At 36.4% G+C, this 143,910-nt stretch overlaps 2 protein-coding genes across 2 annotated transcripts; one reads left to right on the forward strand and one right to left on the reverse strand.

Annotated features, from left to right (window-relative positions):
- Positions 1 to 54,508: 54,508 nt before the first annotated feature.
- Positions 54,509 to 61,147, reverse strand: LOC125239903. Its single transcript, XM_048147669.1, has 5 exons — positions 61,136 to 61,147; positions 60,676 to 60,777; positions 60,271 to 60,396; positions 60,007 to 60,161; positions 54,509 to 54,973 (listed from the first exon to the last, which is right to left on the reverse strand). The coding sequence occupies exon 5, from the start codon at positions 54,960 to 54,962 to the stop codon at positions 54,549 to 54,551; it is 414 nt and encodes a 137-aa protein (XP_048003626.1). The 5' UTR covers positions 54,963 to 54,973; positions 60,007 to 60,161; positions 60,271 to 60,396; positions 60,676 to 60,777; positions 61,136 to 61,147; the 3' UTR covers positions 54,509 to 54,548.
- A 2,032-nt stretch (positions 61,148 to 63,179) lies between these two features.
- Positions 63,180 to 120,750, forward strand: LOC125240121 (RNA-binding protein Musashi homolog 2-like). Its single transcript, XM_048147968.1, has 5 exons — positions 63,180 to 63,240; positions 77,024 to 77,070; positions 94,218 to 94,378; positions 95,798 to 95,981; positions 115,215 to 120,750. The coding sequence occupies exons 1-5, from the start codon at positions 63,180 to 63,182 to the stop codon at positions 115,899 to 115,901; spliced, it is 1,140 nt and encodes a 379-aa protein (XP_048003925.1). The 3' UTR covers positions 115,902 to 120,750.
- Positions 120,751 to 143,910: the final 23,160 nt, after the last annotated feature.

Raw genomic sequence — 143,910 nt, forward strand, 5'->3', positions numbered from 1 at the left:
TATACTACTAGCCAAACTTGAGTATTATGGTATTAGAGGATTGGCGAATAATTGGATAAAAAGCTATTTGTCACATAGAAAACAATGTACAGAAATACTAAAAATTGAAAAGGTCGGGAAAACCTTTACAAAAATTAATTACCGTTCAACAGTTCGTGAAGTTAAATCAGGTGTCCCTCAGGGGAGCATCTTAGGGCCTCTTTTATTCTTAATATACATTAATGACCTTCCTCTAGCCATCTCACATAAGTGTTTACTTTTCGCGGACGACACAACTTTATTAGTAAGGGGTGAAGACGCTGATTCCTACGAAAATACTGTAAACAATGCGTTAGCTGACATAAAAAATTGGACATGTAACAATAATCTAGATATTAATATGACTAAGACATTCTATATTCAATTTCATTCGTATAACAGTGTGCCAATTCAATTAAATATAGATTATAATAGTGTACCTATATCAATATGTGAAAATATAAAGTTTTTAGGATTAATTATAGATGAGCATCTAAATTGGAAGGAACATATCAATAACGTTTGCAGTAGATTGGCCAGATTCGTATTTGCATTAAGAAAACTGAGAAATACTGTTAGCATGGAAGCAGCACTCACTGCATATCATGGTGTTGTGTCGTCTGTGCTCAATTACGGGCTATTACTGTGGGGTAATTCGGTGGATGTCGACAGAGCCTTAATATTACAAAAAAGTTGTGTCCGTGCAATCATGAATGCGTGGTTTGATGATCATTGTCAGCCGCTCTTTAAGAGATCAAATATATTGCCACTGCCATGCATGTATATAAAAAAAGCATGTATACTTGTAAAAACCCGCCCAGATTTATTTAAAATGAGGTCAGAATTTTTTGGAACCCAGAGATCACAATATCTAAATCTTTTACACCAACCTCGATGCCACTTAGCCATTTACAAAAAGAATGCATATAATATGTGCATAACTCTATATAATGCCTTGCCAAATAGTGTAAAACTTTTGAATGGTACGCAATTTAAAAAGAACTTGACTAGTTTTCTCTTGGAGCACTGTTTCTATAGTGTACAAGAATATACTGACTTTAGTAAGCGAATGGCGCAATAAAATCACCCTCGTGCATCTTCTGGTCCGGCAGGGGTACATGTTGGCGGTCTATTTCACCCGGTTTCTCGTTCTGTAACAAGGGAATACATAGTTAATTTCATTTATTTCACATATTTAATTATTTTTTGGTTATCAACGGGTACTCTCATCTTTTAAATTCTACAAAGATCAAAGTATCGTTATAAAGTAAAAAAGATTTATGACTTACCCTGTAGTCTCGACGAACACTTGAAGACAGTCTTTTGTAGCACGATCAGCCATCTCTGGGTTCACAAAATCTCGATTTGTCAGTTAAAATTAATTTTTATTTTTAAGATAATTTTACAAAATGGAGGATAAAAATGAAGAAGGAGCCAACTTCAAAGGTATGTGTGGCTACCGCCAATATCGTGGAATGAATGAGGGATGGATGGTAGTGGAACGGGAAGGAAGCATAAACGAATGAACGGAAGTGACTGAATGGAATATTGTTTTATTTTATAATTTTTATTTTTACATTCCTAGTAATGATATATTGAATTTTATAAATTAATTTTAATTTTTTTAATTGTAATTTTAAAACATATTGTAACATTGAATAATAATAATTGTGAATTTGTGATTTACGTGACAATAACTCTTTTAATTATATTTAGTCGTTGACATACTTTTTTATTTATATAACAATGGAATGAAGTTAATTATTATTGTTGAATGTGTAGATTTTAATTTTGTAATTTTTTTAATATTAGTTATATATTTTGTATAATTAATAAATTTAATACTTAGTTTTAAGAAACATTTGCATGTCGTCATGACGATGACTGAATACTTTTACTTGTCTACTTACACGAACATCTGTACCTTAGTTATAAGTATTCTAGCAAATAAATTTCTTTCTTTCTTTCTTTCTTTCTTAAATCGGTTAACATTATAAAGAACTAGCTGCCCGGCGTACTTCGTATCGCCTTATACTTGGAGGCGCAAAACATGGGGCAAGGCAAAGAAGTGACCATTTTTACTTGACACAATTAAGTAGCTACATCATTAATTACATTATAGCGTACCTATTTAATATACACATACCCATAGCTGGGCATTAACTCGTTAATCCGTTAATTAACGAAGTTAACATTTCGATTAACGGATTAACTTTTAAATTAACTCTAAAAAATGTAAACGGACTCGTTAACTTCCGTTAAATTTCTCCGAGTCCGTTAATCGTTAATTTAGCAGGGCAGCGCCGCGAAAAACACGCTACTGTAAAAGTCCGAAGTACGGAAAATCCTAGGATTTAACCGGTAAATCCCAGCTTTTACCGATTTTGATCGCCAAAAGCCCAAATATTACCTAAAGAATTGTTGTTCACATGGGTTCGCTTTTACCAACGTTGATTCGATGAATCCTAAGTTTTACCATGGCAACTGTTCTAGATTATACTGTGGTTCTAGTGACAGCGCAGCAAATTCGAGCCCAATTTACGACCACATTCTCTTCCCTAGCTTCTACCCGGCTTCCGCCTGCTGTGATCTTGCAGCTCTCCTGACACAGTTCTTGGCAGTAGCTCAGGCAATCACTGCCTTCCACATGTAGCCTAGAGTTCAATAGGCTTGCTGTAATTCGGGCTTTTACAGTAATATAATACATTATAGTGGATTACTGATACAACTAAATATATACCTACAGTAAAAATATTTTTTTGTCACGCGTTAACGGATTATCGATTAACTTTAACTTACGTTAAATTTGTTAAAATGTATCGCATTGACGATTAACGAAGTTAACTTTTTAGTAACGGATTAACGATTATCGAAGTTAAATATTTGATTAACGGTGCCCGGCTATGCACATACCTATTGAAGAGATAAGATGACTTACCTTTTTCCTCTTGTGGCAATCATCTGGTTATTGCGTTGTTTTAGTTACTAACTGTAATACTTTAAATTGCTTTTGAAATCAATTTGGAGTTTTTTTACCATTCATTTAAAATACACCATTTAAGCTAGTTTATTCCAACTACAAAAATATACTACATGAAGAATAGAGATAAAGGAGCAACCTCTTTATGTATCAGAAGTGCACATATTAAAGAAAAGATAGGTGGCGCTGCAATCGCAGGTGCATAACGGTTTGACAATCTCTTAGCCTTCTCGGTAGTGACCCCGCCTACAGAGCAAGAGGTCCCGGGTTCAAATCCTGATGAGACCTTTATTATTTTTTTTCTACAGATATTTTTTCCTCAATTTTTTTTTTAATATCCAAAAATATTTTGTTTAGTATTGACAAAATTAAAATACTAAAAAAAATCAAAAAACAAAAAAATCGCTGTCAGGATCGAACCTGAGAACATCCGCATACGAAGCCAGCGCACTACCACGGGACTACGTCTTGATTTGCTCAGTCTGACGAAATCAGTCTAGAGTAAAGAACGTCTAATGTCATGTCACGTCTTTGCCCGGCAACAGAACAGTCTTAAAAATTCATAATCTTAAAAAAAAATTGTATGCAAATTGACAGTTCAAACTGACACTGACGTTACAGATCTGTCAGTGTCAGTTTGCATACAATTTTTTTTTAAGATTATGAAAATTAAGACTCGTCTGTTGCCGGCCTTTGAGTATTGAGCGAGACATGCGCTCCTACCGCAGAGATTTGTAACTGCAATTAATAGGCCTCATTTTCGCGACTGTTCTACTTCGACAGATTGTCCTCCTTACCTCTATTCTCCATGATATACTATTTTTATTTTATCTCAAAACACAAATCACAGCAATTGACAACGTCTAATGGCCCTGTACACACATGGCCAACGGTTCCACCAACCCCCTTGGCCAAGCGTGTAGAGGGCTACTTGGCCGTAAGTTGGCAGTTGGCGCTTGCGCTTGCCGGCCAACCGATTGGTGTCGGTTTTTTGTCCACACATCAAAGGATCTTGGCGCCAATGGCCAACTGCGTTTACACGTTGGCGCTTCATTCAGTTGGTCGTCAGCCGTCAGAGAGGACGGTAGTGAAATATTTACGAAAATAATAAGTTTATCTATGTCAATAATAGTGTAGATTTTAGGAAATAAAATAACCTTGCAAATGTTTAATGTATTTCCTAAAAAAGATAAATGTTCTTATCATAATATTCAAAAAATTGTTAATATTTCAAATAATTTAATTTTACTACGGGGTTATTATTTTTTAATCAAATTTTTCTGTCAACGTCTATGATCTAGAATTTCCTAGACTTTTCCATTCCACGTCCATCTTTCATGAAGAGCCAATGCCAAGTGATTGGTTCGCCAATGTGTAAACAGCGGCTCTTATCTTGGCCAAGGGGTTTCACAAAGGGTTGGTGGAACCGTTGGCCATATATGTACAGCGGCCATAACAGATTTTTTTCTGTTATGACAGCTCATTCTCATTCATTTCATTTCAAGCAATATTTTTTAGCCGCATTACCTGGCCGCTACATATTAAGGTGGATGATACAATGGCTCCGGTTGTGCGATGCGAATCGGAGCCAGTGTGACATCCACCTAATCAACTACTTGTTGCACGATTAGAGTGAGATGGAGCAATAGGTAGAGAAGGACAAACATGTATTGCCTCACTCTATCGCTCTATCTCACTCTAATCGAGCAACCGATCGCCATGTGTGTAGAGATCTTGAGGATTGTGATCGTTTCTTCATCACTACTTTTGTGAAGTATAAAATTAATAGCTGTAACAAACTGTCAGATTTGGTTCGAGTCGGACAGCGGATTTAATTCGTTAACCATATCCGGCCGTCTGTAGAGCACGCGGACCAAAGACCGGTCCGGCCCGAACCAAATCTAACCGTCTTGTAGTGAGGTCACAGTCATAGCGTCATACACTCACACATCTTAAATAGATAACCTTTAGAGAACATTAGATTAACAATAAGATAATAAAGAAGTATCAAGTACCAATTAACCTTTGAAATATGGAATAGTATCATGGAATAGATATGATAACTCCCACATTAATAGATAATTAGATAATATCCTACTATATAAACACGATGTATCTTCAGTCAAATATACAGAGTTAACCACAGTCTTTGACGTGTTATTTACCTCCGGTACCTCCTACATTATATGGCGATCCTGCCAGTCGGGCTGCACCAGGCAGCCCCAGCTTAAACTCCACCAACGCTCCATCATCACGGGCCCCGTCGCAGCAACATGGCTCCGCACCACAACATCAAGGCCCGCATCGAACCAGCACCACGCCGCCCGCTCTAAAACTACATCACCCAGCTACTACGTCGCCCCAACCGACCATGAGTAAGCCGAGCGCCGCCAAGTCACACCAGCCACGCTAAGCCTCGCCGCCCCAGCAGCACTAACATCAAAGAAGAAATGCCGAACTAAGAAGATGAAGATGGGTAAGCCGAGCCGGTCCACCACAGCGTCGTCCGCCCACGGCTCCGCACCGCAGGCAGCACCCCGTCCCGCATCGCAGCTACCGCAGCCCAGCGCTGACCATGGACCACAACCCAACACCACCGCACTACAACAGCACCGCGCCGCAGTGTCAGCCCAAGCCCAACGCATCCGACCATACACCGAACCGAGGTATAATATTATAAAACTTATTATAATTTAGCTAGCGCAATATTTATAATAATGGTTATTATTTTTCGCCAAATATATTTCAAGTTATTTTTTTTTATAAGCAAGGTTCTTGTATTTAAGTAAAAGTTTTTAGTTGAGTGTTATAAAAATAACGATATATTGTATAATTAAGACTCTTTCAATAATTTTAATTTAAATATCGAAGTCAACAATGAAGTAATTAAAAAGATACTTAACTATAAAAAAATAAAAAAAACTATCTTTAAATAGAAATCTAGAATTTGATTACACTCAACAGTGTAAAGATGTAGTTACAAAGTTAAAAATAGAAAGATATCAATAGTCCACCATCATTACGATAGGCATCTGGACGTCTCAAATGACAACACGATACACACAGACGCGTAGCTGTAAGATGGATCATGGTAAAATATAAAATCCATTACATATTCACACTGATCGTTATTATTTTTATAATATTCCATTTATTTTATTTTTTATATTTATATATAAAAATAATTATATTAAAGTTCTTGTAGGTATTTAAAAAAAAAATGTTTATAGAGAGTTATAAAAAACACCAGATTTTTTTTAAAGACTATTTGAGTCTATCAGACTCCAGAAATCGATTAGTTCATAAATGACTATACTTCAAAATAACAAAAGAAAAGACAAACAGACTCAATAAACAAATCATAATAAAAATTTCTAAAAGTTAAATAGTAGATCGCGGAAAATTCATACGAAACTATCAAGTTTCACATAATTAATAACTACCTATAAAACGTGAAACAACTCTGTCAGGACATCTTATAATAAATTAATCAGGACTCATGTTCCATGAAAAAAAAAAAATAATAATATAGATATAAAGTATCTATACAACATACAACTTGTTGAATTCAAATATCCCATTACTGTACAAGATCAAAAGCTTATATGGGACCCAAAAGAAATTCGAAAATCGAGAATGGTCCCATGCCATTGGTATGAAAATAAAAACATTTTTTTTTCCATATAATTCTGTTTTGTTGCAGTACTATAATAAAAATTAAAGTAATCGAATACAAAATAAAAGTGCTATTGAGATTGACTGATTTTTATCGAATAGAATTAATCTTTTTCTTTCCAAAATTTATTGTACGGTTCCGGTCGTAAATATAAAAAAAAAAAACATTTTATCAAACGTATGTATTTACTATTATTTAATAATCAGGCAGGCAGTTAAAAAAAAAAACTAACATAGCCTAAATCCAGTAATCACTTAATATTCATAAAATAAAAAAGTAATGTATAGATATTATTAATTTTTTTTCTCTCAGTAGTAGCGAGATCGAACAGATCTCAGGCTGTAAGGTACTAAGGACAAGGACAATATCAATATAAAAAAAAAAAAAAAAAAACTGCTGATAGGTAAAATTAATATTATTTAATGATAGTAAAAAGAGGATAATATAAATTGTATAAACTTAAATTAAAAAAAAAATACATAAGTATGTTTAAAAGTAAAAAAAAAAAAAAACAAGATAAACGTCTTGTCGGGAAAGCAAAATCAGTTAAGTGTCGCAACCAACGATTAGCCTGATCACCTAAAAGTTATTGTGACTCTTAAATGCTTTTATGTTTTCAAACCGACATTATTAACAATACTGGGTAGCTACAGCTATTAGAGAAAATTTATAAATCTGGCAAGCAATTTGACAATGACAACTTCATAGACTACTTAAAATAGCTGTAACAGACGTGTGCGTTCCGATTTAGTATTATTTCTTTAACGGAATAATTACTAATTTTCACATTATTTTGCCATTCCTTATTTCTTTAACGGAATAATTACTAATTTTCACATTATTTTGCCATTCCTTATTTCTTTAACGGAATAATTACTAATTTTCACATTATTTTGCCAAGATAAATTAATAAAATCACAATGCGTTTGGAACGCATCCGTCATTAATGTAAGTTTGGAACGCACCTGTCATTAACGTCACGTCATTGTCAAGTTGTCAGGTAGGAACAATTTGTATGGGAAAAAAGAATCACTGTTTTCTAATTATCATCACAATATTTACGTGTTTTTACACTGCCTAAACCTTCTGCGGTCTAATACAAACATTTCAATACCAAAATTACGTAAATCGGTCCAGCCGTTCTCGAGTTTATAGGTAACTAACAAACGCATTTCATTTTTATATATATAGAAGATTATCCCTGAAAAACCAGGTCGCGCAAATTAGTTAGCAAATTGACCGGGAGATGGCGCTATACACTATAATATTCATTATTGCCTATACTTTTGTCTTCTAGTCAAGTCATTAGAGTTATATGAAAATAAGAGATTATTTTTACTAGGTAGTTTGAAAGAAAGTTTGTACGGAACCCTCGGTGGGCGAGTCCGACTCGCACTTGGCCGGTTTTTTTTTTTTCTTTTAACGAGATATCAATACATATCAAATATATGTGATAGACAATGGTTTTCTGACTCTGGGAAAAAAAAATTAAGATCGATTTTTATACTAAATCAGTATTAGAAGTTAAATAGGCCAAATCTTACTTATATAAATATATCGTAATTGAGAAGTTTTATTTTTAAAAAATTACTACTATTAAAAAGGTACACTATTTGTGATTCCTTTATGATAAAATGTTTAAACATAAACTAATTCTAACTCCGAAAAAATCAGCCTAAATCACATACTAAAAATCGCCATCGTCCTATTTTTTCACACTTTTCCGCCATTTCATCTTGATCCTTAAATAATAAATAGTAAATCATTATATTATTTATTTATTTCATTGTATATTAAATAATAATAAATAATGAATAATAATTAAGCATAATAATAAATGTGATTTTGGATAGCTACAAACAAAAATAAATATGATGCATATATATTATACATCACCATGCATTTAAGACTTAAACAAGATGTTAATGTGACAATGTCAAGGTATAGAAATCATCACATATGTAATGCCGGTGACTGTATTTCGATTTTTGTACCAATTTTTTGTGCACAATTGAAATTAATATTTTTACATGTAACCCCTTGAGTACAGCCCTCAATATCGGGCCCAAAATAACATCTATTCCAAATTCAAAAATCTGAAAGCCGTTTTTTGCTTACAATTTTATTCCTCTGGGTATTTAAGGGTGGAAAAATTCTAATACGCAAAAAATAACGCGGAGAACAAAAACTGCTTTAAAAATCGATTGACGTAATTACAAACGGCCGACCACAAATTTATAATATCTCATCATATCATACAATCACGTCTGTATCCCACGAAGGGGTAGGCAGAGCACATGAAACCACTCAAGTTTCAGTGCCACTCTTGGCAAATAAGGGATTGAAAGAAAACGAAACTGTGACATTGCAGTGACAGGTTGCCAGCCTCTCGCCTACGCCACAATTTAACCCATATCCCACAGTCGCCTTCTACGACACCCACGGGAAGAAAGGGGGTGGTGAAATTTTTAACCCGTCACACGAGTAATATCTCTTTACTTATATTATAAATTGAAAAGTGTGTGTCCCTGTTTGTTTGTCCGTCTTTCACGGCAAAACAGAGCGACGAATTGACGGGATTTTTTTACATACCTACCTACATACATACATATCTACTCATAGTGTTGTGTTCCTGCCGGTGAGTAAGGCTGCCAGAGCTCAACGAGGGTGCGGTGTGCTGATGACGGGAGGACTTACGGAACTAACTCGTTCCGTCTATTGTCCTTTGAGCCGTCGGCAACCCGAACCCTCCTTGGAGCTTGTGCACTCCTTTTTGCTGTGTACTTAACACAGCAAAAGGGAATGTACAAGTTTCTAATGGGGTGGCAACGCGCATGTGACACTGTTTGAGTTGCAGGCGTCCATAGGATACGGTGACCGCTTTACATCGGGCGGGCCGTATGCTTGTTTGCCACCGACGTAGTATTAAAAAAAAACATACCCAGTCGAGATTTGGTGCAATGGTGTACCTTGCTCTTTTTTGCCCGGATATAGGTACTATTTTAAGTCTGTACCTACATGCCTTTCATGCCAAGTCGACATGCTTCCAAATTAAAGTTTTAACTGTTTTCACAGCCGTTAGCTGGATAATAAACTCGCGTGAGCCAGGAGACATTCTTTGCTTAATTTCCTTCTTTAGCTACCACGGGCCCTCGATCCGTTCTCGAACGAGATTCCTTTCCACGCTTTCGAGAATATCTTGTAAATTAAACAGTTATTAATGGTGGATGAACCGATTTAGATATAGTTTTTTTTTTTGTTTGAAATCTGAATTAGTCGGGAGTGGTCTTAGCCATGTTTCATGAAAATCGGGGTTTTTTTTTTCAAAATTTCAATTTTGTGGTTAGGTGATCGTTAACATTCAACTTGGGAAAACATTCAATATGCCAATGAAATGTCAGAATATCAAATACTTTTTGGTGTTTTTGTATCTTAGAGAATTCTACGAAAGTTGAGTTTATCTCTGCAGATTTTTAAAAATGTTTATTTATTTTACAAAATCATTGGACTAAAAATTGATAATTAAAATTTTATAAAACCATAGCGTTGCTTCGTAATATGACACAATGGATATGACAGTAGGGTGAGTAGGGCCTTAAAGCGATTTACTATTTTCCATAAAAAATTATCCTATAGGATAATAAAAAAAAAATCCTATAAGGACATTCTTACATATTAACGGAGTCCCACGGTAAGCTCAAGAAGGCTTGTGTTGTGGGCACTCAGACAACGATATACATAATATACAAATACTTATACACATAGAAAACATCCATGACTCGAACCCAGGACCGCGGCTTATCAGGCTACAATATATCTACCTACTAGTACATCCTAAAAGACTGCTATAAAATACTGTCTAGGTTGGTCCACCCTGTTACGACTGGGTCGCTTGACACTGAACATGTCAAACGAGTTACAATCGAGGTTCGATTTCGTAGTAGCGCATTACAAACTAAAATGTGCTCATATCCCGTCTAATACTTTTCAATTCGTAATATTTGCTGATGAGACTTTAGTCTACGAGTGTTTAATGACGACTCGAAACTTAATGAAATTCTTAGAGAACACAAGTACGTCTAGCATAATTCGATTACACAAAGAAGGGTTTTTTTTAGTAAATTGAACTACTATGGATATGGGTTAAATTGTGGCGTAGGCGAGAGGCTGGCAACCTGTCACTGCAATGTCACAGTTTCGTTTTCTTTCAACCCCTTATTTGCCAAGAGTGGCACTGAAGCTTTAGTAGTTTCATGTGTTCTGCCTACCCCTTTATGGGATACAGGCGTGATTGTATGTATGTATATTGTAGGTATGTAAATTTAACTACACAGTGCATGTAATGAGCAATTCTCAAAAAGTTTGTACCTGTAGCCACGTCAGCAACTATTTATTTATCCTATTTTGTTACCAACATAAGTCGACTTTCGTGAGATATATACAGGATAATTGTTATAATTAACAAAATATAGATACTAATAGAGAACCTTAATGACGAAATTAAACTACTTACTAAAATCTCAATTCAACAAAAAAATCTTGGTAACAATGTAGGAATAATAAAAGCAAATCCAACTGTTACCTTAAATTTTGTACAAACTTTTTGAAAACTGCTGTAATATGTCAATTAGTTAATTAATAACCTAGCTTTAATCAAAAAGATAATTAAGACATTGAACAACATAACATAACAAGGATGCTTGCAACATTTCCTCAATTTCCTCATTGTATTGTAATGCAAGTTTCTCGAGGAAGGCTCCAGTTTTCTCGCTAGAACTCCATGAATCTACACCCTTGTAAATAGATTAAATTTTGAGCTCAAATAAACTCCTCTTGAAAAATCAGCATTTTCACACCCCGCTACTTTATCTTCATATCTCCACCAGTACTAGCATGGGACCAGCCACAAAACATTTCGTTCATTATTTACCTCTTTATCGATCGAATAATAAGTGACAGAGAGATACCGAAATTTTCGATATTCACAGCAATCCCTCCCGCATATCTCAAGTCATGTATTTGCGATCGGAAACCGCCACCTTGCCATATTAAGACCACTTCATTCGAGAGCTATTCACAACCTGACGAACCTTACACCCTATTGGTTTGTTATAGGATGAGACAAAAGGACATAAGTAGTGATGAGCTGTTTCCGGGGTAGGCAGAGCGCATGAAGCTACTCAAGATTCAGTACCACTTTTGCCAATGAAGAGTTGAACGAAAACGAAACTGTGACTTAGCAGTGACAGGTTGCCTATCGCCTACGACACGGTAAAATTTAACCGTTATATATCCCAAAACCTTTAAAGTCGACTATTTTTCTAGGGGAACGCTTTCATAAACGTTCTACGGGAACAAAATAAACCGGTTTAGAGTATGATAGGTTAACCAAACAAAAAAAGTGAAATTATTAACGCCGTCAAATCGGTTTATTTCGGTTACATACAGTTCTAATCTTGCGTTCTTTATAGTTAGTAGTAGTAGTAGTAAAACACTTTATTGTACCAGAAAATAATACAACACACAGGAAAAAGAGCTATCCCGGCGTCCGTCGGTTATCCCGGCATTTACCACGGCTCATGGAGCCTGGGGTCCGCTTTGACAACAAATCCCAAGATTTGACGTAGGAACCACTTTTTACGAAAGCGACTGCCATCTGACCTTCCAACCCGCTTAGGCCTTATTGGAATTTCCTTCACCGAAAAGCGACTGGCAAAATATCAAATGACATTTCGCATATGTTTCGAAGAATTCATTGGTACGAGCCGAGATTCGAACTCGCGACCTCCGGATCGTGAGTTTTCACATCCGATCCGATATCGGATGTCGGACCGATATCCCATACATTACAGGCGCCATCTTGGATTTTTTCCATTGAAATCCTTCCAACATCCGATATCGGATCGGATAATGTGAAAAACAACCCTGGGGTAGCAATCACACACAATTTAACGACCGGTCTGGCTCAGTCGGTAGTGACCCTGCCTGCTGAGACGCGGTCCGGTGTTCGAATCCCGGTAAGGGCATTTATTTGTGTGATGAGCACAGATATTTGTTCCTGAGTCATGGATGTTTTCTATGTATATAAGTATTTGTATATTATATATATCGTTGTCTGAGTACCCATTAAATTAATTAAATTAAAATACACTAAAGCTAAATTATTCTTGAGCTTACCGTGGGACGCAGAATCAATCAATGGTTGTACTCGCAGTCAAAACTGGAATGTCTAACAATGTCCTATAATATCTATTTATATCTATTTAATCACATGTAAGAAAACTACATTGGTGGTATTTAAAACGTGTCATATCTGCCAATATGTCCTCGAAAATTTCATATTTTAACTGAACAAAGACCCTTCAGATCCTCTTGAAAAACGCTTAAGCCGCTAAATCTGGAGGGTTAGATACTGCCTTAGAATCGGCAGACGCGTTTTAAATGCGCGAGGTCTGCGTTTTATGAGCGACTCTTATGTTTGATTCATATCTGCGAATGCGAGGGTGTTCGCACTTATGGAAATCAGATGTCTAAGAAGCACTTATTATTCGGTATGAATCAGTACAAATAAGTGTCCGTACATCTGTTGAGTACTTTTTATGCAAAGATTGTAACGTAGTACATTTTCTTGGCCGTAATTAATATTTTTTTTATAATTCAAAAATCGAAATTTCATTAGGATTGCAATTAACTTTTGAAACAAAATAAAATTAATGAAATTTCGATTTTTGAATTATAAAAAAAATATTAATTACGACTAAGAAAATACATGTACTACGTTACAAGATGTTAATTAAACATTACGAGAGATGGCGCTGTACCGTGAGCGGTCATTTCTACATCGCGCTAATAATCTCATAATGTCTTACGATTTTGATAGTTCCGAGTTATAGTAACCAATTTAGACAATAACCAAGTAAACATTAAATAAATGTCATATACAAAGAAAAAGTGACCAAGGCCTCCAGTGTTCCGAGCTGGAATCGATATAAGTACAAGTATTAAAAATAATTATTAATAGTAACACTGCATCGGCGTGGCTCTCAAAATAGCTGCCAACATAGCTTGATATTACTCTTAACACTTGTGACTGTTACATATACAACCTTATGGCCGCTGTACACATATGGCCAACGGTTCCACCAACCCCCTTGGCCAAGCGTGTAGAGGGCTACTTGGCCGTAAGTTGGCAGTTGGCGCTTGCGCTTGCCGGCCAACCGATTGGTGTCGGTTTTTTGTCCACACATCAAAGGATCTTGGCGCCAATGGTCAACTGCGTTTACACGTTGGCGCTCCATTCAGTTGGTCGTCAGCCGTCAGAGAGGACAGTAGTGAAATATTTACGAAAATAATAAGTTTATCTATGCCAATAATAGTGTAGATTTTAGGAAATAAAATAACCTTGCAAATGTTTAATGTATTTCCTAAAAGAGATAAATGTTCTTATCAGAATATTCAAAAAATTGTTAATATTTCAAATAATTTAATTTTACTACGGGGTTATTATTTTTTAATCAAATTTTTCTGACAACGTCTATGAACTAGAATTTCCTAGACTTTTCCATTCCACGTCCATCTTTCATGAAGAGCCAATGTCAATGATTGGTTCGCCAATGTGTAAACAGCGGCTCTTATCTTGGCCAAGGGGTTTCACAAAGGGTTGGTGGAACCGTTGGCCATATATGTACAGCGGCCATTAGGTATTACATTGCTATAAGCACAGACTATCTAAAACTAACGTTATCCAGTTTGCGCTCGGGTCAGCGCCATCTTTTAGGAACAAACAGCAACATAACTGACACATGGAGCCCTAATTGGTCGTTAGGCGTCAAGGTGACTACCGCACGCGTGCATGACTAATGAGCGTAAGGACATTATCCTGGGATATTGCGTAGGACGGCCAATGGCGGGCAGATGCATGGCAGAAAACTGCATACCTATACACCCTGTTTTTATTGAATTCCGTTAACTTTAAGGGGAGGTTCTTTAGATCAGATACAATTCATTTCTCTAAGTAACTAGCGGCTTAACTCTTACGGTTATCGAGATATTATAAAAATAAAGATAATTACCTACTTAACACGTATGTGTAAGCCTTTACCAATTTCTAATGTTATTTGTTTTGACATGTGCCGTCAATCACTTGACACTAACTTGAATGTTATTCTTAAGGGTCTCTCGCACTAATAAATTCCTTTATTATGTATGAAAATTATGAAAATTTTTTTTGGCGAATTTAACTAAAACCGATGTACAGGGTGGTTCCCTGATTAATGAACCTAGCTACCTGAAATATATGGGCTTTTTAGACTTAAAACTAGATGGCGCTGTTTCGCAGCCTGGAAGTGGCCAAAATCATATTTTACCCAAATATTTTTACGTGTTTTTATGTTTTTGAAAAACGAGATATTTCTTTATTTTAATACCATGATATCACGTCAATACACATTTTGAAAAAATAATTTTTGTAGGCACCATCCGTTAAATATTTTTTTATAAACTGTGAAAGTATTTAATAGGTGGCGCGCGTGGCGCTAGAAAATTGAGGTACTATTCTTAGGGCCAGTTGCATCAACCACATTTGACAGACACATCATTGTCACGCAGCAGATGTCTATAGAACTTTCCAAATCCCATACAATAAAATTTTACGAACGCTTTAACGGTGACAGACGGTTTGGCCGGCCCTTAGTATGAAGATTGTAAATCCTATATAAATAAAGGGTTATTTATATAGGATTGAACTGAAAGATATCGGCAAACGATTTTTTTTTTATTGGCATCGCGCTCCTGGCGCATTCAGCCAGACAAGTAAAACGGGAAAACGGAAGGCAACCGATATTTCAATTACATTCAAATTTAGAACGTTCTATTCAGAAGGAAGAATCATATTTGCGATTTGAGTTCATCGATCAATCATTTGTTTCATTTCAAATATCGAACGTTTTGAAAGTGAACTGACCACAGGTTGATGTTAAGTATAGTCAGCCAAAAAAGTGGTTTACCACTCTTCGATCTTATGAGTTTATAACCACAAAATTAAAATTTTGAAAACCCCCGACAGCGACATGGTGGACCGATTTTCATGAAACATGGCTAAGAACACTCCCGACTAACTCAGCTTTCAGACAAAAAAACGAAATCTAAATCGGTTAACCTGTTCGGGAGCTACCACGCCACAGACAGACACACAGACAGACAAACAGACAGACAGACAGACGTCAAACTTATAACACCCCGTCGTTTTTGCGTCGGGGGTTAAAAATAGAGTCGAAAAGTGGTAAACCATTTTATTGGCTGACCGTACCTCTTAGAGTGCGTTTTCACATTATCCGATCCGATATCGGATGTCGGAAGGATTTCAAAGGCAAAAATCAAATATGGCGGCTTAAATGTACGGGATATCGGGTGTCGGAAGGATCTCAATGAAAAAAAAACCAATATGGCGCCTGTAATGTATGGGGTATCGGCAGGGGCGGGTCACTCCGCGATTCTATCGCCGCGCTACAAGTACATGTCAGCGGCCGCGAGTTCGCGGCCCATTCATTGGCGACGACCTTCGCGCGGCGCAATAAAATTCAATGTTGGCTGCTCGCGTGCGGTCCGTTTGTTAATGTAGGTAAGAATGTAAAATGGCGGCATTTTGTGAATATCAAAGGAGTGAGCTTTCTGTACTTGTACTATTATGTATTCTGTGGTACCGGTCTTACATCTGGTATCGGATCAGATAATGTGAAAACGCACCTGAATTTAGTACTTTTTTTAACGATCTCCTCCTACAGTATACGACTTTACTTTAGTGCGTAAACAAACAAGTACTAACACTTACTCCCACGCCCAGCAGTGGGCAAATACAGATTAATTGTTAGCCTCTAGACACCCCATTATGAGCACTAGTCGTTAAGTTTATGGTGCAACCATAGAGTACTCTGCACAGATTGTCTTTTCCGCATTATAAACGCTTAGTTTATAAAAGTAGAAATTACTCGAATATTTAGAATAGTTTTACGAGTCAGATTGCGTACAAAAAATATTTTACGGCTTTTGCAAAAAAAATCATTTTTGGCACAAGCTTTTATCGCCGACTGTACCTTTCTTTCAACAGTCATCTATACTGCTATCCGAGATTTTTTTTTAAAAACCCCTTACTCGATGGGGATAGATTTCATGACAGAGTTCTTATGGTCATGTTTTGAAAAGAAGTGGCCCGCCGAGTTTCTTGCCGGTCCCATAGTGGATACCCCCCTCCAACTGAGGGGGGACTGAAATCTTCTCGAGGCTGAGGCGTAGGGTTAGAGCCGGCGTAGTTTTATTTGACGTTCATAAGCGCATTGTAATATGCCTACTTGGAAAATAAATATTTCATTTCATTTCACCTTTCTGCTCCATCATCAGATCAGCTCCATGATACCATAATATTGCATCGTCATGTGATTTACATATGTGTGCAAAATTTCAGCTCAATCGGAAATCGGGAAGTGGATCTTTACCTTGTACGTTTTGACACACACTAACATAATTACTAACAAGGTTAGTTGAATAAAAGCTTGTAAAAAACTTGAGATAAAAGCAAATTTAATACAGAATCAGATCGACCACTCTTCAAATAAAGCATAGCCACTTGCATTGCAATTTGAATTAGTGAACAAAAATAAAACATCTGTGTTGAAACACTTAGAAAGTCACACTTTAATGAAAATTAATACTCGGAACTTGTGTAAATGTCTTTACACAAGTTTTTGCAACTTGATCAAAGTTTTTTCTAATGCTAATCCATCCACACTAATATTATAAATGGGAAAGTGTGTGTCTGTTTGTTTGTCCGTCTTTCACGGCAAAACGGAGCGACAAATTGAAGTGATCTTTAAGTGGAGATAGTTGAAGGGATGGAGAGTGACATAGGCTACTTTTTGTCTCTTTCTAACGCGAGCGAAGCCGCGGGAAAAAGCTAGTATTTAAATACATACAACGTACAATCACGCCTGTATCCCATAAAGGGGTAGGCAGAGCACATGAACTACTCAAGTTTCAGTGCCACTCTTGGCAAAAATGGGTTGAATGGAAACGAAATTGTGACATTATTATTTAAATAATTATATAAAAAACTAGGACTAAACTTATAAGCTAGCTAATGTCTAAAATGGGCCCTTGAGGCATTGTACCAAGGATACTCGCGACATTTCTTCGCTGTATCGCAATGCTGATACTGCGAGGAAGTCGCCAGCTCTTCACAGGTCAACGAGTGAGCATTCTGTAACTATCTCTGTACCTCGTAGCAGTCTACGACAGCGTAGAGCCTGTTGTCTACGCCGCTACGCGCTCGGCTACACACATGCTTACATGCATGTTGTATATGTGTGCGTGTATTGTGTGTTCTTTCATATACATTATTATGAGTATATGGAGATAGATGAAGATAATCTTTGTATTTGAGTTGAGTGACTTAGATTCGGACGCACATAGAAAAGATATCCGTACAAAATACTTATAAATAAAAAATAACATAAAATAAATGTAGTTTTTTCAGTACAGATGGTATTTTTTTACGCACTAGTGCGAGAAGTGGTTCATTATATGCACACACACAACTTCGGAGGCTCATCTGTACTGAAAAACGTCGTACGATACACGTGCGAAAAGGAAATTCGTTAACTAAGTTCAAAAAAACTTAAATAAAAGGAAATGGTTAAAGGAACTTCCTTTTTTCGCACTTATATCGTAATGTACTATACTTACTGTGTTGTCAAGAAAAATTAAAGACCGTACATATGGCGTATTTAATGAATGTTCAGTTAGATATGGCGGCGGCGGTAAAAATTTTAACACATATATTATGTATGTTGTAAAAGATGAACGAGATTGTAACGAGAGATGTCAGTCTACTACACATTTTAAAAACTAAGATAATAATTATCTACATACTCTATTCACATATTCATTTATTCTCGCATCTCCATAATATTACAATGGTCTTAAATTGGGGCCGATTTTTGAGTCTCACTGTCACTAAAATACCGGTTGAAAACATTGCCTATTATTTTCAGTGACAATTTTCTGAATTCGAACGCGTGAGACTCAAAAATCGGCCCGCTGTTCTCTCCGATACGAAGGTTTCCCCTACAAAACATCCAAAAAGTCATTCACCACTGTTAACCACAGGCTCCCCTTTTTAATGACAACCCGGTTCGAACCCGCGACCCACTGGGTCACGAGCACGACAGTCGATAGCGAAGCCGTACGACGGTAAGCCTGAAGCCGAGTAAGGCAATATGATATGAAGCGTGAAATACTTCCTATACTATAGGTGAAAAGACATATGATATACTAGTTTTTGCCCGCGGCTTCACTCGCGTAAAACTCTAAAATTGCGGAATGATACAAATTTCCAGCCCCCCATTTTAGAGAAGTGGGGGGGGGGGGTTGGAAAGAGACAAAAAGTAGCCTATGTCCGTCCCTTCAACTATCTCCACTTAAAAAATCACGTCAATTCGTCGCTCCGTTTAGCCGTGAAAGACGGACAAACAGACACACACACTTTCCCATTCCCATTTATAATATTACCATGTGAGACAATCGAATTAAAACGAAAACTGTGAAGTCAGTTTTATTTTAGTTTTGTGTTAGTTATTTTTAAGTAAGTATTTTGTTATTGTAAACATAATGTATGTTTGGTTTCTTTCTTAAAATACAAGAATGTTTCTTCTAAATAAAAATACATTGCCTCCAGGGCCTATTTATTTTATTTCTTCCATGTATACTATCAAATACATCTCGCAACAGTTGTCAACGATTTTTCCGTCACAAACTTTCAGAATTCGACACACTTAAGCCAGTAGTAGGTTGTTCCAACTTTAGACAACTTTTAACGAACCGTCAACTTTTAACTGTCAATAACTGACGTTTCGTTTCAGTTGTAGAATATAAGTAGTTTGACGAACTAAAGTAACTTTCAATGAGAAGCTTAGAAATAAATGGAAAGATGATAGATGAAAATAAGTAACGTTTTCTAGTTTATTCTGCTTATTCTACAATAATAATAGATAAAATGATAAAGTACACTGAGAGAAATTTGCATTGTGAATTTAACAAGTTCGACTTGTTGCGGTTTATCCGTTTGAATCAGCTAAACGTATGTTTAAAACAATATGTGTCAGGTTGTTTTTATAAAATCGACTTGTTGATTCAAATATATTGCCGATTCAAATGACAAGTAGCTTGTTGTTTGAACCAAAGAGCACGTAGGCGCTATTTTAACCAAAAAACTTGTTGAACGAACATGAAAACTGGTTGTATTTTCTCTCAGTGTACCAACATACGCGTGCCTTTACGGACACATGGGCACTATTCATACTAATATTATAAATGGTAAAGTGTGTGTGTCTGTTTGTTTGTCCGTCTTTCACGGCAAAACGGAGCGATATATTGACGAGATTTTTTAAGCGGAGATAGTTGTAAGGATGGAGAGTGACATAGGCTATTTTTTGTCTCTTTCCAACCCCCCACTTCCCTAAAATAGGGGGTGGACGTTTATATGGAGCATTCCGCAATTTTCGAACTTAACGCGAGCGAAGCCGGGGGCGAAAGCTAGTACTTCATAAAATAAACCATGGTTTTTTTAGGGTTCCGTAGTCAACTAGGAACCCTTATAGTTTCGCCATGTCTGTCTGTCCGTCCGTCCGTCCGTCCGTCCGTCCGTCCGCGGATAATCTCAGTAACCGTTAGCACTAGAAAGCTGAAATTTGGCACCAATATGTATATGAATCACGCCAACAAAGTGCAAAAATAAAAAATGGAAAAAATGTTTTATTAGGGTACCCACCCTACATGTAAAGTGGGGGCTGATATTTTTTTTCATTCCAACCCCAACGTGTGATATATTGTTGGATAGGTATTTAAAAATGAATAAGGGTTTACTAAGATCGTTTTTTGATAATATTAATATTCTCGGAAATAATCGCTCCTAAAAGAAAAAAAAGTGCGTCCCCCCCTCTAACTTTTGAACCATATGTTTAAAAAATATGAAAAAAATCACAAAAGTAGAACTTTATAAAGACTTTCTAGGAAAATTGTTTTGAACTTGATAGGTTCAGTACTTTTTGAGAAAAATACGGAAAACTACGGAACCCTACACTGAGCGTGGCCCGACACGCTCTTGGCCGGTTTTTTATCCCATAGTCCGGTATTAAAAAAAAAATTTTTCACTAATCAATAACATAATATTAGTTCATCACTTTCATTCAATAACCCAGGTCATTTTAGATTCCATTATCTCGCAAATTAGTCCGTAACGGCCCAGCCACGACATTGGTCTAAGCGCGACAGCGGTGAGCGGCAGCCATACGTGCGAATGAAAAGTCCCATCGCTGCGTCTCGCTCCGATGTATGGCCGCCGCTCACCGCTGTCGCGCTTAGACCAATGTCGTGGCTGAGCCGTAAGGCGTAAACCCTGGTGGGTGCTGCCTCTGCGTACGCCCCATGACACGGGCAAGGCCAGCATCCGTTCGGTGTACCCCTTAGTTTGTTTTCACATTATCCGATCCGATATCGGATGTAGGACCGATATCCCATATATTTGAGCCACCATCTTTGAATTTTTCCTTTGAAATCCTTCTTACAGCCGATATCGGATCGGACAATGTGAAAACGCACTTAGGCCCTTACATTTCATGAAAGTGTCAAAAGGGGTACATGTTGGCTTAGGCTCCGCGCACGCCTCCTAAGGTCCGGAATACCAAAGACCTATATAACTTCGTATAGACCGATAAAGTCTAAGAAAAAAACGTACCCCAAAACCATACAGAAAAAGGTACGGTGAGCTAGATGGCGATACACCTTTGGGGTACGCTCGGCTAGATGGCGCTAATATAAATATTTGACATTTTAAAACATATCAAACTAAGAATATGGCCCAAATTGTCAAAACTGAGGTTCAAAAGTTTTAAGCCTCTGTCGAGAGATGGCAGTCTATGCACTGTGATTACACATTTTAATTTGACAGTAACTCTCTTTAATACTCAATCCTCTTTGGGAATACCCTTAGGTCCCGTGATGGGAAAGACATGAACCATGAAAAATATTTCGATAACTTGAAATTACCCGCCACTCAAAATTGTCCCCCTCTACCTTAATTATATTCGTCACTGGTAACTAACTGTTACATTACATTGTCTCCAACATGTAACCAACCTTTGACATTCCCCCCAATTTAAAGTACCTATCGGCCAAACAGTTGCTTGGTAACCGTAATTGGTGATTTCTGACGAAGCTGACATGCGATTCAAGGCACGCATGATGTGCCTACGATTCAGCAAAGAGGATCGAGTGTTATAGAGAGTTACTGTCAAAGTAAAATGTGTAATCGCAGAGCATATACTGCCATCTCTCGACACAGGCTTAAAACTTTTGAACCTCAGTTTTGACAATTTGGCCCATATTCTTAGCTTGATATGTGTTAAAATGTCAAATATTAATATTAGCGCCATCTAGCCGAGCGTACCCCAAAAGTGTATCGCCATCTGGGTCACCGTACCTTTTTCTGTATGGTTTTGAAGTACGTTTTTAGGGTTCCGTAGTCAACTAGGAACCCTTATAGTTTCGCCATGTCTGTCTGTCCGTCCGTCCGCGGATAATCTCAGTAACCGTTAGCACTAGAAAGCTGAAATTTGGTACCAATATGTATATCAATCACGCCAACAAAGTGCAAAAATAAAAAATGGAAAAAAATGTTTTATTAGGGTACCCCCCCCCCTACATGTAAAGTGGGGGCTGATATTTTTTTTTCATTCCAACCCCAACGTGTGATAGGTATTTAAAAAGGGTTCCCTCTATTTGGCATAACTTTAATTGTCCGAAACGATTTTCGCATAACAGACTTCGCATAATCGATTTTCGCCGAATGTTAATTTGGCAGAAAACTTATTTGTCATAATCGAAAATAATACGAATAACACATTGTCCGAAAATAAGTTCGCATAATTCTGTTTACGCCGATTGTTTTTATGAATAAAATTAATTCGCATAATTGTATTTGGCATATTTCTTAAAATCAGAATATCCACCCATACTAAATGCTGTTAAGAGAGTCGGTTTGGTTAGGTTAGAACTGCGACCTCAACAAATAAAACATTTTGTCAAGAATTTCGGTTAGGTTAGGTTAGAACTGCAACATTAATATAGTAGTATTACCTATGATAAAAATTCTGCGTAGTAAATCTCCACTAAACCATGTTATGCAGAAATAATTTATGCATAAAAACCATTCGGCGAATAACCTTTATGCATGAAATATATTCGGACAAACAAAAATATGCCTAGACAAATTATGCGTAACTATACTATGCCATAACAAATTATGCGAAAGGTGAATTATGCCAATATAGATTATGCCAAAAAGAATTCTCGATTGAAAAATTATGCCAAAACAAGGGGAACCATTTAAAAATGAATAAGGGTTTACTAAAATCGTTTTTTGATAATATTTATATTTTCGGAAATAATCGCTCCTAAAGGAAAAAAAAGTGCGTCCCCCCTGTAACTTTTGAACCATATGTTTAAAAAAATGTGAAAAAAATCACAAAAGTAGAACTTTATAAAGACTTTCTAGGAAAATTGTTTTGAACTTGATAGGTTCAGTAGTTTTTGAGAAGAATACGGAAAACTACGGAACCCTACACTGAGCGTGGGCCGACACGCTCTTGGCCGGTTTTTTTTTCTTAGACTTTATCTGTCTATACGGAGTTACATATGTCTTTGGATTCAGCGATGTCTCAGTGTGCGTAGCCGAATGCACAAACGCTCACGATAATATCTCTTTCGTAGCTATCTATCTCTGTCGCTCTTGCGTATTGGCGCGACAGAGCCAGACTACCTTTCTGCGGCATTTCGATTTCGTTTCGCGTCGCAAAAATGCCGTTCGGCTACGGGGCCTGTTCTATTAGGATTAAAATATCAGAATCAGAATGCTTTATTTGTAAAACATAGGTACATTTTAGGTTTAAGTCTATGAATGGTCTGAACAAACCATGTTTTGCCGGTTGGCATACAAATGTCAAAAAGGACGAGAGGCACGAGAGCAAATGAATAATATAAAATTAATAAATTACAATTAGTCAGAACTAAAATTACAATTTAAATAAATAGACACAATTAAAATTAAATAAAGATTTACAATTAAATACAAAAAATAGTCATTATACATTACTAATTGATATTTTGTATATTGTATATCCCTTTAGATATACTCGGAAATACGTTATATTGAAGTAACTAGCCTCCCCCGGCTATTTAAATTTGTGTAAGTAAATACGAAATAGGCTGAGGAAAGCCCAACCAGAAATATATGACTACGCGCCATCTTGCGGGATTTCATCAGAACTATTTTCCTCATACTAAACTGAACTGTCACCCCATACACCAGAATTAACTCACTCAACGAAGCCTACCTTAGCGGAAAATTACACCCCCCTACACACGCTGGCTTCACCCCCACCCCTCAGTACTTTGAGTATGTGGATTAGAACACCATTCACTACAACTATGCCAAAATTCGCTTTTACACGAGTTTTTTCCGCTGAGTTATGTAAAAGCGAATTTTGGCATAGTGTAGGAAATGGTCACAGAACTAAATCAAGATAGAAGGAAAATGCTCGGCGATTAACAGCGAAACCGAGCGTGTAACGTTTTGTGTCGAGCCTATGACGTCACGAGTGTCTTTAGTGATGGGAACGTTGTCGCCGCGTAACCTATTCGATCGATTGTGGAGGTTGCTTGCGGGATGCCCGCCGAAGTTAAAAATATCGGATGTTCATCTTCGTTGTGAAATAAAGTAAGTATATACCTGTATTCGTGTGATGACAAACAATTCACTAGTAGGTATATAATTTGCCTAAGGCCAGGAACAAAGATTTTAGTAGGTAGGTATTAATACTAGTTAATATTTTTAAGAAAATCGACCATGTACTCACTTCATTATCCTCATGTTATTTGTTACAACTTTTAGTAATATATAAATATAATTAACCATTAACAAATTTTTAGAGTTATTTTTATTCATAATAAATATAGAGCGTATTATGTTTGTATTTGTTTTTCTGCCGACCACAAATTCAACGTTAATACCGTAACTGTAACCTATTTTAAAGTTAAATTTACTTTTCACTCGTACTTTATATGTATAGTTTCATAACAATATAAAAACATAATTATAATTTCCACTGCTTCGCAAAATCGATTTAAATCGAATAAGGAAATCGCAGCATACATGACGATATATTTCCGTGGTGCACCACTATTCTTAAGTTCGACGTGAGTTCGACGGACAAAATAACAAATCTACCTTCACTTTGTCTCGATAGTTTGAATAGCCTATTTTTATATCGCTTGTTTTAAACGCACACCAAGTCGGACTCGTCAAATTAAAGCCGCAATGGAAAACTAGTTTGACGGCCGTACATCAGCTAATGTTTTGATGATAAAAATAGGAAAATCGTGTTTTTTATTTAATAAAAAATATTTTAGGACAAATGGTACTTACCGATGATCTGAAACACTTTGTTTAACACTCTTGCTTTTATTGGTGGTGTTTGAACAGTTAATTATCGAATACCGACCCATTTTGTATTTTTCACTGTATGTCACTCGCGGGCAGCGGTCGGGAGCAGACTGACTTGCGCGGCGAACAATGTTGCTCGCTATTTAACTTTTCCGCACGCGAAGTAGATACACTTTTTCCTTCTATCTTGATTTAGTTCTGTGGAAATGGTGTTCTAATCCACATACTCAAAGTACTGGGGGGTGGGGGGTGTAAAAGTCCCTTTTTTTAGTTTTTCGCGAATAGCTTAACTGTGTCACCTAACAAAAAATGTTCTGGGACACAAGCAATCTTCATAACATTCTCTACAATAGTTATTTGTTATACAAGGGGGCAAAGTTGTATTTTAACGCCGAGTGTGGAATTGAAAAACGAGCAAGTGAAAGGATTCTATAGTTGAACCACGAGCGAAGCGAGTGGTTCGAGAATAGAATCTTGAACTTGCGAGTTTTTTAACACACGAGAAGTAAAATACATTTGCACCCGAGTGTAACACAAAACTTTTCCCCTCACTATAGCAAGGAAACTACAACGCAAAAAATGCGTTTATCACTGCTTCCAGTAGTTCCACAGGTGGTAAATGATCTTTATTAATAGATTCACCTACTTTTATCAATTTTAAAGCTGTTAATTTTACTTTTTTCAAGGTCAAATTACTTTACCCACTAGTGGATAAAATGCGTTTTTACCCGCTGGTATTAAAGGACAAAACACGTGTTTCCGAGCTAGTGAGGTGAAAAGTAGATATTAACACTTTTCTGAAATCAAGTTCATGAAATGTGGAGGAGAAAAGATGGACAATAAATAAATAAACATTTTAAAGCTCAATTCGCAAAAAAAAAACTTCAATAATTTGAACCAGAGTTCTTCGCCATCTTGGTAAAACTGTGGTTTTCTTTGTTGTTAGACTTCACAACTTTGACGTTGTAAGGTCGCGTTCAATATTAATGGTTGCTGATGTTTGCAAACAGAAAGAGTTACAAGTTTGGATTAATTTTTGCACGCAACTGGGGACTGCGGCATTTTACTGTCAAAGTATGATAAACTAATTTCAATAGTTCGTAACTTCGTGCAACGAGAGACAAAAGTAAAAAAAAACTCAAATTTTAAACTTCTCATAAAAAGTATCTACATATTCGCAAAGACCTAACTTCGTCTAGACAGATAAAGTCTAAGAAAAAAACCGGCCAAGAGCGTGTCGGGCCACGCTCAGTGTAGGGTTCCGTAGTTTTCCGTATTTTTCTCAAAAACTACTGAACCCATCAAGTTAAAAATAATTTTCCTAGAAAGTCTTTATAAAGTTCTACTTTTGTGATTTTTTCATACTTTTTAAACATACGGTTCAAAAGTTAGAGGGGTTTTAACTTAGTAAACCCTTATTCATTTTTAAATACCTATCCAACAATATATCACACGTTCGGGTTGGAATGAGAAAAAAAATATCAGTCCCCACTTTACATGTAGGGGGGGTACCCTAATAAAACATTTTCTTCTATTTTTTATTTTTGCACTTTGTCGGCGTGATTTATATACATATTGGTACCAAATTTCAGTTTTCTAGTGCTAACGGTTACTGAGATTATCCGCGGACGGACGGACGGACGGACGGACGGACAGACAGACAGACATGGCGAAACTATAAGGGTTCCTAGTTGACTACGGAACCCTAAAAAAACGTACCCCAAAACCATACAGAAAAACGGTACGGTGAGCTAGATGGCGATACACCTTTGGGGTACGCTCGGCTAGATGGCGCTAATATTAATATTTGACATTTTAAAACATATCAAGCTAAGAATATGGGCCAAATTGTCAAAACTGAGGTTCAAAAGTTTTAAGCCTGTGTCGAGAGATGGCAGTCTATGCACTGTGCTTACACATTTTACTTTGACAGTAACTCTCTTTAATACTCGATCCTCTTTGATATTCGTAAAGTTAATGATATACAGGGTTTTATCTATGTACACTATCATAGAGGAATAAGTAAGGGAGGGAACAGTTGTAACTCCATACATAATTAAATGCGAGTTATTTGTATAGACATAGTTAAGTGGCATCTAGCGACAATCACGCTTCAACTGACGTAAATTATCAGTACTGCTACTTGTCAATAGATGTCGCGACGAAACAAACCAATATTCCATTTTATTTGATTTCTATTTTATGTCACACTGTATGTAGCCATTGTAACCCATGTTGTGATCTGTGGTTACATAACCCGTTGCGCGTGCGCATCGCGGCCGCAACCTCGGCGCGCGCCTCGCGTTACAGTGTCCGGTGGCCCTTTGTGTCGTTCTGACAACCAGTTTGTTTGGGGCATCAACTACACAAGTATATAACTGAGGTTATACAGATGTTGCCAGTGTATGGTTTTGATACGAGCGAGTTTCAACATTAAATAATGGTTGCACTGGTCTAAAACGCAAAATATACACAATATTGTCTTTGCCTTTGGCTAGTCTGTGGTCAAGAGTAAGCCCATTTATAAGAAATAAAAAAAAATCTGTTTATTTTTCTTTCGCAGGGCGCCTATTCTGTGCAGTTTGGCCTTCGGCCATTTGAAGATACCTAATGAATCTAACCTACTTGGACATTTTGCGTTTTAGACCAGTTGCGACTATACCATTGTTTATTTCTTTCATTTAACAATTCAATGACGTATTCAATTTAAAAGTCTCTAACATCTACTTTAGATTTATTGAACGAAAGGCCACAATAGCAAGTTTACATGTAAATCTGTAAAAATACAAACAATAAAACAAAATTATAAAATCCAATTAAAAGTTTCAATTCAATGAAAACAAAAAAGCAATTGAGATTTCGTGGAAAATGTCACAGACAAATATAGTTACGAATAAAATGAGGCAAAAGCTGGCAGATCGTAAAATAGGTAACGTTTTAAAATTCAGTCTGCGACGGATTTAGATGGGCTGGATATAGGCTAAATCAATACGGGAACGGAGTTCTAAAACTAGACTTGTCTAGTACATGATTTGTATGGGCATAGTTAAGGGACATCTAGCGACAATCACGCATCAACTATCGTAAATTATCAGTACTGCTACTTGTCAATAGATGTCGCGACGGACGAAGAGTCTAATGCTCACCAACTTTTTAGCTAATATTACAATAGTATTAATCAGTATTCTGTTTTCAATTCCTTCTGCTTGTAATATAAGTTGTAAACTGTTCTAATATTAAATTTTTGGCAGAAGAGATACTAAATTTGTTTTTTTATCATGCAGAAGCGTCTGCGAGCGATATTACATATTTTTAAATTAAAGGAAAAACGCCACCCTAAGGCGGTTGAGAATTGAGGAAAGGCATGGATAAATTCGCACACATCCAGCAGGCCTCCGTGGCGCAGTTGGTAAGCGGGATGGCCCCGGCAAGGCCAAAGGTCGCAGGTTCGAGTTCTGCCGGAGGTGTGAATTTTTCCATTTTTACTTTAATTTAAAAATAAAGAAGAGATACTGTTGCAACCTAGTATCGAGTAGTGGTACTGATAATTCACGCTATTTGACGCGTGATTGATGCGTGATTGTCGCTAGATGTCACTCAACTATGCCTATACAAATAACTCGCATTTACTGATGTATGGAGTTACAACTCTTCCCTTACATATTCCTCTATGACAACAATTAGTTCGTCAAGTTTTTAAAATAGCTGTATAGATCATGTATACGACTAGTAGTACAAACTATAATGTCATTTCGAATTGTAAGGAATAAACGTAAACAAACTGCTGTCACTGTCAAAGTACATACATACATACATACAATCACGCCTGTATCCCATAAAGGGGTAGGCAGAACGCATGAAACTACTAAAGCTTCAGTGCCACTCTTGGCAAATAAGGGGTTGAAAGAAAACGAAACTGTGACATTGCAGTGACAGGTTGCCAGCCTCTCGCCTACGCCACAATTTAACCCATATCCCATAGTCGCCTTCTACGACACCCACGGGAAGAAAGGGGGTGGTGAAATTCTTAACCCGTCACCACACAGAACTGTCAAAGTAACACGTGCAATTCAGGTAATTGATTCTCAAATTAAGGGTCGCCAGAAAAACAAAAATGTTTCAACCAGTTAACGATCACTCTATTACACACTTAAAATAGTGAATCGAAAAAACACACGATGATTGTTATATTATGTTATGATCCCGTGCAAATAAAAATAAAAATCGGTTCAAAAATGACGAAGTTATTTACAAAACGAATAGCAGACATTTACAAAACGAATAGTTTATATTGATAGCTTTATTAATACACCACCGTATTTGAAGACGGTTTTAATTATCCATTAAAACTTAAGCACCTAGTCTCAAAACTCGGTGAATAAAAAAAAAAGTAAATTTTGTTTAATTTATTTGAGTATATGATTTTTTATGAAAACCTACTTTGTTTCAGGTAAAATAATGTGCACCTGTTTCCCATTTCCTACACATCAGCTTGTAGGTTAATTTAACCTACGTAATGTAAGTAAAGTACAGCCATTTTTAAATTCACTAATTTTTACCAAATTCCTTATGGTACTGACTATATTACAACCAAAGAGGATCGAGGATTATAGAGTTACTGTCGCAGTAAAATTTGTAATCACAGTGCATAGACTGCCATCTCTTGACACAGGCTTAAAACTTTTGAACCTCTGACAATTTGGTCTAGATATGTGTTAAAATGTCATATTCTTTTTTAGCTTAACACAGCAAAACGGAGTATGTTTGTTGGGGTGGCAAATGTCACTGTTTATTAGGCGTCCATATTAGCGCCATCAGGCGGACGTATACTTGTTTGATGACGTAGTATAAAAAAAAAAAAAAAAATTAGCGCCATCTAGCTGAGCATACCCTAAAGGTGTAATGCCATCTAAGTCACCGTACCTTTTTCTGTATGGTACTGAGGTACGTTTTTTCTTAGACTTTATCTGTCTATACGGAGTTATATATGTCTTTGGTACAACTCATATGTACCATACAAAGTTTCATTCAAACTTCATACATTTATTATACACTCACCACCTGCCAAATAAATGGTTAAACTCGTTAACTTTACCCCCATTCAAATATACAACTTATTCCCCACATATAAAGTCTAAATTATACTGCTTTAGTATAATGAGAAGCATGCAGTGCCAAGTTTAGGTTGGGAAATGAGTTTGTGCGAAAATAAACCTAATTATAAGGGGGAGAGGGGTTGATGTGGGATGGCAGGTTTTAGCAGCGCCATCTGTGTTTGTGTGACTGGAAACTAGGAGCTATGGTTTCATATTTACATTGTGGACTAAACTGCATGCAGTCAATTCCAGCAATATTACGTCGCGTCAAAATTTCCGAATAAGAATGACTCAAATGTCGTCAACGATTTAAAACTGTCAACCAAATCATGGCATAAAAAATGCTACTGTGGGCTCACCGGCCAATAATAGGCTACTAGACTCTTATCGAATTTGGCACAAGAAATGATTGTTTCCTGTAGCATTTGACATAAGAAACCAATTTTTATAGATTTTGGGTATTACGAAAAGTAGATATGGTGGCTATTCGGCTACGGGGCCTACGTATTTTCGATTATTAAAATTAGCATAATGTATTTATAGGTGTTCCGAAAATAAATTTTAGTGTATGGTGGCTACGTATTTTCGATTAAAAATGTGTGTAATATTTTTTTTACTTTGGCCACCGAAAACGCTGTCAGACGTGTAGTGACGTCATAGAACCCAACTTAATGTCGAGTGAATCACTGACATGATGAACTTTATACCTCATAACTTAAATGTCAGACAATTTTGTGCTCAATTCGATTTACGTCATGCGCAGACAATCTATGATTAACATGGCTAATGATGTTTTTGCCTAATTAAGTTAAAGTAAACTTTATAAATGTTTTTTGAGGTTTTCAAGTCGTAATAAAATATGGTATTTTTTTTCGGTTAATTGGACTGTAATAAATAATATAAAATAGACTTTAAAAAAGGGTCAATTAGCCTATTGTTGTCTTTATAAAACGCGAACCTTTTTAAACCATGACGTTGGCAGAATCATCGAGACTTGAAAATGTCCTCTACAAGGTTGGATTCCATAAAAAAAATGAATTTCGCGCCATTTTTTAGTGCCAAGATTTGGTTAGACCGTCTGCTACTGCCGGGATTTTTGATATTTGCTGCAGCCGGCAGTAATATCGCGAAATACTGCTGCAATATCACTGTTGCAGTCCTTATCCGAACAGTAGTCATGGTAACCCAGTTATCCCGGACTTGGCGCCCGGGAGTCTGCCGCTATCGATTGTGGAGGCTGTTTGCTATCGCTACCTCTAGGGTTGTCACTGCTTTGTTGTTTTTATAAACCAAATTACATATCATATATTAACGTAACGCCTTATTAGTCTTATTACGCTTGTCTTTGGTATAGTATTCAGTTTTACACCCTAAAGCCACTACAGTACCTATTTTTCAACTGGGATAAGTTCTGTTATATCATAGATCAAATATAAGATCATACCATCCCATACATTAAAATGTGTCTGTCTAAGAACGCGCAATACCACCACACATAGATGGCGCCACAAAAAAATGTCTTGTAGCTTTCGATTATATGTCGATTTCGATGATTAGTGTCACTTTTGACATAGATTTATGGCTCGAAAGTGACACTCATCGCCAATCTACAAATAATCGATGGCAACAAGGCATTCTTTGTGGCGCCATCTATGTGTGGTGTAGTGTATGCGCGTTCTTAGGCGGTCGCTTTTCAATGTATGGGATGGTATGATCTTCTTATATTTAATCTATGGTTATATGTATAGGATAAGTTACAGTCTGTTAAATTATTTTTCCCCTCACTAGCTCGGAAACACGTGTTTTATCCTTTAATACCAGCGGGTAAAAACGCATTTTATCCACTAGTGGATAAAGTAATTTGACCATGAAAATAGTCATTTTTACTGCTTTAAAATTGATAAAAATGAGTGAATCTAGTGATGACGATGTTTTACCACCTGTGCAACTACTGAAAGCAGTGATAAACGCGTTTTTTTGCGTTTTACTTTCCTCGCTATAGTGAGGGGAAAAGTTTTGTGTTACACTCGGGTGCAAATGTATTTTACTTCTCGTGTGTTAAAAAACTCGCAAGTTCAGAATTCTATTCTCGAACCACTCGCTTCGCTCGTGGTTCAACTATAGAATCCTTTCACTTGCTCGTTTTTCAATTCCACACTCGGCGTTAAAATACAACTTTGCCCCCTTGTATAACAAATAACTATTTATAGTATGCGTAATTTAATTTCTACTCTTTTTTGGTCAGACTGTACCCTTAAAAAAATCCGAATTACGCATACTATGTTCGCAAAATATTTAGAAAATAATTTTATACGTATACAACGTGTTACACCAGCCACTGGAAACCTCAGACACCTCAACAGATTATTATTATTTTCCCCTCACTAGCTCGGAAACACGTGTTTTGTCCTTTAATACCAGCGGGTAAAAACGCATTTTATCCACTAGTGGGTAAAGTAATTTGACCTTGAATAAAGTCAAATTAACTGCTTTAAAATTGATAAAAGTAGGTTAATCTAGTAATAAAGATGATTTACCACCTGTGGAACTACTGGAAGCAGTGATAAATGCATTTTTTGCGTTGTAGTTTCCTCACTATAGTGAGGGGAAAAGTTTTGTGTTACACTCGGGTGCAAATGTATTTTACTTCTCGTGTGTTAAAAAAGTCGCAAGTTCAGGATTCTATTTTCGAACCACTCGCTTCGCTCGTGGTTCAACTATAGAATCCTTTCACTTGCTCGTTTTTCAATTCGACACTCGGCGGTAAAATACAACTTTGCCCCCTTGTATAACAAATAACTATTATACGTATACAACGTGTTACACCAGCCACTGGAAACCTCAGACACCTCAACAGATTATTATTATTTAGAGTTAGTCTAGAGAATTTAATTTTATTTTTTTCTTTTAACGAGATATTAATATATGTGATAGACGATGGTTTTCTGACTCTGGGAAAAATAATAAAAAAAATATTCAAGATCGATTTTTATACTAAATCAGTGTTAGAAGTTGAATAGGCCAAATCTTATTTATATAAATATATCGTAATTGGTAAGCTTTATTTAAAAAATACTACTATTAAAAAGCTACAGTATTTGTGGAATCTGTCATACCGATATAAGTTAAATGTAGTTGCCTGTGTGGTGACCGGTTAAGTGCCTGTGTAGTGACGGGTTAAGAATTTCACCACCCCCTTTCTTACCGCGGGTGTCGTAGAAGGCGACTATGGGATATGGGTTAAATTGTGGCGTAGGCGAGAGGCTGGCAACCCGTCACTGCAATGTCACACAGTTTCGTTTACTTTCAACCCCTTATTTGCCAGGAGTGACACTGAAGCTTTAGTAGTTTCATGTGTTTTGCCTACCCCTTTATGGGATACAGGCGTGATTGTATGTATGTATTTTAAATAATGCTAATATAAAATATGATCATACTTATCTGCTGCCAGCCCTGAAATGTGTGGTAAAAGCCGGCGGCTCGATAATAGCACTATAGTAGCATTAGTAGCTTCAGTGACAACCCTGGCCCGTAATGATGTATCGAATCTTATTTGTTCAGAAAAAATCCAAATACTGGGTAGAGGTTGAAATTTTTCTTCTAAAGAATTTGACTTGGAGATTTGACTTGGAGAAAATAATTTAATTATGTACATGTTAAGTTATTGTATAACTATGGTTTTGTTTGAAGAAACGTCACTTTCAACATCTAAAACAATTTTTTGGCGAAGGTATATCAAATTTCAAATAAGGTGGTTAATTAGGTAAACATCCATACTAATATTATAAATGGGAAAGTGTGTGTGTCTGTTTGTTTGTACGTCTTTCACGGCCAATCGGAGCGACGAATTGACGTGATTTTTTAGTTGGTGATAGTTGAAAGGATGGAAAGTGACATAGGCTACTTTTTGTCTCTATCTGACGTGAGCGATGCCGCGGGCAAGAGCTAGTAACAAATAAATAAATAACGTCCTTACACAGATACGTCCCAGTAAGCCCAAGAAGGCAACGCCTTATTATTATAATAACCATGTATGTATGTACACTGCCCGTATGATGACGGGTTAAGAAGTTTCACCATCAATTTTCTTCCCATGGGTGTCGTAGAAGTCGACTGTGGGATATGGGTTTGATTGTAGCGTAGGATAGAGGCTAGCAACCTGTCTCTTCAATGTCACAATTTTGTTTTCTTTGAACCCCTTCATTGCCAAAAGTGGCACTGAAACTTGAGTAGTTTCATTGTGTTTGCTACTTCTTTATGGGATACAAGCGTGATTTTATGTATGTATAATAGACTAACCTAAGCTAGACAAGCATCTATTGTATTTTAGCTTCCAAATACAAACTAATAATCAATAATTCAATCACCGTCCTATTTCAAATGCCCATACACGGCGTACATCAAAATTGAGCGGAACCAAAATGGCCGCCCATAAATTTTCGAGATAAGCACAGATCATAAATCCGAGTCTAATGTTAATGTTTGTTGACTAACCTGTGGTACTTTTAAGTAGCATATTGACAGATGTCAATGGGTTTGTTTTTTGGACAAATATTATGTACTTTTTGCCCGCGGCTTCGCTCGCAATAAATTTGAAAATAGGAATGCTAAAGTAAAATCCATAATCCTACGGACCAAATTGACAAGTAAGTGTGAACAAATGTTGCCACAGTCTGGCCAGTGTCGTTCTTATCGATATTAAAATTATTATTACATCGTAGATTTAAGGTGCACCCAGACGGGACAATGAAATTGGCAATTTGATCGGCAAATCAATATACCAACTTTTTCTGTTATTTCGACAGATCAAAAGGTCTGTAGACCCCTAATTAGAAATTTTTTTTTACTTCAAAGTAGCAATAATATTATACGAAAATTATATAGATATTTATGATATGCTTGCCATAGCGTGACGGATACTTTATCCCCATAGATATGTCCTGTAGGAGGTAGGGCATAGCGAATGATATTCCGCTTTGTGTGGTAGGGCACAGCACAGCGGATATCGTCTCGCTCGAATCTAGAGCAGAGCCCAACTGGGGTAGTACCTCCGCCTTACAGAAGACCGTAGCCAAATAGCACTAGACCCTACTCATAGTGTTGTGTTCCTGTCGGTGAGTAAGGCTGCCAGAGCTCAACGAGGGTGCGGTGTGCTGATGACGGGAGGACTTACGGAACTAACTTGTTCCGTTTATTGTCCTTTGAGTCGTCGGCAACCCGAACCCTCCTTAGAACTTGTACACTCCTTTTTGGTGTGTACTTAACACATCAAAAGGGAATGTACAAGTTTCTAATGGGGTGGCAACGCGCATGTGACCCTGTTTGAGTTGCAGACGTCCATAGGTTACGGTGACCGCTTTACATCAGGCGGGCCGTATACTTGTTTGCCACCGACGTAGTATAAAAAAAAAAAAATATGTGATAAAATTGAAAGCATAATACACCGGCTGGGAATGAATAATATTTTATAATAAAGACTAGTAAAATTATCGTCGGACATGGTATTTTATTTTTTACCTACAGGCTCGGAAACCTTTTTATGTTTTAAAACTAGTGGGTAAAAATGCATGGTATCCATCCACTACCTCGAAAATACATAGAACACACCAAAATGTGTACCTCTTAGTTGAAACGAATATACTTATTCTTGATTTAAACTTGTCTGTTGTAATGTACTTTACAACTTGTCGATATATTGTTATCGACATATACTCTTCACTATTTTTATTTTGCTGTTCCTGGTAACACTTTACCTGTCAGTCATTTGTCAATTTAGTCCGTAGGATTATGGATTTTACTTTACATACAAAATTTCTCCGACGCGAAACAAAAACGAAACGCCGCGAAAGGTAGTCTGTCTCTGTCGCGCCAATACGCAAAAGCGATAGAGATAGATATCTACTAGCGTTTCGTTTCCAAGCGTTTCGTGAGCGTTTGTGCCATTCGGCTAGGCACCCAGGCCCCGTAGCCGAATGGCATTTCTGTGACACGAAGCGAAAACGAAGCGCCGCAGAAATGTTGTCTTGCTGTGTCGCGCCAATAAGCAAGGGCGATAGAGATAGCTACGAAAGAGATATTATCGTGAGCGTTTGTGTGCATTCGGCTACGCACACAGGCTTTAAGCTAGGAACATACTACGCGGATGTCCGCGGTCGCGATCAGTGTGCACGGTCTTCGGGACGTGGCTTCGGCTGACCAAAACATCCAGCGAGCCAGATTTCGATCGGACGTCCGTGCGCTCAAGGCTACGTCCACAACCGACGACCGATAGTTTGCACGGTTAAGTGTATATTCATTGTCTAGATCCGCGTCCGCGGTCGCGCGACGGCGGACGTCCACGTAATATGTTCCTAGCTTTAATCTCTTGGATTTCGGGTTGTGTTTTCCTTAGAGATTAACGAAGGTAAAGGTCCTCCAAACAAGAGGAAGGTTACATATTCTTGAGGTTCATGGACGTTCCACGGAACACAATGAAAGTAAAAATAGATCATGTGATAGTACTGTCCTTGAATGTTGAAGGACATGGACGCTTGATCGAATGTATTAAGGTTTGGTATACTTTTCCTCGTATATGTACATAGTATTTGTTCCAGTAAAATTTCAAGTTGCCCGTGTGGTGACGGGTTAAGAATTTCACCACCCCCTTTCTTCCCGTGGGTGTCGTAGAAGGCGACTGTGGCATATGGATTAAATTGTGGGTAGGCGAGAGGCTGGCAACCTGTCACTACAATGTCACAATTTCGTTTTCTTTCAACCCCTTATTTGCCAAGAGTGGCACTGAAATTTGAGTAGTTTCATGTGCTCTGCCTACCTCTGCATGGGATACAGGCGTGATTGTATGTATGTAAAATTTCAAGTAAATTTACATACTTACTTATTTCAATTTTTCAAGTATTAGTTCCCTTTTTTTTTTTGTAAAAGTAATTACTAATTAAGCTTGCCCCAATGCTTATTTTAAGCCGTCTACAGTATTTTTCAACAGGCATGATTAAAATAGTACATTAGGATACAAGTGCGTAAAAAAGGAAGTTCGAAACGAGTGGCGATAAATTAAAACACGACCGAAGGGAGTGTTTTAAATCGACACAAGTTACGAATTTCCTTTTCGCACGTGTATCGTACGACGTTTTTCAGTACAGATTGGCCATCCGAAGTTTCGACCTGGCATATAATGAACCACTTCTCGCACTAGTGCGTAAAAAAACACCATCTGTACTGAAAAAATAGTTTGAGAACATATATATTAGCTGCCTATGCGTAATTCGGAATTTTTTCAAGTGTCACAGAACTCATCCAAGTTGAAAACTACTATAACCTAAAAATTTAGTTTGTTGTTTCATTTTTCTTTAATAAAGTGTTACTTGCCAGCACCAAAAGAACGTCAGCAAAAAGTTCAAAAACCCGCACTGCGTACCACAGACAAAAAACCTAAACAGAAGTTGGCGCCTTCGTGTGAAACATTAAACTGTGATTTAAGTAGCGACATCTGTTGGAGGCGGCAATTAAGCGACTTTTGAAGACGTTTACCATAATTACCAGTGGGTTTTGAGTGCGTTAAATTTGCGATGAATAAATTTATAATTTGAAAGAAATAACGTATTTTTACAGGAAAAGGAATAAAATTGTAGCTAAATTGAAAAGTGACACTGCGGGTGCCCTTTTCAAATCAATGTATACGACGCTATTTTTTAATTTGTACAATTTCTTGTCCAAATATAACAACAGGTTATGTTGGTAAGAAGACAAGACATATTTTAAGTAGTTTACAAGATTTTAAGCTACAAACTTAAAACTAAAAATTTTCCGTAACTATAACGGAGTACGCTGGTTCAAATCCAGCATTGGACACTTTGGAGGCCTTGGTAATTTAATCTTTGTATATGATATTTATTTCAGTTTATAAAATGATTTTATCAATTGGGTAAAAATTGACAAAACAATTTTTTTACGGTGATTCGATTCTGATTTTACAGAAAACTTATATCGTATGAGAAAAAATACAAGCAGAGATAATCGGGATCCGCCATCGAAGACAAGGCATATCCTCCATAAAACGTTGCGTGACGTAAATATTTTGCACCATAAAATCGGCGTAAACAAACAAATCCCTTCTGAATAGTCAAATTCAGATTTAACAACCGACCTTAAAGAGATATCGGATATAATACTACTTCCCAATCTTTACCGAAAAACCTGTCCCTGAACAGTTATAACTAGGGTTGCCAGATAGTCGGGATTTGACGGGATTCTCCCAATTTTTGTCATGTCGTCCCAACTTTTGACAAAATAAGAAATTTCCCAATATCATATTTTACAAAAACATCAAATAGAATCAAAACGTTGCTGTTTCGGCGCTTGGAAAAACACGAAAAGTTGAAAGAAAAGTTACACTTAACCTGAATATTCATTAAAATTGGTGAACATTATCAATTTATCATATTATCAAATATGGGACGAAAACAAGATTTTATTACGAAAACGCTTGGAAGTATCGAGTTGGAAAAATATATTGATAACTAGCAGTGTTGTGATTGTAGACTGTATAATAGAGATGACGGAAACACTTTAAAATATTTTTTTTAATAATTTAAGTAAATAAACTACTATATAGTTCAGTGACAATATGCAGACTGATGGTTTAAAAATAAGACATCGAAGTCAGTATCAAAAACTGACATTTATTTAAAATGTGCGCCGGTCGCGTACCAGCCAGTCGCCAAAATATCTAATTAAGTAGATTCTTCTTGCATTTCCCGACAAAAGTCCCAAAATCCCATTGAAATGTCATTTTAAAACCGAAATAAATTACACATAATGAAAGAAAAAGTGACCAAGGCCTCCAGTGCCTGAGGCTGGAAACGAACCAGCGTACCCTGCAATCGCGGCAGATGCCTGTTTCCGCTCGGCCACCTAGGTCACAGCTGCTGAGATCGAAATTACGAGTATCTCTCATATGAGTAATCTAGCACAAGTTGAAATATTTTCAATAGAATATAATTTTTTGACTTGTGTTAATTAGAAAATGTTGAGCTCACTCCATCGTAGGCCACGTCTTTGCCTTTGGCTTGTCTGTGGTCAAGAGTAAGCCCATTTATAATAATAAAAAAAAAAAAGTCTTTTTGTCCCGATTTTGGGGCCACTCGATCTGGCAACCCTATTTATAAAGGAAAGTATTGTAAATGGTCGTTTTTCGTGTCTACCTTCAACATTTCCATTTTACAAGTAACATAAAAAAGTTTGATCATTCGAAACTGTAACTTCGGGGTTGAGTAATAGAGTTGGTTTAAGTTTGTCTTGTTGTTGTCGCAGTCTTGCATGTTTGGAATCAACATAATTTAGGATTTCGGCAACGGCTGTATGCGCAGCGTTTGCCAATTTGCTCGAAGTTTATAGAAAATGGCGGATACAAGTATTAATATACCTAGTATAAATGTAAGTTAGACTTATGAATTTGAAGTTTTTCGGAACTTATGTGCGTTTGATATTTGCCAGTCGCTTTTGTGAAGAAACCGAACTAATTCCAATAAGGCCTAGTTACGTTTCGGGTTGGAAGGTCAGATGGTAGTAGCTTTCGTAAAACTAGTGCCTGACAAATCTTGGGATTATTAAATTGTGGGACTCCCATGAGCCGTGATAAACGCTGGGATAATGCAAGGAGGATGATGATGACGGAAGTTAGATTTAATGCTGTTCTTGAAAACGTTTTCCGTTAAAGAAAATACCCCTCGCAAACAAGTAAGTTTCTTGCAGACAACACAACTTAAGGGGAGTTATCCATACTAATATTATAAATGGGAAAGTGTGTGTGTTTGTTTGTTTGTCCGACTCTCCCGGCAAAACGGAGCGATGAATTGACGTGATTTTTTAACTGGAGATAGTTGGAGGGATGGAGAGTGACATAGGCTACTTTTTGTCTCTTTCTAGCGCGAGCGAAGCCGCAAGAAAAAGCTAGTGTTTTATAAAGCTTTAGTTCTAAAGGAAGAAACGCCTCCGCCATACAACTTCAAGACGGATTTTCCAATGACCTTTAAAATGGCGTGGTCGTGTCGAGTTATATTTGCTCATTAATGTTCTTAAAAGAGTACGTTTTACCGTGAACTTGCGTGAACGTTTGCAGGTAATGGAAATAATCTTCTAGACGTTTATAAAAAAAATACCATACCAATAACAAATACCAATTATTGAGCACGGCAAATACGGATCCACTTACAAGTTGACTGGAAGGTCTGGAAGCAACTGCCGCATATACTAGTTTTTGCCTTTTTATAACGTTTGCAAAATTAACATAGCTAAGTACATACAAAAGTTTCCAAAACTTACAGTTTCACCCACTGTTAGTAACCGCAATATCACAATTTGGATTTCTTTTAGCCCCATTTTGCCAAGAGTGGCACTGAAACTCAGTAGTTCATGTGCTATACCTACACGTCTAAGGGATACAGGCGTGATTATACATATGTATTTTTTATTATTATTGTGACGATCTTTTTGTGAATTAATACTAATTTTTAAATTAATACAACATGAAGTTTCCAATAAGAAATAAAAGAAACCATTAAGGAAAACAAAATGTCGCCTCAGTTCGGACCTTACCCTTTATAAAGTGTTTAAACTGGTCCATTTCCTATTATCTACTGAAAAACAATACAACTTATAAATTAAAAATAATAGTATGCATATTCTTTTCCACATGGAACGCGGAACTAATAAAGCTTAAAATAAAGTAAATGGATTCACGTTAAGAACCTAACGGGAACTGACATGGCAACAATGAGGCATTATTCTTCACGGCAGAAGTTTCAGCAACTTATCCCATTGTTACAGAATAATGTTATGAAGTTCCAACTCTAAACATTGTACGGGAAAAGTAAGACTAAACATAAACTACATTTAAGTAACTTTTGTGACGGAATTATAATAACTGTTTTAATTTATACCTACTATTATAATTTTATCCTTGCCGGCGGCTATATTTCCGAGCTCATATAACCCGGCAACCTTCAAATCAAGAGTGAACAGGCATCTTCTGGGCAAGCTCACTCCATCGTAGGCTATGTCTGTGCCTTCGAATAGTAAGTATGTGGCCAAGAGTAAGCCCGTATATAATAACAAGAAAAATGAAAGCCATGGCTTCTACGACACCCACGGGAAGAAAGGGGGTGGTGAAATTCTTAATCATCACTTATCATCAGGTGTGATCGTGGTCAAACGTCTACGTATTCATACTAAAAAAAGACGTAGCGCACGGCGACAGGCTCGCGAGACGCCAGATGTGGGGGGGGGTCCTTACCTACGATTTGGACGACGACGATGATGATAAATGTATTAATTATATTATATACTTATATGTATATCTGTTTGTATTAGAGCTAAAGTGCCAAATGATTAATATATGTGTTTTGTTTTTGCAGGTACATATCAATCCCAATGTGACTTAAACTGGCAAGTAATAGGCAAAATTGCAATGGACAAAATATAATGCTTATTAAACCTATTTAATACAAAATAATACATTATTAAGGTTTCAATCCATTGTAATTTAGTCAAAATCAACATTGATGATTCACCTAAGTTGAAGAACAACTTTGAGGCAAGTAACCATAGTTAGTAACTAGTTTGCAGGTGGTACAGCGACATCTAGCGAAAAATTTGGACTTCAAAAATATAAATACATTTTACGACAGCAAGTCATTACCCAGTTTGCGGGGGTAACAGGGACATCTAGCGAACAACTTGCACTACGGCATATAATTGTTTTTCACGCCCTCTATCGTTGAGTTTTCTAAACATATCCTAAGTACATCGGATTTACTATTTCCTTTGACTGAAAACACCGTGATTAGTGCTTAAGTTATACGAAACAAAAACATATAGGTATCTCAAACTAAAGAACATGTTTACTACAGTTTATGTTAAAGACTGAGCCTGGGGTCCGCTTTGACAACGAATCCCAAGATTTGGCGTAGGTAGACACTAGATTTACGAAGGCGACTGCATCTGACCTTCCAACTCGAAGAGTAACTACTTAGGCCTTATTGGGAAATGTCCGGGTTCTCACGATGTTTTCCTTCACCGAAAAGCGAATGACAAACACACTAATAAACATAAATATTAACAATACGTAACGGTGAAAATAATCTGCGGTCGATTCTAGTTGAGAGGTAAATGTTATTGCTCTGTGGTTTGCAGCGCCATCTATCGGTGATTGCATTCAGTCTGTATAACTGTCGTGTGATATATCGGTCATTGTCATCGCTTTCCCGAATAACGGATTCGGGAAATATTAATTACTTCATTGTTTTATTGTTCGTACTACTATTGATATGAAGGAAAATTGGGTCAAAGAAAAACCTAGTATTTAATATTCAGCTGTTGCTAGAAGTATATATTTTTAAACAATGATGGTGTAAACTAGCCTACAGCCCATCTAATTTTAAGTAGCCACCGTAGCCTCTATAAAGAATACCTAGAAATTCTTAGAATCATTAAGTCCGACTTTTTAACAAACTTATTTTTATATACCTTAATGTGTAAAATGAATATATCTACCACGTATTTACAAGCTAAATTTATGAAATAAAAATATTCGTATCAATATCAAAATCTTCTTAAATACGCAAATAAACAACCAAAGAAGTACTCCACATAAATACAACCTATTATAAACAGGAAATATCAAACGTAATAAAAAATGGCCACGTAATATTTTGCTGATACCAACCAAATCAGGTTGGCCAACATCACACTGCTCAATCACGCGTGAATTATTGACTCAATTCCCTCCTCAATGCGTAAATAATCTGTGGCAACTGTTCCATAGACTACAGAGATTGGATGTTGACCTTTTCACGGTTTCGATCAGAGCTTGAGAGGGTTTTCTGCTGTTTATTCTCTGTAAGACGTGTCATGAATTACAATACCACATAATACTGTGGCAAACGTACTTGGACAGTAGATGGATGAGCGAAATTTAAATGTTTGTTTGGTCGCTCTTTCGCACCATGTTTAATTTTTAATTTCCCACTTTTTTATACGCAGAAAGTATCTACAATAGACAGTCAATAAAATCTTGACATGAATAAAGGCGGCAAATCTCAAAAATGTAGCGCTCACCGGCCAATTGTCTTCATAAAACGCGTGACTTCCTAACCTTGACGTTGGCGGAATCATCGACGAACCATAACAATTAGAAGACCGCAGCCCACAGAGAACCTCCTATAGAGTGGCAGTCTTGTATATTTGGTTCGCGATACGAGTCACCAGTGTTTGGGGTGCGAGGAGCGGGCGGGGAATGTGTTAAGCGCGCTGTGATTGGCCGTTTCAAGGACGGCGGGCAGTCGCGCTAGATGAAAAGGGACAGAAGTATGACTGTCCCTCTACTGACGCGTAAGTGGCCAATGTAAGTTGACCTATGCCGGCTCTGAATAAATTATAAATATGACTTATTTGTGGAATGTAATGCCGTCTGTTTTTAAATTTGAGCTTCTTGTTACCTTTCCACACCATTTCACACTACAGGTGGACATCTTTAAGGCATCAAAATACCCTTTTCCAATTTTTTTGTGCGAAAAACACGCGCTGCTTTCGGGTCTGTTACTTGGTCGATACTGATCGGGCACGGCGAGCGCCCGCGCTTATATCAGTGCAAATACTAGGAAGGCTGGCGACCGCGAGTCGTCTTGTAATAGATGTCTATAGGGGTTGGTCTGTGCCGCAGCCAAATAGCACTAGACCCTACTCATAGTGTTGTGTTCCTGCCGGTGAGTAAGGCTGCCAGAGCTCAACGAGGGTGCGGTGTGCTGATGACGGGAGGACTTACGGAACTAACTTGTTCCGTCTATTGTTCTTTGAGTCGTCGGCAACCCGAACCCTCCTTAGAACTTGTACACTCCTTTTTGCTGTGTACTTAACACAGTAAAAGGGAATGTACAAGTTTCTAATGGGGTGGCAACGCGCATGTGACACTGTTTGAGCTGCAGGCGTCCGCAAACCAGGTCTCATCGACGAACTTGCGACCATCTCCAACGCACTTTCGCCACTCCGTCCGCTTCTCCGCAAGCTTCTCCCAGTTTTGGTAGTCGATTTTAAAGGCTGCCATGTCCCTAAATAAATAAATACATAAATATTATAGGACATTCTTACACAGATTAACTGAGTCCCACGGTAAGCTCCAGATGGCTGGTGTTGCAGGTACTCAGACAACGATATATATAATATACAAATACTTAAATACGTAGAAAACATCCATGTCTCAGGATCAAATATCTGTGCTCATCACACAAATAAATGTCCTTACCGGGATTTGAACCCGGGACCGGGATAGATCTACTGAATGGGAAGTGGCTAATATTTGTAGGTATGTGTGGGTATGTTAGCTTTACTAGCGTTCGCCAGCGGCTTTTTTTTATACTACGTCGGTGGCAAACAATCATACGGCCCGCCTGATGTAAAGCGGTCACCGTAACCTATGGACGCCTGCAACTCAAACAGTGTCACATGCGCGTTGCCACCCCATTAGAAACTTATACATTCCCTTTTGCTGCGTTAACTACACAGCACAGTGTACAAGTTCCAAGGAGGGTTCGGGTTGCCGACGACTCAAAGGACAATAGACGGAACAAGTTAAATCCGGAAGTCCTCCCGTCATCAGCACACCGCACCCTCGTTGAGCTCTGGCAGCCTTACTCGCCGACAGGAACACAACACTATGAGTAGGGTCTAGTGCTATTTGGCTGCGGTCTTCTGTAAGGCTTGGCTTGTGTTAATAAATTCGAAAATTGCGGAATACTCTATACAATTTTCTACCCCCCCATTTAGAGAAGTGGGGGGGGGGGGGGGGGCGAGCGCAACAATAATTAATCATTCATAACTCTTAATGACAGTACTAGTCAACTAATACATCAAAAAGAACCCAATTAAAGCGCTCTCTAGGCACATTTCAACTTTGAACTAGGGCAAACTATTACAAGTTCCGAAGTGGCCCATATAATCCACCCCCAGTGGCGGAAACTGTGCCCTCCTTACACTTCGACTGCATGACAATAAGAGTGGATCGAACAGGCTACATATACACTGTTACTTGTAGGCATTGAAAGTCAAATAATCACAAAATTAAACTTTTTAAAAAACCCCCGACCGCGACATAGTAGACCGATTTTCATGAACCATGGCTAAGAACACTCCCGACTAACTCAGCTTTCAGACAAAAAAACTAAATCTAAATCGGTTCATCCGTTCGCGAGCTACGATGACACAGACAGACACGTCAAACTTATAACCAAAGATCGGACGGATTTGCGACATTCTTAGTGACTTACCTACGTCATTTTAATGACTTTTACACTGAGAAAAAATACAACCAGTTTTCATGTTCGTTCAACAAGCTTTTTGGTTAAAATAGCGCCTACGTGCTCTTTGGTTCAAACAACAATTAAGCTACTTGTCATTTGAATCGGCAATATATTTGAATCAACAAGTCGATTTTATAAAAACAACCTGACACATATTGTTTTAAACATACGTTTGGCTGATCCAAACGGATAAACCGCAACAAGTCGAACTTGTTAAATTCACAATGCAAATTTCTCTCAGTGTAGTATGAGGTGACGCACAAAAATCCGATCTCTGTTTATAACACCCCGTCGTATGTATGCTTATGTTTAAAACCCGCAACGGGCTCTGATGTGGTAGGTATTATAATAGATGGTTAACCGACTTCCAAAGCTCAAAAGAAGAAGGTTATCAATTCTTCTGTAGGTATGCTTTCCATTTAGTTTTTTTTTTTGTTTTTTAATATCGAAAATATTAAGAGCGAGATAATATTATAAGTTTCCAAGTGAAAAGAAAAAAAAGAAGCCAGAGACTCTGACCTTCTTACACTTCGTCTATTTCACTGACAATGGTTCAAATAACTCTCTGTTTAAAGTAAGAATAAAATGTTTACTGGAGCATATTTAAATTGTCTGTTTAGCCTAGTTTGTAGTGAATGCGATATTTTAATTCGAAAGTAGATTTTTCTGTAAAGAGAAACCAACAAGCCGTAAAGATTTTAAAGTAACGAGACTGGCTCTGGATCGCATAATTATTCCTATGTTTAATAGGCTAGTTTCCTATACTTAAAATAAAATATTTTATGCAGTGCACGAAATAAAGCACCACATAATTACTTAGAAGAAAAATATGGTCAGTAGTTATGTTTAACATAATTTCTATTTAATAAGTCAAAGAGAAAGATATAAAGTAAATGAATTGACCGTGACGTCATTCCTCAGTATTTTATAGTAATTCCATATTAGCAAATCGTTTTGACAGTTCTTAAAAAGAAGCTGATTTGACTAGTAGGAAACTAGCCTATTGTTTGAGCATGAATGAGATATTTCTACCCAGGCGGTTATCTCTAGTCTCTACCTACACAACCGATACTTATTAAAACTGAGGGAGCTCGATAAATGACCTTTTTCTAAAAATAGTAGGTATAGGTATAGGACGACCGGTCTGGCGCAGTCAGTAGTGACCCTGCCTGCTGCGCCGCGGTCCCGGGTTCGAATCCCGGTAAGGGCATTTATTTGTGTGATGAGCACAGATATTTGTTCCTGAGTCATGGATGTTTTCTATGTATATAAGTATTTATATATTATATATATCGTTGTCTGAGTACCCACAACACAAGCCTTCTTGAGCTTACCGTGGGCCTCAGTCAATCTGTGTAAGAATGTCCTATAATATTTATTTTATTTATTTATTTATTTTTATAGATAAGTACCCACTTTATTAAAAAAAAGTTCTTCCACTTTTAGGTACTAATCACTGCGTGTGGCCTCTTACATGACTTCGGACATTTTGGAATATCTATGTCTGAATAGGCTACTTGCCTCCTAATCAAATCAGCTTCTTTTTAAGAACTGTCAAAACGAATTTGGAACGACTTGCTAATATGGAACTTATATGAAATCGAATTGAGTGACGTCACGGTCAACTCAAGTAGCTATATATTGGGAGTTCTGGCCCACTCCTAATGCTCCAGCTTCGCTTCGCTCGCTGTCGCAGTCGTGGTCCAGACACTCCCAATATATAGCTACGTGCGTGGTTCAGAAACTCTCAGTATATAACCATCATTTGCAACGTTGGGATAAAATATATACTCTAAAGCTTATTAAAATATACTACTGGCATATTGTCTTTCAAGTTAGTTGCACGTGTCTATTGATAATATGAAGTTTGTAAAACAGTCTCAGAAATTGCAGTTGGATGCTGTTTGTTCTTTGTCCAAGAAACGCTATTTTCGACATGGCTCACTTTTACCTAACACCATACGCTGTATAATATGCGGCCCATCCAACTGTGGAAAAACAAATTTAATTGTTGGTTTGCTGCTACATGAACAAGGTCTACGCTTTGAAAATGTTTATGTATACTCTAAAACCTTATTTCAACCAATGTACCAATTTCTTGAGCAAGTTTTAAAACTAGTTCCATCAGTTTCATTTAAAAAATATAGTGTAAATGATGAAATCTTAAGTCCTCATATAGCAAACATGAATTCCATTATAATATTTGATGATGTTGCGTGTGAAAATCAAAATAATATACGAGATTACTTCGCAATGGGAAGACATAAAAATATAGATAGCTTTTATCTGAATCAAACGTATAGTAAAATACCTAAACAATTAATAAGAGATAATGCTAACTTAATCATTCTTTTTAAACAGGATGATATTAATTTAAAGCATGTTTATGATGAACATGTAGGAAGTGATATGTCATGGTCTCAATTTCGTGAAATGTGTGCACAAGTATGGAAGATACCGTTTGATTACTTAGTCATAAATAAAGATTGTAATAGAAATTCAGGATGTTATAGAAAAGGATTTGATACATTTATAATTCTAGATTAACTTGATATATAAAGGATAGTATTACATTAAAAACTTATTGTTGAAAATGAAACCATCCAGTTCAGACATGGAACATAAAATTAACGAAGAAAAAATATTTAAACATAAAGTACTCAAATCTGCTGAAGCAGTAAGAAAAAAGTTAAACGCATTCGTGATGTTAAAACAAACGATAATATGATGTTGGAAGCAATGTTAAAACCAATCACAGACCCACTTGGTGAAATGGTAAAAAAACATAGTAGTAATGATAACAATCTTAATATTAGTGCCTCAGATTTCGATAACGATAGGTTTAAATGGAATAAGTCGGTAAAAACTTTGAAATATAGTCCTTCAGAAGATGGGATGAAAGAAAGTTTGGATAATAAAACAATGCTGAGAAAGTCATTTGAATCTGAACCAAATTATAGTGAAAATGAATTAAATGATAGTGAATATAGTGATTCTTCATCTCAAAGAAGTGGGAACCAAAGTGATTCTGATACAACAAATAATGTATCATTTAGAACGTCAGACTCGTTTTATTCTCCTCGCGATGATCCTGCTTGGCAAAAACAATATTTTATCATGAATATTCCATTCGGTGTACGAAATGAGCGCGGAAAGCTAATGCTTGGATCTTACCCAATTTCTGTTAATGATGACAAACTCGTAATAGGTGGAGAAAGCTATTTTTTAACACGAGGCTTAAATGATTTGTTGTTTAAGAAAGTACCTGACTTAAAACTAGTAACTGAAGATGATAAACGATTGTATAAAACATTGTTATTGAAAACGAATGCACATAGACGTGACTTTGATCCAAATAAACCCATAAAAAGCAACAAGGGTATGAAATATTTAAACGTTATAAAACCCCTTTTCAAATTATCCAAACAACGCACAGTAAGTGAAGAATTATGTGTATCCGGTGAAGGTTTACCATCAATGAAAAAAGTAAAAAGAGATATTTCATATGTATATTGGGATGATCCAAACGAATTAGTAGACAGATTAAAACTGCTTATGGCATCGCGAGACGCTGGTAATACTGAGTTAGATAACGAAATCATATCCATAATTGAAGAATTACGTGAAGCAGGCTTGATAAATAATATATAAGTGAATACTCTTACCTTTCTAATCAGTCGAAGTTTGACTTTCAAGTAAAAAATGAATATAGACAAATTCGGACACCATGTTCATAAACGTTTGCGTACTGATGAAATCTCTGAGCTCAAGTACAAAGCTTTGCTTCGAACAGAAGCAGGAAATTTTGATCTAAAAACTGTTAGATTAAAAGGAGTTGTTAAACCATTATCTTCCGATGATGCAGTTAACAAACAGTACGTTGATGAATACATTCAAAACATGTACGAAAAGAAGTATATAGACTCTTTGTTTAACACAATAAATAATCAAATTCACCAACTCGTAACTCAGTTAAAACTGAACTTTTACACGAAGAAGGAGGTAGATGATATTTTAAAAAAAATAAATAATGGCAAAACAACAAATAGTGAACGAGATCCACCGGTCAGCGCGAAGAAATTTTAAGCGACGATCGGTTGTACTAAAAGAAATTGATGATTTATGGCAAGCTGATTTGATAGATTTACAAAAGCTTCATACTGTTAACAGAGGATATAAATATATTTTAGTCGTTATTGACACATTTTCAAAGTATGCATGGTGTACACCTATTAAGTCTAAAACTAAAACAGTAGTCAAAAATGCATTCGAACTAATAATCAAAACATCTAAACGGAGACCTAATAACTTACAAACTGATCTAGGAAAAGAATTCTACAATCATGAATTTGATTTCTATTTAAAATCATTAAACGTAAATCATTACTCAACTTATTCAATTAAAAAGGCATCTATCGTTGAAAGGCTGATAAAGACCATTAAGTTTAAACTCTACAAACATTTCAGTTTAGTTGGTAACTATAAATGGGTTGGTAAGCCATTAGACGATGTAGTAAAATCGTATAATCAGACCGTACATCGCACAACAAAAATGAAACCTATTGATGTAAATGTTGATAATGAAATGCAAGTATTAAAAAATATTAAAAGATCACAAGCCACTTTGTCTTATAAATTGAACAAATTTAATAAAGGAGATTGTGTACGCATTAGTAAGTATAAAAATGCCTTTCACAAAGGTTACACACCTAATTGGTCAACAGAACTTTTCACTATTACTCATGTGAATCGCACTCAACCTGTTACGTATCACGTTCAAGACCAGCATAAAAACACTATACACGGTACATTTTACGAAGAAGAACTTCTGAAAACCAACCATCCAAACGTTTACCTTGTAGAAAAGGTTATTAAAAAAAGGGTAGAAAGTTGTATGTTAAATGGTTAGGCCTTGATGATAGCGAAAACAGTTGGATTGATAAAAGTGCCATTGTTTAATGTTATTTATATAATATCCTTTTAATGATAGTGTTATTATCTTACGGGATATGAAAGGGAGAGGACTCTTAAACAGCGCTATTAATAATTTGCCCTTCGAATTACACTTACCTGGTTATAACTATTGTGGTCCGGGAACGAAATTGCGCAAAAGGTTACAAAGAGGTGATAAAGGAATTAATGCGCTAGATAATGCGTGTATGAAACACGACATAGCATATGATAATTATTCTGATTTAGCTGGTAGACATCGTGCTGATTTAGAACTATACGAAATGGCGAAACAAAGAAGAAAGTCGAAAGATGCAGGGAGAGGAGAAAAAATTGCTTCATGGTTAGTTAGCAAAGTGATGAAATCGAAAATAAAGGCCGGTGCGGGTATAAAACCTTTTAAACGTTTTGTGTCCAAGATACGCACTGAATTAAAAAAGAAACCAAAAACAAAACGTAATATAATTGATCGAGCTCTTATTGCTGCGACAAAAATTTTCAATACCAATTCCAAGGTACGGGTACCTCGTATTATACCAATTCCAAAAACTGGAGGCTTCTTACCGCTGATACCTATTTTTGCCGGTCTGTCTGCGCTGGGATCATTAGCAGGAGGAGCTGCCGGAATTGCTAAAGCTGTAGGTGATTACAAAGCCGCCAGAAAAAATTTAGCGGAATCAGAGCGACATAACAAGATGATGGAATCTATTGCATTAGGAAAAGGCTTACACATTAAACCATATAAAAATGGCAAAGGATTATGTTTGAAAATTTCAAAAAACTAAATGAGAGGTTACCCAGGCGCGCTCTTTCAAATATTGATATTTTAAAACACTCATCTGATATTCCATATTTTCGAGGAGTTTATATGAGAGACAGTTTACCAAAGAGTCCTAAAAAAGTAGAATGTGGAATTGTTAATTTGGACAGTTCTAAAAACAATGGTACACACTGGGTAGCCTATGTAAAAGATAATAATTATTGTGAATATTTTAATAGTTATGGAGACCTTCCACCTCCGCTAGAATTAAAGAGGTATTTAAAAAAATATGATATTTACTATAATTATGACACGTACCAAAAGTTTAACACTGTCAATTGTGGTCATTTATGTCTAAAATACTTAAAACAATATTGGTATAACCGTTTAAATATCATCGCACAATAAACAGTTTATCATTCTCACAATGTCTTTCACTTTGTCTATAACTGGAACATCTTCCACTCTGTTAACAAACTATTCACCAGCTCTTCAACTGGATGGTGAATATGAGTGTGGGCTATTGTATATGTCAACTTTTAATTCTATACCCAACATAGACAACAGAAATAATAAGTTATATTATGGTAAAAACAAAGTAATTAAAATTCCTGAAGGATCATATGAACTTCAAGATATTGACGATTACCTTAAAGAACATATTGAAGGATGCTCTTTTGCATTAACATGCAATAATAATACCTTAAAAACATCTACTTTATGCTCTGAAAATATTCATTTCAACAAAGAAGGCTCTATCGGTAATTTACTTGGCTTCGGTTCAGAATCCATTCAAGCTAATATATTAACCGAATCCCCTTATCCTGTTTCCATTCTGTCGACAACTATAGTACGCATTGAATGTGACATAGTGAGCGGTTCATTTGTTAACGGAAAACCTAGTCATATAATTCACGAGTTTGTACCAAATGTGGCACCTGGTTATCGGATTATAGAAACACCAAAAAACGTTATTTATTTCCCTGTAACCCAAAACAGCTTAAATACAATTACGATAAGAATTTTAGACGTTAAAAATAATCTAGTTAATTTACGAGGTGAAGAAATTCAGATATACTTACATCTTAGGAAAAAATGATAGACTTCAATAAAACTTCAATCTCTCTTAAAAAAACTATCAGTACTCATCCTGCAATCATAAAAAGAAGACCTAAAGTGAAACTTACGAAACAAAATAAGCAATTCCTCCAAAGCTTACGGCTATTAAAATGAGTATATTAAACTTAACAGAACCTTTTGTCTTTGATAATTCTATCGAGAGCTTTGAATATCATTCATATAAGCCGTACGTAACAAGTTTTAATTTCAACGATGAAATACGTATACCTATAAACCAACAAGATCTTTATGTACTACCATCAGCAAGTTCTTTATACATAGAAGGTACTATAACCGCATTCAATAGAGAAACAAAAGCCGAGGTAAAAAGTGTTCTTTTTACAAACAACCCCATACTTCATCTATTTCAAGATATTCGATATGAATTAAATGGAATCGAAATTGACAAAATTAAAAACGCAGGAGTTACAACAACTATGAAATCTCTTGTATCTACGAATGAACTGGAAGCATCTATGTCTAAGTTATGGGGATTTGATGTCAAAGGCATAAAAAACACGCAAGGTTCATTTTCCGTGTCTGTACCCTTAAACAAGATTCTCGGGTTTGCTGAGGATTACAACAAAATCATAATTAATTGCAAGCATGAACTCATTATTTTAAGATCCAATACTAATTTGAATAGCGTTAAACTAAATGCGAATGAATATATAGACAATATTACTATATCTAAAATAGTATGGCGCATGCCTCATGTTAAAGTGTCTGATCGAGAAAGATTAAACTTACTCAAATGTTTGGAAAGTGATCGTGCCATTCAGATAGCATTTAGGACTTGGGATTTATATGAATATCCGCTCTTGCCTGAGACGTCAAAACATTCTTGGTCTATCAAAACTTCATCTCAAATTGAAAAGCCGCGTTATATTATAATTGGTTTGAAAACGGGACGAAAAAATGACGCTAATAAAGACATAACACATTTTGATCACTGTAATTTGAGAGATGTTAAAGTTTTTTTGAATTCAGTCTACTTTCCGTACGAAAGTTTTGATGTTAGTTTTTCGGGTGGAAAGTTTGCTATATTATACGAGCAGTATGCGAAATTTCAGCAGTCTTATTATAACCGTCTACAAGCGCCGTTGTTAAGTCCTCAAGACTTTAAAGATATAGCTCCTTTATTTGTTATCAACTGTTCTCGTCAAAACGAAACCTTAAAAACCGGATCGGTAGATGTGAGAGTTGAATTGGATTGTGAATCTGATATACCAAAGAACACTGCAGCTTACTGTCTGATTTTAAATGATAGTATATTTGAATATAAGCCCTTAAGTAATATTACGAAAAAAGTATCGTAATGCAGCATATATTTGTAGACCTTCAAGGATTTAAAACAAAAGAAAATGAATTTATTGTCAAAGAATTTGCATACAGCACGCTAGAATATACTCAAGTTTTCTTAATAAAACCCCCTTTTCGTTTTTCTAAATTGGCGGAAAGTGAAAAGAGGCAGACAAGATGGATTGAAAAACATTTAGGTATTTTATGGCACGAAGGTTATGTTGATTATAGAGAATTTAGAAGACTTATTGATAACCATATAAAAGATAAGACAATCTACGTTAAAGGTTTGGAAAAAGTTCAATGGATTAAAGATTTATATCCAAAATGCACTATTTTAGATTTGGGTGAAAAAGATGTGCCTAATTTAAAAGAACTGTATAAAAATATTGTACTAATGAATGTATTTTTAACTGTGTGTATCATAAAAAATCTTGTGCATTAAAAAATGTTTTATGTATAAAAAAATGGTATTTAGACAATCGACAAATCTAATTTTAATTTGTATTCAAAATGTGTTTCTTAAAATAAATGTTTGTTATTAATTATATTAGTTTTTTTATACCATTCTATATAACTACTGATAACTACCTAATAAGTTTTTTATAGTAAATGTTATATTTTTAATTTTTAGCTTAGATTTTACATAATTTGCATAAGAAAAACTTATTAGTTAGTATGGATATAAATAAAACGACAACTTACTCATATAATATTTATTACTTATATAATATTTAAAATACAACTTTAATAACTAGTACTGTATCCACAAATTTTTTTTGAAATTTTATTTATTAAAGCCTCTGTGCTGTCAATAATTTCATCAAAATTATCGCCTGCAACATACTGCGCGCTCAGTAATACATTTTCGTTCTGTTCATCGTTTTGATCCCTTACATCCTCTGTTATGTTGATTATTTGAATTTTGATCAGTTTATTGCCTTTGATCTCATGATTATTTATCACAAAAGATGGTGGGTGTCCTTGAGTCCTTTTCACTACTTTATTATGAATGTTAACTTTATTACGTTTCTTGGCTTTAGGGTTTTCGATGTTCTTTTTAATTTTTTTATATAAGTCGCTATCGTCAAATTCTTGTGGTAGCTCAAACTCTTGTGCATATTGCGAAAATGGAATTGGGATGTCTTCGCTGTCTGCCATTTTTTGAAAACCTAAGACAAAACGAAAAATTATATAATATTGATAAATCAGATTACACAACGAACAAAAATGTATATAACCACAAATAAATTAATTTTAATGTTTATTTGATTTGTAAAATATAATATATAATTTTAATATATATATATATAATATATATATATATATATATAATTTTAATAAGTAGTTAGTTAAAAAACAACTTACCAGGTCTATGTCTGCGAGTGGATAATAAAGACGCGTTGATGCTATTCGAATGTAACCAATTAAAAATTACTTTGCGCTTATAAAGGTTAGCTATTGTTTGTTCAGCAAAATATAAATGCGCAATCCTGTTATATGATAGCTTTAACTTTACACGTGTGTATGTCTTTACCTAAACAAGTCACAACTTGTTTTATGAACACGTTTATGAATAAACTATCTATAGAAATGTTTAAGGTAAATTAAAATGAAAACAAGAAAATAATAAGATAATATATTTATTTATCATAAGACATCACTGAATAATATTGTTAAAATAAAAACACAATAAGTATAATAAGTAGAAGAAAGATTTATTTTTAGGACATATAATTGAATTAGTTATTATCTTCAACTTATATTTATAGTTTTTAATAGATTTATAAAATTAATATCAAAATGTTGTTTCAATTATATGTGCTATTCAATTTACTAATGACCTCTGACTGCATATAGTACAATTTATTTTATACAAAACATGACAATTGATTACAAATTAAACATTAAGTATTGAGGTATGCCCCAAGCTTTCGTCACTATTTGGTTGTCAGATATCATACGCTTATCATCATTAGCTGAAAGGGCGACTTTATTTACACTTTGGGTAAATATATTGTGCTTAATCGACTTAAATAATATGTTTCTTCTTTTTATTTCATCTCCTTGAAATAATGATTTCACGTAATGAGAAAACTCAAATTTGCATACTACAGGTTCTCTCACACCCTTAGCTTTTTTAATAATTTTATCAACTGTTTTGATAGAATACACTTTAGAACGAAGTCCAACATACTCTTTAATCATTTTTCCTTTCATTTCATCCTTAAAAAGTCCTGGCACTTTTTTATTTTGAACAGGTAATAAAAATTTATTATCAATATCGTAACAACTAGTATCGAAATATGTTAAAAAATGCATTCTTAAATCTTTAAAAAAGTCTTTTGTTTGTATATAATAAACAAAACTATCTGTATCCGTGTAACACATTTGTAGACGAGTATCATAAAAACGTTTAAATACTGAATAATGAAAATCATACATATGACTTTTAGATAACTCTAGTACAGCGAAACCAATGTAGATCGGTTTATCTAAAATTATTAGATCTGGTTTCAATTGAACTGCCACCAAATTTTCAGTAAAAACTGATACACTGTGAAAATTTGGCCTTGCAATTAATCTGTCAGCGGTGATTTTCTTTTTTGTTGTGTTATCATTGTCTGTCCACTGATTAACTAAGCGCACATCAACCCTTTTCTCAGTATTTTCTAAAGTTTTACCAAATATACTGTTATTCATCAATTTACAAAAATCTTGTTCAAAGACAGACGTTGCCTCTTGACGTAGCCTTGTATTCATATCAATATATTGTTTTAAGTAAGGGGACTGTTTGAACGTAATTACTCTATGTACTTTTTTTAATTTTAAACCATGTTTAAGACACGTTTTCAAATGTACATAATGAATCACATACAAATATTTGTCATATAGATTAGGTACCAGTTTATAATGCGTCCCACCTGGTGGAACACATTTTTCGGGACAAAATGGTAAATCATTATGTTTATCATGTAAATCATTGGGGTAAATAATATCAACTTCTAGAATGAAACCATAATCCGAGTCATCAGGGATTTGAGTGATATTTAAAGCACTTATTTCATTGGTTTCTAGAAACCTAAAGTCTGATAGGGGCATATACTGACACATGCTGTAACCATATAAATTATTACAGTCGATATAAATTAGGTATGAGTCTATCTGGGATGAGTCATAGTGAGGTAAGTATATGTTATTAGCCTTTGCATATCGTAGAGAGGTCATACAGACTCCCCCTCTTATTCCAGATTGGATCATCTTAAGCATGTTAAAGTCATCTATAAGCTCTAATTCAATACCAGTTTTCAGAAGCATGGCATCAAATGATAAGCTAGGTGTAGTTAAATAAAAAGCAGGATCCAAGTCATAGTGTTGTTTGCAAGTAGCGCGAAACTTTTCAAAAATATCGGTTAGCAGAAGAACATCCGTTTGCAAATATAGGTCTGTATATTCACCTAAATTTTGAATTTTAAACTGTTGCCATACTTTTTGCGCATGATTATAATCTTTTACAGAAATGTTCTCATCAGTGAGCGAATTATGAAAACAGTCAATACTTGGCAGGTATTTTTCTTCAAAACATTGCCATTTATTCATATACTCATAGGGAAACACACCTTTTCGTGTAAGTAATTCAAACTCCTCATCATTACAAAAATATTTATGTAAATGAACAAAGTCAGATTTCTGCATAGTTGTAGTTAGTTTTTCTAAACTTGTATCTAAAAATTTGAAAGAATCTACAAAACGAAGCTGAAAATACTCATTCTCGATAGGGATAAATTTAGTAAAAGAAATATAGTTTTCTTTGGTTTTAGGTATAACTTTGACGTTTCCAGGTGCCTCCCCCAATTTTTTGATAAATAGATGGCAATCATAACCAGACAGATTGTGAAAAAAAATAGGTACGAAACAAGGACGTTTATATTGTAAGTTACATATATTATGTGCCGCTCCCCGATATCTTCCTGTAATGTGACAGTGATCTCGAACCCGATCAGAAAATAGAAAATGGTTACAAATATGACAACGTTTAGCGTTCAAAAAGTTTTGCTCGTCATTCTCATTACATATTATTGGGGTATTTTTGTTCACAATTTTATAAATTTTAGCAACATCTTTGTAGATTGCCTCAATAAATTTATCGACGCAATCAGTACCGCGATAAGAGAAATAACGATTATGACTCGGATCTGCGTTACAAACAATATGATACCCAAAGGCAGCTGGTATATGATGATGCAAAGTTGTAGTGTTAGGGGTAAGACTATCACTAGTATCAGTATCAGAGTCACTAGTTTCAGTTGGTTGTAGTAACGATTCAAAATCTGCATATATAACGAATGGAACATTCTGTTTACGATCGAAATGTTTAAATTTAATTACTGTCCCCTTTTCTGGTAAAACGGTAACTATTCCAGTACACAAGTGATTTGCGAGTTCTTCCTGCGTGAGAAAAAATAACAGACAGGTTTCGCAAAAGTATATCTTACTATTATGCTTTGTTACTTGTCTGCGCACAAGACGACTCAAGTCTTTAATTAGAACATAATGTGGTGGGTGACTACCATCGTCTATTAAAAGTAGGTTTATATTTTTTCTACATTTCTGATTACTAGATACTTTAGACTTGTAAAGGGGGCCCACAACAATTTTATTATTTTTCAAACCAAAAATCGTCAATGAAATCATAGGGTTATTTTTTTCGAATATTCTTATGTCATCAAATGTGACTGGAAAAGAAATTTGAGAAATATTCAAAACGTCTCGAAAATTAGGATAAGATGATACTCTTTCAGGGTGTTTTGTAGAAGGATGCAAAGCCGCTGTTACACACCATAAAAAACAGCATTGATCGTTGTTTTGTATATTTATACATGCTTTTTTGTTTTTTATGAACTTTGGCAGGTCAACATAGCTTGAACCTCGTAATGGTTGATACTTGTTAATGTTGATCTCTAAATGAGAGTTACTAACAAAAGCCCATCCACTATCACGGTCTTGAAATTCCTCAAATTTTTTCTTTAGACAGTTAACAACTTCGCAAAACAGTGACTCAAAATCATAACTTAAGTATAAAATTTTATTTTTAGTTCCAAATGATTTTATTGATTGACTATTATCTTTGAACATTAAAAACAATCCAAAGAGCTCGAAATTTACTTTTACGCACGTATGTTTCGTAAGTGAATTATCTAAAAGCCGTTTTATTTTGTTTCGAATAGAGTTCATAAACACATCGACAGACGCCAGACTTTGGTCGTTGGTTGCTGATATACGATAAGTGGCAATGCGCATCCGAAATGCAGACTCTACTACTTCAACACCATCATTAAGTAATTTGTTAGAACATACAGTTGTTTTATGTGCAGTGCTTCGAAGATGACCTGTCCATTTATTTTTGTCTACAGATGAACTACACGGTACACAGAAAGGCATAATGAATTATGTTAATGCAAAAGATGTAGCTAAACTCACTAGGCTATTTTGAAACCGTAATTTGTCAAACACTAATTTAATACATCTATTTACTATTAGCATACGTTGTATTAATCAAAACAGTTGACTCGACTGACTTCTCATTAAGAATGCAATGAATTGTTAACACTATGCAAAGTATGGTAGTATAAGTCTATAAATATAAATCAAATAAAGTCGCAGTATTAAATTATCGCATTCGAAAATATTCTTTAAATTTAACAGAAAGTAACCTTTTATCTTACAAAAATTAATTTCTGTATTTATTCATTAAAACTTTTTCGCACATAAAATATTGAAAACCTTTAAGTATCTATTTTTGTACACAAACTATTTATATAAGCGTACGATATATTCTTAATGCAAAAACCATATTCGAGATTTAGTTATAGACGTAGGTATCTACCTTTGCTGTTAACTATAACTTGATTTTGCCAACAACTTTGAATAAAAAATAACAAAATTTTGTTTAAATAGAATTCTCTTACTGTGGGAGATTTGAAAATATTCAACTAATTTTTTTTATAATTATTATAATAAACAGGTTCACATTCTCCAAAAATATTAAAGGCTTGACCTAAGAACGTTTGTATTTGATTCCACTCGGAGGAATTCTCTTGACATTGCAATTTAACCGACGCTAATGCTTTTTTATAACGTTCTTCAGGCTCAGATTTTTGGTAATCATTAATGTTATACACTTTTAAATCAATGAAAAAATTACCGTCTGTTATCGTAGTGCGTCGACTAGAACCTGTCGATACGCGGCTGGTAAACGATGATGTTGTCTTGACGGTTTTCGAACTGCCCTCGCTGGTGATCTTCTCTTCTTCTCTTATGATTTTGAAGATATCGGTTTCAGGCGATTTTTTGGAAGAACTGAAAAAATAAAACAGAATTACAATATTTCAAGCAAATACATTATGTTATAGTTGCACAATCACAATAAAGTAATTTAATTTTAAAAACAACTAAAAATAAGTAGTACCTAGAGCCAACATTCTTATTTTCACTGGTTGACGTTCGTGCTTTTTTGGTTGTTTTTTTCTTTTGCGCGCAAGGTGTTGGTGAGGATGAATGTAGTACCCGTCGATTTTCTGTTTCAACTTCGGACCTTAAATAAGAAAAACAATATTAAATATATGTCAATTAATAATAATTATGTTGACACAAAACTAAACCAAGTTCATAGTTATGACTGACAACGTTATAAATAGGTGAGAATAAGATAACTGAGAAATAAATTAACGTGATAAACACACAGATATGCCTTACCAGGATTAAATCCTGTAACCTCAAGCTTAGAAAACAGAGTCACTAACGACTAGACTAGCAGGAACTGTTAAATATAACTCTAAGGATTATTTTAATTAATATAAAATAAATGAATTACCTTGCGGCTGAGGATGATTTCCTTTTCTTGATATTCTTTGTAGCAATCTTCTTCGGTTCAGGTGAGGGCGTGCGCGTGTATACTGAACATTCGGAGTCAGACCTTCAAAAAAGAATAAAAATATACCAACAATACTTAAATCAAAGTTTTAAAGAGATTCGATATATAGGGTTATAAATACTTACTAACATTTTAAATGAAGTTGAAAGTTGCAGATTCCTCACTTAACAAAAATAACGAGCAGCTTCACGTCGCAATACAGAATAGTAAAGAAATTGTTGCATAAAAACGCATTATTTTATAGTGAAATATTTGATGAGTTGATATTAAATCGAAACATAAATATATGACTAAAGAACCAAGTTCTGACATTCAACTTTAGATCTAAATATTATAAATTTAAATAAATATTATCGTTTTTATAAATTGAAGCACATAATTTATATTCAAAGTATATTACCACTTGTATTTCACAAAGCGCCGACAAAGTATCGAATTAACAAATAATACCGCAAGTCTTGCAACACGTGTAAATATGACCGCTACCACGAGTACTTACAGATTAAGTTCAAAATGTTTTTTATTTTTATTTCAGTATATATATATATGACAAATACCATCAACACTATCGTTTTTCGTTAGTTCGGGTGCTACCTACGTAAGTATTAAACATTTTTGAAAGAAGAAAGAAAGTAAGAAAATAAAGACATTAATTGCAGCCAAATAAAATATACAATATGAGGCTTACATACTAAACAGTACAAAATCAGTTACATTGGGTTTGGTTTGTGGTTGCAAAAGGACACCACTCGACATATGCTCTGACACTGATGGTGGCACAGCGCTGGTCTTCCGTGGAGCCTTGGGTCGGGCGATAGTGCAATACAATAATTATTATACAATTAAAGGCACAGAGTAATTAAGAAAGTCAGTGACACACTATACAAGGACAAGACTACTTATAATATTTTTGAACATTTATGGAAAACAACTTAAAAACAAACCTTCTTCAATGCATATAATATGTATTAACATATTATATGCATTAATTATTTACACTAAATTATTATAAAATCATTAAAGAACAACAATGCTTCATACAATAAAACACAACTCACCTTTTTAGAATGTTGGTTAAATAATATCATGGTATAGGACAATAAACACAGCGTCATCATTTTCAGTAAGTAACATGCAATTCTCATATCAGCGACATTGTTGATTGAAATAAAATACCTCGACACATTGTGATTAACACAACAGAAGCGTCATTTCGAATAATAGTTGTTGATATGCAGAAAAAATTATTACTATTACTACTATTATATATATATATATATATATATAAATGTAATTAACTTAAATTCAATACACTATTCTTTTCAATAGACTTATTTGTCAAAATAATTTGAATTTGCGATAGTGAAAAGCAAAAAGGTTCGCGTCTTTCCTGTAGATCATTTCAAAAATAAGGGTTTAAATCCTATCTTTTATTTAATCAGTCTGTATTACCATTACTTTTCATTCATTAAGCTTATCAGTATTATGTTCATAAACTTAGATGCGTATATGACTTAGGTAGAAACAGTAACCAATCTCTTATTTTATTCTTTAATCGGATTATTACATATCAACATATCGGACTCGACTACCTGTTATCGCATGTTCCGTCACTTGTTTATTTATATATTATATCCAAAGTATGACAAAGACAAAGCATAGCAGGTTCGACTATTTACGTTTCATAAACAGTTTAGAGTATTAATACATACGTACTTTGTTAGTCTTACGATCATATGTATGTATGTAACTATAGACTTAAATAAAAATTATGCTTTATTTTCAGTGGATAACTTTGTTTTTTGATTTAACCTTACTTTAAGTTTTGTTGGTTTTACATTATGAACTAAGTTTACATGAAGATAAAATTACATAAATGTATTTTGAACTTGAATACGATCGGACTATGGTTGAAATCGGTACTAGTAAAGGCAAATTACGTTAAATCTCGTAACACCAACGTCACATTTAACAACCAATCACATTGTCAGGTCTACATCGCGCTATTGAAGTTTTTTGTATTCGTTTGTATATATACAATTTACAATGAAAGGCATGTCGGAGTGACTGTGGCTATACCGACCGATAGTCTCAGGTACTCTTACCTCTTCGATGTTGCGAGGCATGGCCAACCTTGTGACATTGACTTGGTAACGCGGTGGCGTGTGCAACATACTTGGTTCTAATAACCCTACCTTGGGCAGGGTATGTATGCATGACACACTACAACGTGATGACGGTTAAACACATACGTGATGACGTATACAGCAATAAATTCCTGTCTCATGGTAGGTGCTGTATTACACGGGTGATCCATGTTGCTAGACGGTCGTAGTAACGTTGGAGATCCCATCCATACTCTAACATTACAGTCTCTGGCCAAGTCTGTGTTGTGAGAGTGTGAAAAACACCGTAATAAACCTAGCCCGGCAAACCTCTACCCGATGCAAATCTGGGCTATGATGGTGCGTTACGAGATCTGGTTCTCAAATAGAACAAGATCTGGTGGGTGCAATGCTAGCAGTACCCGTTGTGTTAAGCCTTTTGCATTTTTTTTATCGTAACATAAAATCAACCCTCACTTAACATAATATTTTGGATTTAGCTGAATACAACGTTAACGGCTACGTATCGAGAAAATCCAAATGCATCTCGGTGTTCTACCCCAATGATACGACTACGTATAGGGAAACGGGTTCTACCCCACTGATACGAGCTATATATTGGGGGTTTCTGGACCACGACTGCGACAGCGAGCGAAGCGAAGCTGGAGCATTAGGAGTGGGCTAGAACTCCCAATATATAGCTACTAACTCAGTTACTTTATACATTTCTACCTGAATTATTTAATAGAAATTAGATTTAAAAATAACTTCTGTCCATGTTTTTCCTATAATTATCTAATGGAATAATTATCAGTGTGGAATTGAAAAACGAGCAAGTAAAAGGATTCTATAGTTGAAGATTCGAGAAGTTTGAGATTAGAATCCTGAACTTGCGAGTTTTTTAAGACACGAGAAGTAAAATACATTTGCACCCGAGTGTAACACAAAACTTTTCCCCTCACTACAGCGAGGAAACTACAACGCAAAAAATGCGTTTATCACTGTTTCCAGTAGTTCCACATGTGGTAAATCATTTTTATTACTAGATTCGCCTACTTTTATCAATTTTAAAGCAATTAATTTGACGTTATTCAAGGTCAAATTACTTTACCCACTAGTGGATAAAATGCGTTTTTACCCGCTGGTATTAAAGGACAAAACACGTGTTTCCGAGCTGGTGAGGGGAAAAATATTTTATTTTAACTACAGTCAAGTTCCCTATTTGAACGTCGTGAAAAATGTACCTACTGCTTTAGTTATACTTCCGTGATACCTACAGTACCTACGTAATTTTAATTCTAGTAAGTAACAGCTGGGGCGCTGTTTACTTTTCCATTTTCCGAGCAAAACCTAGCAAAGACATATGTAACTCCGTATAGACATATAAAGTCTAAGAAAAAAACGTTCCTCAAGAAAAAAGCTAGCCTAGATGGCAACCTTTATCGGCTAGATGGCGCTAATATTAATATTTGACATTTTAAAATTCAAGCTAACAATATGGGCCAAATTGTCAAAACTGAGGTTCAAAAGTTTTAAGCTTGTGTCGAGAGAGGGCAGTCTATGCACTGTGATTACACATTTTACTTTGACAGTAACTCTCTATAATACTCGATCCTCTTTGTACCTTGTAACATACATTACATAAAACCAAAAACTCATCACAGAGTCTTTGTTAGTAATCTCAAACTTAAGAAAACTATTGCAAAACAGCGGAAGAGTACTTTGTCGCCATTTTCTTGCAACACCGTGTTTAATGTAAACTGTTCTTAGTCAACCACGACACGGATAATTCAATTAAATGGCGTACGGTTCTTTCGCAAAGTTTTCAATGGTTTTTCCCTCCGTCTATAAAAAGAATAGGCCTACTTACTACAGTGTGACGTTTAATTAAGGAGGGCGCCTTTTTATACGTAGCTTTCACATTTTTGACGTAATGGCAACGAGCCATATTTATTTATTTAATCGTTATTAATATTTTCTTATTTTTCTGGAGATGTTTTCGCCATGGGCGCCTCGATCCGACTGACGGCAGATTAGTCGATGAGGTCATAGACAAAGCTGTCAATGTGGATGATAAAGTTTGTCAAACAAGTCTGTCAGTAAATAGGAACAAAGAAAACTATAGGTATCCTTTTCTCTAGCACAGTAAAGAAAAGAATGCATATAGTTTTCTTTGTTCTTATTTACTGACAGACTTGTTTGACAAAGTATAGAATCACAGTTTTTTAGTATTGAACTTTACGTCCGTAAAATGGTCTAATGGTCCATGGTCTGACCAAAGGAAATTAAAAAGTGGCATCATCGTACTATCGTCCCGTTTTCTCACACATATTGGTTTGAAAGGGACGACAATACAATGTTGCCACTTTTTAATAACTACCCTTTTTGGTCAGACGGTACTAAATGTCGCATTGCGTCTGCGATAGCAAATATCAAACCATATGTATGTGAAGAATGAAAAATAGTTATTTGTTTTACAAGGGGGCAAAGTTGTTGTTTAACCGCACGTGCCAATATTGAAGCCCGAGCAAGCGAAAGATTCCATTATTGAACCGCGAGCGTAGCGAGTGGTTCAAAAAGTGGAATCTTGAGCGTTGCGAGGGTTTCAAGGCACGAATTAAGGTTAAACAAACTTTGCCGCCGAGTGAAACACAAAATTTTTCACCACACCAACACGAACAAAATACTGACTATAAAACATCAAACTAAATCAAATCTATCAATATGTTCAAAATTTATAATTAAAAATCATCATTTATAGGTGATTACTACCAGTCAACTCAGATATCAAGTTAAAATTTGTATGAAATTACTTTGCACTCTTGTGGATAAAATGCAATTTTGCTATCTGTTTTCGAATAGCAAAGTAAGCAATTATCAGTTGGTGTGGTGAAAGCATATTTTCACCACACCAATTGGTAAAGACTTACTTTGCTATTCGAAAACAGATAGCAAAATTGCATTTTATCCACAAGAGTGCAAAGTAATTTCATACAAATTTTAACTTGATGTCTTGAGCTGGCTGGTATAATTTACGTGTAAACGATGATTCTAAATCATACATATTGATTATATTGATATATTTGATTTGGTTTGATGTTTTATAGTCAGTATTTTGTTCGTGTTGGTGTGGTGAAAAATGTTGTGTTTCACTCGGCGGCAAAGTTTGTTTAACCTACGTGCCTTGAAACCCTCGCAACGCTCAAGATTCCACTTTTATTGGAATCTTTCGCTTTCTCGGGTATCAATATTGGCACGTGCGGTTAAACAACAACTTTGCCCCCTTGTAAAACAAATAACTATTATTCATTGTAACCAGTATTCCTTTTAAGTTAACAAAATTTCTTTTCCATTTCCATAACCCAGTTTCAACATGGTTTCAACGCAATCTTTCATGAGAGGATGAGGAACTCAAGTCTTCAAGAGTATACGTTTTCCTATTACAAAACATCCAATAATACTTCCATTATGGAAACAAGGATACATCTCCGCTTCGCATCGACACAGAAGATTAAAATTCAGAGTAGCAAACACTAAAGAGAAGAAAATTAAAAGTGAAAAAAAATGTCCTCATTAATTCGCCTTCTGCATTTATTATGAAACTGTATTAGCCATTAGCGACACGTCGAATCGCATTCAAATGTATGAGGCTCGATTCCGCATAAAGCCTAGCGTCCACTAGGCTCGCCGAGTCGAGTCTCATTAATTCGCCTTCTGCATTTCTTATGAAACTGCGGCTATTAGCCACTAGCGACTCGTCGAATCGCATTCAAATGTATGAGGCTCGATTCCGCATAAAGCCTAGCGTCCACTAGGCTCGCGCCGAGTCGAGTCTCATTAATTCGCCTTCTGCATTTAGCGACTTATGAAACTCCGCATAAAGCCTAGCGTATTAGCCATTAGCGACACGTCGAATCGCATTCAAATGTATGAGGCTCGATTCCGCATAAAGCCTAGCGTCCACTAGGCTCGCGCCGAGTCGAGTCTCATTAATTCGCCTTCTGCATTTCTTATGAAACTGCGGCTATTAGCCACTAGCGACTCGTCGAATCGCATTCAAATGTAGGGCTCGATTCCGCATAAAGCCTGGCGTCCACTAGGCTCGCCGAGTCCAGCCTCGTTAATTCGCTTTCTGCATTTCATATGCACTGCATCCATTAAGGCGGAGTCTTTTAAGAACTCGATGCGACGCTCGATTCCCTCTTAGTGGACGCCAGGCTTTAGTGGACTCCAGGCCTCATAGCCGAATGGCATTTCTACGACGCGAAACGAAAACGAAACACCGCGAAAGGTAGTCTGGCCCTGCCGCGCCAATACGCAAGAGCGACAGAGATAGATATCTACGAGTTTTTCGTTTCGTGAGCGTTGTGCCATCGCGTCGAGTCGAGTCCTCATACATACATTTGAATGCGATTCGACTCGTCGCTAATGAACGCAGTTTCATAAGAAATGCAGAAGGCGAATTTATGCGACTCGACTCGGCGAGGCTATTGGACGCCACGCCAGGCTTTAAGTGGACGCCAGGCTGAAAATACAAATCCATTTCATTTGACGACACGTCGACGCTGCTGCTTAGCGTATTCTACAATGTCAAGAATTCAATGTAGAAACTAAGAAATGTTCCTCTGCAAGTTTATTCTACTCTGTGCTCGTATTTTTTCCGCATTTAACTTCGTAGGCAGGCTCAAGCCTCATTTGTTCAACGGCACTTTGAGAAGGAACAAAAACACAAATTGAAGGAATCTACATCTAATTTGAGTTTGTATCGAATAACAACTGAAACCTTTAAAATATTCAATTTTGTAGTCAATTCAAGTTATGCAGTCAGCTATTTTGATGGCATACCTACTCTGAGAAAGCTTTAGGTACTTATGTTATTAGTATTACAAATTTGAACTTGAGAACTGGCTGGTAGAATTTATCTATAAATGATGATTTTGAATCAAAAATATTGAATAGATTTATGGATTTGGTTTAGTTTGATGTTTTATAGTCAGTATTTTGTTTCTGTTGGTGTGGTGAAATTTTTGTGTTTCACTCGGTGGCAAAGTTTGTTTAACCTTCGTCGCTAGATGTCACATGTCACTTAACTATGCCTATACAAATAACCCGCATTTACTGATGTATGGACTTACAACTCTTCCATTACTTATTCCTCTATACCCTTACGCAAAGTTGGAATGTATTGGACAGTCTCATGGGACGGCAAGCGATTTGTTATGCCCACTGCTGTCACACACAGGCCCGATATTAATGTTGCTAACTTAGGGTAATGGGGCGTTTACCCGGACCAAGTAACATATCGTTTCATTGAAGAAGGCGTGTGTTTTGTTTAGTCAGTAGAATTCAAATAGTTGACTGTAGCTACCCATCGGCCCGCCTAATACTTCCAATTTTATCACTTATCCACGTGGATAAGACATTTGTCACTCTCACACTGACATACCTACTAGCCAGAACGTAACAGACGCTTTATATGCCACAAAGATAAGTGATAAAATTGGAAGCATAACAGCCGGCCAGCAAAACACCAAAAGAAGTTCTCATGAAAAGTTCTTTCCACATTTATTGCCAAGCTAGAAAATATTCTCAATGGCAACTTGCGTCAAAAATTTCTCATGAAACTTTTACATAATGTAAGCCCAACTCATGGGCCTCGTGCTGGGGATCTCAGGTGTTGTTCACAATACAAACTCGTTGGTCTTCTCACAGGTTTTAATTATAAAAACGAAAATGGCTTAACAACAAAGCGTCCTCGCTTGCGATAATAATGACAGCAGAGATAAAAAAACAACTTTGCCACAGGCACATCTTGAACACTGGCGATCAAATATATGAAAGAGGCGCATTCCTAGCACACATTCTAAGCTCGTGTAGGTGAACGCGTACCATGCTTGTATGAGTGAAATATGACAGGTCGACTGTTCGCGTTTTTGACAGGCGGTAACTGTGAGGTAACCGAGAGGGGGTGGGCGGCACTTTCAACGGGGAGCGGGAGTGGCCATACTGTACGATAGTACTCTTTATTATACTGTGCCACAGGATAACATAAAAATTACGGCCAAAATGGCGGCTTTATTTGTCCACCTTTCACGGCAAAACAGAGCGACGAATTGTGGTGAATTTTTTAGTGGAGATAGTTGAAGAGATGGAGAGTGACAAAGGCTACCTTTTGTCTCTTTCTAACGCGTGCGCAGCCGCGGGCAAAAGCTAGTTACCTATAAAAGTCTCTATTCTATCTTCATTGAACAGTTAACGTGTGAAATTGCCATCCGGCCTCTGTTTCCGATCGATTTCAACGCGGATATTTAAAATACAGTCTCTTCCTTAGAAAGTGAACAGACATGATAGAATCTTATTTTACGCTTTGTGACCGACAACAATATTATAGTCTATCGAGACATTTTCGTCAGTAGAAAAAGCGGTAAATAAAAAAAAAGAAAGATCATTGTTTCTAAATATTTTATTTAGAAAATTTTTGCGTGCCTTTTTTCTTTAACTGTTTAATTTTTAAGTTTTCGGCCGTCTTCATAATACGATTAATAAAGCAAATGGTCTAATGGGACACTTAACATTCGTACCTATATTTTTTACATTAAGTTCTCATTATTTTCTAGTGACGAAAACAGCTTGACAGACTATAGCCGGTCAAACAAGTTCGTAAGTAGGAAAAGGCGCGAAATTCAAAATGTCTATGGGACAATAACCCTTCACACCTACATTTTTAAAATTGCCGCTTCTACCTACTGATGCAAATGGCTTGACAAACTATATTTAAATTAAATAAGCGAACCTTAAGAAATCAGATAATCAACAACGCAGTTTATACCTACGGTTGTAAACCGGTTTAATAAACCTTTATACAGTCAGCTGCGAAATTGCATGGAAAAATTATGAATAAATTCATTGATAAATTATCCATGCACTTTTGCAGCTAACTGTACGTAAACTGAATTAAATCACTACACATCTTCCATTACCATTATCATATCACATCGCAATCTACACAATGCCCCAGACACTTTATGACCGCGCGTGTCAAGTGCACGACTGCAAATGGAACCATAGACGGCATAGACTAAACTACATCCGACCATAGACTAAACAAACAACAGCTAATATGGTGGTGTCGTGATTTCATACAATATAGCCTCTTTAGTCCCGGAAGCATTTGTTTTGTTTTTAATCCCCGACGCAAAAACGACGGGGTATTATAAGTTTGACGTGTCTCTCTGTCTGTCTGTGTGTGTGTCTGTCTGTGGCATCGCAGCTCCCGAACCGATGATCCAATTTAGATTTAGTTTTTTTGTCTGAAAGCTGAGTTAGCCGGGAGTGTTCTTAGCCATGTTTCATGTAAATCGGTCCACTATGTCGCGGTCGGGGGTTTTTTCAAAATTTCAATTTTTTATAAGAACAAATGACATATTTCTTTATTTTAAAATCATGATATTACGTCAATAGGTACAAATTTTGAGAAAAATAATAATAATACGACATTTCGCGCTTCTATTGAGAACACTTCCTTCATAAGCAATTCAGAAGAAATAGTCTAATGTTTCATACAAAGAATATAGTTTGCCTTTTTTTAACTGAAAAAGTCAATGCACATTGTATGTACGTTCAAACTGAAAAGGTCAGTTTGAACTGTCAATTTGCATACAATTTTTTAAGATTATGAAAAGAAGTCAACCCAAAGAAGTAAAAAGTTTAAAGAATATAAAAACGCCCAAATCTGTTTTTCTTAAATCACGCAAACCATCTGGGCACAGGAGCAAATTGCTTTCAGCCGCAAATTGAAGGCCGATTTACGTGAAGCATTTTCGACAATTTTGCATATAAATTACTCTTAATACTTTAACTAAACTAGCAAAAATCTATATTCTCACGTAGTAACAGCAACTAATAACTTTAAAGACTTGTTTTAAAAAGGTTGTAACACAACACTTTCCTCACACATACTTTTAAACTCTATGATTCTGTATATAAAGTACAAAATTCAATAAAACTGTATCTAGGGTGTAAAGGTCAACACATGGGTCGGTATGAAGGAAATATTTAATAAGTAAAGGTTGCAATGCATGAGCACACTTTGCGCCATGTTGGTATAATGCTTCATTTATCCGCAAGATGGCGATGTTTGACCAAAAGGTTCGGAAATTTAAATATTTTCTTGATAATCATGTTATATTTTGATCGAGGATGGAGACAGTAGGTATATTTCATGTGGAATCAAGCCATAATATTTATTTCCTGTGGTATTGCGGTGTTTATGTGGAAAAGAAAGACTTAAAACGTTTTCATTTTTCATTTATTACCTAAAGTGTTGTGTATAGTCGCTATTAGATATATCGGAGCAAATCGTAGTAGTCAAGGTGGTCAGAAATCCTCAAAAAAAAGCGCGAAATTTAAATTATGGGAAGATTAACTTCGCTACCTACACTTTTCAAAATGGCCGCCTTTTCCCGTGAGTTTATTATATCTAGATCTAGTAAGATGAATTAGTAATTATTCCTATTATTATCAGTATAAAAACGCACACATTTTTCAGTATCCTAATAAAATGGAAGAGGTAATGAAATCGGCGCCATTTTTATTACGTTTGACGGTGACATGAAACCGACGAATCGAATTTATCTCATCTTCAGTATATTATTTAATTATAATACGAATGCTTAAGAATTTGACTTTTTTCATCAAATTCAAGATCAAATGAAACGTACTGTATTCGTTCATAAGTACAGTCAGTACCAATGATACGTAGAGGATTAAATCTCAATTGAAATTGTCGTTTATAGTTACAGCCTGACCAGTCAGTTTACAATCATAAATTACAAAAAATAACAATTCATTATATTCACATTACATGTTCATAAATTAATTAACAAATAATATTGTTGAAATTATATTATAACACAAAATTAAAACATATAAATTAATGACATTACTATTGATACAGATACAATAAAAATGGGGATTTGGACACTTCAATTCACCAGGTACTCATTCACCGAGTAGCAGGCCATATTTGTGCAGTAGGTTTTAAACTCACGAACAAAGGTACGATCTGTTGCAAGCATTTTAATTTTTTCAGGTATTTTATTATAGATAGCGCGAGCTACGGCTCAGCCACGACATTGGTCTAAGCGCGGGTTCACTAATGTTTGACCAAACAATTTTAGCAAATGTTCATTTTACAAAAAACGTTTCATCAATATAGTAATTGGCAAATATGTTATTCCGCATATGTATCATTTTACAAAAACTTACTTGACAAATAATCATTTAGTAACTAATACATTAGTACAATGTGTTACCAGGTGTTACTTAATAAACTATCAATTGTATATTTTTCATATTACCTAATAGTATGTAAATTTGACAAATTGATACTTTTACCAAATGTCATGTAATAAATTGTTATAAAGGGGTTACAGTCTTTTCTTTTAGCCTAGGCTAAACTGATCGACCCACTTTTTTAGATCAGTTTGCTTTGTGATAACTTAACCTAACCCACTTTTCTAGTATTACTTCGGTTTTGTGGGGGTCACAGTTCTAACCTAACCTAACCCACTTTTCTAGTATTACTTCGGTTTTGGGAGGGTCACAGTTCTAACCTAACCTAACCCTCTTTTCTAGTATTACTTCGGTTTTGTGAGGGTCAAAGTTCTAACCTAACCTAACCCACTTTTCTAGTATTACTTCGGTTTTGGGAGGGTCACAGTTCTAACCTAACCTAACCCACTCTTCTAGTATTACTTCGGTTTTGTGAGATTTACAGTTCTAACCAAATCTACTTTGTAGTAGCTTTCCTTATTAGTCAACATATTTGTTAAATATGAACTTGTCAAAAATATCGTTTATAAAGGGGCCCATTTCTCGAAGCTACAAGTTACAATTTACAAGCGTTTGTCAATGTCTATTATGGCAAGTTGGAAAGAGATTTCCGCATGTCACTTGTAACTTTCAGTTTTGAAAAATGGGCCCCTGTTTCATTAAGTAAGCTCGGCCAGTTTTTATGCAGCAGCTTTCGCTGGCTGGTATACGATATAGGATGTAGGAAGGATTTCAAGGGCAAAAGTCAAAGATGGCGGCTCAAATATATGAGATGTAGGCCCTTCATCTGATATCGGATCGGATAATGTGAAAGCGCACTAAGAAACGATGCCATACCTTCAACTTGATAAAGTTACAAATAGTTAGGTACACGTATAACACTAAGTTCTCGCGCTTTGTACACATATTTAAAGTCACATACAGGTCGAACGCGATTAATTAACATTATTTTTACCTTTTTCCCAACGTTTCGGCCAACTGGCCGTGGTCGCGGAAGACTGACGTCCCAGCAGTGTCACCGGAGATGTAAACAACACAGAACTACCCGATATTACATACATACATACATACAATCACGCCTGTATCCCATAAAGGGGTAGGCAGAACACATGAAACTACTGGCCACTCTTGGCAAATAAGGGGTTGAAAGAAAACGAAACTGTGACATTACAGTAACAGGTTGCCAGCCTCTCGCCACGCCACAATTTAACCCATATCCCATAGTGTACGACACACGGGAAGAAAGGGGGTGTAAATTCTTAACCCGTCACCACACAGACTACCCGATATTAATTTATATAAATGTATAATTTAAATAAATGTTAATCGCGTTCGACCTGTATGTGACTTTAAATATACGTACACGTAATCCAAAATAATACAACACGAGTACGAATAAGCTTTACGTCACAGGACTCACAAGCGTCATTACTCAGGCTTACTGTCCTTGTGTTGTACACGAAATATACGCAAATGTTACGCAAAATACATTGCGAACTTACGTAAAGTGATATTATGAATTGTACTAACCCTTTATAAATTCTATCAAATAACAATTATTTTTTCAGCCCAGTTCTGAGTCTGCCAATAATCATTGAATTTCTTCTTCGTAATCTTTTCCTTTATTATATTGACGTGAAGCTGGCAAAAATGTCTTAAGACGATTGCCATAACATAAAAAAAAAAAAAAAAAAAAAACGACGGGTGTTATAAGTTTGACGTGTCTGTCTGTCTGTCTGTATGTCTGTTTGTTTGTCTGTGTGCGTGTCTGTCTGCGGATGGTAGCTCCCGAACGGATGAACCCATTTAGATTTAGTTTTTTTGTTTGAAAGCTGAATTAGTCGGGAGTGTTCTTAGCCATGTTTTATGAAAATCTGTCCACTATGTCGGGTGTTCTTTCAAAATTTTAATTTTGTGGTTAGGTTATTAACGTTTAAAACACATCCGTTATATTCATAAACGTTCACTAAAGTTATCAAGCTGATAAAGTTCGTTTGTCCCTTTCCGACGTATCGCTGTGATCCGAGATCCGCTATAAGGGATCGGATAATGTGAAAACGCACTTAAATTAAAGGAAAAATTAAAAAGAAATGGAAAAACTAAAAAAAATAATGATTAATGAATGATGATTGAGTGTGAATATTGCTATACGCCACCGTAAAGCTAGGAACATACTACGCGGACGTCCGTCGTAAATCGACCGCGGACGGGAATCTGGACAATGAAATTACACATAACCGTGCAAACTATCGGTCGACGGACGTGGACGTGGCCTTGAGCGCATGGACGTCCGATCGAAATCTGGCTCGCTGGATGTTTTGTTCCGTGAAACACTCCGATCGGTCGCGGTCGCGGTCGATTTACGACAGACGTCCGCGTAGTATGTTCCTAGCTTAAGGCGTTTAAGACTTGAGGGAATAGATGGATAATTTCGCACACATCCAGCAGGCCTCCGTGGCGCAGTTGGAAGCGGGATGGCTCCGGCAAAACCAGAGGTCGCTGGTTCGAATCTTGCCGGAGGTCTGGATTTTTCCATTTTTTCTTTAATTTAAAAGTATGATTAAAAATGTCGATAGGGTTAATAAACATCACAAAAATGTATGCATTTTTTATTCACAAAGGTGCCTTTCTACTTCTATCAGAGATGCGCTACGTGGATGTTTGATAAATTGATACCCACCAATCAGCTTAGTCGAAACTAGTCGAAACCCTTCTCACCAGTGCTAAGTATGCTTTATGAACATGATTGGTGGATACAGACAGGATAGCAAACATATCCACGTAGTGCACCTCTGGTGGAAAGGCACCCTTAAAAACTCGTGGTAGCTACACAGATGTACTATCAGCTGCAAAACTGCATGGCGAATTTATTAATGAATTCATTCATAATTTCTCCATGCGATTTTGCTGCTGATAGTAGTGATAGTACAGAAAAGTCCTCCGATGAATCTGTCTGTATGTCCGCAATAAACTCAAGATCCTACTAAAAATTAAAATTTTGAAAAAACCCCCGACCGCGACATAGTAGACCGATTTTCATGAAACATGGCTAAGAACACTCCCGACTAACTCAGCACTCAGACAAAAAAAACTAAATCTAAATTGGTTCATCCGTTCGGGAGCTACGATGCCACAGACAGACAGACAGTCAAACAGACACGTCAGACTTATAACACCCCGTCGTTTGCGTCGGGGGTTAAAAAGAGTTGAAACTATCAAACTTATTTTTTCCAAAAATCATTTGATTACGGAATGACCCTTATAAAGCTATCTAACCTTATTTATTCAGTCCGGAACACGTTAATAGGACTATAAACCCGTATAAATACGGGTCCCGATTTACCTTCATATTTTGGGGTAAAGGGTGTCCAAATACCCTTTAATAATCTACGTTTACGTACCCAGATTATTGTGTAAACGAAAGTAAGGTTATTACGCTAGGTAATATAAGAAATATCTGGGCGACCGAGCTTCGCTCGTTTCTATTTTATTCAAAGACATATATAACTCCGTATAGACAGATAGTCTAAGAAAAAAATGTACCTCAGTACCATACAGAAAAAGGAACGGTGGCCTAGATGGTGTTACACGTTTGGGGTACGCTCAGCTAGATGGCGCTAATATTAATATTTGACATTTTAACACATGTCAAAACTGAGGTTCAAAAGTTTTAAGCCTGTGTCAAGAGATGGCAGTCTATGCACTGTGATTACACATTTTACTTCGACAGTAACTCTCTATAATACTCGATCCTCTTTGATTTTTATTATATCACGTCATTAGATAAAAAAAACTATTATAAATACAAAAATAAAACTTTATTTCTGGCCGGGATTCGAAACCCTGCGATGTGCTTGCGAACATTAAACCGACCTCTTACGGCTGAGTTACGCCCAGCCGATGCACAATCGGCGGAAATTAACGACCATATTTTGAATGCATGAAAACTCGAAATCTAGATCGAATTTTCACCCCCGAAAACCCCCACATAACAAATTTCAGCCAAATCGTTAGAGCGGTTTCCGAGATCGTCGGTATATATATATATATATATACAAGAATTGCTCGTTTAAAGGTATAAGATATACACAACAAAGAACTGGCTTTTTCAGTATATGTCACCTATTGTTTTATTTCCACACTAGTTCGCAGTCTTATATTTCTTGTCAGTTCGAAACTTCAAAGGGACACGTACTGAAAAACGTCGTGCGATACATGTGCGAAAAAGAAATTATAGTGTACTCGTGTCGATTTAAAAAACTTTGGTCGTGTTTCGAATTTTATTTTTTCCGCAATTGTATCGTAATATTATGTGAGGTATAAGTACTTAGATTAGAAACTACAAAACTTTAGTATTTAATTATTACCTACCTATGAAATTGCAACATACGATTTTGGGATCAATGTACCTAACGCTCTCATTTTATTGCTATAAGATTTCAGTCACTTCTATTCTAGCAAAATATTTTCGTGGAATTAAAGACACCCTCGGTCTATTTTTCCTTATAACGAAAATACCAAAATGTCAGCAGTATCATGCGATAGTGCGATACTTCCCCCAAAATGAACTAGCAAATTCAGTTGACAATCGCCTGCGGAAAGTCGCACGCACGTAAGTAAGCCGGAAAATCAATATACGAATTTCATATTCAACAAGTTCTCAAGACATTGTTCTGCGCGACATCTATCGCACTTTCCCCGAACTAACGCGAGCTTAGATAAATGTTACGTTTTGTGTTTTGATGCGACGAGAGGGCGCTGGGGTGCAATAACTTTTATAGATTACTTTCCAGATAGAGACGTAAGTTTTTGATGTATTTATTTATAAAATATAATTTATCTTGTTTCAGGTATTTCATCAATTTTGGTGTTTGTCCTAGTGAATTTGTATCAGTCGGTAAATATAAATAAGAACATTATATTAGAAGAGCAGTTCCCGACAACTTTGTACATAGCCACGTCAGCAAATTTTAATTGATCCTATTTTGTTACCAACATTTAGTAATATAAGTCGACTTTCGTGAGATATATAGAAGATAATTGTTGTAATTAAGAAAATATAGATACTAGAGAACCTTAATGGCGTAATAAAACTTACTAAAATCTCAATTCATCAAAAAAATCTTGGTAACAAAATAGGAATAATAAAAACAAATTTAACTTTTTCCTTAATTTTTGTACAAACTTTTCGAGAACTGCTGAGAAACTCGTCAAAACATTATGGTATCATAATACTTAACAATAAATTACTGGCTTTTATGGACCTTGCAGAAAAGTCGTTTTTGTGAAAGACATTATAGGGATCGTAAATAACCCAAATAACTTTATTTTTATGACGGAGAGAGAAACTACAGAAAGACGCGTAGATACGGCACATATTTAATGAAAAATCAATCGTTGAATGACATCGAACATGGAAAGAAACTCGACGGAATATTTTAACGAGTTTAAGCTTTATTGCATCTAATGACAAGCAAAATTTGACATGGCCGCTGGGTCATGATCATGATCGTTTCCGTAATTTTAGCGACCTTTTATTAGTTTACTATCATTTTATGGCCCATTAATAATGCAAACCACAATGAAAACAAAATTATAATTCAATTTACACTGTATATTTACGTGATGACTATTTAAGTATTAAGTAAGACAAAATTAGAAAGTTGCTTAATTGAAAAATCCATAGACAACAAAAACGCCATTTTGAACCGCGACAGAACTAGAACGTAATTTTTACGTAAACGGTTGCCAACCGCGATAAATCGTGCGGAAAGTTCAACGACACTTGTCTTATTTTTTATAATCCTAAGTGTTTGCGCAAATTCTAGATGTCTTCTCGGCCATTAATCCGAATATCAAACGCAGGCAAAGCGACAGGGGTGAATATATGATTTATAAGGTTGGCCCGAGTCGTTGGCGGTCATAAAATGCAGGGTTGTGGCTGAATGGGGGTTTATGACAAAAACTCCATAGATAACGCCTCTTGTCTCTGATTTTGACGGGTGTGGCTGTTTGAGTAATAGCTTTCGTCTAGGTAAGTGTATTGTTTGTTTTGTTTCCGTATTATATTGTACCATTCCAAAATTATTAAGCATTAAAGGCATTTTAGTGTTGTTTTAGTTATTTATTAACAGTTAAATTAATGACTTTTTTTATTGTATTTTTTTAACCCTGAATAAATGGATTAACTTGTATGTAAAAAAAAAAGTTAAATTAATTAATAGATTACTTTTCAAAAATCATCACGCGATGTAAATAGCTTACTTTATTTATTTATTGAAGTTTAGACTTATAATTAGTAATAATGGTTTAACACATTGTTATACCAGAAACGAATCATGTTTAATTCATTAAATGCCGTCACGATCAAAGTGAACGATTAATTTAATAATAATTAATTGAGAAACAGTGAATTACTAGCACGATTCAATTAAATTACCTACCTGGAATTTGTGGAAAGCGTTTTACATTACACATTAAAACGGTTCCGTAATTAAATAGCTTTGCATATATTAGGTACATACATTGTTCGAATATTCACACATAGTTCGTAATAAGTAATTAATTATGATAAATGTTCACGCGTGTTCACGAAACCACGGGAAGTTTAAATGGACAAAATCCTTATTACATTAGTCGAGCAATATTATCTATAATTTCTTCATGAAAGATTTTTCGGTATTCATTAAGGAAACTCCTCTAACACTGTATACTCGTCGATTCAGTAATATCAAAATCAGAATTATTTTAGAGTACCCCAAATACTGGGTTAATTTTTTATAGAATAATCTCACATCCTTATAAACCTATTATCCTTCACATTTATGCAACATAAAAAAAAATAGTTTTGGCCATCACAGTCATCGCAGATCGTAAAGCCTCAGCCTATAAAAAGTTTTACTCATAGTCTTACCTTTAATAGACAAAAAACCCTCTTAAATGACCTAGGATGATTTAGAGAACTTTCCAGACCATTGTCTTCATTACTTTCAATAGTTTGTCCCCGAGCCTTGTCAAACATTTTTTGCATCCACTTCATTAAGAAAATCATTTGCTACCATTCCTTAACCACCACGCCTTTAGTCCTGCAGGTTTAAGTTTGAAAATGGAATGGAATTTTGTTCTGAAACCGCAAAACGCGGGTTGATCCTGATAGTGACAAGTCCTTTCGGGATGACGTGGCAATGTTCACTTACTTGACTTTTTAGGGACCCGTCCCCTATTAGTGGACTCTGGGAATCCGAAAATACAACGTGAATTGCATTTGAGGTTTTATTAAAGAAAAATCCGTTTTATAATTAATATTTTAATGCAGGATTAACTGCAGGATTGCAGGACAAAAACATAATATATTAATATTATTAATTAGAATTACATTTAGTCATTGACACAAATGTTTAAACAACTTTATTCAAAAGACCTCGGTACATGTAAAACTAACTTAAAAATACAAATTAATATAATACTACTCTATTAAAACTAACATTACTGTAAAACTAAATTCTATTCACAAAACTCGTTCCGGGCCCTCTCAGATGCAAAGGTGCCCATCACACTCGATGTGTTGCAATGCAATGTTTAAACTATGTCGCGATAGATGGTACTGTACCTATCAGATATTTAAAAAAAATCATAATTTCTACTCTATTATAGGGATCATAATTTTTTACCGCAACAATTGTTGAAAAAAAATCAACAACGGTACTTACAGTAAATAAATTATTTTCTACATCTGTACAGAAAACGTTATAGTTCCTTAAAAAGCACCCGAGAGAATAAAGATACAAAACTAGGTCGGAGATGTCGGAAGCCACCGCAGGTCATGAAAGGACTGAATTTATTACGGTAGTGAAATATTACGTTTCAAAAAATTATGTGCAGATCCATGACCGTTTAATCAGACAAATTGGTATATTTATGCTAGAGAAATCTGTCAATAATTGATGAGAAAAAAATATGAATTTTGGTTTTGAAACTTTTAAGGGCGTCCCCTGCGCCAGTGACCTTCGATTTAAAACCATTGATATTATGATAGTTTCTAAAGCCTACCTATATTAACAGCATGGTTTTCAAACAAAATAGTATCTCATAAGTACTTCACTGCTCATTGTTTCTGTGATATTTTGCATCAAAGTTGAACAATTTTAGGGTCAAAATTTGGTTTTTTGGTCATAACTTATGTTATAATTAGTTTAAAGTTAACACTTCTTTTGAATTTTGAGAAAAGTCAAAGGTAAATCCAAACATGTCGATTTCATGTATGTAAGATCCTTCACTAAAATCAAATTTAGAAAAATAACAATCGCTGGAAAAAAGTGTTTTTTAGACCATGATTAAAAAAACATATAAAAAATAAGTAGGTATGATTTTTTTTACATATGGCTCTTTGAATAGAGATAAAAAATTAAAGAACCGATGGCCGTTAGTCTTACATTTCTATCTGTAGTGAAAATTTAGGAGTTTCAACTCAAAACGAGTCAAAAATCGATGTGGCGCGCCTTGTATGTATCTTTATTTTATTCATTTATTATAAATTGGCTTACTCTTGGTCACAGACTAGCCAAAGGTAAAGACGTGGCCTACGCTGGAGTGAGCTCGCCCAGAAGATGCCTGTTCACTCTTGATTTGAAGGTTGCCGGGTTAAATATGAGCTCGGAAATATAGCCGCCGGCAAGGAATTCCACTCCTTGGCAGTGCGCAAAAGAAAAGAAGAAGCAAAGCGCTTCGTGCGTATCTAACTAAAAGTATCTGAAGGATATCATTATCATAAAACATAATGGCTAAAAGTACGATAAGCCGTTAAATTAGTAAAGTTACTTTATGATTATGACTTTTAAAGATGAATCAAATAAACAGAACCCACACCAAACTTGGTCGCGGCCTACAAATCTTGCTGACAAGACGCGGGTCGGATCGGATAACATTATTTGCCAATAGATTGATGGAGCAAACTTTTTAAGACAGGGAGGCTGGCTGATTAGATAGCTGGCCGTTTTTGCTGATAGCGAACCATTGGGAATGACCGGCAAGAGTAGTGCAAATTGTTTCCAACTTTTTTTTAATGGATAGCTTTTTTACTGTAATGGATAGCACTTCGGAATGCGATAAAGTCCCTGATTTGGCACAAATTACTGATTTTTATGATTTTATATTTTTGGGAAGTAATGATAAAGAGGGATGTTTCCTGGATTATAATATTTATAATTAGGTATTTCAAGAAAGAAAGAAATATAGATTTAATACTTTAATATCCTCCTTTTATATTTGTTACTTTTTCATCCTCCCTCATTTATTGAGTTAGTTAATCATTTTTTATATATATTTCAATAGACATAGTCATTGTACTTATAATTTTATAGATAAACGTATAGTTTTAGGAAAAAAAATAAAAGCAACTAAATTTAAAAAAAAAAATACAACACCTCTTAAACTAGAATTTGTTTTCTAACAAATATTAGTTTCATTACACTACAGTTCAAAAATTCAGTAATAACCTAGTCTTCTTTGACACAGTCTCAAAGTGCCAAAAACGCCTTTTTGAAGCAAGCTCAAGGGCCTTTACACTCGACTTTGTGCAAATGCTTTGTGCAACTGCCAAGTTTTCTGTACCGCCGGAAAAATCTTAAAAAGTCCATACTACGTAGCTTTTTTATGCAAAAGCTAAGTAGTTTTTCATGCAGGCTTATATGCTCTTGTTGTATGCATGTGATAAAATTTGAAATCAACGCTGTTATACAATTTGCATTTGTGTTGACACTGTGGCGGCATTCGTTAGTGTTGTGTTGAACTTTGACTAAACTCCGTTTACATATCTTATTATTACAATTCCAATCCTGAAGTCTATAAAAGCGTTAAAAAAGTGTAAACTCCTACATTAATACTTGTTTAGTATTATGATTTATTATTCAAATCAATCTTGGAAGTCTGATCTAAGTCTGCCTTCCAAAACAATGAAATCTCTTTTTTTTATTTTTTACAAATTTTTTGTACTTTTAATATATGCATGACACTTTTTACTACCTTACAGTAGTAAACTATCGCAGCCTTTAGATTTATAAAATTGTCTGGTCATTTATCCTCTGATATATCAAAATCGATACTAATATCGATACCGACTTATCAACTGCGTGCGTAGCCGAATGGCATTTCTCCGACGCCAAACGAAAACGAAACGCCGCGCCACTTATTCTGGCTTTGTCGCGCCAATACGCACGAGCGATAGAGATAGATATCTACTAGCGTTTCGTTTCGTGAGCGTTTCGTGAGCGTTTGTGCCATTCGGCTACGCACCCTGATATGTTCGCATCCTCTGATTTGGCATTTCTTCTGAATTTTGCACATATCATGTAGGTACATATAAAAATCGGTATCGTATCATCAAGTATCGTCACATCCCTATTCCCTAGCCTGGCCCCGTAGCCGAATGGCATTTCTGCGACGCGAAAATGAAACGCCGCGAAAGGTAGTCTGACTCTGTCGCGCCAATACGCAAGAGCGATAGAGATAGATAGCTACGAAAGAGATATTATCGTGAGTGTTTGTGCATTCGGTACACTGTAGGTACATATGAGTTAGTTAGTTAGTTAAGTTAGCACACGCCTCACGCCTGTATTGTACGTCTTTGACAGGTTCCCTCTGTGCACAAGGAGTGTTTGTTTGAGCAAATGGGACAATGTCACGAAACTGTGTCAGGCTTCATTATTATTTTCATGAGACGTATTCAATTGGAAGGGAATTTTATCTTAACGGGTGAAAGACGTTTCCTTTGATATTTGGATGGGTTTCCTTGTACACTCCTTTTTGCTGTGTACTTAATTATACTTAACGCAGCAAAAGTGAGTGTACAAGTTTACAATGGGGTGGCCACGCGCATGTGACACTCTTTGAGTTGTAGGCGTCCATAGGCTACGGACCGTATGCTTGTTTGCCAGCGACGTAGTATGAAAGAAAAAATAGGTTTTTAAAATAAAACTGGGTACGTAGCCAATTTCTATTTTCGTATTTTTTTTTTCTTTTCCACTAAGTAAGCGGGAAAACGTTCAAGCGCACTATGAAAATAGGCAGTACTTATAAGAATAGGCAATTTGACTCTACTTAAAATAAAATAAAGCATTATAAGAAAAACAGGGACAGAAATTATTTTTACATCCAATTTATATTTTATAAATCAGATAGAAATATATAAAGTAAATCAGTTGACCGTGACGTCACTCAATTCAATTTCATATTAATTCCATATGAGGAAGTCGTTCCAAATCGTTCTGACAGTTCTTAAAAAGAAGCTGATTTGACTAGGAAGAAAGTAGCTTATTATGTGACTCGCATACTTGGGTATTAGTAGATTTAGTAGTGACTTTGAAAATTAACTGGTATCCCCAATGTATGACAGTGATGACGTCACTGAATAATGTTGACATTGTCAGTAAGTGCGAGAGGGACACCAGCCCAAACAATGACCTCTCATGTGGACACACTTTTTGACCTAACTACACAATCTAGTTTAATAATTCTAAATCTATGCTCGCATACGACACTATATTTCCTGTTTGTTTTTCCTCTCTTTGAGAGGATACCCCTTTCCAAGGAGACCTATGATCGCGCCAATCCTGTTAAAACGCAACCAAGTTGTCCCACCATCTTTTTCTATAGCAAAATTGCATTTTATCCACAAGAGTGCAAAGGACTTTCATACAGACTTGATACCTCAAGCTGGCTGGTAGAATTTATATATAAATGATGATTTTGAATATTGAATAAATATTATTAATAATATATAAATATTTAATTATAAATATTGAATAAAGAATATAAATTTAGGTTGAGGGCCCCCGCGCTGAATCGTTTTTGGTGCAAAAGTTATCCATAACCATCCAAAGGGGTAACGCCATAAGTATTATGGGTACTTTTGCACCAGAAACGATAAGGAGCGGGGTTTAATAGTTAGTTTATTTGTAAATATTTATTTTAAGTTACCTTTTACTTATATTGTCAGATTGTAAATTATAACAATTTATCTGAGTTAAATAAAAATAATATATTTAGGTTGATACATTACAGTATTTTGTTCGTGTTGGAGTGGTGAATTTTTTTTATGTTTCACTCGGTAGCAAAGTTTATTTACAACAACGTTGCCCCCTTAAAACGAATAACATTCGAAAGAAATGTCCATGTGAAACGTTAGTATCAAAGGGCAGCTTTGATTTACCTAACCCTAACCAAAAATCTTCCATGGCAATACTACTTATATAAATAGACAAGTAATTAAAGTTGCTTCAATAAATATCTCGGGTTAACGAAGTACAGTTTTCTCATTCGCCTGTTCGTAAGAGTTAAATTGCTTTCCCGGGATAGGCAGTCGACCTAAATTGTCGGTCAAGAGACATTTGTACCAAGATTTATTTAAATGTCACGAGATTTTTGTATAAATGTTGCGAATCTAGAATGTATTTCTGTTGAGATTTAATTAAGGGTGAATCAACTTTTTCTTGCCTGTTATTGCCATGGTTACGGTCCCCTGAGCCACGCTGGTTTTATGCAAAATTGTGCTACATAAAATATGCAAACATGCATTTTTCTGATGTTAACAAACCCTTTCCTTAATTTGCCACCTACAAACATGGATTACATTCATGCTTGCATAATTTCAGTAGCATAATTTTGCATAAAAAGCGTGCAGCGTGACTCAGGGGATCGTAACCATGGCGATAACAGGCAAGAAAAAATTGATTCCCCCTTAAAAATATTGCGTTTTGTACCTGTTACTGTTAATCTGGGTAATTACGTATAGACTACTTGCCTCCTGTTAATCTGGGTAATTACGTATAGACTACTTGCCTCCTATAGTCAAATCAGCTTCTGTTTAAGAACTGTCAAAACGAATCTTTCATCTATAAGAGATGAATTTTGTAATTCATTTGTATTCATCATATTTACACTCATTTTATAATCTAGAGAAAACGTCAAAATGAGATTCAAGTGCATGATGCGCATTTGTCAAGTTTTTCATCTTTCATCTATAAGAGATGAATTTTGTAATTCATTTGTATTCTTCATATTCAGACTCATTTTATAATCTAGATGAGGATATTCTCATTCCGCCCAGCGTTAGTCTGACTAAGTATCTCGTTGACTTAATTTTTGCACCAGCATACAGCACTTTAGAAGGAAGTATGTCAAAATTGCTCTTCTATCTAACTCACGCGGATGTATGTCACGTCACGCCGCACAACACTTTAGTTGAAACTCTTGTCTATCAGGTTTGTGTCACACGAAATACAAAAAGTTTCAATAAATTGAATAGATTTTGTGTGGGAAAATTGTTCCACGTACCACGTACTAAATCAGTAAAAAAAAAAATAAAGTGCGGCTAATAAAATAAAATTAAAAAATGTCCCAGCCAGCAAGAGCTGGCTCCATATAAAACCAAAAATAATATGCTGCCTCGGCCTCATACGTTTTCGTCATCCATATGTTTCCTTTGAAATACTAGATTATTTCGCGATTTCATATAATTAACACGTAATAACTACAGGCAAAAATGGCGCACTACGTCAGAAACCTGAGTAGCCTGACGTTATTTGTAACCGACCGTTTGTATGGTGAGAACCCGCCCATCGGGTTGTCTTAGCAAAGTTAACGAGTGCCTGCCACTCCTTCCAGACGGGTTCTTGGTTACGGAAGTGTCAAAGAATATTAATTCGACTTAGATCGTATATATAAGTGTCAAATGTGACGTCCCATATACCTATCCCAAAAAAAAAAAACTCCTACATTATATCACTTCTACTAATTACAAAAATCATATAATCATTCAATCGGGTTGTCTTAGCAAAGTTAACGAGTGCCTGCCACTCCTTCCAGACGGGTTCTTGGTTACGGAAGTGTCAAAGAATATTAATTCGACTTAGATCGTATATATAAGTGTATGTGACGTCCCATATACCTATCCCAAAAAAAAACTCCTACATTATATCACTTCTACTAATTACAAAAATCATATAATCATTCAATGTATAATTTCACCTGTACTCACTGCCTACGCTACTCAACAAAGCGTAAAATAACCGTCTACGGCGTAGCGCTACGAAATTAACGTAGCAGTGAGTGTACACTGTGCGTAGCCGAATGCAAAAACGCTCACGATAATATCTCTTTCGTAGCCATCTATCTCTATCGGTCTTGAGTATTGGCGCGTCAGCGCTATTCAGCTACGGGGCCTAGTTCAAAATACTGTCAAAGCTCCACCCCTAGAATCTTATTGCGTTAAGTAGGACATTATTGTTCCATATTTTTAATTCAGAATTAACATTTTTAATTAATTCTAAAAGTGGATGTGACGCTCAGAAAACAAGTAAGGATTCATTAAGCCATTCGAGATTTCAGTCATGAAGAAGAGGACATTGAATGTCTCTTTCTAATACTTACGTATAACTGCCAATACATCCCAAAATAGGTTGAAGCTAATTTATTATTCATCCAATTTCCGCAGAATATATCAAGGGTCATGACCCGTTGTTCATTACATTACATACATAATTAAATAGGTATGTACATATAATGTTATTTATATGTTATATTTGCCTTTCTTGCTAATTCATACATGACGTCACCTTTTATATTATATTTTAGCTAGGTGTAATTTTATATTTCGTTATATATCTAAAACCAAACTTCTTTATATTCACACCATACAAATGAGATCCATTTGAAAGGAAAATAATAAACAGTAATTATATACACCTCTCAAATTACTGTATTTCTCCCTCCCTGACTTCATATTTAAAGCTTAAGTGAAACTGAATAGGATATCGTTTCCCCTGAACGCAGAGCTAGGGGTGATTTTATACAACTTTATCCACCACCCTCGGAGAAAATGGCCGAGTCGGATGCAGCCAAAGATGGCGACGCGCATGCGCGCTGAGTCGCTCAATACGTGCACCCTCCCATAGCTTAATCTCTGTCCCTATGCTCTCCTAGTCTTATTGACCTTATGAGGTTATAGCACAGCTGAGTTTTACCCACATTTATTAACATCTCATGAACTATGTTCGTGCCACTTCTAACATATGACTTGTAAGCGTTTATCACAACCCAAGACTAACATATGTTAGCTTCAAATTGATAAAAATCTCTGATAAATCACTGCTTAATCAGCTAGTCACAAGATAAGAAGTGATATATAAGGACACATAAAAGCACTAGACTTAGTTGAGGCTATGCACTCTCACTAATGTCACTGGCACTTTACACTAGCACTGTCCATCGATTTTGGGCTCGGCCGCCGCTCCCATTTAAATCAACAACCAGCCAACCTGTGAACAGAACCTGTAGACACACACAATATAGTAATAAAGATAGAACATTAAAAATCCTCTTGAAGTTTTTGCTGAAGATCGGTGCAATCGTTCGGTCAGTCCGTTGTGTTGCGGGTGGTAGTGCGTCACCTTTGCCTGCTTGTCCCGGCGCAGCAGTAGACTTTACTTACTGCTGTGACAGGACAATATGGCAAAGACGCGCGAAGGACGCGACGTCGTCGGGTGTCGGCGAGCGTGTGGCGACGGAGACGCGGCGCGCCGCGCCCCGCACTTGCGCATGCGTACCCCAGCACCCCTCAATGGACACCCTCAATCAACTATCGATTTTCCTTTAAAAAAAGGTTAATTCATTGCAAAAGGGATATTTATACTACGTTGTTTATGTTTACAACTACAATTCCGATGCATTTTTTTCACTGGGTCACTGACTTGGGGGTGTCAGCCATGCGTTTCGCGCCATCCCTTACCTTCAGTCTAGACCTTTTTCACTCCCATAAATCGTTGGCTGCCTCTTTAATATTTGCAATATTTCGGGTATAAGCATCCGAATGTTTAAAAATCATAAAAATACGTTTATTCAAATTCAAAACTTACTTTCTATTTCACGTAACTATACAAAAAAAAAAATTTCTTTTTCATGCGTATTTTTTGTCATTTATCTCTATATAAATGAAATTATATCAATTTTACCTTAATTATTGCAAGAAAGCCACAATTCAAATATTATACTCACTGTTCCTCTCTCACATCTTCAAATAAATTACATAAAATTCACTATTAAAATAATTTCCCCGTCCCAACTTATTGAAAAGCCCGAGAGCGCCGGGTCAATGACTCCGTCTACATATCCCGGAGACATTGACATTGGCTGAGCCCTAGATAGCTAGTCAGGATGACTTGGCTATTGTCACCACTGCCTTCCAATCAATCGATTGATGACTAATACTCAAGTGTTGGATTAAATTTCAAACGTCAACCTTCTCACTCTATCCCCTATCTTTATGTATCTTTCCGCTTCGTTCTAACACAAGGATATAGTAAATGACTTATGGAATTAAATAAATTTTATGGACCTTAAACAATAATAGGGACAAATATATATCTCAAAAACATAAAAAACGGCAGTCAAAATAAATGATCAAAATAAATGGAGTTTTACATTGATACAGGTAAAAGGGATCTATTTTTTTTTTAATTTTTTTTTAAACATTGTAGCCTATTAAGCTGCCTCTAGGTTTCAATGTACGTAAAATAATTTTAAGGCCTACAAAAAAACCTCGCGTTCCTAAGTTTCACTGAATCCAGTAAGATTAGCTCAAACGTGACAAATTATACGACCGAGTCAGGGTTCGAAGGCAATCGGCCGAGCTTGAGGTCAAACGTCTGGGGTTTTTCGGCGAATACGGCTTTTCATCTGGCAATTAGTGGCAGATTTTTCTTAATGATATAGGGATACTTTTCCTACTCATTACTTAATCTTCTAAACCTAAAAAGTAAGAAAATTAATGGAATAAAATCACGAATATCCAAAAAAGGTGGACAAGATTTAACTATTTTTGTGTCAGGTTCTTACATTATGTACACGTATCCAAAATTACAAAAATACACAAAAGATTTAGAAACGAAAAGGTCTGCAAATACCTAAAGCGAATGAAAAGATAAATTGATGACGTCCAAGCTGATTTATGGCACAAGGAGATTTTCTAAAGAAAAAGTTCCAGGATATCCATCAAACGGCTTAGCAAAGAATCTGACCAACTGCGACTTGTATGGAATGCAGCATTTATCATGCAAATCCGCGGCTATAAGTTTTAACGAGTTTGAATCTATTTTAGCCTTAGATAATTTAATATTTCGTAAAACATTAAATTTATATTCTTAATTTAATAGAATTAAACAGTAATGCTTCTGTAAATTTTACAAATTAAGTCAATATTTGGCGAGAAACCGCGCGCTGACACCAGGAGCTCAGGGCAACTAAGAGTACCACCCTCTACGTGGAAAAGGGAAAGCGTGAGGAAACCCCTTTTGTTGAATAGAAACAAAAACGTCCGCGCGAGAGAGAAGGGTATACGTATCAATTTGGTAAACTAACAAGGCGGAGCGAGATGAAACCTAGTAACCCTCTTTAGAGATGAAATGCGCAACTCGAGAGCAATTTTTGCGAGCAGCTGGCGATTGCGAAGTTCATTTTCAATAAAATAAAAGCCGAGGAGCTTTCAATTACGTTGCTACCAATGTGCGAATGCAATTTTGTTTTTTTAACGCTAGAACGCGTTTGTAGTGTGATCGTTTTGTTAGGCTTGCCACAGACAGTCTTAAAAATTCATAATCTTAAAAAAAAATTGTATGCAATCTGACAGTTCAAACTGAATTGATCTGTCAGTGTCAATTTGCATACAATTTTTTTTTAAGATTATGAATTTTTAAGACTGTCTGTGGAAAGCCTTAGTTGGAAACTTAAATTGATGCTATTAACATTTCTTTTTTATGTAACTATTGGAAACAATCTAAATTTGTAATAAAAAATATTTTAAATTGATTTGGGTATTTAAATGGGTATATAAAACTACTTCATATAAATTGCTAACTGAAATGAGATGTCATATATGAAATAAAAAGTGACAGATACCGACCGTATTCAAGGCGTTACCGGATTTCTACACCGTGTTTTTATTGTTTTCCGTAAAATTCGACACGTAACTAGGTTCATTATCAGGAACTACCCTGTATATCACTTTTAGTTAAATTCGCAAAAAAAATTTTTCATCATTTTCATACATAATAAATGAATTTATTAGTGTGAGAGACCCTTAAGAATAACATTCAAGTTAGTGTCAAGTGATTGACGGCACATGCCAAAACAAATAACATTAAAAATTGGTAAAGGCTGTCACACACGTGTTCAGTAATTATCTTTATTTTTTTAATAACTCGATAACCGCAAGAGTTAAGACGCTTGTTTCTAGAGAAATTAATTGTATAATTTGATCTAAAGAACCTCCCCTTAAAGTTAACGTTATTCAATAAAAACAGGGTGTATCAAGACTTCCGTTTATTCTCTACACTTTATATACACCCATATAGGTATCCATATAGGTAGGTATACATACCTATATGTAGGCTTTACTTCAACATTTTATTTCCGTAGGTATGATCAGTTTGTCTGTCACCCGACATTGCCAGTAGAAAAGTATGCGAAATTCAATTTAATTTTTTGGGACATTAAGGGCCAGTTGCATCAACCACATTTGACAGATACATCATCGTCACGAAGCAGACTTCTATGGAACTTCCCATACAATAAAATTTTACGAACGCTTTAACGGTGACAGACGGTTTGATGCAACCGGCCCTAACTCTTAGAGTCGACATTTTTTAAATTTGCCACCTTATGCTACTGGCGGAAGTGGCTCGACAGACTGTACTTTGAATAGGTAAGATAATTGGCATTTCAAATAAACATATTTATAAAGTTATTTAAATTATACAGCTAATTCTCAGCCATATAATTATTTCTTCGATAAGTTAATTACACAAATACCAAGAAACTTTCATGGCCGCTGTACACATATGGCCAACGGTTCCACCAACCCTTTGTGAAACCCCTTGGCCAAGATAAGAGCCGCTGTTTACACATTGGCGAACCACTCACTTGGCATTGGCTCTTCATGAAAGATGGACGTGGAATGGAAAAGTCTAGGAAATTCTAGGTCATAGACGTTTTCAGAAAAATTTGATTAAAAAATAATAACCCCGTAGTAAAATTAAATTATTTGAAATATTAACAATTTTTTGAATATTCTGATAAGAACATTTATCTTTTTTAGGAAATACATTAAACATTTGCAAGGTTATTTTATTTCCTAAAATCTACACTATTATTGGCATAGATAAACTTATTATTTTCGTAAATATTTCACTACTGTCCTCTCTGACGACTGACGACCAACTGAATGAAGCGCCAACGTGTAAACGCAGTTGGCCATTGGCGCCAAGATCCTTTGATGTGTGGACAAAAAACCGACACCAATCGGTTGGCCGGCAAGCGCAAGCGCCAACTGCCAACTTACGACCAAGTAGCCCTCTACACGCTTGGCCAAGGGGGTTGGTGAAACCGTTGGCCATATGTGTACAGGGGCCATCAAAAGTTTTCCAATTACAGAATTTGCCAACATGTATAGAACGGATTAAAAGACAATTCTTGTTTAACTTTCTTACTGTTCCTCATGATGAGCTAAGTTCTCTCCTATTTATGAAATAGGATCTTTATGTGGTTTACCGAGGCAAAAAAATCATATTGAAAAAGACAAAAGCCAAAGTTCTTATTTATAATAAGAAAACTTACCAAGATTTTAATATAAATAAATGCAAAATAATTTACGTTTTACGTCTGTTGAAATTAGGTTTGTCATTTGACGTTTCTCCAACCAAGCTGCAAAAAACTAAACTTCCGTCCATCCATAGACAATTTCATTCTTCGCTTCACCTCTAAGGCTCCCCACAGACAGTCTTAAAAATTCATAATCTTAAAAAAAACTTGTATGCAATCTGACAGTTCAGATCTGTCAGTGTCTTGTCAGTGTCAGTTTGAACTGTCAGATTGCATACAAGTTTTTTTTAAGATTATGAATTTTTAAGACTGTCAGTGGGGAGCCTAATACCTCTATTACCTCTATATTATTTGTTTACAAACGTTACGTTACTTTTCACAACAAAAACATATTGCAAGAATTTTATATATATCTCTGGATAGTGCGTGCCGACCAATGAGTTGAAGCCAGGTTCATTCACCTTTACTCCTATGTTCTATCTCATTCCAACACTGTGATGTATTGCCAGATAAGTTAATAAAAAAAACGTATAAAACATTCTTCAATCAAATTGACTTACTTTTCTTTGTATTATACAAAAAAAAACTCAATCAAAAACCTTATTTCTCCGGTATTTACCTCCTGCGTACTATGGGAACACTAATAATAAAAAAAAATGCCCGATATGTCAGAATTGTCAAAATTCATTCACCGATTCAGAGATTTATTTTGCAAAATAAACGTTTTTCGACGATTTACTTAAGTTCTGAGCTATGTATTGCATAGTGAACCATTGTGGAAGTAAATGGAAACCGAAATCCGACGTAAAATTTCACAAGTAAGTACTTATTTTACCAAAATGTTCATAAACCTCACTGGCAATAAATTTTCTTCTATTTTGCTTGTAATCTTGGTTAGTTCTTATCATTATATTGGTTTCATTGTCTCAAATTATATCAAAATTCCCACGAATAGGTTTAGAACGATAAATATGACCTTTAAAGAAAAATAATGCTATGTGCTATTTTACGACTAGGGTGACCAATCTTTTTTCTTGCATGGTATTTACTCTTATTGAATGGAGCTAAATCTATCAACTTGGTACGGTTTCTATGTTCATAGTTCATATCACAGTATAATAATACCAACTTTATATAATTTATGTCTTTACAATTAACATGAATAATATTAAACTTTTCAGTATTCCAAAAGATGAAGGAAGGAGGCAGCATTGGCTGTTGGCTGTCGATTGTAACGATAAAAGGAAATGTTTCAGAGCGTTCGACAATTTGCAGATTTGCACTTTAAGCCTGAAGATTATGACACAGAAAGAAATTTTAAAAATCAGTCCAGTAACGACGGATATATCGTGGCCTAAACATTAAATTGAGATACATATATACATGCGAAGAGAATTGAAATACGTACGAATTGAGAACCACCTTCCTTGAGATTTGGGGCGGCGCTTAAAAATAAAGATACTGTTTTAAAACGTCCTAGTATTTCATTATTTCCCCATTGACAAATACTTCCCTTATATTTTTGTGGCTATTCCCACTAGTTACCACCAAGTTTTTACCTGTCCTAACTACTGGGATTTCCCCCACATTGTTAATTACCACACCGGGGGTTGATAGCTACTGGGATTAGTTTTCCCAGTAGTTACTACCAAAATATTATTGTGATGACCAAAACACTAAAATATATATTCCATTGCATGCTTTAATAAACACAGGTGTCAGTTAGTAAAAGACAAATACTTATGTAACTCCGTATAGACAGATAAAGTCTAAGAAAAAAACTTACCTCAAAACCATACAGAAAAAGGTACGGTGAGCTAGATGGCGATACACCTTTGGGGTAGGTACGCTCAGATAGATGGCGCTAATATTAATATTTGACATTTTAACACATATCAATATCATATCAAGCTGAGAATATTGTCAAAACGGAGGTTCAAAGGTTTTAAGCCTGTGTCGAGAGATGTAATACGTCAAATTCCGCGGGATATCCCTAATGTATGCTTAATCATGGACACCCTAAAGAAAGAGATGCAAGACCGGCGTGACGTAATTCAAGGTCAAATTTTCTGGCTTCAAAGTAATGTTCGGCGTGCAACATCCATTGTATATAAGATTCTTGACATATTGTAATAAGAAGTGAATCTGATTGCTAGTTTAATGACTCAATCGCGGCAATGCTAACAGTTTACTCGATGTAATCAAATGTTCAATACTTACCTACTTTCCCTAAAATCGCAACTTGTAACTGGCCGGTAATAAAGCGTAAACAAATGCCGACCGTGTTTTGTCATAGCAAACTTTCGCGTCACAAATTCGATCTGCTTCGCGGCATTATTGTTCAATTGTGTATTTTCTTGTCGATTGTGAAGTGACAATGATGGGACTATATTCCAGTGGGGCGCTCGGAGGCGTGGAGGTTTTGGACGGCGGCTTGGTTGGGAGCGAGCTGACCGCCCATGTCTTGAGCGCGCAGGCGGCTGCTCATGCCGCCGCCACGGCCGCTGCGGCGGCCCACCAGCAGCACCAACAACAGCAAATTGCTGTTCAACAGATAAGTAAGTGTTTCTTTAATTTACAAACAGTTTCAGTGTATCCTTTGTTGGATTACGTACTTAATTTCAGTGGCTTCTATAAGCATTTTTTTATCGAGAACACTCTTTCAGTAAGTTGTAGGTATATTGCTCTTTGCGCTCTTTACTACTTTTATTGGTTGACATGATAATAACAATAGGTTTATGTCAGAAAACTGTTTTTTTTGCTTGCAAAACTTACCTAAACACATCTAAACTTAAAACCAGTAAGAAGAAGAAGAGTTGTTTTATTATTCCTTTTTACTTTTGCCTACAAAGACTAACCTTTTATGGCAAGCTTAGATCTCATCATTTTCTATTTATTTCTTACTTGATTTTAGTACTTTAAGAGCCAATGAGACTTAATAGGACATTGTTTGAATCTGGCTGCTTAAAGAAACCTTTGATAGGTAAGATAATCACTACCGCTTAATTGTTTACCGTCACAAACATAGTCAATTACAAAGTTTGCAAATTACCTTACTCGCCACTCTATCCATTACAAACTTTGCCAACTCAGTTATAACTTTATAGTGACATCACTCCGCCTGAACTCCACCTTTGTAGCTAAAATAACATTGTACTGAAATAGTAGTAAAATGGTGCCTTATTTTGTATAAAGATAGTTTTGAAAACATTTTTACATAATTCTTTATTAATTAGCCTCTTTTCAGAAAATGAAAAAGTTCTTTTGAATGATTCAGATTCTTGTGATTCTTAGTAAGCCTTTTTAACTGATTGTTTTTTTTTTCTTTGCGTTTACCACACAGATGTCATATATACCATAGATCAAGCAAACTTATCTACTTAGCGTGTCAAATGAACTCAGTGAAATCCACTGAGTTGTCCGTCTTTACTCGCAGCTTGCAGCTTTCGGGCGTCAATTTTTGTAGGTTGAAGTCAACCAAAACATAAAAAATGCCTCGTTACGTGATATTCAATTGCAACAACACAAAAATTATGAACAATCAAGAGCCTGAGACATATTTAAAATTACAGGCAAGAATCAACCTCAGTACAAAATTTGACACGCTCGGCCCCTATACAAATATATGAATTTGTTTCTTCTATCTAAATTAAGTTCTGTGGTTTACCATAACAATTTTGACCTAGATCTTTTCCTGTTAACTGTGTTAGGCCTTGCTAAGGATTAGTCCCTTTTCTCAACAATGTTTTCCTTCACCAAAAAACGGGTAAATTACAAACTGTACTGTCACCAACTTGCAGGTAATTGTCCCGGCAGCCCTTCCACATTTCTCTACTCAAATAAATACATATAAATCCTCAAATCTTGTTGATTTCCTGTAGAACAGAAGGACTTCTTTGAGCTCATCTTCTCTCAAATTATCTCTACCGAATGTAACATTATAACGGTGACTTAATTTTCATACCTTTTCCCCGCAGAAACCTCTCCATCTTCAGGCCGCTCGTCGCCCGCGCCCGCCCCCCCAGCCTCCACTCCCCCTCGCCCAGCAAGCTGTTTGTGGGAGGCCTCAGCTGGCAGACCAGCTCGGAGAAGCTCCGGGAGTACTTTGCCATGTTCGGGGCGGTCACCGATGTGCTCATCATGAAGGACCCCGTGACACAGGTGAGGCGCATGCTATTGTAGATAGGGGTTTTTGGTAATAGCCGGGCCCACACAGAGCCAGGCATGTCCTGAGCACAGTATAATAAAGAGTACTATAGTACAGAAAGTGCCGCTCACCCGCTTTAGGTTGAAAATGAAAATGAAATATTTACTAGGCCAATGCGCATATGAACGTCCTGCGGCTCTAACCCTACGCCTCAGCCTCAAAGTGCCGCTCACTTCTTTTCAAAACATTACATCTTATTTATGCATTAAATAACAACATACAATTTAACATGCAAAAGTATTCATCAAAGAATATGAACAGACTAGGTACTCTATGTACTCACGGTTACCTCACAGTTACGCGAAAGCGCGAACAGTCGACCTGTCATATCTCACTCATACAAGCATGGTACGCGTTCACCTACACGAGCTTAGAATGTGCTAGAAACGCGCCTCTTTCATTTATTTGATCGCCAGTCCGAGATGTGTCGCGAGGCAATGTGTTCAAGCGGCAAACAGCCAATGTAGACGTGCCCCAGCTGAGGCAGGTTGCTCGGCTGAGCCACATCTCTGACACTGGCCATCAAATATATGAAAGAGGCGCAATCATAGCACACATAGCTAAGCTAGTTTAGGTGAACGCGTACCATGCTTGTATGAGTGAGATATGACAGGTCGACTGTTCGCGTTTTTGACAGGCGGTAACTGTAAGGTAACCGAGAGGGGGTGGGCGGCACTTTCATCGGTGGGGAGCGGGAGTGGCCAAACTGTATGATAGTACTCTTTATTATACTGTGGCCGAGCAAAACGCACGCACTGCCTCGGCCGAGGCGCGTCTACGGCCGATAGACCACTATCATATGTTTGTCATCCTTTTTCTTCACATTGGAAAAAAAGGGAGGCATACAGAATTACAGACCTATGTTCATATATCTATGATAAACATATGATAGTGTACATTCGGCCTTAGCACGTTTGCTGAGCGACATGCGCGGATCCAGGGGGGGTCATGGGGGTCATGACCCCCCCCTGGAGCTCAGGCTGGCCATACAAATAGACCACGTGACCCCCCCGGAGGGCCTGGGCCTTTACCACGTGACCCCCCCCCTGGGCACGAAGCTGGATCCGCGCTTGCTGCGCGAGGATATTGACTCACGCGATGTCTCGCTCTGTGTGGATCCGGCCAATGGTTTAAATATGTAAATAAAGTTATTTGTATTTTATTTGTAGGTGATTTAGGTTTGAAAACAATGGAGTTCGCAAATGTTAGTGGTTTTAATAGATGGCGCCAGCATTTCAATAGTCTAATTACTTACTAAAAAAGCGCCTAGTAGAAAAATATAGGCGCAAAGAATTAGCGTTTCATAGAAAATTCTATTCTAGCGAGATCCTTGTTTGATCAGCTGGATTTTACTGGTTCTGGTTTTTGTACAAAGTATTTGTACCTAATGCTACAAACGTATGAATGTTTGAAGGAGTAGTAGAGATTTACCTTTAGCCTAAGACCGGTACGATATTTTTGAAAATAATTCTATAACAGTAGTTTTATTTCATATACAGCGCTTAATCGCAATTTAAAAAACCTATATTTTCGAATCCACCAATAGTTTGGAATGGAAGATATTAAAAAAACTACGCCTAGAAAATAAGCGTTTTCTTTCAGCAAAATACCTCACAGTAATTTAATGGTGGAAACATGTAGAAAAAAATCAGTTTTAAGGTTTACAACCCGAAGCCACCTAAATATATGACGGGAAATAAGACTATTTTTATTGATATAGAATTTTTGAATTTTGTCTAACGTGCTCTAGAGCTGATATAATAACAGATATTTTTAACCAGAAATCAATAGCACATAATTTTTCAGATATTTAACATATAAAAACCACCAATATATTTATATGGAAATAAAAAAATCTAAATATTTGACCGGGCAAATTCGAAACAGATAATAGTACGAGGTTGACTTTTATTGTCCCTATTTAACAATATTAACAGCATGATAATCCACCCAATAAGTTTGACCTTTATTTAATACTTTAATTTATTTAATATATTTACATTTTTTGCGTGGTTTGGTTTGGACCTTAGTGTCTTACATTTAGGAATCCATATGGCAAACCACCACGCCGGTGGAGCTGGGCCGAGGGTAGGTGATGAGCCGTGTCGCATGCTTTTTATTCTGTTCTTCTATTACACATTAACGTAAATGAGGAGGCACACTGACATTTTACCCCGCCAGGCGGCGCCTATGCATGTCACTGTCATTCATATGTGAGAGAGAGAAAAACATAATTATCAGCTTCTCGCTCTCACGTCTCACGGACTAATAGGGTGGCGCCATCTGTCATATCCTTTGAGTGTTCCTCCTCATTACATGCCTGTTTCTACATAAGTAATATTTTAAGTAGATTAAAAACAGACGTTTCCCACCGATAATAAAGTCCAAAGTAATTAAAAAAATTACACATTTATGCATGCGATTTGACAGTCGTCGAAAAGAGTATATACTTGTCAGTACATACATCTATCTCACGTTTTTCTCTTCTACCATTTGACAGATCTCCGTCATCTTGTGAAATGTATTCTTCCATTCTTCAGAATCGTTGAAGCAACGCTTGTTACAAACACGCGAAAGCTATGCAAAGTCTAATTTCGACCCATATGTCACGGCCAGGTATAGCCCCGGCGATTATCGTTAGACTTACAAGCCACAGGTCACGGGTTCAAATCTCAGTCGTCGCATACGTTTTTACAGCTTTTTTAATTATTTTTTTAAGGTTTTATTTATATTATAAGTTGATGAGTACAAGCTACTGCAATGACATTAAATACAAGGACGCACAATTCATAACAAAAATGTTTTAAAAATCTGGGTCTAAATTGCATTTATAACATTCTTGTTGATGCTAATAACGTTAACTTCTTATCTGCTTAGGAAAAAAATCGTTCATGTCATAACCAACATAGTGTATAAAGACCTAAGTATCAAAATTGCAAATGGAACTGCCACACACTAAAAACTCTTTATCAAAATACCTTTTGTCATAATATGCTCAAATGACTTATATGTCAAAATGAATTGCGAACGAATATTGAACGAATGGAGCCGCTACCAATATATAATAAGTATGTAGGTATTAGATATTTCCAATTTATTCCATAAATATAAATACCTAAAAAAGGCCGCAATTTTACTTCTTCATTACATAAACTTTAAAAATACCCTACTGTATCATCTTTATCTTGGTCACTTGTACTCCGTTTATTACAATAAATGTATGTAATGTATGTATGTGTAAATTTCCTGAAATAAATGTCATATCTTGTTGTCACAAAGAAAAATTTACAAGGCTTCCAAGAATCTCGAGCTGGAAGGATACAAATTAAAATATTTTCTATGAAAACAATTAAATTCGACAGCAGACAACCCAAAGGTTTATCGGATTTATTTATTATAGGCATTTGTTTTAAATTAAATACCAGTGGTTCTGATCTGATAGTGTGGGATATTCTTTAAAATTTATTTTCAAAAGGAGATTTAATGTTGGTAATGCCATTCAAATAATATTAGAAGTGTCTAATACGCGAGTGTTCGAATTTAATTATAGGATAGCACATATTGAAAGTACTGTAATATGGGTACAAAAGCCTGCCTATTGAAATATAAAATACATAGCAAAAAATATAGAAAGGACCTACTTTTCGACTTTTTATTTACACTACGTACCGACCATACAACTGACTCTAATTAATCTTGGTATTAAAAAGAGTAAAATGTAGTACGTTTTTCCATTATCCGATCCGATATCGGATGTCGGACCGATATTCCATACATTACAGGCGGAATCTTGGATTCTTCTATTGATATCCTTCCGACATCCGTTATCGGATCGGATAATGTGAAAACGGTCTAATAGCGACTCAATAGTTTTTGTTCCTTGAAAGTCATTAATTTGAACAAATAAAATTATTCATTGAAATCTATACAATTACAACGAGTATTATAATGTATAATACATTCATTTTGTAATGTAATCCAAAGAAATAACTTATAAGAAATATATTCTACCCTTTTTACTTGTTTTCTGATTACTATTTAGCCAATTTTTCATTGACTCATACCATGGACTTTCAATAGGGACTGAGCTCACACTTTTTTTGCCATACTAAATTGAACTTTATCACCGGTGCAGAAAGGCGTTCTTATCAGACTAGTAAAAGTGTGTCCACATGAGAGGGTCAAAGTTGGGGCTGGTGTCCCTCTCGCACCTGTGACCAGTGTTAAAGAGATTACTACACTAGTAGTATTTTTACCTGTATGATAACTAAGTTTATAAACTTCTTAAATTATTTTTGTATTATATCGAGGCAAGGATATTAATACCTTGTAATGAATTGGTAAGTCATTATTATGAAGCCATAAAACCAAAGATTTGCGCAATTAAAAAAACCTTTAATTCGGTATTAGTAGATTTGGTAGTAACTTTGAATATTGACTGGTATCCCCAAATAATGACAGTGATGACGTCATTCAAATAATTTTGACAGTGGCAATAAGTGCGAGATCACCAGCCCCAACTTTACCCTCTCATGTGGACACACTTTTTGGCCTAACAACTCAATCTAGCTTAATGATATATAAATCTATTAGTCATACCGGACAACTGTCACTATACAGTTGTAATCCTTATTACAAGGGCATAACGTCTAGCGATGGTTAGCTAAGACAGAGTATTGCGGTTAGTAGGAACGACGCACGATGTTGAACCTTAGGTTACCTTCAATCAATACTAATACTGAAAGACAATTTTTAAACTTATTGCATTACATGTGTCTAACAAAATTTCAATGAAATGGGTTGTAAATCTAATACTAAAAAATAAATATTTAAAAAGAGAGGGTTTAAAAGGGTGTAAAAGATAAAAAAATAACAAGAAAAAAGATTTCCACTGCCGAGGATCGAACCCACGACGACAGGTCAGGAGCGCGCCCATCGTCTTACGCTACTATAACTGAGCTATTTAAGCGATAGTGAAGGTGGCGAAATATATTATTATACCGCGATGTAATGAAAATACGAATGAATAACTAACTTTTGAAATAATGCAGAAAATGACATCGTCAATAGTAGAGTTTGTAGGTAAATGAAAAATATGAAAATACTTCTTTCAGTACAGATTTTAGCGCTTCTTGGCGTGCATTTAAAGGTGGATTATTTTTTATACTTCTTTATTTTGATCTTAACGAAAAGTCTGTTCCAATTTTTTTGCTGATATAATTTTTGCCCTGAATGTTATTCTGAGCTAGTAAAATACTGAACTTCCGTTTTGTTTTTAGGGTGGTTTCAGTAGAAATAGTGTTTCAACACATAATGAGATACAAAACAACCATAACTTCACTTGTCCTATTATTGCTTGCGTCATAACTAATTTAATTACTCCGCTTTTTGCTACTACGAAGTATCATTCACAAAAATAGGTGGTTTCTTAATGTGTTATAAAGATCATAAATTAAAGTAGTCGAATTTAAAACAAAAGTCCTGATACCATTTTCGCCTGATTTTTAGTGAATTAAAATAATCTTTTTTTTATTATATTATACGTTTCTTGTCACAAATTTTGGTGGCTTAACTAAAAAAACTGTACCAAATTACCAAACTTAATTTTTGGTGAGATAAAAAGTACTGTTATAGAATTAAGTTATTTTCCCAGTAGTAGCAAGACCGGATAGCTCTTGGGGTACTTATATAAATTGACATGACACTTTGCTTAAAGAGCATCCAAAAAGAATCATGAATTTTAACCTGTGCTATGCTGGCGTCATCTGTAAAATACTTAGATTGGCCAACCCCATTTTTATGCTACAAAATTGAGGTACCTCCTCACTATAAGTTTCATAATTTATATTTGGTAGAAAATTTCATAAATTAATCTGAAATTTTAAGGGACTATCCACACACATGCGATGCACGTCGCAAGACACGGAACGGACGCCAGCGCCGCACGGCCCGAATGTAATTTAAAAAATCGTCTCCTGAGTACATTTCGTATAGATAGGACGTAACGTAAGACGCGCCTCAAACGTCGCGCCCCAAGCGACGCGTCGGGCGGCGCGGCGCTGACGTCCGTTCCGTGTCTTAGCTACCATCCACACTCATAAGACGCATGTCTTGCGGCGCGCAACGGACGTCTCTGAGGAGACGTTTTTTGAATTACATTCAGGCGGCGTGGCGGAGACGTCCGTTGCGCGCCGCGAGACACGCGACGCCTAAGTGGGGACGCTGCCTTACGTCGTGCTTCGCCTGAGTGTGGGTTGCCGCTTAGCTATAAGTTGTTATAAAATTTTCTACCAATCATTATCTATATTGCAGTATCCACAAAGTCTATTCATATCGCCATGAGATATCGGAGCGTCTAAAGTTGCCCAAAATATCCATACATGCACTCTAAAGCCTTAAGAATAGAGGCGTGTTTAGATATATGTGAGCACCTTGGTCGCTCTGCATTGTCTGATTGATATGTTCACTGATAAAGTGTAAATATATTTTAAAACGTACAGTCAGCTACATTAATAACATTTATCTGTAGATATTTTAATTTTAACGAATTTCAAAATTATTTTTTTACCAACAACTATGTAGGAGTTATGACCTATTTAAGTAGGAGTCGAATGAGGCATACCATATGTGGATTTCAACACCTAAAGGGTCCTTTATGCTTCAGGCGCTATATAATCAATATAATCATGATAAGTTTGACATTACACTAGAAGCATAATAAGGACACTTTAATTAAACTAGTAATGTGACAGACAGACTAACAGAGTCATACCGTTTTGGTACGGAACCCTAAAAATTAAATCTTTACTAGAATCTCAAATGGGAGAGTTAAAGGTTTTTTTTAAAGGATCATCAACGTAAGAGACTTGTTACTTGTGTCCATAGACAACGGTAACTAATTTCATTGTTTCTTGCCCGATTGCGGCAAAGGGGCCATTTTCAAAGTTGTCCAACAAACTTTTTTTTTTATTTGGAAACTTTTAGGTTGTTTCCACTCAAGAATCGCGAGCTCCTTCAATCCTATTTGGAGAAAAAAAGTGTCCCAAGGTTTTTTCCCCATTCCGTTACCATTTTTTCATACATTTTGTATGGCGGTAACGAAATTGGAGGTTTGATATGGAAATCTTGGGACCTTTTTTTCTCCTATCAGGATCGAAAGACCTCGCAATTCTGAGTATGAATCGCGTAAAAAATACCCATGTTAAAAAAGTGGAGTAGACATCAACTTTAAAAAAACTGGCACAAAGGCAAAAATAAGCGTTATGACTTTACCCATCTGTAACCAAATGTTTCGGATAAAACCTTATTTCTAGTGCGTCATTCGACTCTAACATTGAAGCTGAACGTCATTCACATAAAGGAGGTATTAATAAACAAAAGTAACTCAATTAAAACGAACAAAGCTACATTTTAACACAATACAATAATTATAAAATAATTGGTTTTGTGTTTTCGGTGGAGCAAGTCATGAAAGTAATATAAATGGATTAAATCAATATAAATTTAAATCCGCCGCCTATATATTTATATATTTCTATAATAAACCCATATTCGAACATCACAAACTTTTGTCTTTGCCTTCGTTATATATATACGAAACAGCTGTATTTGTGCACAGCAATCAAAATTATTTTAATAAAAACTATGAGGTTATAACCTACAACGACCGGATATCCAGACAAAAAGACCTATTGAGTGTACCTAAAGCCCGCTTGAAACAAACAATGATTAGTCCATATTTTATGTGTGTAAAAATATATAATAAGCTTCCTATGAACATAAAAAATCTACATCTCAATCAGTTCAAAACTTCTGTATAACTGGTTATGCGATCACAATATTTATTCCATTAATGAATTTTTAAATCTTTAATGTAATTATTAATAATAATTATGCATGTTTGGCTAAAACTTGTAAATAGGCTAGGTCTTTGTATTTGGTGGACTGATTAACATCAATCCGCCAGAAATACATAAAATTTGCATGCTTGTTTAAGTAGAATATGGAGAACATGTCATTATATTATACCAACCCTATGTAACCCGTATTCCGCAAATAAATTCATTTCATTTCATTTCATTTCGGTGCGTACGTAAAACGGAACGTTACACTAGATATCTATTCTAAATTTTAAATTTCAAATTTGAATATTTTCGATTCGCCCTTGACATTCCTGAATTCTTTCTTAGTTCAATCCTGGATTTCGTCCTATAAACACCTTCGAAGCATTAAAATGATACTATGAAATACTGAGGAGTGACGTCACGGCCAATTCATTTACTTTATATCTTTCTCTTTAACTTATTAAACATAAATTATGTTTAAAAATAACTAGTGTCCATATTTTTCTTCTAAATATGTGGTGCTTTATTTCGTGCACTGCATAACATATTCTATTTTAACTATAGGAAACTAGTCTATTCTTGTATATACTCACAGTGCACGTGCAGTTTACCAGTTTCATTCAGTTTAGTTATTCGTTTTCCGGTATATTAATTAATTACCCAAAGGCACAATATCAATTGTGCCTTTATCTTTACTTTTAATAAAGACCTTCGCCCTGTAACCAAGCCCTTATCATTTCCATCACCTGTGGCTACTCCGTCACAGTAATATGTGTAAGAAAATTGTGAATTGTTTGTTTTCTAGCGGTACTTGGTCCATTTAAGTCTATGGCCAACTAATTTGAACCAGGCCGCTGTAGAACCTTTGTACCATAAACGTCAATGTGACTTCTATGGCAAATAGAACACGTTGTAAATATGACAGGGTTCTAGAGTGCCATAGTATTCAAAATGGTTGACCGTTTACATACACATGGTCAGTTTAATGACAATTATGTCGTAACAAGACTTAATTGTCTATTCTCTTGAAAACCTATTGTTTTGACAGCGTTAAGTTTTAGCATCCAAGTATCCAAGTTAGACCTAGCTTCCTGTATTTATGATGATCATTAAAACTGTACGGTAACATGGTTTTAGGTTCGTCAGAAACGGTGCGTCCTAGAAATTAAATAAATAGATAGGTATGCCGTTAGTCAAGCAGGATACAAAATCCAAATTGCGTGCTGGGGGCGATTTTTGAATATCGCATACGGGATTTTGTCACTAAAATACCGGTTGAAAACGGTAACTTGCTTATTATTTTCAGTGACAATTTTCTGAATTCGAACGCGTGAGACTCAAAAATCGGCCCCCAGCCCAGCAATTACTTTTTTTATGCTATATGAACAGGTCGCCTGATGGTAAGCAATCACTGCTGCCCATGGACACACGAAGCATTGCCGGCCTTTTAGATGGGTGTACGCTCTTTTCTTGAAGGTTTGAAGGTCGTATCGGTCCGGAAATACCGCAGGCGACAATTTAGCTGTTTAATATAAACTAATTTTTGTGACACAATCTAAAATTCTTAATCAACAACAGGAAGTCCGACTTTTTCTAAACAGCCTGGTCCACACAGGTCGAAGCACATCGCGAGGCAATTTTCCCGCGCGGCTAACGTGCTATGTAGTCGTGCCTCGGACGAGGCAGTGCTTGCGTTTTGAATTGCCTCGCTGTGGCTAATTTAAAACAGATTGTATGAAAGAAAGAAAAAAAAATTATTTGCAAACACACGTCAACATAAACAATACCAATACGAAGTATGTTTCTCATAGTCGATGAAACAACAAATAGGCCACTCATTTTTTTTGATACATAACGAAATAAACCTTTACGTGAATGATCGTTCTAGCTAATAAGTCCCTGCATAATTCGTATATATTATATGGCACCATTATTGTCGTTTTGCGCCAAAGTTAGTTTATTTTACTCTTGCGACGAAAGAGTTTACAGTGAAATAATTTTTACATTTATATAACTAGTACCTACGTCACATTCAATGACAATGATGGTGTTGCAAATCTGTACGGAGAATAGTCGTGAATGTATGGGCTGGGCTCCCTTATATTTCACAATTATTTTCGCACAGATTCGATTATCAGATATAAATACCTACATAGTTTTAAGTTATAGCAATAAGTTTAAAAAAAAATACCTAAAATCTATACACATATTAACACATTTTGTTGTGAGACAGACGTTGTAGGCAGGCGAAGACGGATTTTCACCTCTTTGGGTCAGTGAATAGAGTTTGGAGTCCATTGGTTGTTAGGTTAGGTAGTTACCAAGTAGGTACAAGTATGTGCTGTGCCATAAACATTTTGACATACATTCACATATTGTACAGATGCAGTGCGAATTTTTCCTTCGTATTTTCACGGAAACTGACGAACGTGTGCGATTTCAGTCAGTCTTAGTACAAGAAGTACTACTGTTGACCGAGCTAGCACGACAGATGCGAATGTTTCAGAGAAAATACGAAGGAGATCTATGTACTTATCTGTCACCCTTCTATATTCCAACTCTTTAAATTCCCCTTTTTTATGTCCAATCCGGAGGTCGCGGGTTCAAACCCCGGCTCGTACAGTGCAATGGTATCGCACAAAAATATCTGACATGATCTTATTTCTAGTGCGTGTCAGATATTTATGCAGCCTTATTTTTGTACGATATTATGGCCGGTGACTATCAATGCGTTTTTCGGATGTTCTGTACAAAATGTCATTAGGAGGGTCCAAACAGAGCGAGGCACCTCGCCAGGCAATTTTCTTGCGCGGCAAACGTGCTATGTGTGCCTCTGCCGAGGCAATGAGTGCGCTGGCCGAGAAACCTGCCTCGGGCGAGGCACGTCTACATTTGACGTTTGCCGCGTGAGTACATTGCCTCGCTCTGTGTGGACTAGGGCTTCCAATACCGGGATCCCGGTATCTCGGGATCCCGGGATCCCGCCTTTTTTTGGGCACATTTCAATACCGGTATTTAATTTAGCAATACCGGGATCCCGGTATTTTTAGAAACTAACAAATTATGCCAAATGAACGTAAATTACTCATCAAAAACGTTAAATTTCTGCATTACGATGGTCACTACACGCGTAAATCTTGCTTCTTGCTCTCATTTTTCGATTTGACACATTCTCTGTTTGGTGTTTTTGCAATATTTGTATGAAAATGATAGTTTTTTCGATGATTACCTAGATAAAGAATTAAAGATACGTGTCAAAAGCATTCATTGAGGAGGGTCACGTCAAACGTAGTTTCAACAGGCCACAGATCCTCTGTAAACAAATCACCTTGATGCATCTATATCATAGATATAACTTTACAAAAAATTGGTTAATGCATTCGAACTAACGAATACCGTAGCTACTCTATTTTTACTGTACGTGTGCGTTAGTGTGTTGAACTCTAGCTCAAAACTTTGCCGTAACATTCCCTATAGTAACGAAATTGGGAACTCACTACTCAACTATCAAAATGAAAAAAATTACTTTTCTTATCCGTAAATTAAGTGTTCCTATTCCGCGAAGTAATCTTTTTGATTTTGATTATCATGGATTTCCGCAAAGTAACGTGTGATTCCATAGATTTGTTCTTAATGTGATTTTTAATAATCTATGTCGGACAATTTAGCTTTCTTGGCTAATTGTTCAATGATTTGGCGGATTTATTTTATTAGTGCTTTAGCGCCTCTAGCGCTACGAAAAACAAAAATACCACTAAATTGTACCGTAGATATTGATTACAATGTGTTTCCAAAAAAAAAAATCATCTCATGTTCTAATTTCAAAAGTCAATGATGGAACTATAGAGTGTGTGTAATCGAGAAATGCTCGTAATGCTTGTTATTTAATAAAGTGACATTATAGTTAAATCTACAATTACACCATTACACTGACTATAAAATGTAACACAGCATGAATGAGACACAGCTTCCTAGTATCACAGCCATACTAAAGAAGAGGCGACTGAGGTGGCTCGAGCATGTGTATCGAATGGAGCGGACTCGTTTGCCACGTTAAATCCTGCTGGGAGAGGTTGCAGATGCAAAGAGACCAGTCGGACGGCCAATGCTGCGCTTTAACGATTGCGTGAAGCGTGACATGGTCACATTTGATATTCAACCAGTGGCAACGACTGGCCGAAGTCCGTCCCACGTGTTGTCAATCCAAGTACGCCAATGCCTCCTTGAATGATAAACGCATGAGGCGTCACGAGCGGGCCTCTAACCCCCGCCCATCTGGGGGAGTATACACTTGCCGTGTGTGCGGACGAAGGATCCTCTCTCGAATTGGGCTATACAGCCACGAACGTAAGTGTCGCAAGGATGCTGCTTGAATAGTCTGTTATAGATGCAAAGGCCTGTTATTATTAAAATGTAAAAGGTTCTATTCCGCACGAGCTTAAAGAGATTGATTTGGCAGAAAACATGGTTTGCTATGGCCGCGTCTTCTTGCAAAATGTCCGATCTGGCGGCGATATCTAACTTACAGAATCACCTGAGTAGAGATCTGGCGCTCTTTCCCGCTTGCTTTTATACTGCGTCCTCAGTCCCAGTCATAACAAAAATAAAGAGCACAGGGCGTAGCCCTTTGAACTATGTATACTTAAAAACAATAAAAGTTGAACCGACTTGGCCACATAAGTTTGCGAACCGTTTTGGGTTGAATTCGATACTTTTAAAGTTGGAAATGTAATCGATTTGACCCATTTGTAAGTCGGATTGGCAAGATTCCACTGTAGTATAACACGCATGAAAAGTAACAAACGAAATTTTGAATAAAATTTGTTATTTTAAGCAAATTACTTGGTTTTCATATTTTCCCGATTTCAATACCGGGATCCCGGGATCCCGGTATTGAAATCGCCAATACCGGAATGAATACCGGTATTGGCTAAGGTCCGGTATTTGGAAGCCCTAGTGTGGACCCGGCTATTTGATATTTTGCCAACCGCTTTTCGGCGAAAATAAAATTCCCAATAGGCCCTAGTTTACCCTCTGGGTTGGAACATCAGAATGGCAGTCGCTTTCGTAAAAACTAGTGTCTACGCCAAATCCTGGGATAAGTTTCTAAAGAGGATCTCAGGTTCTCCTGAGCCGTGGCAAAAATGAGGGGATGACACTAGATGATTAAATTTTCGGAACTAAAAAACATTCCTGCTCTTTGTATTTTTTTTTTAATTCTTAACTTTTTTATTGTATTTATTCTAATATTAATTCTACTCACCCAAATATTTAAATAACTTCGACATAACAGACAGACACATTGTTTATGGTACGCTCTAGTTGGGCTATGGACTAGGTACACTAATACGAATAGACTGGCATGCTAGAGTCACTAATTCTAGACTTGGACCATAGACTAACTTCGCTGTCTCTATCTTGACTATGTCTTCAAAACTCTGGTAGATCCCCCCTTTTCTATAGTTAGTGTTGCCATGGATAAAAATAATAATTTTAGTTTTTTTTTAGTTAAGTTTCTGGCTTTTCTTGTGTTAGTATAATAACAATAGCATCAAAATTAGCAGATCAAATGTCGCTTCAGATTATGGCGAGAGAAAGGGACACAGCTATAGCAGATACATAGCTCCTTCCTTCTCTCTCAACCGAAACTGAAAATCTTTAGCACTTCATGGTAGCCCCCTCAGAAGTACCATATATTATCATTCTGTAACCGTTAAACAAAGAGAGATGTGCGAAACGTAGCAAGTAACATACATACATTATGTTACTGTGTGGACCTGCCCCGTAACTAGGCTATTTATTTTTCACCACACCAACTGTTAAAGGCTTACTTTTGCTATTCGAAAACAGATAGCAAAATTGCATTTTATCCACAAGAGTGCAAAGTAATTTCATACAAATTTTAACTTGGTGTCTTAAGCTGACTGGTAGAATTTTCCTATAATTGATGATTTTGAATCATAAATATTGGATAATGAATTAATTATTTTTTTGGTTTTGATGGGATTTGATTCAGTTTCATGTTTTATAGTCAGTATTTTGTTCGTGTTGGTGTGGTGAATAATTTTGTGTTTTACTCGGAGGCAAAGTTTGTTTAACCTTCGTGCCTTGAAACCCTCGCAACGCTCAAGATTCCACTATTTGAACCACTCGCTACGCTCGCGGTTCAAATTGGAATCTTTCGCTTGCTCGGATAGCAGTATTGGCACGTGCGGTTAAACAACAACTTTGCCCCCTTGTAAAACAAATAACTATTGTACTCTGTCAAATTTGTGTTCCATTTTATTTTTCCATCAACATGGCAACACCGACTTTTCCTATCTAAACTCAAACTCGAAACCATCATTAGTTTAGTCAATAATCACGTGAGATAGACTACACGATTATGTTGGTAGAGTAACTCGTAGGTTCTTCACCGACGTAACACTTGTCATGCTCAACAATGGTAGATTTTGGTAACAATTGCTCGATAGAGAAGGGAGTGCTAATTTGAAAACTGTGGACAATATTATTGACAATATTTTACTTTTTTCGACAACTTAGTTTTTTTTTTGTCGGCAGCATGATCAGGTCTCGTGAGCAAGGACCCCGCTAAAAATACGCACGAGCCTTGCTCATGGCTATCTGCTGCCATCTGTTTTCCCTTAGTCGCAATACCCAAAGAACAAGTACAGAAGGCTCACTCCTTTGATATTCACAAAACGCCTCCATTCTAAATTCTTACCTACATTAACAAACGGACCGTACGCGAGCAGCCGACATTGAATTATATTGCGCCGCGTACTAATGTGCTGACGGAAAGTCCAAATTTCTGAAATTTTCACTTAGGAAAACTTCGGAAACTTTATTATTTGTATGGAAAATTGTATGGATGGAAACTTTCCATTTCATAAATTTAAATTCCCTTTATTTTTCGTGAAACTTCGTGAATTTTTCATGAAATTTAAGATTCTTTTGGAAAGTTTCCGCAACTTGATGCACATCACTAGCGCCGTCACAACTAAATGGGCCGGCATAATACTTGTAGCGCAGCGAAAGAATCGCAGAGTGAGCCGCCCCTGAAAGATTTGATCTGAGCTATCTTCTCACCTACTTTCGCCTACAAAATAAGTTATATTTTTGTAGAAATCAGCCCAGCTCATTTCGAATTTAGTTGCCAGTTAATAGACAAACTAAATTAGTTTTACGAATTGATTGAATCATTGGAAGATTAACTTCATTGAATAGATTGCGCTACATATCGAAATTGCCTTTGATAATAGGTAATTTGTTTTAGCATGTGAAAGCTTTGGATTTATTGGTGTGCTGACGGAGAAATTGGAAATTACATTATATACGGTCTTGGAATAAATTGTGTTTATCATGTGTAAAGCCAGCAGGCTTAGCTTAGCCAAGGTACCACTCGCTTAGCACGTTCGACACAGAGAACCCGTCTGGTAGGCATTCGTAAACTTTGCTCAGATGCCGGAAAACCCGCCGGGCGGGTTCTCGACATACAAGCGGGGAGTTATAAATTACGACCGGTTTCTGACGTAGTGCGTCGTTTTTTGTCTGATAGTGAATGTTTTGCACTGGTTCCACCAAAAGCGTGTAAGCGATTAGCGATAGAAACGTATATATGACAGTCGCTCTCGTGTAAATAAAAGAGAGAGCGAGTGATTTATACTTCATTATTCGGCGACAAACTCGCGCGCGGGAGCGACTGTCCTTTATAGGTAATGTGTATACTTTCCGTTGTATCATTCGGTATGGCCCTGATGGATGATGGAAGATCAGCGTTGGCCCCCCCAGACTAACACCATGCTAAGTCAGGACCATTTTCGTGGCAAATATTTGTACCTAGTACTTACCTACCTTTTTGTGATGTTATGTGTATTTTTTTTTTACCATGTATAAAAACTTTTCTATTTTGTTCGTTTTTTATCGCTCATCGCTTACTCGCTTTCAGTGGGACCAGTGCCCTTACACGTTGATAGAAACGCCAATGTCTGCGTCACTAGTATAGAATAGTGATAGAAAGATTACCGTGTCGTTGGCTGCGGAGTTACCAATTAGGTAGCTTCTTGGCTACGAACACAGATAAGATTCTATTTAGCTCTGAGATGGTGTCGTTAGAAACGGCTTACAGGTATGTTCAGGAAAAAATTTGGTATTATCATTCTCTTGTTTAAAAGAACTATCAACATTTCACACCTGCTCCAGTAATGATGCTGATTATAGATTAAAAAACAACTTCAATCTTGATTCTGAAATGACCCAAAAATAATAGGCGAGACGACTAAAAAAAAAATTAGTCCGTCAGTTAGATTATCAAAGAACTTTAGACACATATTTTTTCTTTTTTCTCGTAAACGAAAAATGACGACTGTACAGTGAGCCGAAGTTTCGCATGACTTCACGCCTAGGTACAATTTTTACTTAGAAGTGACGTCACAAGCCCCCCACTCCGGAACATTGATGCTCTATATCTTTGTATTTTTTCATTAATTATAAAAAGCGAAATATGTGTTCAGTATTTTTGGACGATCTGACGGACTAAACAGAATGCCATTTTTTTATGTAGTCGTCATCCCTATTGTTACCGCGTGTAGTATATCTATACCCTTTACACCTTACCTTTCCAATACCTAGTATTTTAGTGAGAGATATATTTACGATTCTTATCATTAACTTATTTTGTTACATGTTTTATTTACCCGAAAATATTGTCAGTAATATTGTGAACACGGTAACTAGATAGTTTTTTGTCCATCCGATAGTCGGTGACGTAATGGCATGACAGAATTGGCCCCGTATCGAAACTACGTATTATAGAGGGTGGAATAGACATTTGGAGTAAATAGACTGAATAATAAATTGATATCCTCTACTAAAAGATTTTGATGTTTTAGAATACGTTTTTCGACAGCGCAAACATCAGGAGCGGTCACGGAAAATTTATGTATTTTTTTGGTTCTATAATTTGTATCTTTAGGTATTAGAAAGAATGTAAACAAAATCTACCCTCGAAAGGGAAAATGGAAATATTACATGACCAAATAAGGAGGTTAAAACAGGTCGGTCAGTGACAGATCCACTAGTTTTAGTGTCACGCGGACCGTCCGCGCGGAGCGATCCGCGCGACCAATTGTATGAAGTTGATGTTGTCGTCCGCGCGGCCCCGTCCACGCCACTCAAAGGCCGGCAACAGACAGTCTTAAAAATTCACAATAATTAATACATAAGATTTGTATGCAAACTGATAGTTCAAACTGACACTGACAGATCTGTCAGTGTCAGTTTGCATACAAATCTTACCTAAGATTATGAATTTTTAAGACTGTCTGTTGCCGGCCTAAAACGCTTCCTGGCGACCTATTTTTGAATCTCGAACGCATGAATTCGCCGTTCAAAAGTCTGTGGAAAACGACGTAATGCTACTACTTTCGTTATTGACAGATTAGTGCTTGCCAGTGAAATAAGTGAAGTGTTTCAAAATAGTGAGTTTTCTTCCCGCCCGCCTCCGCTTAATATTCTACTAAAAGACGTTCAAACATATAAGCCAATTTATAAGTTCATTAAAAATACAGTGATAAATCTTTAATAACTTAATCATAACAATAGTGAAGTGTCAACCAGTGACTTATTATAAAATTAAAGACTTGGCTTAAAGGTCTCGTAGCCATAAACCACCATACCACCATAAAACCACCAACCAGGCCATAAAATTCCAAAAAAAAAAAAAGCTACTACTTTCGAAGGGCGAATTCATGCGTTCGAGATTACACGTTAGTCCAGTGCGGATTGCTCCGCGCGGTCGATCCGCGTGACACTAAAAGCAGCCTTAGTATTCGGTTGGGTATTAAGTATTAACCAACAAGTGTTGTAACTACCCGAAAATATACAAATAAATTGTTTACGTTTTTTTAACTGCCTCAAAGGCTGAGTATAGTAAATAACCATTTGAGTACGCTGTTTAAATTCTCCGTACAGTATCATTTTCCGTGATGTGAGCGTATAAGGATTATTCTAAAAAATCAAGTTTATGGTAGAGGTTCTTATTTAATTTAAGATATTTCCCATTAAAAGAGAAAGTTCCAAAAATATTATCATTCACAATTTTATTTGCTACATGAAATGGATAGTAATATTTTGGAATTTTCGCGTTTTGGCCGAAGGAAAAGCATTCCCATTCTCACACAAGACAGTTACTCGGCGGTCTGGTAAAAGTTGCCTAAAATTTAGATTTAGGCAATTTTTTTACTTCTGCCAGTGTCAATTACACTTTTCTAGTATGCCACAAAAAGGAAAATGTAGTGAAATATTGTCACGTGTTACTAACATGTAGACCGTGACATCATATTGACAATTGTCACCTGACAATGACATTTTACAAATATGTGGTAAATTTTCATTATTAGGTGGCAATTGTCAAATTGGTGAAATAGCCTGAATGTCTACCAAAGATCTAACACTGCCAGTCTGAATTGACTATTCAAAGTTTTTATTATATTTGTCAGAGCTTTATGATATAATAATATGGTCAGAAAAAAAAAATTAAACAGTGCCACAGTTTCAAAAGTCAATCCCTACTCTGACATATGTAATTGAAGTATCTTCTTGATTTGTAAGTATTTGGCAGTAGCTTGTTTTTAACCCTAGTGTTAGTAATGATAGCTTACATCAGGTTTTATAGTCATTAACTTTAGTATAGGCTATTTTTAATGATTACCTATTTCAGTACCTATCCTTTTCCTAATAGTCTTTCAAGTACGATAGTAAAATCAAGAAGATATTTAAGAAAAAATATAGTTTGTTAGATTTGTTTTAACTAAGTTTTTTGTGAGTTATGCTGACATAAATTGTGGTTTTTGGTTCGTACATCGCGATTGAACTTGTCTTAGTTATTTCATACCGTATACAAGTATATTGTGGTTTTCCAATATTTACTAATAACATACTTTCAAACTTAGTCACATCTTGACAGTGTTTTAGTAGTTCTAGTTTTTTTCTGTAAAGTCTGGCTTTAAATTTGTGATAACTGAAAATGTAGTTATATTAACTGCCTTTCCTTTTATGCTAAACATTAGATACTATCCATTTAGCTATTGGCTCAATCCGAGCTCTCAAATATAATCTTCATTAGTCCTAATCGATCGCTATGTTCGACCAGCGACCTTAAAGGTGTCTCCAGAAGTGGCGAATGCGTCGCTGACGCGTCATTCGCAAACCATTTGCACTCATGCACTACGTAATGTACAGAGTGCGAGTAGTTCGCGAACAGATCCCGAGCGACGCATTCGCCAGGTTTGGACGCGTCTTTAAATAGTTCCAAGCGAGGCAACTGAGCCCCGCCGCGCGCAGCGTTCGCGCGGCTTCGGCTTCATCACGTTCCAGGAGGCCGCCTCCGTGGACAAGGTGCTCGCCGTGCCCGTGCACACCCTCGACGGCAAGCGCATCGACCCCAAGCACGCCACGCCCAAGTCCGCCCCGCGCCCCGCCAAGACCAAGAAGATCTTCGTCGGCGGCGTCGGCCAGGACACCTCCGCCGACGAGGTCCGCGCCTACTTCGCGCAGTTCGGCCACGTGGAGGACGCCGTCATGCTCATGGACCAGCAGACCAAACGCCACCGCGGATTCGGGTTCGTAACTTTCCATTCCGAGGAAGCGGTCGAGCGCGTCTGCGACATACACTTCCACACGATAAAGAATAAGAAGGTGGAGTGCAAGCGCGCGCAGCCGAAGGAGGCGGTCGCGGCCGCGCCGCTGGCGCTCGGCAAGCGGCTGGTGCTGCGCCCCGGGCGCGGGCTGGTGTACGCGACGGGCGGCGTGGGCGCGGTGCCGGCGGTGGGCGCGGCGCACGCGTACCGCTACGCGCCCTACGCGCTGCCCGCCGCCGCCGGCGCCGCCGCGCTCGTGGCGCCGCCGCAGCCCGCGCCGCCGCCCGCCATGCCGCAGTTCGGCGCCGCCTACTCGCTGGCCGGCGTCGACATGTCCTCCTTCCAGAGCGTCGACTGGGGCGCCATGTACGGCCTCCCCATGTACATCTAAACGGTAACGCGGCTAACGAATCGAAAACCCCACCCGCCTACAGAGGTTAGGTATTTTATTTCTTATACGATAGTTCCTACGTTTTTAGTACGTCGTATTTTGTCTTGCCGGAGCGGCCACGGATCAGTATTCTTTAAAGTAATTAAGGTTTACGGCTCATATACTTAGGTTAAGTCTTTACTCGACGAGCAATACTTGGCCCGATGCGGGAACTATATCAAAGAATACGCATTTCGTTTTTTTTTTAAAGTTAAGTAAGAGGATCTCAGATATTTTAGTTTGCGGACTAATTTTTCTTTATGTGTTGGATTTGTAGTGTAGTGCACGGTCGTTGGCAATATGACTATTTATACTTGACGAATGTATATTGATGAATCTCATGCAGCTCTGTATATCTCTTTAGGCCGCGTCGGTCGCCCGGTGACGGAACGCCATTTCGTAAATTGATTATCTAAATACATCACAAGTATCAGTATTATATTTTCGTGCCATTCTCGCAGAATACAAAATTGTGCCAAACTCTGCCATGTCATTTTCCGAACAACTGAGCGCTACCTTATTTACTGAGCTAACAATGGACGTCGAAATATTCTTTCAATTTATCTTGTAGAGAGTCCCACTTGATATAATGGTCGCAATCGAGCTTGACTAGCCATCCTTCCAAGAAATCTCTTATTGTAAACGTCCATTTCATTGTCAATAGCAAAATAAATGCCTATAGATATATATCCAACCTTTTTATGCCTCCTTTTATATTCCAAAATTGTTCGAGGTTGTTAAATGCCATGTTTTCTTCAAAATACGCTTGTCTTAAATTTGACAATTGTCACCTGACAATTACAGTTTGTTTACGTATCTAGATTGACAAGCAGTAGTTCGGTGTATCTCCCACTTGTCAATCTAGATATGTAAAGTGAATTTTCATTGTCATAAGACAATTGTCATGTTGGTATAACATAAATCTAGCGCTCAGTTGCAACACATATTCCGTCATTTGGCACCGACGATCATCAGCTCACAATACTCTCGTACATATCTAACTGTGTGGAAAGCAATCTCATTACATATATATGTATTACTTATTTACGTAGCTATATACCTATGTAGTCAACCTGTGTTGTATCAGCGAACATCACATGCCTAACGCTGATATGGCATTGGCTTAGTTTAAATTAAATACGTATAGTATTAGTTCAAGATATGCAACTAACACCCTGTCGTGACAATAAGCTTAGAATTAAGCCTGTAGAATTGTCATGGTCGCCCGTCTTTGCCTGCTTCAGTCCCACGTTTGGGCGCCGTGTTAACAGGCAGCTGATCCAATGTGGTAATAATATTCTTTCCCAAAAGTTTGGAATTAGTACGTAAAAATATATAAATATAAGTTATTATACGAGGCAACTAAAAAGTATTAAATTGGTATGAGTAGTGGATGCTTGAGAATCTCATTAATATATTTCAAAGGCAACTAAATAATTTTTATATAAAAATATGCGTATTATTACCACTGATTTATATATAGCTTTATTTGGGCAGGGCCCACTCAAAAAAACTGCCAAAATTATTTATTCCAGCGTACTTAATTCACGTACTTAGAGTTAAATTTAAAACAAAAAGCAATATGGTAGTAAAATTGCAATACTGTGATTAATATAGTATTATTCGAATAAAAGACGATGATGGTTGTGTTTGTGCAATTTCTAGGTTTAGGCGGGGCGTGGTCTCAATGAGGGGTACTTAACGGTTTTATTTCGGCAGGCAAACTCGGGCGATTTTGTGATAAATTTATAAGATAATTCGATCGAAATACAGTGGTTTTACTTAAGGTATGACTTAAATTAATTGTTAATAACTTGCAGAAACCAGCCTATTCAGTATTTCTTATTCCAAAAGTTAACAAAAATAACACTGAAATACCAAAAATGTAATTATACAAACATGACAATTGTTAAATGACGCTGACAATATAACATTTTTTCCGAGACATTTAAATCTACAGGACTTGTCCTACCAGAAATGTACCGGGTTATCATTGTCAAATGACAATTGACCGTGGCAATTTAACACCTTTTTCTGAGACATAATTCCACAGTAATCGCTCTTGATTTCCCAGAATATACGGTATTGTCATTGTCAAATGACAAATGTCAAATTACAAAGAGGGTATTTATTAAAGGCGGCGATTTATCTAAAACTAATCAGGACACATTCCTGCAAAACCACTCGACTTCGCTCGAAATGTCTTATACGATTTATCGATAAAATTCTCGGCAAACTTACGGCGTTTCCATGGCAACAGAGAACAAAGCTAAGTACCTACTTACTAGAAGGTCGGCTAGTACGTCTTTCTACGTAAACAATTTAGAACTATTCAAAAGATAGTGTCATATTGTATATGTAGCGAAATTATATTCGTGTGATTTACCCGTCTTGAAAAATAAACTCGATCTTGTCGTTTGATGGATATGTTCCCTATACTTTTATATGGCGCAGCCGGTAGGATCCATGTAAAAGTACAGGCAAGATCGAGAAATAACTCGTTCGTTTTTCAAGACTGTTAGATTAGATTAGATTATATTTATTTCTTGATGAAAATTACATGTTATTTTAACTTAAAAATAGCACCAATTCACAAAAAGATCGTCACAACATAATTATAAGAAAATAATTGATACAAACAATAATAATCATCAAATTAAAAAGTAAACCAATAATATGTCATAATAAAGCAATTAAATAAAAAAATAAAATTACATTAGTAATGTCCAAAAAATAAATGTTTGTATATAGTACTAGGGCTTCCTAGTGAATATAATGTCAAACGTCATAAGTGCTAAAAACAATGTCAAGAATCAAAGATAATAATAATAAAATAAAAAAAGCAATTTTATCAATGTCCATTAATATTTGTACATTTCAATGTACTCTTTAACTGAATACAGTGGTGTCGATAGTAAAAGTTATTTTAATTGGTGACTAAATATGTCGTCGGAGGTTACATTTCTGATACTGGCGGGTAGGCGTTCATAAAGTGATGGACCTATTACTCGCAGGTTCTTGTCGAGAAGCGCTAGTCGGCGCGGCACGGGCAGTAATCGCGTTTGACGGGTTATTCCGCCAAGCATATATATATAGATCACACCATTACAGTCTCGCCACATACCCATATAATATGACAACAGGTACTCACTATGTGTAGCTAAAAAATTATGACATTATCATCTAGCCCACGCCTTCAGTTATTAGCCCAGCTAAAACGTATTGATCGTTCACTAAGCTTAATTCTCCGTGGCCATGGAAAGTCTTTCATATCTAGTCCTGAAATACGGAGCTGAATACAATACCACGTTTCTTAGTGGAACTTGAAGATTATCTTAAGAGGAAAGACGACCACTTATCTCTACAATTGCCTCTCTGGATATTAATCAATATGGAAATATTGCTATTGCCTTTCAATTAGTTTATTAAAAGCCTCTTTATGCTCCGTGTCATAAATAAATATATTACGTAATTTGAAATCTATGCACACAGTGTTAAACTACAAAGTCTAAAAAAGATTACGTCACCAGGCTTGACAGGGAGAAGATACGAGTTTCCAATAATTTTAGCAATTTTGTTTTCCCTCCTAATTCATAAATTAATGATAAATCAATGAAAGCTTAAAAGATACAAAGTTATGATAAATGTATTTTTAATTGTCTTTCAACCAGAGAGAATATAGTAGACGTTTGTGGAGAGAACCGTCGTCCACTTTTGCCCTAATGGCGTTTTCGTGTGGATGACTTATCTAAATTAATGAAGATTCTGTGGTACTTATCGCGACTTAGTTCATGACTATATATCCAAGTTTGTCGAGATAGCAGAATGCATGTCGTAGCGTAGACGGCTGTATCTTTCTGCCGGATCGGTGGCCTGATTTGTGAACTTTTTATTTATTTGACTTTTCAATACAAGCTTTTCATTTAGTTATCTAATAAAATATAATGGCCAATTGGGCTTTAACAATAGTCCTTGAATGTAAAAGCTTGTACGAAGTTGATTTAGAGGTTATGTATAGATATAGAGATTGTATTTATTTTATTTTATTTACATCCACTAGATTTCTTCACATATCAGGCTCACTGAATGCTATTATCACATGTATACACATACCTATCCTTATTATTTAGCAGTATTCTTAGTATAATTAGGCTAGAACCTCCTGAGATTAATGACGCGCTGTTTCCTTCTGGCCAATACTTTTTACAATAGACATTGCCCCTGAACTTTATGTATAGATTACAAAGTTCAGACTTTACATGAAGAGGTAAATATGGAGCCTCAGCGTTGAGCATTTTCCGCGTATCGAGTGAACGTGTTGGTCACGACGAAACGGCCCGACTCTCACCCAGTGACACCTTTTGTATATTAGCATTACTTTCCTGAAATTCTCAGTATTAGATGGTTGATATTATTGTGATGTCCTACACTCTTAGTAACCCTTGACCGCTTGCTGTCTTGCCAAAACTTAGAAGCGGTGGCCTTAGTTTTGAACTGTGTACTTAATATTTTCTTAATATATATCTCCTTTTTTAAATATCACCACTCACCAGTCGTGATGTTTGAAAAGTCTTAACAAATTATTTATATTTTTTTCTAAACACCTGTAAGTTACACTGGTAAATGGTATGTGCCGTCGGTCGCTGCTTTTGCATTCGTTTGTTTTTGTTTGTCAGCGGCCGGCGGTGGTAGGCTAGCAGTAGTTATTTTGTATTTAGCGGATTTAGATTCTTGCCCGTACATAACTGTATGTAATGGAGCACTTAGAGTACCCAATGTGTCATTACATGGATAATATTAGAACAATAAAGTGTGTTTTATTTCGCTAGCTGCTAAGCGTGGGGTAGATATTTTGTGCTGGGATATGGTATGTTCACTTTTGTTATCCATAGATAGTTTGCACGTATTTTGTTCAGTAGAGTGTGACGATGGATTTGCGAAATCTTTGCCCCACGTTGGGCGCCAATTGTACCTTTTTAAGAGTAAGTATGGGAGGGTGGGGCTTCCAGGAGCCGGAGATGGTAAGTTGGTGTAGAGGAGGCATGCGTATAATATAATAGTCTAGTAATCGTCTTATAATCGACTAACACTTCCGCTGGACCCTGTTCGGTAGCGTAAGGCATGGTTGGCATGGATTTATACGTAAACACGACGGGTATCTTCCAATTCATTCACTGTCAATTCTTCATAAGGCGTTTGCCACACGTTGGTTGTGAAACGTGCTATTAAAGTATTTCTTTTAAAGGTGAAATGCTTTTAGGGAGATTCTTTTCGACCTTTTCGATCGCAGGTTTTATCCACAAGAAGTTTAACGTTGGGGCAATTTTGTGTTTGAATGGTAACTGATGTTATCATCGCTTATGTTGTGGTCGAAACGATCGAATAGAATCTTTTAACTTTGAAAGAAATATTGGATACGTAGTCACGTAGTTTAGACCGTGTAGTGACGCTTCGCTTGAGGCCTACAGTCTTCCTCTAAAGAAGTTTATTTGCCAAAAGTATAGGCCAAAACTTAGCCAAAAACTAAATTCTTTGCTCAAGATAACGTAGATTTTTTTGACTCATGTTCAGTACTCAGGAATTTGATTTGACAGACGCCATTTCGTGTTGTATCGAGGTAAGGCACTAGCCAAGTTAAGGTTGAGACAATAATCTGAAGGGACGGCCAACTACGACGCTAGATTATTCTTTATCGCCATTTACAATACATTCCTCTCTAGTCAGTTTGTTATGGAATTATAAAAGTTGTGTTATTTTAGCGGGAATCATCTTGCAGTCTAATCTTGCTCAATACTTCTTGCCTAGTTGTACGTAGTTTGTTTGAGTAAAGCTTGCATTGAACGTGCCATAACACACACCGCACGACGCGCACGTAGCGATGTCCCGTGCTTCGCATCCAGGTATCTCTGGACCAAATGTAAACAACATTTAATATATATTCGTAAACTAAGGTAATAAGATATACATGGATTAATATACAAATTTTGGATTGGTATAATATAAAGTATGTTAAACAAAAGGTTAATATTATGTTGTGTGTTTTAATGTATGGCAAATGCTAGAGTAGTGACGTAGTGTAGCGATTTTGAAGTTTTACATACATTATAATATCGATAAGTATGACTAACCGAAAGCAATAACATTATTATTATATTCACTGGCGCGCGTTGCGAGCACAGAATGAGATAGCAAATACAAGAATAAGTCGATTCAAGCACCGTTCAGAGAGCACAGCAGCGCGCGCTCCCATGTTAGAATATTTAATATACACAAGCATACAATATAAAATATTTAAATATTTTTGTATAATAGGATCGGTGTATTCAGTAGCAAGTTGGTAATTGGTATTTAAAAGTTATTCGTGATAAATGTGCGAACACTTGTTGATAAGTGAGAGTTTGTGATTAACTTGTTTAATACTTAGGCATGCGCCGCTTAAAGGCGTGCGGCCATCTTGTTTGCGACATTCGACAAAATGGCGGCGCGGTGGACACGACATTACTCAGATATTATATATATAATAATTGTATTTAATGTAATATGTAATTTGAATGCGCGTCTGTGTCTGATGCTAGTCTAAAATTGTGTAGTGACTTTATGTAAGTCATTTTTTACGGACGATATATCTGTAATATATGTCGTGTCCCAAGCGAGCTCCCGACATCGCAATATCTATAAAGAGGCTGTATTGACATTCCTTTTATGTATATTTTTGGTCGTAATGGAGTTTGCATTTTTTATTTATGGTAGATATACTCGTATTTATCGATTAACATAGTTTCTCATCTAAGATATATTAGAAATGGGCTGTTTTTTATTTTATCACATAGTACACTGAATTGCTGTAGATAATACATTGTGCAATATGTAATCGATTTTCTCTTGTATGTGTTTCGAGGTTTCAGTAGTGGGGCGGGGTAGTAGAGTAGCGTTCGTTGACGAAAATGAAAATAACTATAATCCCTAACATAGACTTCGAAACTTTACATAAGCGTTACTAGTGTTGATTTTTTGCAAATTTCTATATTCTAAATAGTTTTCAATATAACTAACGTAATGTTTCTCCAAACTGACAATTGTCATCGTCACCTGACACTGCCTGTGTGAGGTATCAATTGTCAAGTTCGTGAAATAAATAATAAATAAAATTATCAAGTGTCAACTTGACAAGTCTCAAAATAATTTGTGACAATGCTTTGTGTCAGATGAAGTGTCAAGTTGATGTTGTAAACGGTCTCCTGACGAAGACAATAAGGAGTAAATTTATACTTCTATAGCGTCCTCGGGTGTTTAGTTTGATACTAGTTACGCTTATCTTATGTTATTTCTAGTCCAGGGAAATATGCAATAATCTTGCATTTTATTCAAGTCTATGTGTTGGGAGTAAACGCTGTACCCTAGCTTTTTTGCAAATATTAAAAATACCGAATGACTTGTATCAGTAATGTGTGAAATCTGTAGATTGATGTATTTTTCTTTTCGGCGACGCCTTTTTTGATTTCTTAGTAATTTCAACGTAAAAGAAAGAGTCTACAAGTGTTAGAATAATGTATGTTTAATATGGTATATCTGGTTAAGATTTCAAATTAATGTACTTACCTTACTCTTACCACTTCATCACCAACGTCACTTAATAGTCAGTTTAAGGCCGGCAACAGACAGTCTGAAAAATTCATAATCTGAATTTGGATTTGTATGCAACCTGTCAGTTCAAACTGACACTGACAGATCTGTGTGTGTGTGTGTCTGTGTGTGTGTGTGTGATACAAATATTTTCTAAGATTATGAATTTTTAAGACTGTCTGTGGCATGCCTAAGCTGTATGTTTCCATTGGCATCTGGATACCACAGATTCAAAAAAGGCGTTCGCTCCATAGACAACTCTAGGCAATAGATTCTGGGCTACTCTAGCGCCCCTAGCTAGAGCCCGCAGTAGAGCGCAGGCCGCGCGCCTCAACGCCATATATGGTTCATCTTCACTTAGAACAAATCTTAGTAATAAATGGTAATAAACACAGTCGGATTTTCATTTATCGCTTCCCTTCAATAGTAACAGTAAACTGAAGTATTTCAGTAGTTTTGGAATGAGCTTGCCCCAGTTGGGCGCCAGTTAGTACAACAGTTTTCTTTGGTAGTATAGTGGAGGAGGAGATAGATGCATGCAGACGGAGGTAGCGGTGGTGTGCATGGCCGCAGCAGGAGCCCTGGATTCAAGACGAAGACTTCGTGCTCGGTGAGACAATACTGACTTGACGCAACTGGTGATGGCACATGTTTGGCTGAGTGGCTATTAAATCCACCCTACTTTAACAAAGTTCATCATTACCTACTCTGAATTTGTAGAATATTTTCTGTCATTTGCTGTGGGTGTGGATTCTAATAGCCACGGAGCGTGTATTCTCGTATTAATTATTGAGATTGCGTTTTGTTAATTCGGGATAGTTGTAGACTTATTAGAGGGCCTTAGTTTTACATGTACCTTTCTGGTTTAGACATCTACTATTAGCCAAAGCGCAACCTACAATATTTTTAAAAGTGTAAACTTGAAAATCATTAGCCGCTAGTTTCTGGTTTAGAATTGTAAGTGTTCTAAAAAGATCCTATACAGAAGTATTTAACACATGAACACGTGTTTTAAGCTTTCGTCTGTTTAATTTTATTAAGAAAAGCGACGCATGCACAGTCAATATTTCTAGTCTTTGAAGTCCTATAGTGTGTCATATCAGTATTCGTCAAGATTCTAACTACTTATCATAGTTTTGTCGATGCAAAATCAGTATTGTCATTCACTTTCAGATGCTGTTTCATCGCTTAGTTATTTAGTCCCCAATCCAAAGTGCATCCCAGTATAATAGTGTAGAACATAGTTTAAATACATGGTTTTGGGTGCTGGCCGTTAAAAGTAGCTTAGATGAATGGTCTATTAAATTTTACGTAAATCCTACAAAAAAAATGTGATGAGACTTACCTTTGGGAATTGCTTGTTTTTTGAATCTCTGTAGTGTAGACTCCTGTAGAAAATTAGAATTAATAACATATCAGCCGAGAGACCCCCTACAAGACACAATCGAGTTGTGCCTTAAGTTAGTTTTCTATTTGAAAAACGAGAAAATTAGATCTTTCTAGAAGTAGTACATGGACCAAAGACTCAATTACTTAGTTTGAAATATATTTTTTGTATCTCTTTTCTGTTGAACAAGATGTGATCGATTTTCATAAATCAAATTAAGATTTTTCACATGTAGTGTATTTTAGAAGTTTAAAAAGTAACGGAAAATTTCAAGTACAACGTACTTCGTTTTGTAGTAGTACAAAGTAATTTAAGTATTGTAAATGCATCGATTTTATGTCACTTGTTACACTGACACGTCTTTCTATGAATTGATAATAATAGACTGATTGTAGTCACCCATTTCTTATGTTTTATTTAATAATATTAATATCCCAATTGCCTGGGATGCACTGATTTCTTTATTTTACGTAACCTATGTAAGAGCACTTGTTTGGATCTGTCAAGTTTTCCGCCTTTACTAGTCTATGGCATTTATTTGTCTATTGCAAGAGCACTCGTTTGAATCTGTCAGTTTTGCCGCCATTTTATCTATGACCGTTGAATTTTTTAAGGTCTGAAAAAGTGCTTCGCGCCTAAGGTGCATTAAATAGTGTTTTCTGTAGTTGAAAAGTGTTCAGTAGTGTAAACCCCAGTACAAGGAACAGTGCAGTGCCTCGTTGTGTGACAATATCATGTTCCACAGTTCATTTAGTACCTGCGTATGTCGCGTAGCACTGATATCTATGAAATTGTAACATTTTCATACATCTTTCTCGATTAAAATGTATTTTAGGCAACAAAAACATTGGATTAATAATATTTTATCTTTTCTTGTTGCCTGAAATCTTTACTTCAGTAAGTTGAGAAACTTTTTCTAAAAATTGTGACTTCTATACTAGACTAGTCATTTGTGATAAATTATGAGTTTTGATAAAGTTTATTTTATAATTAGATTTTTGTTTGTATACTTAGTTGATTTTGCGTTAAAATCAATTGAAGTTTCGTTTTTATAGTTTTATTCTGAACTTAAACAATTAGTTGTTTTTTTCTAACCTGACGTATTTGTAAATATTCTAGTTTTAATGACATTGTTATTAATAATATTTGTATTTAATTGTCATGTAGGTAACCTGTATTTAGGGGTGACTTTAGATATTAGGCTCTCTGAATTTTGTCTTTGGAATTTAAAAATAGTTTTCTCTATCGATTTGATGTAGTTAAAAAGTTATTGGGTATATATGACTCTTTAGTACTGGAATGTTTTAGTTTGGAAAGAATGATAATACCAGTGGCGTTAACTTCGTTTCATGGAAGTTTTAAATACTTATGTGACGTATTCATTTTTTTATCATGATCAAAGAGTATCATAACCTAACCTAAACTTTAGTCTACCAAAAGAAGAAATTATCGTGGTATCTTTGGGAGAGATTTTTTGTAATACCTGTACATTTTTACCTCATAGAACAATTTATTTTATAGCCCTTTAACACTCTGTTGTTTTATGACACATTACCTACTTAAAAATATTATTTTAAGGCATTACCGCGACAAAATAAGAGTGTCAAGTTTATGCGAACAATAGGTACTTATATTTTAATTTTTTTATGAGTACCTAATAGAAAATTATTTATAAATTAATTCCACTTCCATGACTCGTCGTACCCAGTGGCATAGCAAAATAGTGATTGAAAACGGAAAAGAAGTGCCCCTCGAATTTGTATATCTACTAAACAGTATAATCGAAATTATTCAATATTTACATCGTTAGACGTAGCTGTAATTCTGTCAAATATTTAGATTTTTTACTCCTACGTAATAATATACGGAAAATGAAAAATAAAATTTGAATTTCACTGGTCACAGTTGTTTATTATTAAAATGTTTAAATGTACTTAATATTTTTCATTTTACGTAGTCTGTGTTAATATGCTTGGAATTCTGTGCTTTATGTATATTGTCAATTAATCAGTCAATAAACGTTTTATTGAGAAGCGGAATTAGTAGTTCTCATTTAAAAACTGGCAACCGAAATGTGCCTTTCAGAAATTCTAAGAATTAGCTTTCATAACTCTACGACCTAGAAATCAATAAGCATTTTCCAATCATCAAGAGGACTGGACCCCTACTACCTACACCCTATTGCTATAGTTTTCACACATTGAAAATTTGACAACGTTTCAAAATTTACAAATGTCCCTAAATTGTGTGATACTATACAGCACGACCACGGATGATTTTATTAATTCTGATGCGGTACAAATTCACGAAAAAAAATGTACTTTTTTGTACTGACGTTTAAAAAAAATGTACCCTTATGATTTTGGAGTTTCGACATAGGGCCCGGGGTCGTGCTAGGTAGGTACTCCCTGGCACGACCACACTATATTTAATGAGATTTTAAATTTCTGTTGCAGTACAAATTCACGAAAAAAATGTACTTTTTTGTACTCACCTTTTTAAAAAAAATACCCTCATAGTTTCGGAGTTTTGACATGGGGTGTGGTCGTGCTAGATAGGTGGTACTTCCTGGCACGACCACACTATATTTATGTTTAATTTGATGGTCAAATAAATACTAAACAAGTGTTTTGAAATTGTACTATGTAAATTACTTCAAAAACTTAGTGCGGTCGTGCCAGGGAGTACCTATCTAGCACGACCACAACCCATGTCGAAACTCCGAAACCATGAGGGTACTTTTTATAAAAAGGTAAGTACAAAAAAGTACATTTTTTTTTGTGAATTTGTACCGCATCAGAATTAATAAAATCATCCGTGGTCGTGCTGTATAGTATCACACCCTAAATTGAAAACCATTTCGAGATGTACGCCTGTAGATCACAAAAATATTTTTTTTTAATAATTTTCGTATTTTTAGTATTTTTTTTTAATAGTTTGAAGGGGAAGTGACGTCAACGTCACATAGCTGATTCAGAGTTACCACCATATAAAAAAAAATATCTTCCGATTATGATGTCACTTGAGTTTGACTGTCTCTTAGCCTTCGCGGTAGTAACCCAGCCTACGAAGCAAGAGGTCCCTGGTTCAAATCCTGATGAACAAAAAGACACGAACGAACATAGCTGGGCACCGTTAATCAAATAGTTAACTTCGATAATCGTTAATCCGTAACTTAAAAAGTTAACTTCGTTAATCGTTAAAGCGATACATTTCGGTAGATTTAACGGAAGTTAAAGTTAGTCGATAATCCGTTAACACGTCATAAAAATAGGATTCCACTGTAGGTATTATGTATTTCTATTTACTAAGTATCCACCAAAAACCATTAAAACCTGTGACGCCAATCGGTAAAAAACCGAAATGTAATAATTACGGTTCTTCAGATTGAGATTTGAGATGACAACTCGATACTGTGGGCCACGATAACTTAGTAGAGTAATTAAGGCCCGCGCCGGACTCTAACTCGATGCGTCGGTTGCGCGATTTGTCTGGCATGCCTGATGATTGCACTCTATTCCCAGGTTAGTGATCGATCTAGCATGCCTAATAAGATTTAGAAGATCTCGAATAAGTGATCAAAAGTCGCGAATTGGTCTTTAGACTGTTTATAACCGACGGATCTGCTTTTACCGATAAATCCTAGGTTTTGCCGTACTACGGGTTTTTACAGTAGCAGTAAGAACGTGGTTTTCGCGGCGCAGCGAGCCGCTTGGGGTGCTGGATTAACGATTAAAGGACATGAAATTTAACGGAAGTTAACGAATCCGTTAACATTTTTTAAAGTTAACTTAAAAGTTAATCCGTTAATCGAAATGTTAACTTCGTTAATTAACGGATTAACGAGTTAATGCCCAGCTATGCGAACGAACCTGATAACATTTGCATACATAGCGCACTACCCTTTTGTCGGGGTCTGCCTAAAACGCAGTCTGACTAGATCGCGTTATGCCTAGACCAACCGAGAAATAGTCGTACTTAAGACTAAAGCTAGGAACATACTACGCGGACGTCCGTCGTAAAACGACCGCGACCGCGACCTATCAGTGTGCACGGAACAAAACATCCAGAGAGCCAGATTTCGATCGGACGTCCGTGCGCTCAAGGCCACGTCCGCGTCCGTCGACCGATGGTTTGCACGGTTATGTGTATTTCCATTGTCCAGATTCCCGTCCGCGGTCGATTTACGACGGACGTCCGCGTAGTGTGTTCCTAGCTTAAGGCCGAATGAGTTTTTGTCCTAAAGCGAACTTGGCACAGTGAGACTCGGTCGTATTACGATTTTGTCCTAAAGCGAACTTGGCACATTGAGACTTAGACTTATTACGTATTGGTCTAAAAGCGAATTAAACATTAACTCGCAACACCACATTGTTGGAATTAATTTTTATGGAAGCACTGCATTGATTACGGTTACCGCACCGCCAGAGCGAGGACCCGTCATTATTCGAATAGTTTTTTGTATAGCTAAATCCATTGTGCAGTAAATTACAGCGGTCTTTTCTATTTTTTACAAATAAAACGCTTTCGATTTCGTTTGCATGTAGAATTGGACATTCCAGGCATATGGACAATCCAGGAATTAGACATTCGAGGCATATGGACATTCTAGGAATTGGACATTCGAGGCATATGGACATTCCAGGAACTGGACATTCGGGGCCAGAATGATTGATATTGATAGTAATATAATAATAATATATATCCCTTTATTAGGTATAACGCGGACTGCACCCAAAGATAGCACTAAATGTAATGTTATAATTCATTACGTCATTTTGAGTTATTAACAATACTTCAGTTTCAAGTGGCCAGTGAAGAGGTAAAGTGTGATAGGAGTTCGTATGGAGAAATAGGTATATTATTTGTGATATAGACATAACGTGTTTTAGCCTAACTGCTAATTAGGCGTATCGCGAAATGGACAAACACCTACTTAGGCTTACTACGTTTTGGACACATTGCGAAATAGGTGATATGAGTAATAGGTCAATAGCGATTTAGACGAATAGCGAATTTCAAATAAAGTATTGTCGTAACGCGAATTTGTCAAACTGCGTTTTAGGCAGACCCCGACAAAAGGATTTAGTTGATTCTTGGCGTTTGTAACTTATGCTCTTACGGGAGTTTCGCATTAAAATAGCAGTTTTTTCTTTAAAATAAAAAAATACGTGTAGCTTTTGATATTGAGTTCTTTCAAACCAAACAATAAAAAGTAGTACCTACTCAAAAATATGAAATGTCAATTCGGGACAGGATCGCCGAAGTTACTTAAAACATGCTGAGTATCTGCTGGCATAAAAAAAAAATGAAAGTGACAACAACATGTGCCTATCATGAATATCAGGTGGTAGCAAGGACCATTTAATACTAGACTGATATAGCCCATACAAAAAAGCGTACCCCTGAAAAAAGCTTAGTTTTTGCTTTAAAACTAGATGGCGTTGTTTCGTAACCCGGGAGTGGAAAAAAACATATTTTCACACATATGTTTACTTGTTTTTATATTATACTATGAATAACTATCAAAAAACTTTATTTTAATATCAAAATATTGGCTCAAAACATAATTTTTACAAATTATATTTTTTGGTCGGCCTCGACGTAGTTGTGATCGCTTCGCTGGCTAAGTTTGTTCGCATGTTGTCTAACTATTGCCAAATAAAATGACTAGATGACGTTGGTGGACTAGGAAAATGTCACATCCGTTTCGTTGTTCATTAATATAATATACTTAGTGATAATAAACCTATATGTTGAGCTCAAATACGTTCAACAAAACGCAATCATTGTGCCAACAGATGTGACATCCAGTGACATCTGACATCCATGTCACATCACAAATGTCATTGTATGATTTATTGAATATTCATAATATATGGATATTAAATATTTTAGAATCGCCAGCAGCAATGCGAGTAGAGATACAGAATTAATAACTGTATAAATTAATAATTGTATGACCAATTACCTCATAAATAAAATTACCAGTTTAGGTGACAGAAGGCGAATCCAATTTGTAAACATTAAATTTAATGTGCTAAGGAAAAGAATCTTTCCGATTTTCAACGGGACACGGCTGAAGGGGCGAGCTGGTTTCGACTGCGCCCATGCATCTCAATTGTCCAGAAAGTTCATTCGAAGATCATTTTGCTTATAATAATCTGAGTAATCACAGTGAATGGTTTGACAGTATTTCAGCTAACATGTAGAGAGACTTGCTAGCTTCGTCGGTCAGGCTTCGTCTTGGACACAACGCCGATAGTTAGGCCGCCAGGTGTGGCACTTTGGATTACGTTTTTATAATAAATTAATGATAGTTTGTATTGTTTTGGTAATATATTTTCTACTGTATACTATACTCGTTTGGTACTCGTATAAACCTAAACTGAGATAATAAATGAATAAAAGGAAATAATTAGTGAAACTCTGATATAAGTAATAATTAATGAGACTAAATGCGTTTTCACATTATCCGATCCGATATCGGATGTAGGACTGATACCCCATACATTACAGGCGCTATCTTGGATTTTTTCCATTTAAATCCTTCCGACATCCGATATCGGATCGGATAATGTGAAAACGGACTAAGACAATAGATACCTTGTTAGTGTTATATACCTATGCCTATGTATATCCCACCAAAAACATTCTGTAAAAAATAGCCGTCTCGATGGAGCTGCTTGTTTATCTCTAAAAAGTAATGAAATCTACATAAAGTTCCTTACTGCGATTTCTTTATTATTATAGTTAACTAGCCTTTGCCCGCGGCTTCGCTCGCGTTAAATTCGAAAATCTCTCCACAAACTTCCATCCTCCATTCTAAGGAAGTGGGGGGATATAAAAAGAGACAAAAAGTAGCCTATGTCACTTTCCATCCAGTCAACTATCTCCACTTAAAAATCACGTCAATACGTCGCTCCGTTTTGCCGTGAAAGATGGACAAACAAACAGACACACACACTTTCCCATTTATAATATTAGTATGGATGTTGTGTGACTTGGCCGTTGAAGTGTAGCGGTGCTGGCGACAGATTGGTGCAATGGTGTCATGGAGCACCTGGTTATAAACTTCTTTATACCCTTGTGTATAAAGAAGTTTATAAGTTTCATATTCGATGGTCCGAGCTAAGGTTCGTAAAGCCATGAAGCCGAGCTGATAATCACTGACGCTAAACGCCGATCGAAACGCAGTCTGAAGTGGGTGATAAACGTACGATACGAGCAGGTATGCGTACTTATGGCTCGACCACCTTTTTCGATTGTGTGTCACCGTAAGTACGCGTAAAAACCGCTGCGCATAGTAGTCGACCATCCAACGCGTACTTTGCTCGTACGCCTATCACCCACTTGACGTCGCGCCAACACTTTATGGAAAAAGCGGGTTTTCGACAACTAAGTACCAATAAGATTTTAAACATTCAAAAATCTTCAATAATACTCAACTGTTTCGGTCGCACTCGTTCAAATATAGGATAGGATTGGTATGAGCGAGACGGTCAGGAGATTGATTGTCAACATGATATCTATCATAAACACCGTTCGAAATGGCCTCATTAAAATCTAAATTTTAAATATATTGAAAGTAATATTACTAATCATTGACGTCACGCTCAAAATGAAAGAGATAGAAAATTTGACAGTATGGTACTCTTTTGCATGATTGTCATAATTCAAAATAAGAACGATGGTTTGCGTTGTAAACAGGGACTGAAACATGACACGGGCCCCTAGCGTCATCTATATACTTTTCACTGTATCACTTGTAATGCCGTTGAACTACCGCGTGCGTATTTTAAAAAAAACGACATTTTTATTCAAATGACACTCTTAGTGACATCTAGTGACATAGATTTACGGCTGCCAACGGGGTACGGTATTTAGTAAGGACTCTGCTGGTCCTTTATAATCGTCCTTGGTGGTAGGTATATATTTGAACGACAAGGATGTTGCCAACTTGCCACTTAATTTCTGCTCATGTTTGCCAAGCTGCTGCGTCTCGCAATTTTTCTCCAAAATCAATCAATCTGGCAAATAGTTTCCGTAACTTGAAATGCCGTGAAATAAAAAGTAAGTTATCTTGGATATTATGCTCCAACGCATCTTTCTCCTCTAAATAATTTATCCTCCTGGGTCCTGGTGCCCTAGTACGAGTACATAAAGTTTGAACTTTTACAGGAATAAAAGAAAGTTCTAAATTCAAAAGAACAAAAAATTGCTAGGGATCCAGGAGGTTAAGGCGACAATTGTTCTATAGAATTTTTATATAATTATCCATATCCACAGGTGATTTCTGGCAGACAGTATTCCAAGTATATTACTTACACCAATTGCAACTTGGCAGATCTTTTAACGGGACTCGTTGGCGTATTTAAGTTTCTTGATTTCTGGTGACGGGTCAACAATTTAACCCCCGTAGAAGTCGACTGAAGGATTCTTGTTGGCGATGGGCTACTGGGCCCTACAATATCGCAATTTCGTCTTGTTTCAAGTGGCACTGAAACTTGAGCAATTTCATGTGCTCTGTCTACCTCTTTTGTGAATCATATTAGATCGACATTTATTTGATTGGTGGATGTTGAAGTTTGCTGTCAAAGACCTGGCGCCTCTGTATCGCCGCCCGGGGCAAAAAACGATTTTGAAAAGCCTCATTGTGTCTTAAGTGGAAATACATTCAAAAATAGTAAAAAAAAAATATCGCATTTGTATTTAACTGTTTTCCTTTCTTTTTTTGCCTTGAAATGCGTGGCTAAAATCTCGCGTAATGTTCACGAGAGTCACGACTTCACGAGCACCGTGTTTATTGTTTAATATATATCAAAACGTCTAGGCATTTTAATTTCTATTTACCCCGTTTAAAGACTGTCAAGTTGCCCCTAACAACGGTACTAGTCGTAGTTTGTAAAAAGATTCGCAAAGAGTTTTAACTTAGCTTTGTATATTTATCTACTGTTCACGACTGACGCCGCGAGGTGGCGCTGCGCAATTGGAACTAATAAACGAATAGCATAAGTAAATGGTTTACATTCTAACAAGGTGTTTTATTTAATAGCCCATAATCTGACACCATGATGCGCGTGCGAAGATGTGTGTGCGTGAACGCTATTACTATGCGCGCACGCATCGTATGGATCCATATATAAAGTACAACAATGGCGAGCACATCTACGCACCCGTACTCTTGTACCTGCCTTCATAAGGGCATTCCAATGGAAGCTTACATCTTAGGTGCAATATTACATAGGGACAGAGGTGTGATTTAAATGTCTAGTCCTTGTGTAAGTGTCCATTTGGATGCAACCTTTGTATTCAAAATGTATGAATGTACTCTGGCAAGCTAGCTTTCTTATGTGGACAAAAAACCGACACCAATCGGTTGGCCGGCAAGCGCAAGCGCCAACTGCCAACTTACGGCCAAGTAGCCCTCTACACGCTTGGCCAAGGGGGTTGGTGGAACCGTTGGCCATATGTGTACAGCGGCCATTAGTGGTAACACATTGTGGTGAGGAATTGATCATTTTTTTCGCACCTTCCACTGACAAATTTGGTTTGCCACAGTATAATAGAGACTAAAAGCGATATACAGTGAGCGTCAGGACCCCTGGACCACTACAGATATTTGATGTTTAGTACATACTAAAATTTAGTACCTATTTGATACTATTTGGTACCTGAGTACATATATTTGGTACCTCCACTGATATCGAAAAATCGAGCGAATAAAGTGGCCAGACATTCTGACGTCAGGATGTCTGGACCATTTTTGGTTTACATAGTTCTAGACAACACTACTAATTGATATCTTAGTCAATATTTACTACCTATTTGGTACCTGTCAATATATTTTTTTCAAATTTTTTTGGCATACCAGAAAAAAGTTATGACGGAATTTAAAGTTGTGAGCCCGGCCGTGCCGTTGAAGTATGTAGCGCCTGTTTTGTTACTTTTATATTTCGACTATATTAATGCCACTAGTCAGTAGAGATGATGTGCGAGTGCCTAAAAATAAATTCCTATTTAAGTTGACGCGCAGGAGGGCAGGCGGATTTGCCTCTATTCTTTGGACATGCGCTACATACTTCAACGCCACGGCTGGGCTCACAACTTTAAATTCCATCATAACTTTTTTCTGGTACGCCAAAAAAATTTGAAAAAAATATATTGACAGGTACCAAATAGGTAGTAAATATTGACTAAGATATCAATTAGTAGTGTTGTCTAGAACTATGTAAACCAAAAATGGTCCAGACATCCTGACGTCAGAATGTCTGGCCACTTTATTCGCTCGATTTTTCGATATCAGTGGAGGTACCAAATATATGTACTCAGGTACCAAATAGTATCAAATAGGTACTAAATTTTAGTATGTACTAAACATCAAATATCTGTAGTGGTCCAGGGGTCCTGACGCTCACGAAGTCGACCTGTCTGCTCGTTTGTCTCCTATCCCATAAAAAAGTGCTACAGAGAAAACTACGTTCGTAGTTCGCGGTGGACCATCAGTAGATTAGGTATGATATCTTCAACTTCATTTTGGCTGAACGGGGCTGCCGATTAATGTAGAAGTAAGTATGAAATTAACAGTAAGTAAGCACACGAAAAATGCGCTCGTTTCTCGCTATATCGCACGTCAAATCAAACGGAACCCTAGAAAACAAATCGATCAATCAATCAAAATTTATTCAAATAGGCTTACAAAAAGCACTTTTAAATGGTCAACAATGTACATTTTTTATCTTATTCTAAATATCATCCGGCGTATTATGATTCCAATTTTATCATTTATCCACGTGGATAAAGCATCCGTCACGCTTTGGCAAGTATGTCAGTGTAAGAGTGACAGTTGTCTTATCCACGTGGACAAGTGATAAAATTGGAAGCATGATACGCCGGCTGAGCTTTATCGTAAGTGACAAAGTGGAACGTTTTACTGAACATACACAAAGATCATGATGATCGTGATGACAAAGTTTAAAAAATCTAATCGCACTAAAGTTGACTTCCCGAAAAATGCGCCTTTTTAGGGTTCCGTAGTCAACTAGGAACCCTTATAGTTTCGCCATGTCTGTCTGTCCGTCCGTCCGTCCGTCCGTCCGTCCGTCCGTCCGCGGATAATCTCAGTAACCGTAAGCACTAGAAAGCTGAAATTTGGTACCAATACGTATATCAATCACGCCAACAAAGTGCAAAAACAAAAAATGGAAAAAAATGTTTTATTAGGGTACCCCCCCTACATGTAAAGTGGGGGCTGATATTTTTTTTCATTCCAACCCCAACGTGTGATATATTGTTGGATAGGTACTTAAAAATGAATAAGGGTTTACTAAGACCGTTTTTTGATAATATTAATATTTTCGGAAATAATCGCTCCTAAAGGAAAAAAAAGTGCGTCCCCCCCCCTCTAACTTTTGAACCATATGTTTAAAAAATATGAAAAAAATCACAAAAGTAGAACTTTATAAATACTTTCTAGGAAAATTGTTTTGAACTTGATAGGTTCAGTAGTTTTTGAGAAAAACTACGGAACCCTACACTGAGCGTGGCCCGACACGCTCTTGGCCGGTTTTTTAAAGACGAAAAAGCTTAATTGCAAGCAAGCTAAATCAAATATCGCGCCTACCTTTGTCGCGTTTTTATACTTAACTGGGTTGCCGTGCCAGAGTATAGATGATTTGCATTGACTCCTCGAATAAAAAATGTTAAACATTTATAACGGTTAAGCAAAATTTTGTCTTCTATGGGACTAAAATCTTCTATTGCCGCCTTTTTAATGACAAATTTTGCTTGTCTAATTATATTTCTACTTACCAAGTCGAGTTAGCAAAATCGCTATTTGTTTTTTTAGCTGCTGAATATCATTTTTATTAATTCATGTCAAAAGCAAAACGGAATTTAAAACATCTCATTCGAAAGCAGTTTGCGTTAAATATGGCGATTAAAAAAATATTCCGAACTTTTTATATTTCCCGGTACGTTTGCCGCCATAAAGCGTTTCGTTTCTGCAATGTTTTACGCCTAAACAATGTCCTCTAATTGCTTTGGGAGTGTTCGCGCGTTTTAATATTTTTAATGTAGGTATCTACGTGTGTTTGTGTCCGTTGTTTCACGGGAAAAGTAAAAAGAGGTTAGTCATCATCCTCCTTGCGTTATCCCGGCATTTGCCACGGCTCATGAGAGCCTGGGGTCCGCTTTAACAACAAATCCCAAGATTTGGCGTAGGCACTACTAGTTTTTACGAAAAGCGACTGCCAACCCGAAGGGTAACTAGGCCTTATTGGAATTAGTCCGGTTTCCTCACGATGTTTTTTCCTTCACCGAAAAGCGACTGGCAAAAGTGGCAAATATCAAATGAAATTTCGCACATAAGTTCAGAAAAACTCATTGGTAAGAGCCGGGTTCGAACCCGCGACCTCCGGATCGAAAGTCACACGCTCTTGCTCTTACCGCTAGGCCACCAGCGCTTCCTGTAAAAAGAGGTTAGTGCGTTACATTATCCGATTCGATATCAGATGTAGCACCGATATCCTATACATTTGAAATCTGATCGGATAATGTGAAAACGCTCTATTAACCTTCTTGATAAGTTTGAAACACAGAAAAATAGTTAGGATTTGAAACCGTTTCCAATCGAGATATTTCAATTAAAGTGTACCTACCAGTAGGTAGGTTAGTTACTAGTTATATTAACGCTTATGTGGCGAGTTGGCGACGTCTACAGACGTTGCTCGTCTGAAAAAGTTATAAATGAAAACTTGAGCGTGGTGAGGGTTTCAATGCATGTTTCACCTCAGCTCACTATGAAATAAAGTTTAAATAAGTACCTAATAGTTAAATAATTAAATCAAGAATATATTATAGAACTATTCAAATAGGTATACCTAGTATAATACCTCGTCTTTTCAAAGAATAGTCTTCAAAAATACTATTTTCTAATATACATATAATAATTTTGCATCACATATTTGGGTGAAATGGACACACGCATCCATATTGTCCACACACGGTCAGGACATCTCTTATTTTTGCCGCAAAATGGTGATTTAATTCGACCAAGCGATTTGAAATATTCTCACGTACCGCGGTACCGTTAGGAATGCTTTTTAGGTTTTTTTTTAGCAAAAGTTGTGTGCATTCTGGATTTTTCGGGGTGAAATTAAAATCGTGTTTGTTGTCGAATCAAGTCAGCAAAATAATTATTACGTAAAGGTATATAGGTTTACGCATGCTGGCGTATTATGCTTCTAATTTTATCACTTATCCACATAGATAAGACATATACTTGCCGAAGCGAGACGGATACTCTATCCACATACCTAGATAAGTGATAAAATTGGATGCATAATATGCCGGCAGGATATAGGGACATGAAAAACTTTTCATATGTCCTTACCTATAAGTAAATTAACTTACCGTAAAGGGAAGAGAAACGGCCGACAAAATACGGGAAGTATGTACCTAGTGTGATATGCTGCAAGTAGGTACCTAGTAACATTAGTTCGAAGCCGGTGCGGTGTTAATTTAATGGCGTTGGAGCCCCTAAGCTTCGGGTGACAGTGGCACAGGCGACATCTTACCGGTTGGGAATGTTGGGATACGCAAAAACATCTGAACACGCCTGACAATAGAGGCATGCACCTCGGGCGCTCCGATATATCTGTCCTTCTAGCACAACTTGCCTTGTCGTGCGCGAGTCCATACTTGAAGTCGGGCTTGGTGTATGAACTAGCGCGCGACAAAAGTTGTCGCGCAATTACATACCTACATACTACATACCTACTGGAGATTTTTTAATACCACGTCAGTGGCAAACAGGTTGAAAGGAACAAACAGGAACCAAAACTGATGGAAAGCGACCACCGTAAGTGCGTTTTCACATTATCCGATTCGATATCGGATGTAGGACCGATATCCCATACATTGAAGCCGCCATCTTTGATTTCTGCCTTTGAAATCCTTCCGACATTCGATGTCGGATCGGATAATGTGAAAACGCACTAAGACCGTTTTCACATTATCCGATCCGATATCGAGTGTCGGAAGGATTTCAATGGAAAAAATCCAAGATGGCGCCTGTAATGTATGGGATATCGGTCCGACATCCGATATCGGATCAGATAATGTGAAAACGCACTAACGTAACTTGCGACTCGAGGGGTGTCGCATATGCGTTGCCGACCCATTAGAAACTTGTACACTCCTTTCTTGAAGAACCCCATACTGTAGTTCATCGGGAATTCCTGGGCAGCTCATACCACAGTCGGAGCTTCCGCGGGAGGAAATTCCTCTGAAACCGCACGGTGCGCGACCATTTTAGGTTGAAAGGTGTGTGGATGAGCGCCCTGTCGATGGCGAGCGGTGTGCTGATCGGAGATCTATACAAAATTAGGTAAGTATCAAAAATTTAAAATTAAAATTAGGTAATCTTCTTTCCACGTTTAAAGAGGTCGTAGATATGACATTAAGGACATAAAATCACCCAAATTGAACCGTTTTCATTCCGATAACGATCGGTCCCATTATCGGTTTCCTGAAGCACCTATTTCTCGAAGGCATTCACGCGATACCCTTCTCTTATTTTAGAAGTCATCATAACAACATACTATGGTTAGATATTTTAAGATCGCGAATTTATTCTGCCAATCAAATTTTAATCAGTAGAATGTAGAATGCCAACTAATGTTGGTATTAGAAAAGAAGAAGAGTTGAATTCTTTTGTTTGAAAATCGAACTAAATGAAACAAAAGCAACTGTATTCTATTTATCCGAGAATCAAGCGCGATCCTATACTTTCGAATCCCGCGGTATTAAGGGCTTTCATTTGTGTGATGATCACAGATGTTTGTCCCAGAGTCATGCATGTTTTCTATGTATATTTGTACGCGCCAAAATATTGTAATAATTGGAGGTAAACTAGGCCTGTCTAAGGTTTTCTGGGAAGTATACCTACTTTATGTATTATCATCATCCTCCTTGCGTTATCCCGGCATTTGCCACGGCTCATGGGAGCCTGGGGTCCTCTACTTTATGTATTATAGTTATAGATTAATAAGGCCCACTTGCACCAACCACTTAAACCAGGGTTAGTGACTGTCATCTGTCAAATTTCATATTAAATGGTTTGGTAAATGGTTGGTGGTGGTTTTCGTTAGCGCAAGTGGCCCTAAGAAATCAAAAGTTAACCACTTCGATGGAAACAGTTCTAATCATTAATTAATGTTTAATAACAATTTTTTTAAGGCCACAATTGAATGTATTATAATTAAGTGCAATTGAAATACTTCAAAATTGAACAACGAGCGTAGCGAGTGTTTCGACATAGTACCATCTTGGGTATTGCGAGAGTTTGAATCCAAGTCATAATAAAGTTCAGCCATCGTAAGGAAACGACAGAACTCAATATTTTCGTCCGCTGTTTACAACTCTCTCCACTGTTTTTCAACCATCTGACTGCCTAGTTACCCTAGCTCTTAAAATGAAAAAAATAAACAGACCCTCTTTATTAGTCAGCGGACACATCACGACCCCTGCACTGATTGGGGTGTGACCCCGTTTACTATTGATTTAGGAAGGATTGTGTGCTGGCTATTTCATTTGGATAAATCTTGTTTGGATGAATCAAATCATGAATACCAACACCGGCATTTAATTTCGCTATATCACTAACGACAAAAAAATCCCATCAGAATACTCGCTATGCTCAAGATTCCAATTTTAGAACCACTAGACTACATAGGTACACACTATGTAAAAAAAATTGGGGGACACCTTAGACTAAGCAAAGCTTGTATGTAATATGGGTTCTATGCGACGATATACATACTTATATAATTATGTCGGAGAATGACCAAAATGTGGTTTAAGATACGTTTTATGACGCTATATTTGACAAATAGAGCAAACAAGGGTTTTACAACTTTGTACAGCCTGGCTGGTATTCGACTGAGTTCTGCCAAAACGTCAGAGAGGACACTACTGTCTAAAAGAACAGAATCGAAAAACAGATAATAGACAGATGATTGGAGGCTGTGAATCGATCTGCAGGGGAAATGGTTGAGGAGTGCTGGCGTTGTTGGAGATTCTTCGGTCTAATCCGGCGGTTTGCTCGAAATAATGAAATGTATTCGCGGAATGTACCTATTCTACAACGTGATTTAATGTGTAATCGGTTTTGTGAAGTAAATTCTGTGATATGGACATGGTACCTATTTCATTGAAAAGCCCTCATAAACAACTACGGCATGTCCTGACAACGGTTGTGGTATGATACGCCCACGATCCGACATATAGATAAATACATACTTATATATACATAGAAAACGTCCATGACAGGAACAAATATCTGTGCTCATCACACAAATAAATGCCCTAACCGGGATTTGAACCTGACTGAGCTAGAACGGTCATCATTAATGGTTGTCAATGTTGTCATTACACTGATTCAAACTTTCACGATTTTTACACATATTGAAAAATTGCAAACGGGACTTAATCGCGTTCGCGCATTCTCTGTCTGCTCAGAGACCATGGGGTTGTCGTCCTTGAAACGTCGGAGGTTAGTGTTTAAAACATAGTAAATACGCGATTAATCGCGTTTGCAATTTTTAAAAATGTTGTCATTGTTCGTGATTTAATTTATCTACTGGCCTATATGAGGAAAAATCTCATTGTCTTTAATTTTTGAGAATAATGAGAGCTATTACGAACAACCCGGACTAACTAAGTATTCACAATCGTTCACGCTCTGTGGCGAAAGAAACGAAACTGAAGGATTTGTCCCAACAATTCGGAAAAGCGATAAAGATGGAGAAAGAATAATTAACGACAGATATGCTAACGAGACTCGAAGAGTACCGAGCGTGAACGATTGTCACTTCAGCTGGGCTGGGTGTTCGTATGTAAAAGCCTTTTGAAACTTACTTAATAATTTTGAAACTTAAATCAGTACCGCGATACCGGCTATACCTACCCGGCGTCCTTTATAAATTCGGAATATTTCCAATGTAACCACAAACCTTGTATTTTCCGGCCCAATGGCTTCTAAATAAATTGTCGAAAAAACCGCTCCCGTTCCACGCACGATTTCCCGCCGCTGCCGGTGACACTTGTCATTTCTCCCGCCGAAACAATACGCCGAGCAATAACCGAACGCCAGATGCAAGATGGCGTGTGGGTTTTGATTTGACCGCTTATTTTTTTAAATTTCAAATAAAGTTACTTTTCTTGTCTTTACACAGAATCGTATGTTTTAATGTAACTCACATCTAAGTATAGTAATTACCTACTTGTAAGTATTATATCTCTTTATAATTAAGCCACTTGCTTTTATCCTAAAAACTCATGCAACGCTTTACGAATATTACGATACAAGTGCGGAAAACGTTAAAAACACTTTCCGTTCGCCGTAGTTTCGAAACTTTCCTCAACTTTTAGGACTCAACCATAGATTTCAACATGACCCGCCATTTTTAACACCCCTGATAACAAACGCTTAACTGACTTCCGGTATAATTGGAAATTAAACGAACTTACCTGTAAGTGAAGTTCTATTTCAATTATATTAGCTGCACAAATTCCGAAATGATATATATTAACTTGTAGTACGCCGTAGTACATACAGCCCCTAGCCATGATATTTAGAGTAAATATTAAAATTTTTGAACGAAAATTCAAAAAACGTTGCGTCACATTTCCGAACGGCGCGTCTCCGTCACGCCGTTCGGCGCTACCAACTTCATTTAGTTTAGAGTGATATACCAGGACATATAACTTCACTGCCAGCGACCCGCTAGGCGATCCTCAATCGCAAGATTACAGAGCGGGAAAAAATATGCTACATAATAGCTACATAAGTATATGCTTATCTTGTAACGCGTAACTCGCGCTGGCAGTGAATATGCCAACTGATATAAAATAATTTGGCTAACAACTCAGCAAAGCCAGCCTTATCCTAAACTTTGTCAGGGATAGCTCCGGGATCCCTGGTTGTCTAGGACAACGCGGGTCCTGGGCGGGAGGGTTATCATTTCGGAATTTGTGCAGCTAATATAATTGAAATAGAACTTCACTTACAGGTAAGTTCGTTTAATTTCCAATTATTATTACGCTGCACAAATTCCTTCAATGATATATATTAACTTGTAGATGTTTAGAGATATACAAAGTTTATTTCTGGCTTTGTATTAGGTATACAATGTTAGCCTAGCAAAATTATGTTTTATGTCAAGATTATGTGAATTTTTAACACGTGATAATCCTTAATCACTTAAATTTCAAATTTCTAGTGATATCATCATTTACCAAACATTAATAAATGTATTTAAACCAAAAGGAAATCCTTCCTTATTAATATTCATCTAGTACCATCTTATAATACTTATGTTTTATAACTATCACAATCAGCAATGATACATACTATCTTTGTTTTTAAGAATTAACAACTCAACAACTATAGGTACATATAAACAAGTCTTCGTAATATATTACTGCTTACAATTTTACATTCATTGTTAATTGACGGAAACACGTGTTTCCTAACTAACTAGACATCGATCATCGATGCTCTATCAAAATCAATTGTAGACACTAAGGGCCTATTATAAAATTTATCGATAACTTTAGAAGTATCAGGCCTGATGTTTTTCTGGTTACATCAATATTGACTCCTAATCGATTTGCGGCTAACACCGACGCATGGTGGGTCAAATGGGAGGTGAAAATGGAGGTGTCAATACCACTATCTTATTTACTTAATCCACCTACTAATCTAAGTGGTTTCTCATAGGCAATAAATAGTCGTTCACACCCACCACATATAACTATGTTGTTATGCACTCGTTGATCCGTACAGCTACCTACTTTAGAAGTTTTAATAAAGTCTGAAATTTTTATAAGGATCTTTTCAGGATAATGGTAAATAGTATTACATAACTTTATCAAGTACAGATTTTGCACTCCGTG

Source organism: Leguminivora glycinivorella, chromosome 26 (genome assembly GCF_023078275.1).
Source record: "Leguminivora glycinivorella isolate SPB_JAAS2020 chromosome 26, LegGlyc_1.1, whole genome shotgun sequence".
In the NCBI taxonomy this organism is placed as follows: domain Eukaryota; kingdom Metazoa; phylum Arthropoda; class Insecta; order Lepidoptera; family Tortricidae; genus Leguminivora; species Leguminivora glycinivorella.

Bases quoted from the DNA above. Each gene is read 5' to 3' on its own strand.
- LOC125239903 (XM_048147669.1), bottom strand. From the start codon at position 54,962: ATGGCAGACAGCGAAGACATCCCAATTCCATTTTCGCAATATGCACAA.
- LOC125240121 (XM_048147968.1), top strand. From the start codon at position 63,180: ATGCAAATCTGGGCTATGATGGTGCGTTACGAGATCTGGTTCTCAAAT. The intron at 94,379-95,797 runs GTAAGTGTTTCT...TTTTCCCCGCAG, and splicing joins AATTGCTGTTCAACAGATAA to AAACCTCTCCATCTTCAGGC. The intron at 95,982-115,214 runs GTGAGGCGCATG...CGCCGCGCGCAG, and splicing joins TGAAGGACCCCGTGACACAG to CGTTCGCGCGGCTTCGGCTT.